The sequence below is a fragment of the Dermacentor variabilis genome, chromosome 6, assembly GCF_050947875.1.
Source record: "Dermacentor variabilis isolate Ectoservices chromosome 6, ASM5094787v1, whole genome shotgun sequence".
Classification (NCBI taxonomy): domain Eukaryota; kingdom Metazoa; phylum Arthropoda; class Arachnida; order Ixodida; family Ixodidae; genus Dermacentor; species Dermacentor variabilis.
In genome coordinates this window covers 165874155-166018333 of record NC_134573.1, presented here as the reverse complement: position 1 = coordinate 166018333, position 144179 = coordinate 165874155, and the positions used below count along the sequence as shown (strand labels likewise).

The 144179-nt window shown below is 47.0% G+C and overlaps 1 protein-coding gene across 4 annotated transcripts; it reads left to right on the top strand.

Moving 5' to 3' along the window:
* Positions 1-24427: 24427 nt before the first annotated feature.
* On the top strand, positions 24428-142368 carry LOC142585677 (potassium voltage-gated channel protein Shaw-like). Of its 4 annotated transcripts, XM_075696619.1 has the most exons (5): positions 59698-60053; positions 65444-65630; positions 82571-82917; positions 83233-84364; positions 134634-142368. In XM_075696619.1, exons 3-5 carry the CDS (start codon positions 82606-82608, stop codon positions 134693-134695), a joined length of 1506 nt encoding a protein of 501 aa, XP_075552734.1. In that variant the 5' UTR covers positions 59698-60053; positions 65444-65630; positions 82571-82605; the 3' UTR covers positions 134696-142368. The 4 variants fall into 4 exon arrangements, with proteins under 4 accessions (XP_075552735.1, XP_075552734.1, XP_075552733.1 ...); XM_075696620.1 differs by lacking the exons at positions 59698-60053; positions 65444-65630 and adding an exon at positions 24428-25130; XM_075696618.1 differs by lacking the exon at positions 65444-65630.
* The last annotated feature ends 1811 nt before the right edge of the window (positions 142369-144179 follow it).

Genomic DNA, 144179 nt, shown 5'->3' with positions numbered 1-144179 from the left:
TTGCTAGTCTTCTGTGGCAAAGTATGTCCACATCGCCTAGGAATTCATCTGCAAAAACACCACGTCCGCTACGCTCATTGGATCAGTTCAATACAGCAGAGGATATATATATATATATATATATATATATATATATATATATATATATATATATATATATATATATATATATATATATATATATATATATATATATTGCTACAGTCAACTGCAAGGACAGGCAGAAGCCGCCGAGTAGACATCTTGTTGCTAAAGCGAGTGATACACGCTTGCTAATAAGCTAGACGTGCCTCTTTTTTCTCGAACGTCTCCAGAGAATCACCAAAACGAGAAAAGCTTTCATGTAGCCTAAGTGTTTCGTGTCACTGCGCCTGGTCCCCCTTTGCGCCTCTGAGAAAAAGAAACAGCCGGAATCGACTCAAAGTTGGGAGCGTAGATGGGTAAGGACATGAACGCGCACAGACAAGCCGATCTTCCGAGCGGTTTGTAAGACAAGCGCAACGTGACCGGACTTCTACGTGCGATCTGCGGAAAACGCTGAAGGAGGCCGGAGTATTGAGTGACCCCGCTTGTACACCGGACTCACGTTGACGAACGAGTGGGTTCGCTCGATGTCGATGTCAAATTTGGAGACAGAAAGAAGTTAAAGAAAAAGAGAAGACGAACAAGGACAGTCCGATTAAACATCCTTCACGCAGTGTCAAGTTCGGGAAGGAAACGTGGAACAAACCAAGTCACGCACTGTTTAAAAACGAAAAAGATTGTGTGTATACGTTGGTAAACAACAGGTACGTGCCAACATTTCGAGGTCTGTGTGCCTATAGTATGCATCTTATGGAGCACACGTCGCCGTTCATTTGCGGATACCGGTAGAAATTTGTAAAAATTGCTTTCTATACCATTTCGCTGAACGGAAACACTCGTATTTCAGGGAGTCGAGGGCTCCGCGACCTAATTTTGACCACGCAGTTTTTAGAAGCATTGAAATCTCAGAGTGCGGGAGCCTTCTCAGATTCCGCCCTCCTCTTTAAACTCTCAAAGTGGTGACCCAAGCCCACCTAACACAACGAAGCGCACACCACATTGGGGTAACATGGATTTTGCACTAGCTTCGTTCCTAATAGCATGGCTCAGAATTGTTATTTTGTTGTATTGCTAGTTATGCATAACGCAATAAACAGAACCTAGTATTTTATATATAGACCACACTTTTAATCTAATGGCGTACTGTACATCGGCGAGCTAGTTCCGCGAGAATCACTTTTTGTTTCCTATGCGAATGACCCTTTAGTAAGTTTTAAACAAGGTATCCGTCGTAACTTTTGCGTCCTCCTTATCTCTTCGTTGATAACCTTGACCCGTAATATGTGACGCTAACGTTAAGGGCCTGTAAACATTTACCAGGACCCACGTACGATGATGCAACTATATTTAACGGTGTGTACATTTTCGTTTTGCTACTTTAATAGGGCAGTTTGCGAAGAAAAATACTATATTCGCTGCTTATCACTTGAACATCGATGGTAGCCTTTGGAAACGCATTGCGTACTTACGCTCCAAAGTGGCCCATCACAGCATGTCGGAAGAAATTGAAATGCCACGAAAATATTGTTGCAACGCCGCCCCACGTCGAACTTGTGGGCTCATCACTGACCCCTGTGTTCTCAGACAATATTTGGCTGGAGGCTCTTCCTCTACTCCACCAAGCTGAGCACAGCGCATCCTGCGTACTGAATAAAGACACCACGCTCCTCAAGCATTGCATTGGGGTGTCTATGTTGCGCAGTGACTTCTTTTGTCGAGGAATGATGTTGATACCAATATTTTTTAGTAGAGGTGGAGTATTGAAATGTTCTACAATATGGAGTGAGTTACCAATGCTGCTTCGCCCGCTATGCTTTACTTCCCAATAATTTAACACCGAAGTGACGAGGCGTTATCACAAGATGTCTGGCTATACTTCCGATGCGATATCGTCTTTTTCTATAGTCCAATGTCTCAACGCGTATATACATGCCATATTTTCCTGCTTTTATTTCTATACTGTTTCTCGCACATATATCGCTTTTTTATGTGGGCTTGCCAAATTAGAGCACATCAGCATGAACGCATAGGTATCGTCTTTTTTGACTGTGTGGTTATACTATTCGAGGCGTCTTCGTTGTGACACCAGCCCCCCCCCCCCCAATGGAATTTTAAAAAAAATATAAGAATGACAAAGGGGGTCACAGGAAAAAAATTGAGAGTTGAGTTGGCTAACAGTGGGCGTATGAGCTTCAATCTGGAAACAACATGGCACCGGGAGTGTCCTAACTTTCACTCGTGACAGCCCGTCTGTTTCGAAACCCGTGTACGAATACCCGAAGAGAATAGAAAGAAACAAGAGACCTGAAATAAGAAAAGCAGGTTCGATTGTCACGCACCTCTAGTTTACCCACTGAAACTCCCTCGCCTTTTATTCGTTCTCGTGTATGTAGGACCTCTCGAAACCATGCGCGCAGAGCTTTGTTGCCACGAGAAAAAAAAAAAAAGCCAGATGGCTAATGCCCTTCACAGGCGGCCTGCCCTGAGCTCTGCGCCCGTGCGGCACCGTCTTCGCAGCTAGGAAAAGTGACGTCGCTTTGGGGCGGACGCACTACATATTTAATGCCCCACTTTCGGTTCCGGCCAGGTAGGAACTAAGAAACGGCAAAAGGGTCACAGAAGGCAGGCGAGCGGTGGTATACTGAGAGGGTAGAGCTCGGCCTCCCGCTGGCCGAGACGGAAATATTTCAGGGCGAGTCGCGGTCCGCCAGCATTATGCCACCGACGGTTGACGCCGTCGCTCACGCCACCGTATGAGGCACCGCAACGCTGCCTTTTTCCATCCCCTGCACTTTCATTTCTTGCTATCTCTCTCTCTCTCTTTACAGAGGCCCGCCGACGCGCCATCGGCAAAAACCGGCCGGCGCGGAAGATTACGTGCTTTCCCCAATTCCCAATTCTCTCTCCCTCTCTGCCTCGAGTTTTTCCCTTTTGTCATCCTCGCCAGTGAGCCGGCCGGCCGGCCGGCCCAGAGGTTGCCAAGGCATGCCGCGGACGCTTCGCCCAAATTCGACTGGATGTCGCGCCCTGGTTACTGCAGACTGGCCGCCGCCGCCGCCCCAGGCAATTTGCGCGCGCGCTGCCCATTCCGCGCTCGCCATCAATCTTCACCGCGGGCACAATATGAGCAGAAAACGCGCGCACGCGCGCGCATCTGCCTCGCTGCGCGACTGTGAGTGCACGGTGAAGCCACCTCCCCACCGACCGCCGGAAGCCGAGGCAAACGCGAGGAATGCGAGAGAACGCGGTGGCGACGACGGACGCTGTTCTTGCGGGAGTGGTTCCCGGAGCACTCGGCATTATTTTCTTACCGTCACCTATTTCCGGCAGTGCAAGCACTCTTCTTTTTATTTTTTGAACGCTTTGCCATCGTTTCGCTCCTCTTGTTTTTTTCTTCGTCGCTGTAGCTGGGTCTTGCTTACCTGAAGCAAGGCGTGATTGACTCGGCAGACTGAAGTAAGCATTCGACTTGGCAGCCCGTTTGCGTAGAATCGACGTCTCCGCAGAGCTTTCTGTGCGGACGAAAAGAGTGGAGGGAAAGGGAAGGCGCACGAACTACGTAACATTTACCGCATGTTCTTTCCTTGTATATTTTTCTGCGATATTCTCTTACTTATCTTGTTCTTTTCTGTTCCAAGTACCCTGCTGTATTCTTTGTTCCTGTCTCGCTTTAGTCATGTGACGCATCGTATTTTTTTCTTCCATTTTCTTTATTTTTTTTCCTCACCTTTAGTAGTATGCAGATGCTCTGCCCTTTCTGGTTGTAGTTGCCCACTTGTTCCTTTCTCTCTTCTCATATGTCTTTCCTTTGTGTCTAAGATAACAGCAACAACGGCATACACTGCCCAAAGTAAATCTACAGGCCGTTGCTCCTTCGGCTTCTCTCCAGCAACCTCCCTGTCTAGCACCTACAACGCAGCACACGTCGTCGTTGGCAGGCATGTCAATCATGGGGGAAGTTTCAAAGATGCAAGGATGAATTCTGCGAAGAAGAGAAAGTGCGGGTCGATGGGCTAGTGGGATGGCCCCAGTGCATTGCTTGTGAAGGAGCGGCAGGCACTGCTTCGAGAAAGACGACGACAACGGGTGGTTGGAAGCCTTGTGCCTGTGTTGCCGAAGCTCTGTGTCCTCTCGCTAAGTGCTCTGCTATCTGAGCGTTTAATCAATTGAACTATAATGCCTCTTGACATTTGGTGGACGTGCAAGGCCCTTCCCAAACCTGGAACTCCACAGCCGGACGCTCCCTACCGTTTCTGCCATGCCTCAGGACGCTGCGCAGCCCGATCCTCCCATGGAATCACCTGTCGTCTGCTCCGGTGCTCTATGCCAACGATATCCTCCAGTCTTCAGCGGCAACGACGACCATGACGTGGATTATTGGCTCTCGTCATACGATCGCGTGACTGCGCATAACAAGTGGGATTACAAAGCTAAACTCACAGAAAAAGAATGCCTGGCTATCATTTGGGTCAAAACTAAGTTTCGTCCTTACCTCTACAGCCGCTCGTTCGACGTCATCATGGACCACCATGCACTCTGCTGGCTGTCGTCCTTGAAAGATCCTTCAGGTCGCCTCGCTCGATGGGCGCTTCGCCTCCAAGAGTATGATATTCGAGTGCCGTACCACTCAGACCGTAAACATTCGGACGCGGATGCCTTGTCTCGCTCCCCAGTGCCAGGCCAGCCCAATTATCAGAAAGCACGAATATGCGAGTCATCCCTCACCGCCACGGATATGCTTTCAGAGCAGCAGAAGGACCCATGGATTGTTGCTATGCTGGCTTTTCTGTCAGACCCATCAGGGCCTTCTACTGGCCGTGCATTGCGTCGCCAAGCCCACCACTTCGCTGTTCGTGACGGGCTCCTATACCGCCGTAACTACCTCTCGGACGGGCGCAAATGGTTACTCGTGGTTCCTCGGCATCTACGTTCGGACATATGTACAGCGTTTCACGATGACCCACAATGCACACATGCAGAAGAACTAAAAACGTACGCGCGCCTGCGAATTTGTTATTCCTGGTGCGGGATGTACCGATTCGTTCGCCAATATGTCCGCTCCTGGCTCGCTTGCCAGCGCCGCAAGAATACCCCTCATGTTTTAGCTGCTCCGCTGCAACCATTGCCTTGCCCACGACGGGCCTTTGACCGGGTTGGAGTTGATCTTTATGGGCCCCTTCCAAGTACTTCAGATGGCAACCGCTGGGTGATAGTGGCGATTGACCATCTAACGCGTTACGCGGAAGCTTTGCCTCTGCCCAACACATCTGCGCTAGATGTTGCCGGGTTCCTTCTGCGTAACATCATACTTCGCCATGGAGCCCCCAGAGAGTTGCTGAGCGACAGAGGCCGCGTCTTTCTGTCTGATATTATAGAAACCCTGTTCAAGGAATGCAACGTAATTCACCGCACTGCTACTGCATATCACCCGCAAACTAATGGCTTGACTGAGCGCTTTAACCGAACTCTTCGCGACATGTTAGCCATGCGCGTCGCATCTGACCAAACCAATCGGGACCGAATTCTACCCTTCGTGACGTACGCTTATAATACCGCCACACAGACCACTACAGGATTTACCCTGTTCTTTCTTGTTTACGGACGCGAGCCTTCCTGCACAATGGACGCCATCCTTCCGTATCGCCCTGACATAACGCAGGCTACTACCCTGTCTGAAGCTGCTGCACACGCGGACGAGTGCCGAAAGCTCCCCCGTACATTTACTTCGGAAGATCTGCAGCGACAGAAACACCTTCGGGATATTCCCTCCTCTCTGGCACCATATGCCCCTGACTCACTAGTCTGGCTTTCGGTTCCCGCTACCAGCCCTTGACTTTCACACAAGCTTGTTTCCAAGTACCAGGGTCCCTACCGCGTCGTCAGTCAAACGTCTCTTGTTAACTACTTGGTAGAACCCCTTGAGCAGCCTTCCGATAAGCGCCGCCGAGGGCGCGAAATCGTGCACGTTCAGCGGCTCAAGCCGTACTTTTATCCACCTGTGCTATCTTGCCCGTAGGTCGCCGAGACGGCTCCTCTTTTCCGGGGAGGCAATTGTACTGGAGAAGAACGAGCAGCAGGCACTGCTTCGAGAAAGACGACGATAACGGGTGGTTGGAAGCCTTGTGCCTGTGTTGCCGAAGCTCTGTGTCCTCTGCTATCTGAGCGTTTATTGAATTGAACTATAACGCCTCTTGACAATATATACACACATATATATATATATATATATATCCAGTTGAAAAACACAACAGGAAATTTCAGTCTGTCGTATTTTGGGACGTTGTTTCTGTAGTTCTGTTGTCTGTAGTCTGACGTCCGGTAGTAGAAGGTTCTGTAGTTCTTGATCAATATTTAATTAAAATTTGACAGAGACCTCCTTAAGGCTATGCAATTTTGTTAGTACACGAAAGAACAATATAAAAGTAAAAAGAATAATAAAACACTCTGCATAAAACTGCACCACTCCTTATTTTTTTTTCTGCGACTTCCTTTTATTTCTTTTTTTTTACATAGCAGGTACCATGCACGGAAGCATTCTTTCTTTACAGCTTTTCTAACACACACACACACACAGAGGGAGAGAGAGAGAGAGAGAGAGAGAGAGAATTGCACATCTATATAGGAATTCAGCTTTGCTGCAGGCGCTTCTGCCACACTTGCCATCGCTTGCTAAACTCATCTTCGCTGCTCAGCAGCAAACTTGCATACGCAAAAGCATCACAAAAGTGCACGCAGGTTTTGCGTTTTCTAGAGCTAGGACGTAATCAGTTCGTGATCTCCAAATTGCATACAAACCTAGCAATAACAGGGTTTCAACACTGTTGTTATTTTTGGCATCTTCCAGTGTCAGATATCTTACGTTATCCCAATTTGGGTATATCTGCACGTCAAACACAATTCGTATGTTGTGCCAAAATAGTACTGCGTTTGTACAAAACAAAAATACGTGCTGCAACGATTCTGGATAGGGACAGAGCGGGCAGTCCGTTGAACACGACACAAAGAAACCCTTGTTACGTAGCCATGTTTTTACAGGTAGAACTTCGACATGTAACCTAACAAAGAAATCCTTAATCGCTGTTTTTACAGGATATTTTGGTAGACGCTTGAAAACGTCAGACTCCACCTGGCTTCCAGCTCGAGACCGATACAGTGGTGGTGGGAATAGCATATCTATAGTGTTCCAGTACAGACTCTTCCGTTTTACATTATTTAGGTACTCTTGAGAAAAACGCTGCTCGAAGAAGCGAGCTGCCTGCTCCACCTCCCTGTAGAATTTTAGGGTGCGGGCTCGTGGGACTCCTTGGACACCTTCGATCCACTCGCCTAAGTACCCCCCCCTCCTAATTGTTTGAAAGAATGACGTATAATATGATGGGTTTGGTTTTTGGAAAAGAAGTACCTGTGAACTTTGAGTTTTACCTCTACGTTTACCAGCCCTAGGCCTCCTTTTGCCTTACTTAAGAATAAATTACTGCGCCTCATGCGCTCAAACCGTGACTCCGAAATATATGTTGCGCAAAATCTATGCACTGGATTCACCTGAGCCGGCAAACAGGGCATCCCCTGCGCTGAATACCATGTAGCTAGAAAGAACACAGTGTTATACACAAAGGCTCTGTTCATAAGCGGGACCGGCCGTGCCACTGTTTTGCGGCGAGGGTAGCACTTGGAATTGTATTTTGTCCATTCTGTAGCTTGGCAGTATCAAAACACGCGCCGAGGTTTCAGACGTCCATTTCACCCCTAGGAAGGTGGTTGGTTTTAAGTCCCAGGAACCTAGCCATGCACCCGCGCACTTTTCTCGATTCACTTTAGCACCAGAAACATTACAAAAGTCAATAACATGCTGCACTCCTTGGCGGATTTCCTCTGTAGAGGCATCCACAAGCGTAAGGTCGTCGGCGTAGGCGAGAACTTTCAGAGGAGTATCTGCGAAACTGAAGCCCGTTATGTCGCTGTCGTTCAGAATTGTTCGGCACAGGGGTTTTAAGTACAGAGCAAAAAGAACTGGTGACATGGGGCATCCGTGCCTAACGGATCTGTTGAATTGTATGGTGGGAGTTGTTTGCCCGTTGATTACCAGTCGCGACGTCACTTGTCTGTAGCAAACTCCTGTATATTTTAGAAGTCTGTCCCCAATTTTGCAGGCCTTAAGCAAGTTGAAGAGAAAGTCATGTGTTGCTCTATTGAAAGCCTTGCTCAGATCCTCTTGCAAAACCTCTGCCCTGGATCCATCAACGGAGGTAGCTTCGCACAGTATCCTCATAGCATGCTGGTTATCACTGATGCGACGTCCTTTGATGCCATAAGATTGATGGTTGCACCACTGCGCCACTCCTTACTTTTTTTTCTTTATTGGATGGAATTATCGGTACTGTCAAACCAATGCAGTTACATTACATATTAACATACAAGAGAAACAAATTCACATATAGTATACAGTCCAATGACAGTTCAAAATTCTGGCAAACAAACACAAGCGTCCAGACGCGAAATCCATTCAGGGACGGGATCATATGTAGCCACCACACTACGGTCATATCTTTCGAGTGTACATTTTGGCCATGTCAAAAGTACGATGCGCTGATGTTTACATTTGCACCTTAAGAGCCAAGATCCGCTATCACTCCATCGCGTCAACTGCCGCATCTCTAGAAGAGCAAAAGTGTTGTTACCATCGACAGGTACATTGTGGAGTGCTAGAACATCGATTTTGATGTACGATATCCATATTAAATAAGAAATTCAGAAAAGACAACGGTGACTGTTAGGGTTGTTACTGCTAATTTCGACAGTTGTCTCTCGTTCTTTGCACTTTTGAGCGCGCATATAATTCGTGTGTTCAACGCAAAATAGCTACATAAACATTCGTGGATGAGTGTTCTTTCTGACAGCATACTGGCTTCTCACGGCAACGCTGTACCAGAATAATGAGACCAGAGCGAGACAGCTTTTCACGCAACCTTGAGGAACAACCCAAGACTTCCTTTTCGCTTCGCAAAAGCTTATGCAATATTTCTGGGAAATTAACTAATGTGTCAGTGTAGCGGCACATGTAAGTCCACAGGCCTGTGTGCCACATCTTACCAAATAAAGTAAAACGGATACGCAGCCATTCCCGCAGATGGCATGATTTTGATGAGGCCGGTATGGCATTGCTAGTGCCTCGTCGTAAGGCACAATTATAACAATTGGCCACGTCGACTTTAATACCGGTGTCGGCGCTATCAGCATTGCCGGTTTCAGAGAAGCACAATTGAATACCGTGCAAGAGAAAAGTACAGTGTACACCACAAATGCGATACTGACGTACAATTTTAAAGCGTCGCGACGGAAAGCACTTCTGTCGAGGCGTCAGAACTTATATCGCTGCGACAGAAAGTAGTACATTTCTGTGTAGTCCCGACAGAGAGTTCCTGTTGCAACGTCAGAATCGCTGCTGCGATAAAAAGTTGTTGTTGCGACTTCATACACTTTTGTGGTCGCGACAGAACATTTCTGTTGCGACTACACAAATCTTGGCCGTCGCGACCGAGTGTTTCTGTTTCGACGTCAGAATTGCTGTCGTAACGTCAAAGTCGCTGTCACGATAGAAAGCTGTTGTTGTGACTACAGAATTATTGTCACGACAGAACGTTTCTGTTGCGACGACAGAATTTCTGTCGTAACGTCAGAATCTCTGTCACGATAGAAAGCTGTTGTGACTACAGAACTCTTGATGTCGTGACCGAAAGTTTCTGTTGCGACTTCAGAACTCTTCGTCGTCGCGACAAAATCTTTCTATTGCGACGACAGAATTTCTGTCTTAACGTCAGAATCGCTGTCACGATAGAAAGCTGTTGTAACGACTTCAGAACGCTTGTTGACGCGATAGAACGTTTCTGTTGCGACTTCAGAACTCTTGGTCTTCGCGACAGAATGTTTTTCTTGCGACATCCGAATTTCTGTCTTAACGTCAGAAATGTCTGTCGCTACTACAGAAACATCAGGAACTTCTGTCGTTCGTACAACAGAAATTTCTGTAGTCGCGACAAGAATTCCTGTTGACTTTTTCAACTGAGTATATATATATATATATATATATATATATATATATATATATATATATATATATATATATATATATATATATATATATATATATATATATCTTTTTGGGGGGTTTTACGCGCCACAACCACGGTCTGATTCTGATGCACGCCGTAGGGGAATGGGGATGGGGAGGCTCCGGAGTAAGGTAGAACACATAGTGTTCTTTAACGGTCATCTTTTCCTTTCGGCCCCATAGAAATGCGGCCGCTGCGACCTTGTGCTAAGCAGCCTAGTGCCATAGCCACAAAGCCACCGCGGCTGGTCTATTAGTAAATTATCCTTGTACAAGACGAAATAGAAGCTACTCTTACCATGAGGAGAGGCTTGGTATAAGGATGAAAAGGTGCAAAGAAATTTCGAAACTTCAAATATTCGTCCACCGCCATATATTTTAGATGCCTGACGCTATATATATATACGTTGTAGAGGCGCTGGTGTGTTGAAGCGAAAATAAATTAGAACTTTGACTGTAATTTTATCTTCTATAATATTCAACCCATTACTGCAACATTTTTCCGAAATTAGTGTTTTGTGTATGATTACTGTATCACTCTAAACTGATTTATCATTTCCCTTTAGTGCCCTTTAAGCCAGAGGTAACGCGCGGAAAAGTACATTTTATTATTGAATGTATACCAGAGTATTGACGCACATTTTATCTCAGATGGGCGGAGCAGCGTTGTCGTGCCAACGGGTGAGAAAGGATCGTGGAAAAAGAAAGTGCCGTAAGTTATGAAAGTCAGTGTTCCAAATTGTAAGCAGTTGTATGCTTGGGGCATCGCACGAAAATCGAGTGACGTGTTCCTACACAATAAGGGAAGTAAAGCAGGCGTGCGCTGATCATAGTTAAGCCAGGAAACTCCTATGCAAAAAGAAAAAAAAAGGAGAGAACGAAATGACAAGAAAAATTATTTGGTTCGCAAAGAGGATCCGCTGCGCTTCCTGCGTAAAGCGGATCCTTTATGTAATCACTAGGCGCCGCGTTATCGACACGTGCGGGTTCTCTTTCTCAACGCAGCGAACAGGAAATCTGTCTTGCTCGGTCCGGGTTTTTCTCTTCCTTTTTTTTTTTTGTGCAGCCGTGCTAGTCTGTGCTTCTCCATTGACGGGGAATCGAATTCTCTCTTCGCTTTTTCTAAATCTACTACAGTATTGCGCACAAAACAACCGAACTTTGTCCAATGTCTGAAACTGCGAAGCTTCGGGAACACAACCAAAACAGAGTTTAGATGCCAAGTGAGGCTTTTAGTTTCACTGCATTAAAAGAGCGACGCCGCATATAGAATGTGCGTGCAGTATGCGGCGGGCGTCCGGGCTGGCTGTGCAAAGAGAAATTCCACTTGAGTGTGCATTGCACGCACGAATTGTTGGAATCGTCTAAGCGACGTTAACAGTTCGCGCGAGTCTCAACTATTGTGCACAAGGAATAAGCGTCGGTTATTGACTTGCGCGTCTCGTTCGCTCTGCGCTTTCTCAGATAGGGCTCGGCTTTGTCGGGCGCTACGCTATAGGATCGTTGCATTTTATGTAACACAACTTGCAAAAAAAAAAGGCAATTGGGATCCACTGAAGTAATTGTGAGTTCGATGAACTTCGACATACATCACGATTATAAGCAGTGATGGCAATACTTGCGATACAAAAACGTATGCCGGATAAAGTACCGTCGAAAGCAAACAGTGTAGAATGAATATATGCACACACAAAAAAAAAGAATGAAATCTCGCCCAATCAGTTTACAGCAAGGCAGAAACATGCGTAGCCTGCTATGTCAGGGTAAAACTTGGAGATGTGCCACATCTTTATTGGGTGGGCTACAAATACGTTTCGCATATAGGCGTGTTAGGCGCCTCACAGAAACAATATAAAGTCTAACGTGCGTCTTCGGGGTTTTCGATTGGGCTCAGTGCAGTGCTTAACGGTTTACCTTTATCGGAGGACTAAAGGCGCATGAACAAAGAGATGCTAGCCGAAGTGCCGCATTCAAGGCATGACGCTGATTTGCTTTCGACGTGACGAAATGGCCCGTCACACGTTCACGTCATATAAAAAAAGAATGGGACAATATGTAATCCAATACCATAGTAAAAGGCGGTGTATGCATTCGGTGCGCTTGCCCCAAAACTTCAAGAAAACATGGAAGCATTATTGAGACCGCTGTTGCAATAACATTGCGAAGCACATCAATAGTCCACTCGTCGGTGGGAAAATACCGCGGTCAGAGTTCACTGAACAATTCTTTAGAAGACGTCCTTTCACAGTTTAAGACAACACGGGTGTGCAGGTGGTTTCAGCGCAATCCCGATCCGGATTAAGACTTAAGCTGGGCGATTCATGCGGCATGTTCACAGTACGATGCAACACCTAAGGAGAGTTGTGAGAGATACATAGAAGAGGTAATTCAAAGGGCACTCGAGGAGCACGTGTCAGCGCCAATGTGGCTATCTTCGAAATTAGATAAAAGACGAACGGAAAAAGGGCAAGAAAGTAACCTAACGAACAAGAAATAACTAAACCCGTATAGCCACAAAAAATCGTCTAATCTTCGTTTTATTAAGCGCTGCGGCGGGTCCTCGTTATACAATGCGTTGCTCATTGCAGCTGTTACGCACATTGTTTGCATTCGCGAAAGGCTCACCTTCACAGGCAATAATTTTCAGCCGAGCCGCAGTATTACCTGAAACCACCTACCTCCATCCCGTCCTCTATGAGTTCGAATGGTTCAAGAGAAACGAGCGTGCCGAAGAAGCGTAAATTAAGTCACAAGAAAGCGAAAAGGGGCAAGCAAGTGAAACGTAAATTTGTTTTCAATTCGGCGACGGTGGCTGCTCCTGGGGGCTATCTAAGTTTTCATTGTGCGTTCTTTTTCTTTTTTTTTTCTCTGGTTTGCATTTGTTCGACGGGAAACGAGGGTTTTCGATCGATGCAAATTAGCGCGACACTGCTGAAGGCACGTGGCTGAGCCTTGAGGAGCCGAGAAGGCGATCAATCTTGGCGGCAAGGGGACAAGGGGGTGGGAGCAGGCTAGGCTCCTTAACTGGTAGCGCGCCTACTATAGTCCCGTTCGCCCCGAATACGCGTCCCGCAATCTTAGGTGGTCGATGTCTCGGAAGAATGGAGGACATCCAGACGACCCGAGATAGAAGAAGGGGATCACGGTTCCGGCTGTATATAGACTTGTTGGATCGGAGCGGTGAGGTACGAGCCATTCTTGAAGGCAATCTTCTGAAGAACCAAACTGAAACCAATTATACCCGGACCTCCTCATAGCTCCATATTGATCACATTCTAAGAAAATTCTCCCAGCACCTCATTACGTCGCCGTGACGCTTTTATACTCTTTATTTTCTTTATTTCTTTTCGTGGTACGCTGCTTCGAAACACCTTCTTTGTCGGCATAAATCTCGGCTTATCTGAGCTGTAAACTTAGAGGGCCCTCGTCACAACGCCGAGGTGCTTCAGCTCTTCGAACACCGAGGCCGCAACGTTTCCTGCAAACATTACCTCACGGAACTCTGGCGCTGTCTTCTACGTGAGCGGCAAGTCTGGTGCTTCGTACAACATGGCAACGATAGTTAGTACACGGTATCCTTTGTAAATGAAACAATTCGCAATGATTACACATGTGCGCAGAGTGTTACTAGCTGCCTTGTTCCGTTAACAAAAAGTGTAATTCCTGGGAATTTTAGAAAGATAAAGGCATAACAAATCATGCCGTAAGAATATATAAAGCCACAAGGTCAAAGCTTAGACAAGTAAATGCCCTATATACCCATAATTTGCATGGTAGCTTCAATGACCGCCGCGTCAGTGCTCACTCTAGTAAGGTTTATCAGCAACTCTATATGGCAAATGCCCCCTGTGTCGTTATTCTATAGAAATGAAGCCACCAAGGCTAAGTAATGAAGCCCAAAAGTAAAATTCACTTGAGCAAATTGACAAGAAATTGACTTTATGAGGAACTTGCCCCGTGGCAGCAAGTTAACGTCGTCAACGCATTCCTAGCATAGAAATGAACATGCACTACTGAAGTTTGTTTGTTTTCACGATAGCTTTTGCATAGATGAATTCCACGAATATTAATACTGCTTTTCATGCACGTCAAACGTACGCCTTCGTATGGACGATGGCGCACAGTACCCACAATGTACGACTTGAACGTAATTCGTGCTATGCTTGGGCCTGCACTAACAGCGACCAGCGGCGCGGGAAAGGTGATGTAAACAAGGCGTCATCAACATGACGCGGCGGTTCCTGACTGAGCGTGCGGATAAAAGCGTACTTCCAAGAAAGGGACAGGAGGAGATAGTCCTGTGCGTCAAAAAACAAAAAAAACTCGAAGAGATAAAAAACAAAACAGCGAGTGCAAGCCGTCTGTTTTGCGTGAACCGCCGTGCTCTTTGGTTGCATAAAGGAAACAGGAGACGCACGGCGGCAGGGAAAGTAATGCACGTGGGAGTAGGCCGAGCCCCAGCTTAGAAATATGGCTAATCGTTTATTTACGCGGCGCCCGAGACCCCACTCTCACTTCACCCTCCTCTCCCATAGTAGCTGCGCTCGATAGAATATGGCTGAGTGCAGCTGCCGCGAAAACGCGGCTTTGTCGCATGAATCAAACATCAGATGATGGCGGCCGTGGCGCGGTGGGACGAGTAATGCTTCCTCGCCCTTTCTCTCTTCCTTGCCTTCTTGCCCTATGTTTCCCGCTCTCTACTGACTGCCCCCGACTTTCCTTGTCGGCTCTTCGTAACTGATAAGTTTAGGCTGGTTTAACCGTCTTGGTTGTCTCGATTTCTGGCCTGTTAGTCCTGTAATTATCTATCTATCTATCTATCTATCTATCTATCTATCTATCTATCTATCTATCTATCTATCTATCTATCTATCTATCTATCTATCTATCTATCTATCTATCTATCTATCTATCTATCTATCTATCTATCTATCTATCTATCTATCTAGCTGTCCGTCTGTCTGTCTGTCTGTCTGTCTGTCTGTCTGTCTGTCTGTCTGTCTGTCTGTCTGTCTGTCTGTCTGTCTGTCTGTCTAATGTACGTCTCCGACTTTTGCTTTACAATCATCGTCCTCATAGTTCTGTCTCTACTGCGGGACAAAGGCCTCTCCCAGCGATCTCCAATTACTCCACTCTTGCACCAGCTGATTACAATTTAGGCACGCAAATTTTCTCATTTCGTCACCCCACGTAATTTTCTACCGTCCTCGACTGCGCTTCCCTACCCTTGCCACCCATTCAGTAACTCTAATGGTCCGCCGGTTATCCATCCTACGCGCTGCATTGCCTGCCCAGCTCCTTTTCTTCCTCTCACTCTCAATTAGAATATCGGCTATCGCCATTTGCTCTCTGATACACACCGCTCTCTTCCTGTCTCTTAACGTTACGCCTAACGTTTTCCTTTTTTCGTTCCATCGCTCTTTATGCGGTCCTTAACTTGCTCTCGAGCATCTTTGTTGACCTCCGTGGCAGTTGCCATCCTGCTCCTCGCTTTCCCTTTCCTGTTAAATGTATATATGTTTTCAAAACAAATAATAATAAAAACCTCCAAGTTTCTGTTATGTTAATTAGCACCTGTAGAATGCAATGACTGCCCACTTTTTCTTTCAACGACAGTGGTAAGCTTCCAGTCAGCATGGGGTAATGCCTGCAGTATGCAATCCAACCCATTCTTATTCTTCTGTAAATTTCCTTGTCGTGATCAAGATCCCCTGTAAGCAATTGACATAAACACACTCCTGTCGAGATTCTGGAGGCTGACTGGCGATCATGAATTCCTGTAACATTTACCTTTGTCTTCTGCCTAATAATCTTCAACTTCCCTCTTGCACTTTTTTGGTTAAAGTCTTCAATCATTCGTTGCAATTCATCCCCTGTGTTGCTGAACAGGACAATGCCATATGCGAATCGAAGGTTGAGAGGTATTCGCCGTTGTTCCTCACTACTAAGTCTTCTCAGTCGAATAGCTTGAATACTTCATCTAAGCATGCATTGGAGAGATTGTGTTTCCTTGCCATACCCTTTTCTTGAGAGGTAATTCTGCACTTTTCTTGTGGAGGACCAAGGTAGCTGAGGAATCTTTGGATATTTCCCAAGATATTCACGTATACCTCTTCTACTGTTTGAATACGCAAAGATTTCATGACTGCTGGTATCTCTACTGAAGCAAATTCATTGCAGACTTCATTGCGATCCTTTAGGGTGCGCGTCAGCGCGCAGTAGGCCGCCCCCACGTCGGGACAGAGAGGCCGAGCCTCTCCGCCACGTCGCGGGCCCGTTGTACAGCCCATAACTGTTCTTCGAGGTTGTGGCTGCGTAGAACTGCATCCTAGCGTGAAGAAGTATTATTTTCATCGTCGCGTAAGGCGGGACACCGCCAAAGCATGTGATCTAAGTTCGCTAAGCCATGCATTAGTTGTTTGAATTTCGGGGTAAATCCCGTGAAGAAGTAAGAAGTTTGGGTATGCCCCGATCTGTAGAAGCCTTGGTGTTAAAGCCTGAGTTTTATTGAGTTTACAATGTCGGAGGGGGTAGATCCTCCGAGACAAGTAAATGTGCTTAGTAAGTTCGTTGTACGAGGAAGGAGAGTCCCGATTGTCGGTACCCGATTGTATGTACACAGTCGATGGTCCTTCGTGCAGCATTGTGTGCCGACTCATTGAGGTTGGTCGGGGCACCCTCAACCTGTATCATGTGGGCTGGTAAGCAAATGACTGTGTGTGGCTTGATCTCCTTGCTTCCTAGTATTGCTGGGCCAGCTCGGATATGCTTCCTTTGGCAAATGCCCGAACGGCTGATCTCGAGTCACTGTAGATTGTTGTCCTCTTGTCGTCCAATAAGGCCATCGGTATTGCAGCCTGCTCTGCGGTCTCAGACGACGTCGTCCGAATCGAGATTGAGTTCGGGACTTGACTTTCATGGTCTCCGCTAAGCGCAGCGAAGGGCTGTTCGTCAGCATAGCGCGCTACGTCTACGAAACTGTTCTCCGAAGCCCGTTCACGAGCCTTTTCCACGTGGGCCTTCGCGAGCGCCCGACATCGTCCCACATTCCGGATGGACTTTTCGTGGGATCGGGGCGACAGTGATGCGGCCCGCTGCCCTCGAGGGATGTTGCAGAACATTGTCTTGACTATTTGGGAGGGGGGGGGGGACGCCCAGCTCCCATAAGGATGTGTATTCCAGCTTGTGTGGTCGATAGCTGGCGAACTGGGCCCTCTCCTGCACTTCCACGATTTCCTCTAGCGCGTTATGCATGCCGAGTAGAAGTAAGCGTTCAGTGTGTGTGTATATGGGGAGGCCGAGAGCTCTCTTGATTGCCTGCCTGATTAATGCGTTGAGTTTATCCCGCTATGATCTTTGCCAGTTGTACATGGCCGTGACGTACCTGAAACGGCACAATACGAACGCATGTACCACTCTCACGAGGTTATCTTCTCCGAGGCCCTGCTGCCGGTTGACCATTCTTCTTATTAGTATGATGCCATTGTCCGGCTCCTTAACGAGTCGCAGCACTGTCTGGTTGTTAGCATCATGCCGAGAATCCGGATGGCATCCACCCTCGGTATATAGCCTCCGTCGTTAGTGCGCAGTTTGATGTCGCATTTGGCGAGTGGATTCCATCCCTTTGGCTTGGTGCCTCTGCGCTTGGGACGATATAGTAGCAGGTCCAACTTGTGAAGTGAGCACCGAAGGCCCGTGGGGCTCGAGGTACCTCTCGATAGCATCAATCGCCCCTTGCAGTGCAGTCTCTACTTGTCCGCCGCTACCTCCCGTACACCAGATGGTGACGTGGTCTGCGTATATGGTGTGACCGATACCGTCGATATCAAGTCGATATCAGAGGGTCTCCTGGATCGACTAATCATGGCGAGGTTGAAAACGGTAGGGGACATGACTGCTCCTTGTGGCGTCCCACTAGACCCCAGCTTGATCATGTGTGGTCAGGCCCTCGACATTAAGGGTGGCTTCTCTGTCTGACAGGAACGATAGCGTGCAGGAAGGAAACTGCTTCCTCAGGTTAAGACTCAGGATCGTGTCTAAAACCAACGACTGGAGGATATTGTCAAAGGCCTTTTCCAGGTCTACACCTAGTATGGCTCTCGTGTCCCGCGTACTACGGTCAATTATGTGATGCTTGATGAGCTTCATCGCCTCTTGCGTTGAGAGTTCGACCCTGAAGCTGATCATGTTGTGTGGGTAAACGTAGTGGTCCTCCAGGTGGCGAGAAAGTCTGTTTAGGATTGCGTGCTCAGCAACCTTCCCCACCCACGATGTGAGTGAAATTGGGCGGAGGTTGTCGAGGCTGGGCGGCTTACCTGGCTTGGGGATTAGGATGGCGTTGGCCGATTTCTACATTTATGCTACTTTACTAGTGCTCCATGCTTGGTTAATAATGTCCGTCAGGTATTCGATGGACTTATCTTCCAGATTTCCTAGAGCTTTGTTTGTGATCTTGTCCGGATCTGATCTGCCATTGAGGCCGTGGAGCACCTGCTTTATCTCAATCCCGGACTCTGCGTCGAGCTCAGAGTTCCCGGAGCCTTCGTAGTCAGGTGAAGGTGGTGTAGGGCCCGATGCGACCGATAGATACCTCCTCACGAGTCTGGATAAAATTTTCTCGCTGGAAGATTCGTGCGTGGCTGCGTGTAGGGTGCGCGCCAGTGTGTTGCGTTGGTTGAATTTAGTGTTCGTCTCGCCGAGGAAGTGAAAGCCACATAAAGAGGTCGATTGTACTGCGCAGACTTGTAACTAACCTGATTGATGACATGTGATCCATTGTAGAATATCCTGAAGCCATCCTATTCTCTTGGTTGATTTAAGTGAATTAAGTGTTGCCCTGATTCTATTTGAAATTAAATTAGTGAGTATTCTGTACAATACTGAAAGCAAGCTAATTGTAATTCCCCCCAAAATTAATAAATAATTTTTGCATGAAGTTATTACTGTGTGGCCAATAAGTCGGGAACCTAAATAAGAGGGCGAGGCACACGGCTCCCCACTAGACAGGCAAAAAAAAAATATGGAAGCTGGTTCTAGCCTGACCTGTCCCGGGGTTCAGCTCTTAATTACATGCGCAGCCAAGAGTGGTGCGCGATTAACCGGAGTATTCGCACCGGCCAAACGAACGAGGTCTTCTAACAATCCAAATAGAGAAGGTGCAAGAAAGTCTGGAACTGCACTTGAAAGTAGCTTCACAAATTGTGACCCTGATTAGCTTACGCAAGGTCTGACATCCTAAACGTTGCCCAGTGTCACTGAGATAGATTACACCCTCTTCTCTTAGTCAAGTAATTCGCGGGATGTACTTTCATTCGCGACAAACAGGCACGTTTTACGCAGGTGTGTCTCAACAGAGCATCCAGGCTGACCAAATCTAGCTGAGCTTGTCGTATGTGGTCGGAGCATTTAAGACTGTCCAATTAATTGAGGTGTGAGATAGGTAGCGTGAACGCGCGGATCACTTATTGTCTCTTGTGTTTAGTTTTCTCGTGCAAATAAATAAGTTTATGACGTTACCTTCCATTACTTTCGCCTTGTTTTGTGGCAACCATCCTGCTTCTCTCGCCACTCGTCCCTTCTCGGAGGAGAAGCAGCAGTACCGGCTATTTGCCTGGTTCCCGTACTGCATGAATAATTTTTCTTAGTCCGGGGACGAAGACGAAGTGTCTGCGAGCCAGAACGCTATTTCTCTAACTCAGCTGTTCTCTCCTTATTTCTTCGTACATCTTTGGAGAGCCGGCATGGATCATGGCGCGGATGCAAGTTGACGTCCTGTGCCTCTGCCGGGAATGGCGAATTCAGCGGTGGCTGCGTCTAGGAAGCGGACCGGCCTCCAGAGCAACACCGACGACGATGACACCAGCGTCTACTCGCTCAGCAGTGAGGACTTCTCCGATGACACTTTTGAGCTTGTGCGGAGCCGCAAGGCGAAACGAAGACACACCACCAGGGCATCCATGTCATCGAGCACGCCAACGGTAGGACCAACTCAGAATACCGCAGTCAGTACGATTCTATTTGTACCAGAACTCGCTACCGACGACCTGAGGCGACTCAACAGAAAGTCCGTATCGGTGCAACTTGAAGCGGTGGCGCCAAATTAGATATCAGACGTTAGAGTCAACACACGAAAAAATGTGTTGGCTATCGACGTCACACATGAGACTGCGTTGAGAAATTTGACTAAAGTTACAAAACTAGGTGGCGTTAAGCTCCGCTCGTACATCCCCCAGAACAGTGATTCAACTACTGGTGTCATCTACGACGTGGACGTCTCGATCTCCAGCGCCGACTTGCCGATTCTAGTGAAGCCTGCCATTGATGGCGTTGCCATAACACATGTGTATCGCCTCGGCACATCCCGCTGTGTGAAAATTATATTCAATTATTCAATGGCGAGACTCTCCCTTCGCATGTCAAGGTCGGCCACTTTAGACACCCTGTCCGACCATTCATCCCAAGGCCACTGCAATGCCACAATTGTATGAGGTTGGGACACGTGAGCGCCGTGTGCGAGAACACGACAGTTTGCTCACGCTGCAGCGAGCCCCACGCTGCAGACTCTTGTGCGGCCACGGTTCTGAAATGCACCAATTGCCTTCGGTCCCATGATGCTTCCTCGAAGGACTGTCCCAAAATGAAGAAGGAAAAGAAGATCTTGAAGCAGATGGCGAGAGACCATTCGTCTCGTCGGGAAGCTGTTGCGGCCGTTAGAAAGCGACGCTCCCGGCGCCGCCGGACTTCAAAGAACGCAGATGCCTTTGTGAAAAGTACGCCCATCCGACAACACCTCGTCCTCTGCCCCCTAGTCCTGGGGCAATTCAATCTAAATCTGACAAGGCCATGGCAGAGAACAATATAACTTGGTCCTCACTACTAAAGCAACAGCCAAAGCCAGAACAACAGCGGAAGTCACAACCGAAGCCACAGCTGATGCCGCAGCCGATGTCACTGCCGGAGGAGATGCCACAGCCGGAGGCGATACCGCAGCCGATGCCACAACCAGAGGCGATGCCGCAGCTGATGCCACAGCCAGAGCGTCTGTGCAGCTGTGCACGCCTGTAGAGCGAACAGCGCGTGTTCCTAACAAATTGCCCGAAGAAGACCGGCAAGTGGTTATGATGCTCCGGTCTCTGATGAATACCTTTCGAATGCTCTTAAATAACGTCCACACTCCGTCAGCGCGAAGTGCAATGCAAGTGCTGGATGCTCTCAATTCAGTACTTGCAACACTTGAGTAAGCATCATGGCTCACCCGCATCATTATATTCGCACTGAAGTCAGAACGGCTGGGGTTTAGCTTTAAAAAATATATACTGCCACGCACTGCAACGTACTGCTGACGCCCACCGGATCCTTGGTCTTCGGTGGTGACTTCAACGTGCATCACCAGCTATGAGCCACCAAGATTGACGGCAGCCTAACTTATCGACGGAGCATTTGCTTTGATTTGACTGATTTCCACGCACTTTGCTGCGTGCACAGACAGTGTTCCCTCTATCACGCTATCCTCTTTCTGTTCCCCCTTTCCCTTCCCCTGGTGTAGGGTAGCAAACAGGACGCTCGTCTGGTTGACCTCCCTGCCTTTCCTCCCTTTGCTATCTCTCTCTCTCTCTCTCTTAGTCCGAAGTCAGCAATTATTCACCGGTTAACCGTTTCGATAAATTTCGTCAGAAATAATTGCCGACTGCTTTAGCAGTCGGTTACGTGTGCGCCAAGGCTGTATTATCACTACTCCAGCATAGTTCTGCGGAATTCGAAATAATCTCAGAAACGCAGAACAAAAGTTCTAGCTTAAGAAATCTGCTGCCAATCATTATGACGACGTAGTAGGCTACACCAAGGTGTGTACAAAAAAAGAAAAGAAGAAAAAGAAGAAAAGAAAAGTCCAGGAAAAATAGGGGGCGGCTGAATATGGATGTGGCCTATGTACCTAAGCATGGTCTAACGGAAGTTGCTGATGAAAGCAAATAAGCACTCTGCAGCCTTTCTACTGGCACTCCATATAAACTCATCATAAGTTTTTACGAGTGCAGGCACGGCTTAGAAACAACAGCCCTGTTTGCCAGCTTCAAAGGCTCATTGCGAATCTTTGCACCTCTCGTGTGTCACCTGGGGCCTTCTTGCGCGATAACACACCCCCACTACTATTCCGTGCAGTGATAAACGTTATCATGTTATGGCTCATACATTTATAAAAAATAGCTCCAGAACTACAGCGCCGTCCTTTCGCCGCGGCCGACAACTCTTTGACCCTCGTTTTCAACCGCTGTTATTGCTTTATCACTGGCTCGTCCCCCACAGGTACAACATCTATGGCCTTCGTGCTACTGACGCACCAGCTCAATTCGCGCCAGAGGTTTGCGAGCGCGAGGCCGCCATTGTGAGCTGAGTGGATGCGCCACTTCGCACTCTTATAGCTCCAGCAGCGGTGCTCGCAATTGGCGAGACGAGATATGCCTCTAACCGCTGATGAGGCCCAACGGTGATGGCGAGCTAGGATTTACTTCACCCGAGCGTTTTCCGTGCCATAGCAGAGGGTTTATAGCGAAGCAGAAATGTGCACCCTGCTCGCCTCCAAACGGTCGCCTCTATCCGGTCTGATTGAGCGCAGGCACGTGTAATCCCCGACAGAATGAGTTCTCTGCTGGAAAGCTACCGCTTGATTCATTATTTTTGCAAGCGTATCCTGTTCTGTTCCGGACAAAAAAGTGCCAACGATCCGCTCAGGAAGTCGCAGGCTTATTGCTAATTGGAAGGAAGCTTAGCCTTGTTTTTCAGATAGTCATAAATGGCAGCCGATATACCACGCAGAAATAAATCTTTTCCTCTGCACACGCGGGAAAGGAAAACGCTGAATGCAACACACGGCAGATACAAGTAACATGGAAGTGAATGCAGTAAAGAAGATTACAGTCATTGAATGTGGCCAGATCAATTAATATTTTCCGTGTTTCACAAAGTGCTGTGATGCTATCAACTAGTACCGGTTGTGCACGCCACCAGCACAACAAAGCGTATTACTTGCTCTGAAAACCTGGCTTTGTTGCAAGCGACATAATGTTGCAAAAAAGCCTATTATACAGGCGCTGAAGATGGTGCGCGACGGTAACTGCAGGTTCACTTTGGAGGTAATTCTTTTATGCAGCAGTGTTTTCTGGCTAGGACAGGCACTAATTATCCGTATTCGTAAATATCTGTGAATAAATTTATGTCATTAAGAGCCTATTTTTATAACCAGGGAAGGTTTAAATAAAAGTGTTCGAAAAAAAAAAAACATGATTTCTCGGCTGCGTAACTAGGCACCGCACAGGTATCTAAAGGTCTGCCAATAGCAGGTCTGTCGTGTTACTATCGTATCTTGCAACACATACATTCCAGAGTTGTTAGTGTTTCTGCCTTGACAAAGTCAGTCGTTGCCATGACTCTTTAGCAAACTCCACTCTAGTGAATACATTGTGCAGCTCCGCCATCACAAATAATATGTCTCTGAAACACTTTATTCCTTTGACGTACCTTTTATTTTCTTCGTATATTAGTATTATGCTGGCGTTGCTAAAAGTCCCTGGTATAACTGACGTCACGAGGTATCGCGTGTGAAGTGTCCCAAGCTTAAGAATCTCTATCTCTCTCTGCGAGGCTACACATAGTTGTAGAATGTTCTACAAAAGGTCATTCTGTAACGAAATAGCCTCTCGCGGCTGGTAGGCACGAAGAAAGGAAGGCGGGCGAGATTTAAGGAGAACGCGTGCACGAACGAATGGATTTTTTTCAGAAACGCCTCTCAGACTCTGCTGAAGCCGGTGGTGAGGCAATTAAGCTTTCTCGATTTCCGTCGCCCTGACGCTTCCCACTTCCCACCTTCGTTCGTTGGTTCGAAGTCGGAAAGCACGGGAGAGGATGCGGGAAAGTCAGGGAAAGGGATTTGGCTTACTGAGGCCCACGCGACGAGGGTGTGTTAACCCCCCTTCCCCCACCCCTTGTTCTAGCGTGTTGTTCCTGGTGGCACGTCGCCTCCATCGCCAACGCTAGTGGGCCGAGGGGGTGGACGTACCCCCCGCCCCTTTTCCCTCCCTCCATTGGCCAGCCTCGCTGTGCGGTAGGCATGGAGGGAAGGAAATCAGATCAATTTAACTGCGCCGCTCCCTACCAGAGGGCGCCCCCTCGCCGGCCCGTCCCGCTAGGCACCGCAGTGAGGACAGCCGCAGGAAAGGCCGGCCGCGCCGGGCCGCTTCGCCTTTTCGCGCCTCCCGAAAAAAAAGGAGAAGTGGGGGAGGAGGAGGTGGCTGTCCCAGGCCCCGATTGCTCCCAACGTCGTGGACGCCACGCGACTTTTGCCAGGTCAGCCAGAGCGTGCGATACGAAATGTAGCCGCGACAAGCGCCGGGAAAAAAAAGAGGAAAGCCGCCCCGTTCAGTCGAAGCGGAAAGAAAGACAGAAGCTGGAGCGTTCCCTCGGCGAGCATTGTTCGACCTCGGGGCCCGTCGTGCCGCGGCGGCGGCGGCGTTGCCGCGGGCGTACGGCGCGAGAGAACAGCGGCGAAGCAACGGAACGACGACCACCACCGCCGGCGTAGTAGTGGCCCAGTTCTGGGAGTCGCGCGGCCCGTGCGCCCTCGGAGTGATACACGTATCGTTGTTTCTGTCCTTTCTTCTTCCATTTTCTTTTTTCGGCCAAGTTATACTCGGTGCGTCGCATCGTTTCTCGTTCTCTGTGGTGCGTGCCCCTACTGCTTTCGGGCCGGTGTTCGGGGGGCGGCGAGCTATGAAGGCCGTTATACCGAGGTTCGGCGACTCGTCGCCGCGGACAACTAGACTTCGGCCCCGGAGACGACGTGACGTCGCTAGCGCCGCCGACGCCGTTGCTGCTGCTGCTGCTGCTGGCTGCCACCACTGTGTGTCCCGAGTGGCAACGCTGCAGCGCCAGTGATGACCTGCAGGTGAGTCACCCGCCCCCGCGTCCCATTGATTTCGCGAGCAGCTTTGCCCGAGCTTCGCAGAATAACGACTTCGCTCGCGAAAAATCCCCTCGTGATATTACGCTCTGTCTGTTGAAAGCAACGAAAAGTGAACAGAAGGACAATACAACTTTTTAAACAAATGGTGTACGAGTTTCTGTGGCAGAACTTATATGACCTTCGATTCCTTACAGAATATACGCTCGGGCGTGCTGGTAATTCATACTGAATTAGATAGCACGAGTACAACAGTGTAGAACAACAGAACAGTGTGGGTATAAGCGCTTCGTAGTATCTCGTCTTCCTCGTTCTCTGTTTTCTATGTGCTATTCTGCTGTTTCTTACGTCACACGTTGCTTGAAAATGTCACTTTATTGGGTGAACGACACAGCTTCGAATTAATTAAATGAAGGATGTGCTTTAGTAAGGCCTTCAGGGCTAGTACAGGCGTTTACGTAGACAAACCCTTGTTAGAACGATGTCTCGGTTAACATTAAAGATTAGAATTTTGATCACAGGAACCTTGAGCTCACGTGAACTGTGTTTTCATTACATTTAAAAAAAAACTTTTCTTCAGTGACTAAATAAATTATGTCACAATTGGCCAACTTGATAAGTTACCTTACACTGACATTTTGTTGCTCCTTCGGTCAGTCGCGTGTTAGCTCTGATACGGTACGGATAAGCGTGGAATGTTAAGCGAAGTATGCTCGTACTTTGAGTGAGTGGACCGTTTGTCCTACCAGGGGCATACAAATTTGGCATGTGAACCTTTCTAAGAAATCCCGACGCGAAGTCAGCCATATTTTCCGGTGCCTCGGGAAGCGGTTACTGCAAAACTAGGTGTGGCTGTCGACATTATTAGGAGCAGCTATCTCTCTCTACAAAAAGCATGTTAAGGGAAGTAGCTCTTTCTCAACGACACCTAATTCTATTTGAAAGAATACATTTTAGAGGGCGTCTTTCAAGCGAGTATTAGGCGCTATTGGCACTGGTAATGTTCCCTTTACGGAGTGAAAATAACCTAAACAGTGATGGGAATCACAGAGGCCACGTGCTTTCAAAAAGCGTGCTTGAAGAGAATAAGGGAAGAAGAAACCGCGAACATTAATAATATATACAGTGTAACTAATCAATCATTATTGCACGAGTCACTCGAGGGGTAATATATATGTCGTTTCGGTAAACACCAGTAAACTCAGCGTATCACCAGCGTTCGGCGATTTTGAGTACGCGTAAGTGCATTATCGTGTACTAAGCACTGTAAATGAAACATCTTGAAACAGGACAATGAACCATTTTGAAACGGTAAAACCTCACGCTTGTAGTTCTTCCATCTGAAAACGCAATGCGATACAGTGTATTGGAAACGACGTCGTGCTTTCTGGATACAAATTCATGAAGACGTGCGATATTGCGCGCGTCGGAAGTGCTTTAGTTTGGTAAACTTGCTGACTGAGGTGAAATGACTGTACTATCACCTAGCTTCTTACCCTAACGTTACCATCTGGGTTACGTTAGGGCAGGGGCTACTTGGTTTAAGTTAAGCCTTGGTCTGTCATGAATGTTGACAATATTGTGCAGAAAGTAGAACACCGCCATATACACATTCAATTAAATCTAAAAGCGAGTTGTCAACGGACACTGAGAACAAGGTACATGGCTGCTAGTAACAGCGCAAAATGTAGACAAGGGACGAGACAAGAAGACACCACAAGCGCTGTGGTGTCTTCTTGCGCTGTGGTGTTTCAAACAAAAGGAAGTGCCGTTCTGAGCTTAGGAAGCTTTGCTTTCAGTTGCAGCAAACGACAACGCATCAGTGAAACCTTGATTGAGCTGCTGAAGAAAGCGTAGTATTTGGTGCCTCCATTTATTGGGCTGTTCACTTTTTCATTAACGAAGTTAGATATTTCGGCATAAGCCTGACAAAGCTAGCTTCGAGGAATACGTTTCCGTCGCGAATGAATGCACGTATAAGCATGAAGCGAAGACTGAGCAGAACAGGGTCGTAAGGCACACACAAGCTCAGTGGTCGTAAAAGGTTGCTTAAAGCATACCTGTGAGCTTCATAAGAGTGCACGCGATTTATGTTCTGACGGTGCCAGAAGTCCAGGGTTTGTAATGTTGTTAGCATTCGACAAGCCTCATAGGATGGTCGGGACTACCGAACACTTGTTCGATAAATGAGAGCATATCGGAGCAAAGTCATTATTGAAGTGTACATGCTGTGAACCCATATATATTTACATTGTCGAAAATAAAAGCTATGCCGCGATTGTTTTGCATAGCCGAAAAAGAGGTCATCAGGACGAAAAGCCCACTTCAGTCCGTGACGGGCTCGCTGAAGTCAGACAAATGCACGGTGGCATGGTGCGTAAATTGAGTATTTTAAAATTTTCATTATGTTGAGAATGTCTAAATGGACTGTATAATGGCTCGCACGTGCCAGTATAGGTTGCTTTTTCTTAAGTGGTGTAAAACAGAAATAGCAAGTTGCTGCAGAACTCGCTACTCCGAAGTCATCAATTATAGGGAAGAGATACTATAAGTTACCAGAAAGAACGATAAAGAAGAAGTTTCTCTGTCCTTTATTGGACAAAGAGAGAAAGAAAGGCACAGAAAAGAGAAGTAAGTGAATAAAACGGTAATTGATACGTAGCTGCCCACTTCAGCTTAAAAGCGGGCACCACAGGGTGCAGTCGGTCTGAACATACTAAACACCGGCACCACATAACAAGCTGCTTTCTGGCCATTTTATAGTCATCACAGACGACGTTTTAACCAATGATCTGCACATTTAGTTCTGAAACACACAGACAGACAGGATACATACATACATACATACATACATACATACATACATACATACATACATACATACATACATACATACATACATACATACATACATACATACATACATACATACATACATACATACATACATACATACATACATACATACATGCGCGCGCACTTTGACGACAGACGTGCTTGATGACGATGGCGATAAATATGGTGTTTTGTGGTGCAAGGGCTAAATATGGCCAAACAATTCCAGGCCTCCAGTGGTAATGAGTTGGCAACAGAGCAATGAATTTATGAAGTAGTTGTGATGTGGTTGTAAAGGGGCCTAAAATGTAGCCGCAATAAAGTGCTTAGAACGTATACATAATAAAATTATGTCAATGACTAATAGGATCTACTAGGAACATGAGAGATACATTGCGAAGAGATGATATAATTTACTGAAATGTTTCATGATAAATGTTTGCAAGAAGCACTACTACCTTAACAGAACCTCTGAGCGGAAGGGTTTGGAGGCACGTGCTAGACACAACGGTGCTACCACAGCAGCACCCTCTTGTGAGAGAACTATACAGACGAGCTCATAGAACACACACGCACACACACACCCACCCACACACACACACACACACACACACACACACACACACACACACACACACACACACACACACACACACACACACACACACACACACACACACACACACACACACACACACACACACACACACACACACACACACACACGGACACACACACGGACACACACACACACACGGACACACACACGCACGCACACACACACGGACACACACACACGGACACACACACACGGACACACACACACGGACACGGACACACACACACACGGACACGGACACACACGGACACACCAACACGGACACACCAACACGGACACACCAACACGGACACACCGACACGGACACACGGACACACCCGAGTATAAAAACACGAGAATTCTTCCGTACGAACTCCTACGCCGTCAGCTTCTCGTCAAGCAAGGAAGCACCAGCGCGAGCGCGTAACACCACGTGACACCGCGTGGCGTCACGGTCACGGAGGCGTCGGCGTCGCGCCGTTTTCTGGAGCTGGCGTGTTTACGGACGTTCGTTCTTCCGCGCACCCGCCGTCCCATGCTTTCCTCTGGGGCGAAGCGACGGGCTCCGTTTGGTAGCGGGCCGTTTCTATGGCGCCTGTGAGCCAGAACGAAAAGGAAGGAAAAAAGGGAAAAAAAATAGGGAGGGGTGGTGCGCTGGTGCGTGCGGCGCTCTCCGCTGCCGAGCTCATTTCCCCGACTTTGCCTTCGCCGCCGGGCGCGCCCGGCACTCTACAGATAGCGGCCCTGTCTTTCCATTCTTATTAAATTCGAGTAAAGAATAGCAGCTCTCTTTTTCGTAGCGGGCTCCATCTCTTTCGATCTTTTTTCTTTTATTTTTATCTATAGTCAAGACTAGAGTAAGACCTCTTCTCCTCTGTTGTTGCCGTATTTGTTGTCTTAGTTTTCTTTGCATCCTGCCGCAGACGCCCCGACTCGCGCATGCGTGCCCTGGAACGAAGTAAGCGGGATGCTTTTTGATAGCGCCAAGGATGTCTGCTTGCGCCTTCTATTAAGTTTCACAGCAAGAACGTAGATTGCATTAGGTCACTTGCTTTTACGAGAGATCCGACCTGCGTCGGGACGGCTGTGATTCAGAGGCCCGACTTTGGGTGTTCCATTATTTGTGGCGCCACACGCCTGAACTCGTACAAGAAGCGATACTGGCGCTAATCTGATGTCTGAATCATTGTAGCGTGATTACTTCACAATCTGTCTTTTCTGTCTTTTTTTTTCTTCCTTCATTGCTTTTTCTCTTTCTTTCTTTCTTTCTTTCTCTCTTTCTTTCTTTCTTTCTTTCTTTCTTTCATTTGATAACCGCGAACCCTCATTAAATGCAGAGGCTATCGCGAGAGAGAGATAAAACTTTGTTATGTCCTTGATGGGGTTCAGGGGTGTCGGGGGTCGGGAGACTAACCCCCAATCCCCCCTTCCTCAGACGGCGGCCAGTCCTTGCTTTCTGGCGGCGTCTTCGGCCATCCGGACGGCCCAGAGCTGCTCCTCTGGGTCCAAGCTGAGCAGCAATGATCTATTCGATTAGCGCAGAAAGGGAAATGGTTGCACAACGGCCTTATACAGACACCTGATTCATCTGACTTTTGAGTACGACAAGGTATCATAGGTATAGGGCAAGGCATCATGCGAAGGAAACGACCGATTCTATAGTTTTCACGAGGGTGGTTGGTGCCATGCAGACAGTTCAGGATCAGCCTAATGGGCAACATGCCCATGCGTGATACACTTTTTACAAGTGGATTTGGCTTGTTCACCTGACAGGATGGTTTAGGGCAGAGTATACGGTTAACTAAACGGAACTGGTTTTACCATGTAATGCGCACGGTGGATGACCGGTGGTCTGTTAGTTGCAGAACGGTGGCCAATAGTAGAGTAGAGAAGCGCAGTCGAAGACGGCAGATAGTTACGTGGTATCATGAACTTAGAAAATTTGCAGGCGTAGCATGGGTTAGGTGGGGCAAGACAGGAATAATTGGCGATCGCTGGGATACAGGGGTAACTGGAGATTGCCTTCGTCCGGCAATGAAACTAAATAGGCTAACGATGATGAAGGCGATGAAGGTGACGGTTAACTGTGAACGTGATGCTCAGCTCATAATTTGGCGCGCATTGTTGAATGCTATACATCCTGTGGCACACCATTCGAACGAACGGGTCAGTTGCGCTAGCTCGGGCTAGCCGGTATGAGCGCGTTGAAGGGGAAGTCGCACCATCTGCTCGGTCCATGGTTAGGTCTCTCGTGATCGCAGCAATAAAGTCGTTGTAGTCCTGTGCCTTGTATCCTACATAGCACGTATCCGCGTCTGTCCGTTCTCCACGAGGCTTACCCGGACGTGTATTGCGACGCCTGCCCCTCCTGCGGGCAGACCTCCACTCTAGCGCACATGCTCTGGGAGTGCGGGTCGACATACCCCAAGTTCAGCAAGGAGGAGTGGGACTCGCTTCTGCGTAGCCCCGCTCTAGAAAAGCAAATCCTGGCTGTCCAGCATGCCCGCGACCGGGCCTGTGGGCTAGACCTGCCGGTCCCGACGTGGGACTAGCCGGGTGCGCAACGAGTTCCTGTCCTCGCCGGACCTGCAATAAAGTTTCTTTACTCACTCACTCACTGTCACGTGGCCACATGTCCCGTAGCCTACAGAGTGATACATGATATAACTATGATCGAAAGCGAGGGAGGTGATCTGGAACTGCCTTCCTTTGGCATCGATACACTGAGCTATGAAAATGGCAGAAACATAGAGCTATTAAGGGTAGAGTTGATTGAGCACACATTTGCGCTAGAGAAGTGACACGCAGCCAAAGGCTCTTACGCAGCGAAGTTTATCGAAAACACGCAAGAGCGCTAGGCAAATAGATCACAGAAGCATTCTTTTTTTAGCTGAACTGGACTGGAAAAATTTATCATCATCCTGCAGGACGCGCTCAGCTGAACGTCCTTGGGCATTTATATGTACAGAACTTATTTTCAAGACTGTCTCCCAAACAGTGTACAGGATTCAAGAACATCTAAGACCACCATAACTGCGAACAGCGTAATGCATATAGGTTTCACTCATGATAAACAGCCTATGCGTCCTTTCAGACAAGAAGGAATTTCGCGGGAAAATGGAGGCTTAAAATTATCAACAGTGGTCGAATGCAAAATGTCGCTGTAACTAACGTTTAAACAAGGACATTTGTATTGATCAACAAACAAAACCAACAGATGCTGGGCCAAGACAAGGCCCTCTTGTCAGAGCATTAAGTACAGCGACCTCCCTTGTTCAAGAAGATACGAGGAAACTATAAAATACCTACTTTGCCACTGTCCTCGATACAGCGCGCACCGGCGGTCCCTAGCAGCCGTGTTGGCACGCCTTGACGACATGCCACTTTCAGAACAATACAGTCTTGGAATTTCGACATGAACTGCCGTCGCACAGAAAGTCGGTCAAGGCTTTGTTGACCTTTTTACGTGGCAGTGGCCTATTAGAAAGACTATAATTATTCCATCCCGCCCCCCCCCCTTTTTTCTTTCACGCCTTTCTTTTTGTCCTGGCTCTTCTTTCCGTCCTTACTTGCCCGTTCCTTCCCCTAGTGCAGGGTAGCAAACCGGAGGCTTTTGTTCTGGTTAACCTCCCTGCCATTCTCTCCTTTGCATCTCTCTCTCTCTCTCTCTTGTTCAAGAACCACTGATCACTACGTGTGCCGAGTAATTCTTAATCGTCTGTTTTCTATAAAGTGTCTGCAGACTACTCACAAGCGACTGAAAAAGGAAAGAATAGGGAGGCGGGGAGGTCTATACAGACATAAGTTGACTACAAGTCGTCCGTAGGCCGTATATTAATCAAGACTTGCTCGTCTTTTTTTTTTTTAAGCTCGACTTCGCTTTCGTCCCCGAAATTCCGAGACGCGGCGCAGTCATGTTGCGCCGCCGAGTGCGCGCAATCGTTTCGGGCTACTCGCACGCGCGATCGACAGGAGCACTTTCTCAACGAGCTCCATGTCCCGAGCGCCAACCTTTATGTCATATAAGCGCCGGCGATAAAGCGCTGCGTCGCCGGTCCCGAGAGGTGTCTGTCTTCCGTCCCGCACACGGCCGTGCCTGTATACTCCCCGAAGCGTGTCTTCGGGGCGAAAGAAAAAGAATACGAGCGTGCGCGACGGAGAAACAAGGGCAACGTACAGTGTATAGGCGACTGCCGTCGGCGGCGTCCTTGCATCGACGCGACGACGCTGTTTCTTTTTTTCTGTGGTTCTTTTCTTTTTTTTTCCTTTCAGTGTTAGTGATCGAGGGAAGGTGGAGAAGTGGGCGGGAGACTGAATGGGGATAGGGTAAGGGAGGGGGGGGGGGGGTCGGCTGTACGTGACATTTCGCATCGATCGCCGCACATGGGCACCGAATTTCTGCGCTCCTATAGTGTATCGAACGGCGCGCGAACGCGCTGCAGCGGTGGCCTCCAAGCGACCTATGGGAGCGCGTGCTGACGCATCGAGGCCTACTGCACGATTCCGATGCCCCGGTTTGGGCAATAATAAACTCTGACTGGGAGCGAATCGGGTAAGGCCCTAAATCGGGTATACCCTAAAAGAAAGGCGGTAGGCAAACCAGACTGGTAGGGGTCACTTTTATCACAACTATGTCACTTTTCACAATGAAATTAATTTTAGGAATATAGACTGGGCGCATTAATCTTTTCGGTTACTTTCTTTATGATAGGCACACTACATTCCTTTTGTCTCTAAGGAATGTATAAATAGTTTTGTAGATAAAACTCGGTAAAAAGTTTAAATGCGGGCTGTCTATGGAAAGGCTACAGACAAGTTACAAGAGATGTCACCGTACAAGACTATAAGGGGCAAAAAGGACGATAAGGTAACGTTACAAATATTGTAGCACAACCACTAAGGCTTCTGAAGTCGCAATCGTCGTTAAAGAGCTTTCAGTGAGTTCAATATTACGGGCCAAGACGTCGCAAGGGAAAGAAGTGTTTGCATCCGACACGCCTTTAAAAGCGCTGAAGTGCCGAGACGTGGCGCATAGTCAACACTAATCGTCATCGCCACCTCCTCTTCTAAACGCTAGTTGTAGTGACTTGGTCGTGTAATTTATAACTTAGCAACGGATCAAGGAGCCTGCTCCCGGCTCCACCGAAAAAGAAAACAATAAACCGAAAATTACCAGATTTAGATAGACTGCGTGTGCCTGTCACACTGCCGCTCGAAACAAGTTTTTCACGGACTCGCCCAGGCAAAGTGGGGACTCAAATGGTTCCGCAACTTCGCTGCGGCTACAGTGTCAGTATATATAAACGCGCAGAAGCACTACTTTCGCGCTCGTCAGTGTAAAGCTGCGGTGCAAATTGCGCCATTAGGGAGAAACATTCGCTTTGCGGCGCTGTACGGCTCCACGCTGGTAGCAGGGCTGCGTGTGTTCACTTGGCTACTCAAGCTAAACTGCGGCCTGCGTTTCTGGAAAAAAAAAAAGGAAACGTTTTATCTCTTTTTCGTTACCGTGCATTCGCTCTTACAACGTTGATGGCAAGCAGAAAATATATTTCGCTTGTGTCCCGTTCTAAACAATGCTTTTCTGAAAACAAAAAGAAGAAATAAGTTATGGCGTTTTACGTGCCAAAACCACGATCTAATTATGAAGCACGACGTAGTGGGGGACTCCGACAATTTGGACCTCGTGGAGTTCTTTAATGTGCACATAAATCTAAGTACACGGGTGTTTTCGCATTTCGCTCCCATCTAAATGCGGCCGCCGTGGCCGGGATTCGATCCCGTGACGTCGTGCTTAGATGCCTAACACCACAGCCACTAGGCAACCGCGGCGGGTAATGCTTGTTTGAGCGTGGTATTTAGCTGATAGTTAACATTATTCAGGCAAAATTTTCTCTGGGAGAAAGAGAGAGAGAGAAAAAAGAGAGACGAATAAAAAGAAAAGGCGAGGAGGCTAACCAAGATCGTGCTCGGTTGGCTACCCTTCAATGTGGAAAGAGAAAAAGGACAAATACCGATGATAAAAAGGAAAGGTGAGGAAAACAGATAGAAATTAAAACAGGAGGAAACAGGCTGTAGAAGTCTTAGTGTAAAGGGCAGTGATGAGAAGTTAGTGTGGTCTGTAACAGCTCTAAATTTGGACAGAGAAAGAACCAAATAAGTCAAGAGGAAACAGGCCAACCTAGATACAGTCGGGGTAGAAGCAGTTGAATTTAGGCTGGTGCTAGAAAACAAATATGTAGCTCTAAAACAGGAAGACGAGCATAACATAGAAGTAATGAAAGAAACCGTAACCAGATTGATTTCAGAAGCTGAAATTGAAGTTGGAGATAAGGCAGCAAGACATCAAGTAGGTAAGACAGACTGAAAACAAAGAGGGGAAAGGCAGAGAGGTCAACCAGACGAGCGTCTGGTTCGCTACCCTGCACCAGGGGTAAGAGAAAGAGGGGTAGAAAGAGGGAAAGAAGAAAAGAAAGAGGGAATGAGCACTGCAACCACGCAGCAGGACACGCAGCAGGACACAGAGCTGTATTACAATCGGTCATTCAGGCCGGTATATTTCGAAAACTGTAGCAACGCCCGAACATCTTTCTGCACCATCGAAGGATGTGGCCAGGGTCCACGAATTTTTGTTTAAAAATGTTCTTCTTTAGTCCAGTCGGCTTAGTGTGATCTGCAAGGATCTGCACAGGACGTCGTTTCGAGGGCAAGCGGACAACAGGTGTTCAATCGTTGCTTCAGAACCACAGGTACCGCGCATTGGTGTATCAGACATTCCAAGACGGAGAGAATGGGTATTTGTAAATGCCCCGCAAAGCCATATGCGGTAGAGCAGTGTTGCATCCACGCGGGAAAGGCTAGGTACCACCTAGAGCCGTAACAAAGTGTCCAGGGAAGGCAGGCGGCTGTTAGATACGCTCGGGAATCTACAGAAAGCTTGTATCATTGTGCGTGCAAGCAAACGAATTGAAATTGTATGAGTTCCTACGCGGGTGGATCCCAAGCAGGCTTGTCAGCGAGGTCGTTACCGACAATGCCACAATCACCCGATGACATTGTGCCCGTCTTCCCGAGCGTGATGGCTAGCCTCTCTTATTTCAGATTTCATCCGCACATATGTACCATGGCGTAGAGCAGCTCTGGTGCTCTAAAGTGCGACTTTTCAGTCACAATACACGACCCATTTCTCTGGTTCTTGGCCAATGACATAGTTCACAGCTGTAAGGAGGGCCGCAAGTTCCGTCAGCGTAGATGTCGTTATGTGTGACACCTTTGAATTTCTTTGTGATCCGTTTTGCTGGAAGGAAAAATGCTCAGCTTGTGGGCGAGGTCAAACCGTCTGCGTAAATATACACGTGATCTCCGTATGTTTAATGCATTGAGAACAGTGTCATCTGCTTCAAAGTCACTGACGAATGATAAGCTTTCTTAGTAATTCTCGGAATATACAGGCACACTCGAGGCTGTTAAAGACGTCATAGGGGAGGTGAAGGTCTCGCGGGCGGTGTATAAGCCGACAGTACGCTTTTGTGGTGAGTTGGTGTGTCGCGACAACATAGCTAGGGGTCGTTCTGCCGGCAGGGAACCGAAGTAACGCTAAGGGAGCCTTGAAATATGGTGAATGTGCGCTCTGAGCGAGTCCACTGCTACGTGAGTTGGAGGCAGATGACCTCTGGCGGTGGATCTTGAGACACATAGAGGTAAATTAAGACACGTACGTGAAGCTTGACCCAGTGTGCTCTCCAGAGCGTGAATGTTGCTCTTGTATGTGTTTGATAAAACTGGCAGACTGTATATGCAAGTGTTACAAAAACAGGGATCTATATAAGTGTAACATGGAATGCACAGGTGCACCTCAAGTTTTCCAGCAGAGGAATTTTAACACTTGAGCCATATCAGAAAGCGTTTTCTTCAAATGGACATAAAAAGGGGAGTTCCCTCGAAAGGTTTCTATTTGCCATATAGCTTAGGTACGTAAGTGTGTTTCAGACGCACGAATCAGGTACAATTACGCACACACGAATGTGGCGCTCAGAACTACGCATGTGGGGTCAATATTTCTCACGCAAGCCAGGTTCTCCAAAAAAGCGTTGAAGTGCTTTGATTACTTTTCATAGTCATTTTATATTCCTATACGAGAATGTCAAGCTATGCCAGCGTTCAAAATTATTTGAGATATATCTGTAATGCAGCATATAGGCCGATGCGTTCAGAGCCCATCGCACACTAGGGCCCCATATCAGAATGGAACATCCTCCGTCAGATTTCGGAAGACAGAGAAAAATAAATCGAGATATGGTGGATAAAGACAAACACATTAATAACGAAGTTTTGACACGAATAAACTACAGGGGCAGGAATGTCAATAATTTTACTGACAGAGTAGTTCTGCGGAAACCCGCAGTGTGAAGAGGCCTAAGGAAAAATCAGACATCCACCCATTTCGTAGCAATTGCTACAAAGGAAGCCCATACGGGTTCCTTTGTAGCCTCACAGTTAATAATAAATATAATAATAAAAGCCTCACAGTTGAAGAAAAATTCGCCCTCGTCAGGGACTCGAACCCGGGACCACCGCCTTTCCGGGGCAGCCGCTCTAGCATCTGAGCTTACCAGGCGGCTAGCAGATGGTAGGGCGAAGTCGAATTTGTCAACAACTCGAAGCAAAGGCAAGAGTTTGACAGAGTAGTTCTGCGGAAACCCGCAAGGTGGAGAAAAGTAATTCGTAAAGGGAAAATCAGACATCCACACGTTCGTTGCAATTGCTACAAAGGAAACCCATACGGGTTCCTCGAATGAAAAGCCTCACATTTGAAGAGTTGGGAGGTTTTTCTTTCGAGGAACCCGTGTGGGTTTGCTTTGTAGCAATTGCTACGAACGGGTGGCTGTCTGATTTTCCCTTTATCAATAATTGTATCCTCAACCAGTCTATCCTGGACCATGAATGACACGTAGACATACAACCGAAACAAACAAGTGTTTTGCTGCCTTGGCACAATATCTCGCATAAATTACTAGCTGTCCTCTCGTGGCCGTTTTTTTTTTCCTTTTTCTTTAGGCGCTTGGGCACACAAAGTTAAGCTTGTTCGGCAAAATAGAGTCCTAGTTTTTTTTCCAGTCGTTTAAATTCAGGTTTTTGTGCCATCCCTAGACGGAATAGAGCACTATACAAGGAAATAAAACGACTAAAATAGAGTCAGCGAAGTAACTGAATTCACAAGTAAAGCATTCCAGGTGCCTTGCAAAGGTAAAACAAAAAAAATTATAGTTATCGTAGAAGCCATGATCTGGCAGAGAAAATCGCATAAGTTAATGAAACCAAAGAAAGAAAGAGATAAAGAAAGAAAAACCAAAAACTCCGGTGAGCTCAACTCAACTCTCTCTCCGGCAAAAGAGCACGGCTTGCAAATGAGGCCCGTGTACGTTCGCGAGGAATACTCAATTCGCGTCTCAAAAGTACAATCCGGATGAGCCAAGACGTTCGATTCTCAGGGACTACGAAAGGAAAAAAAAAGAAAAGGAGAAACAAAGAAACAGACTTACAAAGAACCTGAAGGCAAGATACAAGCCGTCCAAAGCGATGCAGAAAGGCGTTCGCGTCGGGAAATGAATGAGAATTCCCGCTCTTATTGAAGGGACGATTTAAAAAAGGCGGGGTATTTATTCACCCTTCCGGCCTTATTTCCCTCCGAATGACGCCGGCGGCAATAGAATCGCGAGCGCTCGACGATGCGTACGCCGTGCGGATGAACCTCGAGCGAGCCTTGAGCGATGTGTGCGCCGCGCTAGAAGCGCGCAACGAGGCGACGTGCTCTTCCTGCACGTGCCTCAGCGTGAGGGAGAAAGATTAGAGGCGAAAAATAAAAATAGCGAAAGAAGGGTATATCTCTCTGCCGCGTGCCTGAGTGCAGCTTAGGCGAGATAACCTCACCACTAGGTGTGTAACGCATACCTGGCGAAAAGGTATCTCGTCGTCGCGACTACTGAGGCGGAGTAACTCTATGATTAGCAGACAGGACGAGTCTATATAAGCCTATACGAATGTATACAACAAGGCTATAACAATCCCGCTCGGGTAAAGTACTTTTTTTCAAATTTTATGCACAGCGGAAAGAGGGATGCGAACAGGTTCGTTGCATCTAGTAACACGGTCTTTTTCTCCGTAAACAACCGTGCACTTACATTTAGGTGCACGTTAAAAAAAGCTCCAGGTGGTCCAAATTTCCGCAGTGCCTCGTAAGATTGTGAGGCACGCCTCACTGCGGCGTGCTTCATAACTATAGAGCGTGGTTATTCGTGGTAGCGTGGTAAACAGAGAGGGATTATTCCAAGACATCCCTTGCACGAGAAACAAAACTGCCAAAATTTCAATAAGGAACGTTGTAATGAATTAGCTTATGGCACATATAGCTACTTACGAATTGTAGCTGGTGAGTTCGCAGGTCGTATCCACTTGGAGCGAATTCTTTGCATGACAGCAGTTTCGAGATATTCATTCACAAAGCGCGCAACGAAATACATTAGCGGTCCAATTGATTTTTGTGCTTCATGGCTTGAAACTGTGTCTGTTGACTTTGTTCATACCTTTTTTCGTACTTTTGTTCATGCCTTTGTGATTATCAATCTCCTCTTCAACGCTGAGTATCTGGCTGTAATTTGATATTGCAGCCCAATCTCTGACATTTTTTTTTCTTCTAACGAATGTCTTTATGACCTGACGATATACCAGCTACTACCTACGTTTCCGAACAAGCTAGTGCTTTATTCCTGTCCCACTTGGTGTTCAGTGTGTAGGAAGGGCTCTTGGTTTCATGTTTGGGCACTAGGGTACCAGAAATGTCCTAACGATATGCCCAAGTGACATTTATTCACGCTTTCCAAAGCTTACATGCATAACTTGGAAGACTGCTTGGACAGCAGAGTGGGGCGGGGGGGGGGGGGGGTGGAGGGAGGAGTATTACAGTCTAATATTGCATTTTTGTGCTCTCCTTGTTCGTAATAGGGCCGCCATCGTCAAAGGTGGTGGGAGCGAATCGGCATCCCTCTTACTGGTGTTCCAATTGACATCCCTCTGTAGGTGTTCTCTCTTGCGGCCTGAAGCTGTTCACGCCGTCTCTGGACCCGACGTATCGAACGCGAGTACGCCATAGCCGAGCAACCATCGAATTTCTGCAAAAAACTGCGCACTTGTAAGCCTCATAACTGTTTATGAGCGCAGGTTTTAGTTCGATGGATTGTACCTACTGTGGCAAAGTGAGCTCTCTCAAACGCGAACATTCCCGTTTGGATCGACAAACGTACTGCCCACGCAGCTAGGCCTTTCTGAACGCATAGCGAGAGGTTAAATTTAGCTACGATTACGTCACGTCTGGCGCGACAAAGGCGCCATTTGGGCGCGTGACCTATGCCAACACCACCTAGATAGCACAAGGTCTATTCACTCCGATCCATGACGTCATGCTGCCAGCCCGAAATTTTCATTGCCAAGGCTGACGCGAAGAAAGCGGTGACGTCAAAGCACCGGGGCTTACTCGGGAGCATACTCATTAGATTCTATGGCAGTCGGGCCAGGAGCCTGACGTCATAAGTGGAAGTGAACAGGCCTCGTGCTATCTAGGTGGCGCTGCCTATAAACGATCGAGTAGTGGCTTCTTTCCGCTACACAACAATACCAAAGTAAGGCGCGTAGGTAGTACTGTTGCAAAGACATAAGTGATGATAGCATTACACATCTTCGTTACATGCAGTTTTATTAAGCCACCCCCTATGCTCACTGAATTGAAATACGTATCACATCATCATCAAAAACGGCGAATTTTACGTTGGTGCCTACATTTCGGGGCAGGAAACAGAGGCTATAAAGACAACAAACGCTATCACATTCAAAACAAGCACCAGCGTCGGGCATCACGACAACTCCCTATTCGCGCACTTCGACGCATTGGTCGAATGGTGCCCAGCCGAACGGTCGTATACCCTGCCGCGCACCAACGACTGCGACGGGCCTCTGCAGCGACACACTTTATTCTTTCTTTGTTTCGTTGTACCGGGGCTGCTGCCACCTCAACCCGCCCCTCACCCCCTTCCTCGCCCTCACCCAGCCAGAGTACCCAAATGTAGAACGCGTATCGATTGCTTTTTGGCGGCTCTCCCGATATAATCGCCCCTTCTCTCTCCTCACGGCCCCCTCCTCCTAGTCCAGCGTAAGCCCTCTCTCGCGAAGCGTGCCTTCTTCGCTTCATTCTACCCTTTCCCTTCTCTCTTGTTTGACTGCCTCTTATATATATATATATATATATATATATATATATATATATATATATATATATATATATATATATATATATATATATATATATATATATATATATATATATTCCTGCTTGCACGCAGAATGTAGGTGTTTATTAATTTCGTTTCTCCTGTCTTCGCGACCCCTTTTTGCGGCCAGGTCGATCAATTCCAAGAAGAAACAAAAAGAAGCTGTTTCCCCTCCCCTTCCGTCCCCTTTCCTGACTCGGCTTGGTCACATGAATGCGACCACTGCGACACAGCCGACCGCGGCTTGCGTGGCAAGAACGCTGGGAAAGGGTGAAAGAGAGAAGGCAAATGGTCAGGTGCGGCGGGAGAAGAATAAGTAGAAAGATATGAGATGAAAAAAAGGAGCGACGAGAAGATGGTTTGGGGGAGGACCGTATGTGTACACGAAAAGCGCTGCAAATGGGGACGATGCGAAGCTTGTACAGACAGAAGCGGTGCTGCGGCGCTGCCGTTTCTTTCCTAAAGAGCAAATAATAAACATGAAGAAAGACAGTGGACGGGCTGGCCTGGAGAAATGGCAGTCTCGATAAAAAGAAAACACAGAGGAAGGAAACCACTTAAAAACCTACACACACACAAACACAAAACGACAGGCTAGTGCTAGCTTTCGATTCCGTTTCGCTCACACCCTCTGCTTTGAAGAGGGAATCAACCGAAACTCTTTTTTTCCCCGGAATTCGAGTAGGTGGGTTCGAGAAAAAAACTAGAAAAAATGTGACGGAAGTGGTACAGAGATAATGATAAGATATGGTAAGACCACATAGGAGCACAAGTGTGTGTTTATGTTGCGCACGCCGATCTCCAGATCAGTGGTTGCGCATTCTTTTTTAGTTTGCGCGTAACCAATGAAAAACAAAAGAACTGACGCCAATTTCACTTGCGTAATTCGCCATCCTTTTGTGCACATTCTTTTCTGTGCTTGCACAGTATGGCATCCTCCTTTTACAGGAGAGCACCCACAGAATATTTGATCATTGGCTACAGCAGATATAGGCTGTGAACCCTTGTAATCGAGAGTTCGAGGAAACCCGTCAGGTCGGGATGAAAAAGAACAAAGGGGTAAACCGACCAAATAAAACGTTTTAAAAACAAGACGTTTCGGCTTCCATACGGAAGCCTTGTTCACAATGGGCTTGTAAATGTAAATGTAAATGTAAATGTAAATGTAAGCACTTCTAAACTGAACTTTTCTTTTTTTTTTTTTAAGCGAAGCTTTCTTTGCCTCTTCCTTCAACTTTTCCACTGCCGCTGCTGCTGTCTTGCACGCCGCGTCGGGGGGTGGTCGAGAACGTGGGTAATGTATATGCCAGGAGCGCAGGCGACCTTTGCAGCGAACTTCGGGGGCGTCGCAACAATGCCCTCTGGAACTCCCTGGCCGTCGACACAATGCCCTCGGGAAGGCTGCGATCACGCGTGAGCCCCCTGCAAAGCATTGCAGAAGCTGCAGCGCTTACCTTTGTACTCAAGTACACGCGCAACAGCCTGCAGAGGAGATAGAATGGTAGACAGAAAAGAAAAAGAATGCGTAAAACCAACAGCGTGACGAAATGGGTGAATAACTTTCGATCGTGGCAGCTTACACACATGAGATGATTGCAGGAGAAGGGAAAGGCGCCGTCAGAAAGTGGGCTTCGTTTGGAGTCTCTTCAATAAAGGAAACGCTACTACTAGACATAATAATAATAATAATAATAATAGTAATAATAATAATAATAATAATAATAATAATAATAATAATAATAATAATAATAATAATAATAATAATAATAATAATTTCAAGATATGGTACGGCGCGCTTCCGCTATTTCAGAAAAATAAACACCGCCCAAGTTTGTCTATGACCACAACTGACGCAGGGAGTGCCAACGCAAATCCGCGTTAAAGCACGGTGGCTAGCAGGCCCTGGTCCGTCGGGCACGGCACGTGGCGAGAGAGAGAGAGAGAGAGAGAGAGAGAGAGAGAGAGAGAGAGAGAGAGAGAGAGAGAGAGAGAGAGAGAGAGAGGGGGACAGGAAAGGTACTGATGTTAACTTGACGCGCGTCCGGTTTGCTACCCTGCACTGAGGGAAGGGGTTATGGGGATGAAGAGAGAGAACACAGTTTCGCGCACAGTTGAAGGTTCGCACCGAGTCTACACGGGACGTGGCAGCAGCTATTTCTCCTAAGACTTGAATAAAAGGGTTTCTCTATAACCCACCCACCAGGCGGTGCACCGTGTGAGAGAATGACAGTGCTAACGTTCTCGCAGGCTACGGAAAATGGTTCTTAGCAACGCCTGGAACAAACATGCCTCGCTGTGCGCTTTTTATACTATCACAAACGCAAGTGGTGCGGGCAAGGTAACATTTAACCCTACCTCATCACCGTCGTATGCCTCCGAAATCGCCGCCAAATGCCATCGATGAACACAAACAGCACAGAAAGCTTCGCTTACAGTTACTCCTACACTGCGTGAGATTTGCATATCTTTTATTTCACAGATGCCTTAGCTGCTTTGTTCCATAAAATTAAAGATGCACCCGCAGTCTTAGTGGCTTCATTACAACTGAATTGCCGCATCCTAAAGCGAGGCGTAGTGTACAGCCGTATTAGCCCGCCGTGATTGCTTAGTGGCTATGGTGTTGGGCTGCTAAGCATGAGGTGGCGGGATCGAATCCCGGCCAAGGCGGCCCCATTTCGATGGGGGGAAATGCGAAAGCACCCGTTTACTTAGATTTATGTGCACGGTAAAAAACCCCAGATACCTTGCACAAAACAGTGGTGCTTCTTACTTCTTTTACATGACTGTGTACGATGTATGTATACAATGAAAGTGCCATATTTTTGTACGTTTATGTGTCTCTCAATAATGTCTGTTAAATGCTACAGCTTTACCTTTGCGCTTCCTCCTAAGAAAATCATATGCAGTACGATCGCGCGCAAATCTAGACAGAGGTCACGTTATCCCTACCACGCCTAGTGTTGTATTTCTGGAAAGATGGCGACTCGACCAATTTCGTTTTCTGTTTTGGCTTCCTAAGACGGCAAACAATTCGAGGCGTTACGACCTGTATTACTTTCCATTATTGATCAAACACTGCCATATTTTTGCGAAGCTAACCAGACATAACCATTTCAAAATTTGGAGCGAAGTAACACACTTTGTAATCTCGTTTTCTCGACTTCGCCGCGACCGAAAGCGCCGCTGGAAGACGAAGTGCGAGTAATTGACTTCTTTGGCGTTTCTGAAAAAGGGCAGAGGGCGTACTGTTCAACTCCGTATTCTACTGCTCTCTTTTTTTTTCTCCACTGCCGCTATGACACAGCGCAGAATTGACCACACCCCTCTGTTTTATAAGCCGTCGCATTTGCCGAACACGCGTGCTGGACGCCATTCGAGGTACGCAGGAAATTACGTTCTCATAACTCCGGGTCTGGATTAAGTGAAGTGCCGGCCGCGCTGACTTGATTGGTTCGATCGCTCACCGCCGAGCTGTGGCGACCTAAAGAGGAAGCTAGAAATAATAATAAAAAAAGAATCTATAAACCAGAAATAACAAACAAGTTAAGGTAGACAGAGGCGCGCGTGTAAAACCGATCGTTGAATATTTAAACTCTCCATCTCTTTTAGCGACGTGCAGACTGTCTGTGCGGGCGATAGACGTACGTATATCAATTCGCTCTGTCGTCACAGCCCACCACGCGCTTTTCTACCAAGTTTCTTTTGGCGCTCGTTCAGAGAAAGAAGCGGGGCGTAGCGGCAGAGTGTTCCTAGAAAGCGGTTCGTGCCAAAATGTAATATATATGGCTGGGCCGTCGGTTTAATTAAAGAAGCTGCCCATCTATAAAGCAGGACGTTGAGCCCGACACTCGGGTTTCCTTCGTGTGCCTCTGCCATGCTATATCATGCGGCACCTCTTTTGAGGCACACTCTGACGCATCAACCCTGAACACACGTGCTGGTGCGCAAGTAACAAATATCGGTGCGTGCGTTTTGCGAATTTCACCTCTTTCCTTCTTTTTTTTTTTTTTTTTTGCCGCGCATCGGTGTTTACCGCGCGGAAAGCAACAAAAATGCGAAGCGGAGATGAGTGAGATTTTCGCGGCATTAGAGTGGACGGCAAGTTATTATCGGCCATTGGAGCTCTCGACCTCGGGCGTGAGGACTGAGGCGAGACGAGCTGAGATACACATTCAAGCGGCGGCCGAAGCAGACGCTGACGATGCTGCCCAAGGCCAAGTTGCTTGCCTAGATCCACAGAAATTATGTTTTTTTTTGTTTCTTTTGCTTTTGGGGGCTTCAGTGCTTAATCAGCTCGGTTTCAGAGATGCTACGCGAGGCTACATGACTGCAAGCAAGGAGGTAAACAAATAGCAAGCTGGTACTGGTAAACGTAGGCAGGAGAAGTCAGGCATAGAAATAAAGTGCCTCCGTCTCGAACTACTACATAAGTGGATAAAATCCGAACAGGGCAAAGAGCTCTAGGAAATACGTAGATTTGAAACGGTCGACAATAAGGAAGCGAGGGAAGCTAACGTTTGGATAAGAGGACTTGAACGTGGGCGTTAGGCTGAGGCTCTTCGCCCCCGGTCGGTCACCATAATTCAGTGACCTTGCTGAATGATTCATTGTTATTTCTCCACATCGCTACTATTTGCGGCACGTAAAAGCTCAAACTTTCATTACTTTAATCGCTGCTAATTATCGCCCTTTGATATGCGCCTCTGTGTATCTTCACACAATAAGAAGACAGACAGAGAGAGAGAGATAGGAAAGATGGGAAGGTCAACCAGACGCGGGTCCGGTTTGCTACCCTACGAAGGGGTAAAGGGGATAACGGATGAAAAGAAATAAATGAGGAGGAGGGAAGCATTGGCATTGCGAACACGTGAGGCCGCCTATTACACCTACAGTCGGTAACTCAAGACAGTCGATTTAATAGTAAAGGAGCGCCCGCGTTGATTTGCAAGCCTGCGATTCTTGCGACAATGGTCCAAGAATTTGTCGCGGAAAATGGTTAGCGATCGAGTCCGTTTAGCCCTCTCTGAAGAGCGTCGTTCAACAATGTTATAACGACGAGTTATGACAATGACAAAAACATGCACGCGTGACTCGTGCAACATTGAAGGGACAATCGGACACCTAATGAGAGAGAGAGATGAGAAGTTCATTTAATGCATGGCGGAGAGGTCGGCCTGATCTTGACTCCTGTAGTCTGCTGGTCTGCTCCAAGGGTAAAGGTCAGCGGATAGAAAGAGAGTTATGTCTGGTAGTGATGCGGACAGAAGGCGTGAATGTTACGGAGTCGGTCGATAAAATCGAATTTCACAGGCAACAGTCAAGCCCCGTGCTGCGAATGCAAGTAATGCATGAATCCCCCCGCAACTGTGTTTACGGTCTGGGCAAGGTTCCACAAGTACGCCTTCAGGAAGCTCTCCATCGCTGATTTTGAACAGAAAATCAGCCAGTGCTTTCAGCTCACGGGTGTTCCGTGTGCAAACACAAAGGACGAGGCGCACCGTTTCGCGTACGTCACAGCAACCACAGCTAGAAGAGTGGTTATGGCATTGCTGTTATATGCATCTACGTTGAAGTAGATGCATGTAACAGTTGGTGTATGGCATACCTAATCGCAGTGTGTGAAAAATATCACGCATAACTTTGTCGGCGGTGTTTCGGTCATTAAAAAATTAAAGAAAAACAATTCAATTATAGCAGTGCTGCTCTACAACGCTACGTCACAGAAATAAAAGGTCACTCAATTGAATAACTCCTTATCTTAGCTGAGCTACGGCGTTGCATTTTTCAATACACCAGTAAACAGTTAACACAGAACAAATAAACAGAAGGAATAAGAGGATGAGGCTTTAGCCAAGAAGCGCAAATCATCGATCATCATCTATGGCGCAGTTTGTTTCGCTGAACGCTCATGTTCTCAACGCATGTTTACTTTCCAGACGTCCTTAGCCGGCGTACATACGCAGGATAAGACTACTTTTTTGAACTGAAAGTTCAGGAGCCGTACCCACAAATAAGTTATTGCGCTACTAGAGCTGTTCGCAAGAGAAGCAGCCAGAATATAGTGACGCTGGACATATATTATAGAAGGCCGCCGTCCAATAGCAAATAGCAATTACGAACAAAAAAAGCCTTGCGACTTCAGCCCCATATCGTTTTACGCGCCAAGCATGTCAAAAGGAGCCCGCCCTTTTCGCAGTGGGAACTTTCTAAGCCAAGAGGCAATATCCGCACGTGTTTCGTGAACAAGTATTTTTGATTTGTTCAACTATCTATGACCTTCACCTGAAGTAGGAATGCGAACTATAAGAGAACAAAATGACAGAATTAAAATATTACACGTGGCCTTCTAAAACACATTTGCCAGTGCAAACATTGAGCTTAAAAATGCTGTATTACGCAGCACTGGGGCGCTATAACTTAAAACTATTCCAAACTTTTCAATTCCAATTATGCTGTCAGCCCTCCACGATTGGTCAAAAACTTTTTTCGACCACCCCCACTTCACCTGTCTGTCACGCGACGTCACGAAAACCGCGATACCTCCCTATCTGATATGATGTGTACACACTGATTATGCATGATTTGACAGAAAAAAAGAAAAAAAAACAGTTATTTCTGATTCGACCCCTTTCCGCCCTTAGCCCTCGGCTATTGGTAAAAAGTTTTCGGGCTGCACCCACTTCCCCTGCCTGTCACGCGACATCACAAAACCGCACAAACTCACCGCGTCAAAGTGACGTGTACGCGATAAAGATGCATTAATATGCCGAACAAAAGTGAATTTTCTTTGGAATAGCCGCAGGCTGCCCCGTTCCAAAAGGAATAGAAGATGGCTGCCGCCGATCGTTCAGAGGCTGGCTACTCGCACCTGCCGGAGAGCATGGGTGTATTTGCGTATAATAAAGCTTCTTGCGTGGCCGTGTAACGTTTTCGAGCACTTTCGGCACGTTTATCCCCTCATTCTGCCAACTCTTATTTGCTGAGGGTCCGTTTTAGCGTCATTCTTGAGCTTCCCTTGCATGCCGCCGTGATTTTCGACCAGCCACCGCAAGCTAAGTAAGGGAAAGCCGACCAATCGTAGACGCCGGCACCACCCTCTTCATCCGGTTATCGACTTTCAGTGCAGTGGCTGGGCCCCATCGCATCCCTCTTCACTTGAGCGTTCTCCTCGCCTCTTGTCAGCCAATTAGATACGACACGCCGATCAGTGTAGACAATGTTATTCGTTTTTCAAGCAAACAAAAGTGACTTCCTATGAACGAGGAGGGCGTTTGATTGGTCTGTTCAGACAACCCTGCGGGTGAACGCCCGGTGCTTGCGTTGGTGGTTACGCAAATTTGACGTCAGGAGATTGGCATAGAAACATATTGGAATAGTTTTACGTTATAGCGACCCTGATGATCGAATATTACAGGCGAGAATAAACATGTTTCTGTATGCAAGACGGAGTCGATTACGGAATCAGAGCATGCTTTCCGGAGCACGCCAATGCAGTTGCAGTGCGCTTCATCGTCGTTGTGACTGAAATTCAAATTTTCCATCGCAGTAGAGGAAATGTCCGTTTTGTAATCGTACCACTTTTCTGTTGACAACGATATGTTGCCTAGGACAAATTACTACACGCTTCATCCGGACTACCTTGTTCCTACTCTTTGCGTCTTTCAACGCGATAGCGTTAAGAACCCCGTGTCGCAAAAAAAAAAAAAACATCCGGTGTTCACGTGTTGCGTCGGACGTCGCTTGGCAAAAATTCATTCCGAGTCAGAACCATGCGGGCCCTCCGCATGGCACAGAGGCATTGCTGAGCTAATTGTGTTCCTCAGAGTAAGACGCGTCCGCGAAATCGTAATGTACAACCTAAACACAACCTACAGACATGATAGCGTCGGACTGCGAATTGAATATACTAGAAAACATAATTCTATTACGTGGAAATTCCAACATAAACTCCTACGCCAGCGTTTCTACCATTCACAGAATAGCGCACTGCGCTCGGTTCCTTACAACAACACAATCCAGATGGCGCTTGCCTCGGCGCATCCACGGCCCACGCAAGAGACCATATTTCTACCAGAAAGCTCGCCCGCTCACATTCGTGCATAGAGTTCGCCGCCAGCGTTTCCCGGTAAACATTACGGTTACATAAGCTGCAGTTGGCCGGGAAGCGTGAGAAGCAGTTAGCGATCTCTGAATGCTCTCGCGTTCCCCTCTTAAAGGCGAAGCTTAAGCGTCCTCGAAACTTTCTTATCCCTAAGCACGACAGCCTAACCTTGCTGCTGCGTGCTTTATTTGTGCTGACATGGCCTCTCCTCAGCTTACGGACTCAATCCACTTACCCGCTTTTAAGTCTACGTTTTTTAGCTGCCGTAGCATTTCTATACCCTTCATCGTATTTCTACGTTCCAAAGCACGCTCACTTTCCTTGTTGCTTTAATGGCTGCGCTAAACATCTTGCCGTACTTCTCATGGGCTTACGCGTTGTCGCACACAGGCGTTCGGAAAACTTCCTACAAATTAACAACACGAAATCAAAAAGACAAACTACTGACGCGCACTACAGGTCTGAGACGACTAAAGCAAAATCACTTTGATGCCTCCGTCTTTCCGGGTCCTCGCATTAAAATCATCGAGTTGTCTCGGATGCTTTACTTTGATGCGTCCCGCTCCCGATGCTCGCCTGTTGCGATATATCAGCGCTCTCTTTCAAGAGATCTCCGTGCCTTGGCCAACAAGATTACGCCCCTGTGACATCAACTGCGAGCCGTTAGCAGGACTCGGCCATTTGTTATTATTATTTTTTCTAGGACTACACGGAAGGAGAATCTGATGAAAAGTGAGGGCACACAGTTATATCGTCTGTTCCTGTCTTCACGTTGAGAGGAGCCTCCTCAGAACAAGTACTTTAGCGCCGTTATGATGTATCTATGAACCGATATTGTACTCGAGATTCACCTTCCTCACTTTATATCAACAAGCCCAGAATACGTCAGCAACCATGGAACGGCGGAGCACTTACCTAATAATCAGCCAAACATTGGAGGACTTAACGGCTGTTTTATGTAACGTGTCCTGTACTTCAGGGTAATCCATTCACTTCGATTTTGTCTCAACACGCGCAGGGTCTCAATAATTCTTTAATAATAATAATAATAATAATAATAATAATAATAATAATAATAATAATAATAATAATAATAATAATAATAATAATAATAATAATAATAATAATAATAATAATAATAATAATAATTCTTCTTCTTCTTCTTCTTCTTCTTCTTATTATTATTATTATTATTATTATTATTATTATTATTATTATTATTATTATTATTATTATTATTATTATTATTATTATTATTATTATTGTGACATGACCACCCTTCGTGTAAAAACTGCACTTGTTTAGTCTTTGAGGTGCCGCAAATAAATATAAACCAGTAAATAAGCGAGCAGACACGGCACAAAGAACGTGTGGCACAATGACAATAAGCAACATTCCCCGCAGGCAAAGTTTCAAATTCGTGCAACTGCGCGAAACAGAAGGACTGCATTTCTTTTAACATTTGCATTCAGCATATACGGCATGGAAGCTCTTCACGCGAGAGCGGAAAGGCGGGCGTGCTTGGCGCGCTTACTGCACGCACCGCTCTCGATGTCCTCATTGTCTCCATCCATTCGTCGTAAACAATACACTTGAAGACCAAAGCGAGCATTGGCATATTATTTTCTTGGAGTCCAGAGCGCGTTCTGCATTAAACATCGCTTATATAAAGGTTCGTTCGAGGACCGCGCTCCAAAGCTAATAAAAACAAATTTCGAAGCACCTGCTCGATTTAGAACACCGCGCTGAAAACAGTCTTACGCGTCCAGGGGGATACCGTTGCCCGACAAGCATAGCTTATGGTCCTTCAAACGAAGGAATCGACACCAAAATATGAATTCCCTCGGCTCTGGGTGCGGTGCTCGAGCGTTCCAGTAAAAAGTATGGACGTTTGTGTGCTATTCGATGGAGCACGTTATTTCTGATTGGGCTGCAAGTGGAGTGGACGATAGAGTACCTTCACTCTGAATGAGAAGAAAGGGGGTTAGCCGAGGGGCCCAATTTTTATTAATCATATCATGAGAAGCCAACCAACAAAGAGCATCGCACGCGTAATGCGAAACCGGGGGATCGTTCCCCACCTGCCGTAAGTTGTTTTCCCATCCACTTTCATCGCCATTAATTTATCATTTATTTAATTCGATTAGTAAGTACAAGTAATTTCCCCTACGTTTTCCTTGGTGTCTGTTTGTTGGCTTTCATGATATTCACTCTGAATGGGTATACAAGCCGACTCAGCATTCTCTAGCGGAGAGTATACAAGCGTTCTCGAAAATGGATTTAAATACGAAACAAAGGGCTCTATAACGTAAAACTATTCCAATATGTTTTTATTCCAATCTCCTGACGTCGAATTTGCGTAACCACCGACGCAAGCACCGGGCGGTCACCCGCAGGGTTGTCTGAACAGACCAATCAAACGCTCTCCTCGTTCATAGGAGGTCACTTTTGCTTGCTTGAAAAACGAATAACATTGCCTACACTGAGCGGCTTGTCGTATCTAATTGGCTGACAAGAGGCGAGGAGAATGCTCAAGTGGAGAGGGATTCGATGGGGCAGAGCCAGTGCACTGAATAGCGATAACCAGACGAAGAGGGTGGTGCCGCCGTCTGCGATTGGTCCGCTTTCCTTGCTTAGCTTGCGGTGGCTGGTCGAAAATCGCGGCGGCATGCAACGGAAGCTTAAGAATGACCCTAAAACTGATCCTCAGCAGAGAAGAGTTGGCCGAATGAGATCGTAAACGTGCCGAAAGTGCTCGAAAACGTTACGCGGCCACGCAAGAAGACTTATCGTACGCAAATAAACCCATGCTCTCCGGCAGGTGCGAGTAGCCAGCGCCTGAGCTATCGGCGGCAGCCATCTTTTATTCATTTCGGAACTGGGCAGCCTGCGGCTATTCAGAAGAAAATTCAGTTTTGTTCGGCATATTAATGCGTATTTGATGCGTACATGTCACTTTGACGCGTTGAGTTTTCGCGGTTTTGTGACGTCGTGTGACAGGCAGGGGAAGTGGGTGCAGCCCCAAAACTTTTGACCAATAGCAGGGGGCTAATGGCGAAAAGGCGTCCAATCAGAAATAACTGTTTTTCTTTTTTCGGTCAAATCATGCATAATCAGTGTGTACACATCATATCAGATAGGGAGGTATCGCGGTTTTCGTGACGTCGCGTGACAGACAGGTGAAGTGGGGGTGGTCGAAAAAAGTTTTTGACCAATCGTGGAGGGCTGACAGCAGAATTGGAATTGAAAAGTTTGCAATAGTTTTACGTTATAGCGCCCAAACTGTTACACCAGTATATAAAAAAAAATGGTCAATGTATACATATCGTGCCATTCCTACTGCACACGAATCCCGCGAACCAGATTTATCAACACTGTGTTGGAGGATATGGAGACGAAGAAGAAGGTAAGGCTGAACATAGAGAAGTGGGAAAGGCAGGGAGGTCGACGAGATGCGCGTCCGTGCTTGCTACCCCACGCAGGGAAGAGGCGTTAAGGAATGAAAAGAAAAAGGGAAAGGGAGAGAGGGAGGAAGGGAAATGGAAGGAAGCATTACTTGTGCAAACAAGTGTGGCTACCCATCACGCCTACAACAAGGGGTAGGGATGTTAAGCAAGACCGTGTCCCCTTGTAGAGAGGAATAGAGAGAGAAAGAAACGAAGCAGGAAATGTAGGGAGGATAATCAAGGTCACGCCCGTCTGGCTAAACCACATTTGGCGAGGAGGGAAGGGGGAAGGATAGACAGGAAGAAAAAAGACAGAGAAAGGATGTACAGAAAGGCAGGCACGTCGTTCTGGTTGACTACTCCGCGCGGGGTGATGCGATAACAGTAGGTAAAAACGAGGTAAATTTTGGGGTACGCAATCCAGCCGTATACCAGGCAGCGTTCTCCAAGTCTTTCATCTAATCCCGTAGACATTATAAACTTGAGCCGCGCAGATATAACTTTCTGCGCGAAGTTGCCTTGCTTACGGAAAGTAGAATCACTTTTGTCTATCAAACCAAAGAAACAACTGGCACACATTGAGATACCGTTCACTTTCATGCGCACGTCAAATGAGTCTACACCCTCGAGAGAAGTGCGCGACAGTTTGATCACACACTGCAGGCTGTCGAACTCCTACTGGGCCGGAGAAGCCCAGCTCTCCTTCAGTTGTCATCTTCCTTTCAGGCGCGTCTTCGGACACAGTCCCGATCCTCAGTGTCGAGAAATGCAGGTGCACTCCTTGGCACCGGCTCCTTTCTCGGTAGGGAGACAAATGGTGAACACGCCTAATTAGCGCGCATCAACCCGACCGGGCGACGACGTGGCTGCGGCGCTGGGAGATTTCCCAGACAGGCAGCGAGGCAGACAGGCACCCAGACAAACGCACCGGCACAGAATGAGTGACGGCCGCTCCACGCAGAATGTAATCCCAGGGATAGTGTGTCTGCAGTCTCGGCGAGCCGAAGAGTGCGCGCAAGGAAACGGCGAAGAGCTCCAGGATCCCCGACGCCACGCTGCACGCCCACGCCGCGCCAGGGTGATGCTTCGCTTGCCTCCTCTCCCACGTCCTTCAAGTGGGCGTCGGCCATTTTTCACGCGCCCGCCTTTCTCATTGTCGGCGACGCTAACAGGGGACATCCATCCTCCGAGACATTCACTGGAGCCGCCGTCGACGTTGCTTCTTCTTGCGGTTGTTGCCCCTCTTTTTGCTCTGCTTCATACTCCCTCGCCCCGACCCCCCCCGCTCTCTCTCTCTCTCTCTCTCTCTCTCTCTCTCTCACACACACACACACACACACACACACACACACACACACACACACACACACACACACACACACACACACACACACACACACACACACACACACACACACACACACACACACACACACACACACACACACACACACACACACACACACACACACACACAGACACACACACACACACTTCTCAATTTTTTTCCTGTTTCTCGCTCGTTGTCTCCGGTAGCACCTTAATGATCCCACGCGCCAACGCCGCTTCACTAGTTAACGTTCACTGTACCCTGCTTTGGCGAACCTTGCCTACGAAGACAATGCTTCTTGCGGCGTGCGACTGCTGGAATGCGCCGTTTCCGGGACTTTCGCCTCAACAGTTATCTTAGCTGCTGGCACTGTTACCCGTTGAGCTCTGTAGTACCGTGCAACGTGTGCTGACGCTGCTCTTACTTGGCTTGGAGTTTCTCTGCGGGCACTAACTTCACCATGGACACTGTGCGCTGAGGTGCTTGCGCCAGTCACATGCATGTATGTAGGAACTATACGGTTGCTGTACAATAATAGGTCACATACGCGGCGTTTGCAGCTGTGTTGTGCACAAGGCTATTTCTACTTTGAGTAAATTTCTAGAGGACTCAGCTGCGTAGCCGTCGCTCCGCTCACAAAAGAAAACAAGAAATGTTTCTTTTCACAGACTCCATGTCTAGCTGACTGCATTCGTTATTCTTTTTCTATTTTTGTTACAGACAAGAACTAACCTAGATGAAAGCAACAACGTTGCGAAATTTCTTTTGCATGCGTTGTGGACATACAAATAACCCAATAAATAATAAATAAGAAGAAATTGTGTACGCCATCAGTAAATCATTTGCAAGAATGCGCGAAACGAATAACTATCATATGGGCGTTTATATTGCGAGAAGCTGAACATTTCTTCTTGTTCAGCCGCACCTCACTTGACAAGGGAATTGAACTAAAATATTTAGCAACGTTTGTTGTTTTATTGGGGAATATATTAGTTTCTGTCAATTCTGACCATGTCAGTCGAATGCTTTTTTGCTGTTTCTATTACCATGCATGCCTTTTATTTGTCCTTTTATTTGTCTTTTATTTATTCAACTGCCTACAACCGCTCTCAGATTAAAGTTCTCACTCCTCTTAATTCTTCCATTCCCTACATGGAAAATTGTGCGTACGTTAAGAAGATCCTAATGTTTTCCACAGGAAGTGCATGCCTAATGTAAGTAATATAGTGAATTTCTTGTTTCCCTGTCAACGAAGAACCGAATGAATTCGAAGTGAATTTCCTTGTCGGATACCTAAAAGTATGCATTTGATGCGCCACCATCGCAGGGTGTGATATGTTCTTCCAGTATTATCCTTAAAATTTAGTGAGGCATTTGTTTCTAAGTATATTAAATTGCCTTCCGGAGTACGTTAACGCCTATCTGGAGACTGTCAGCTGCATGGAATTTGCCATGCTTCTCGAGGGAAACCAACTGCATCCACCAAACATTCTCTGGGCGCTGTTACCCCAATAAAAAAAAAAGGAAACACTGTTATATTGTGACAATATTAATCATGCTGCATGAAGCAAACTGAGAGTTGTGTTAAATACGGTGTAGGTGGTACCGCATTCTATACTGAAAGGAACCAGGGTCTGGTGCTCCCATTTCTTAGAAAGGCACGAGAATGAGAAACCAGAGCGTCAGAAGCCTTAGCACTGGATCTGATGATCCGAATTGTGCAGGTTCTGGCTCCCGTTGTGGGTATTTACCTTGCAGTGGGCAAGAGGGAAACCGAAAGAAAAACTCGATAACGATAAGCGGAGAAGGGAGGTTCGCTTTCGCATGTTGAATACGCCGATATTCGTTGCCCGGTAAGGCTCTCCTTACACCCTGAAGGATACAGCCGTGAGCAAAATGTATACGGAGTAGAGATTCCGCGATAAAGATGATTTTTATCTCCGTCTATGAAGGCAGTGGGACAATAAGGAACGCAGAATAAACTTGGCAGTGGCGAACTTTCGAAAGCGCTCGTCAATTTTAGTTACTGCGTCTGAATAATGAAGACATTAGGTTTTTCAGCCAGCCCGTGGCCCGTATACATTTGCTCGCGGGTGTAGCTATCAGCTACCTTTAAAAGAGAGAGAAAGAAAGACAGAGGAAAGACAGGGAGGTTAGCCAGAGGATATATCCCGTTGACTAAGTGACGTTAGCTCCAATACACTAAGCAGAACCAGCCATAAGATTATCTGAGGTTTCCCCCATAAAGATCATACGCAATTCTTTTCCTCCTACGTCTGCTCAGCCTCCATCTTGGACATTCCGTCAACAAACACGCCCGACTTGACAGTACTCGCGCACAGTTTTCTTTGGCAATGAAGGAAAAGCGACAGGGGCTTTACAATGAATCCTTACAATTCATACAAGTTGTGGCTGAAACCACATTCCATGACGCAACCAATAAAAAACAGCCCAGTTTTGAAACTAAAGTTATGGGGCTTTACGTGCCGAAACCACTTTCTGATTATGAGGCACGCCGTAGTGGAGGACTCCGGAAATTTCGACCACCTGGGGATCTTTAACGTGCACCTAAATCTAAGTACATGCATGTTTTCGCATTTCGCCCCCATCGAAATGCGGCCGCCGTGGCCGGGATTCGATCCCGCAACCTCGTACTCAGCAGCCCAACACCATAGCCACTGAGCAACCACGGCAGGTACCAGTTTTCTCTGCATTACCAATAAAGAATGAAGGAAGGTGAAAAGAGAACGGCACTGACGTGTGCGCGTGCATAACCTTTGTTCAACCGCATGCAGCTGGCTTCATGCCTCGTGCGAAAGAACATTTCTTTTTCTTTCTGGTTTCACGCTCGCTCTTTCGTTGGCCATCGTATGCGGAACGTGCGGAATGACCTGTGGGGCGGCGAAGAGCGACTCTCCACACGAGCGTTCAGCATCTGACGTCAGAGCGTATATGACGGTGGCGCTGAGAATGCGTCTTCTCTTGATGTTTTGCTTCTTTTTTTTTGGGGGGGGGGGGGGGGGGGTAGAAGACGAGAGACTTGCAAAGAGAGCGTATACGGGCGAGAGGGGGGGCGAGTGAGGTGCAGGGGTTATGCATTCCGCCCGCAATGAGCTCAAATGGCATTCTCGTTCTCGCAGCACGCGTTGACCTTTTGCAAAACGTCTTAGTTTTATGCGAACTTTAGCGCGAAAAAAGCGTAGCTAATGTCAGCGGAGGAGCCTCATCAGTGCCAATGCAGCTGTTCCGCCTCATGACTTCGTGATCAGGCACACAAACCTCTCCTATTATTCATTTCAATAAAAAAAGGTAAAGTAAAATTCAACCAAATATGTGTGACGGAATGACCCTTTCCAAAGCAGCTGATCAACAACAACAAAAGAAACAGAAAGAAGCGCACTCCACGTATCGTCGTTCTTCATCGGTTCACTAAATCGGTGCAGTGTAGTTAAACCTGCGGATCGCGTCAGCCAATAAAGAACAAGTACCAAGGGAAGGCCTCATCGCACGTTCCGATTACAGATGCACCACCATAGCACGGCGCCTCATCTATATCTGAGAATCTCCCATCCAACTTGCGTCAAACATGGGACGATTAGCGGCAGACAGTGGACGAGCACGTCATTCTTCATCCGCTGCCACAATGAGTAGACCTGTCTGCACTGCACAGATTTCTTTCGTGGCATGTAGTAAAAGACGCGCGCGCATACTTTGGAAACGCATCGGATAAGTCAGGGAACCCCTTTTCGCGTATGCGCCATCAAACTGCAGAGTTCCCGAACGTGCTCGAGAGAAGTGACTAGGAAAGGAAGAAAGGAGGGAGGAGGGGCAAGGGCTGAGGAGGACACATTTCGTGCGGCGTTTCCGGAGTGCAGGCGATGAGCAATACTTCATCGCATCGCGGGGGCCACCGGCAGATCAATAGGCGGCCCACACCGCTGCGGCGAGGAACGCGTTCTCCTTCGCGCCCAGAGCATCACGCCGCAACGAAAGAAGAAACCCGACAAACAGCACCAATGCGGCAGCAGTAGGCGCAGCAGCTGGCTATGGAAATGAGGTGCTGATGCGGAGATTTCCTCACTCCTGCGTAACAACCTTCCTCCTCGCCTCGCCTAGCTTCTGCCCTAACTATCAACGTCACCCTCGTGCGCGCCCCCCCCCCCCCCCCCGATCCATTCGGGTTCCAAATAGCGATGAGGGCTGTCGGAGATGCCGACGCCGATCGGCGCGCTGACTCCGCAGTCGTGTTAACCCCCGCTGAACCTGATGTTCATGGGGCTTTATGCCTCACGGTTCGCGGCGTTATTTCTTGCTAGCGGCGGTGGGGGCCCGCCGGGCGGCTATCAATTCCACTTTGTTTCGCCTCGCTGCCGGCAACGCGTTGCTCGGGGAAGACGGCCGTCGTCGGCTAATTGCGTTGGAGCGCGCCGCGTCTCCCTCCGTGGCTCGAACACGCACGCAGCACGAGCAATGCGCCGCATAATACGCGGGAAACAAAATTTGCGCCTGCAGGCCGGATGCAAGCGCGAGTAACAAGAAGCGTCTTTTCTTTCTTTCTTTCTTTCTTTCTTTCTTTCTTTCTTTCTTTCTTTCTTTCTTTCTTTCTTTCTTTCTTTCTTTCTTTCTTTCTTTCTTATGTTCCTTCTCCTCCGGCAAGTCGTTAAAGAAGGAATTAACGCCGGCATTATGAATCGGCTAGATCACCGCAAGCAACGTATACGTTTTGCGGAAATCTATATTGAAATTACTCATTCCGATCATTATCACAAATTTAGCAGCTGCAGAATTTGTTGTTTCAAAACGAATTACCTGTCAGTCATTTGTGACTGTAGAAGTGAATGTCGACGTGTCCGCCGTAACTGCAAGCATAACAGCAAGAACGGACAGTTCGCTCCGCTTCGTAACATTTGTTTCCCTCTTTTTTGGCACTGACGCATTTGTGGAAGACGTAAACGAAAATTTACCCTTCGAATGCAGCGCCGCGTGCTTTGCGCACGAATGTATTAGCGCGTTCTTGAAGACTGTTTCCCCTTCCTCTGACATCCCTGTATTAGGTAAGACATATGAAGCTCGAATATCAATTCACTCTATGGCCAAATGTAGTGCTGTACTTCAGAAGTGAATATATTTTATGTTTAATGCAGAAAGAATAAAAAAAGAATTTTAAGCAGTTATTTGAGGTAACACACTCATCCACTACAGGCATGCAATAGTTTTTTTTTTTTCCTCTCTTCCTTTCCGACCTGACGCTACTTATCAAGTGTAATAAAGGATAAGTAATTAAAAAAGAGAAAGAGAAAGAGAAAGAGTTTAGTAGATGCAGAAAACGAATAAAAGAATTAAGAGAGCGAAATTGTGTCCCCGGTCTCGGTGGTGAATCCATTTGTCTATGCCAGGTGGCGAGGTTTATGTGGACCACCTGGAGGGCAGTGCGTAGCTATTGCGACGGACGGCTGGATGGATGATATGTGCGTCCCCATTGCAGCGGGGCAGCGGGTTGCGCATGCAAGCTCTTTCCGGTGGAACAATCCAGGTCTTCCCGTTGTAGAGAAAGGAGGATGGGATGTTCGATCGAGCTGCGATGCGCAGAGAAAGGAGGGTTACGGTGTTTATTCCCACTAAGCGTGAAATGCGTCGGAGCATTTGCCGCATTCTCGAGACACCACTCGTTTGACAGACATGCATATCCCAGTTTGACGTGCCTTTTGTGTTCTTTCGTTGAACTTATCGTGCGCCACGTTCAAACTTCGCGCTCCAAAACAAACATCCACGTTCCGAACTTCCTCCCATTCGCAGCCACTGTTTAAGAGGCGCTTACAGGGCAACGCGATCCCACCCGTCTCGTTTTTTGCCTCACAGATGGCGTCCTCGTGAGCAGGCATCTGCATGTCTCTGAAAGATGAAGTGTCCTTTGTTGAGCACGCCGCTCGGCAGGGCTCCGGCAGGCACGTAACCTTTCGAATGCCACGCAAACCGCGGCATTCGAAGGCGTGCCGATGCCGTTGTTTAGTCGAGAGGTATGCGTGCGCGTCAGACCGCGTCGCGTCCGTGCGCTGTCGACGCGAAAGCTTTCTTGCGGTTGCGTCAGGCGCCGCTTAATTTCACGAAAGAGCCGAGCGGGCTGCGTGTGTACGTTACGTCATCGAAAATGCGACATTGCACGTAAAGCATTCCGACTTCACGAATGTGTAGTGGGAGAGCGTGTGTTCCTAGAAGGCCAAGCTGCGCTTCGGATTCTTTCGCGGCGACTGAAAAGCGTGACCACGGCGAACACGATACGGGTAAGCCATGAATGTTGATGGACTTTGTGTTCCCTATGTGAGATTGACCTTCGAAACCGCGATGAGCAAAGTTGAATCTCGACGTATACTAGCTCTATACAAGCAAAGTCGTCCACTACGCGGACGTTTGAGATATTTTTTTCATGCTGATCAATTGCGTTAAGTGAATACCTTTGTTCCTAAATGTATACATACAATAAAAAAGTATGCACCATCGCGTTGCTTGGAACGTCATGAACAGCACATGCAATCGATCATAGCTGTATAAGCTGCAATAGAGAACTACGTGACTACGTCCACGTGACTCATGTATTTCCGAATTTCTATACTCCTCTCAAGAACAGCGCGACTGTTACTTTTAAACGCGCGAAAGCGCGCGTTTAGAAGGCTTAGCGCGATAGCCTCCCTACTTTCTCGCTCGCAGCTTGCGCAAACGTTGGCGCTCGCAAACCGCGGTGCTGTGAACCGCGCTGCGTTTCCTTCCTAATAGGAGTTCGCATCTCGCCGGCGTGCGTGCAACCCGCGGCGCATCCCCGCCCAGTTCGCTTCCAGGACCGCCGGCGAACGGGGGACGCATTAGATTTCCCTGGAAGCCCGCGAAAGCTTGCTCCCTTTACGACTCGACAGCGTCGTGCGTGCGGCCTGCTCCTCTCCCTTCCAGTGGAGTGTACTCACGGCCACTCCCCCGCCGCGTCCTTTCGCGAACGACGACGTCGTATACTGAGCGCGCGTTCTAACGCCGGCCTCGCACGCATGCACGCACGACATCCTTTTGCCCCGGCCGCCGACTATCAGGCAAATGAGACGAGATATATGGGCCTTCTGACCCTGAGCACTGCGGTGGTGCCTCGATGCGGAGAGATCAACGAGGTATAATAATAACGCTCCGTGCAACTCGCCAACCTCTATCTATCTCTCCCTTCCCCTTCTACGCGTTTCCGCGCACACCCTATCGAGCTTTCCTGGTCTTAGATTGGGTAGGCCGGGGAGGGGTTGATAAGAGCACGCGTGCCTTAGCAGAGGGGGTCGCGGTTTGTTACACCCACGCGGTTGACTAAAGCTTGCGCCGGGGGACGACGTTCCAACGGAATCTAAGTTCACGGCAGGAATGTATGTTGTATATCGCGGATTTCGCCGGCTGAAGCAACATGTAAGCAAACACTGTCGCGGGAGGGAGACATTGTTTGCTTTTCACCGCGCGCTCACCAAAAGGTTGCTTCGCTTTCTATTTTTGCTGATGTCTCTCTTTATCTATATCTTGTTACTTGAAAATACGCTCGTCAGTCTTCGCTCACTTTTTCTTTCTTTTCCTTTCTTTCATTTCCTTTTTCTTTCTTTCTTTTTATTGTTGTTCTTGCGCGAGGCCTCTTTTGTTGGCCGCTTACACACGTCGTCATCGCCACTATGCTCATAGATTTGACGAGTAACGCTGACAGCTTTTGCGCTGAGCCTTGCGTGCCATCTATCCACAGCAATAGTCACTTTATTCATTGAATTTAAACGTAGAAGATTCAAATTATGACATTTCTTTAATTAGATCGTCGCATGTATTACCTTGGGGGTGTTACGCAGACGCATCGTGTTGTTCACTTTCGTGGCATTGGCCTATTTAAATCTTTTCTTACGTAGGCGGCAGAGTTTGTAGAGTTCACGAAAAAAACACTAAACAGAGGTTTGGACATACCGCACGCCACATAACTTTGTTTTAGCGCAAAAATATTACGTACAGTGCAAACGAGGCCAAAAATAAATTCTTCGTACGGGGCCGATAACGGGGCCGATAAAGTTCACCGTGCTACCTAACCTGATTTAGACACGTTATCTAGTGTCTCTACACCACATTGGAAATCATAGTCGCTTTTATCCTTAATTGTTTTTGGTTATTGTGGACTCTCTAGCTCTTACGCCATTTTCGCATTCTAAAGCGGCATCAAGATGTCATGCTCTTGGAAACTTTATATAGGACCACCTTATTTACAGAACTTTTACTTCAATCAATCAATCAATCAATCAATCAATCAATCAATCAATCAATCAATCAATCAATCAATCAATCAATCAATCAATCAATCAATCAATCAATCAATCAATCATATTGCGTTCACGCATGCATGTACTAATAGCAGTTATATGCGTTTCACTAAATTATACGTAATGGCACGCCATGGTCAGCTTAAACGTGTAGATTACGGCGCACATAAGCCCACCTCTTTGCCTTTCTGTAAACTAAATCTTTTCTCGTGCATTGCCGGATTACAAAACGCAAGTGTATACGCCGAAATGTCGACTCCTGATATATGCACATCCTCATTTCGTTGTAGGGGTGAGCGGAATAAATACACATCAAGGGTTGTATTTCTCTCCCTCGGCTACACTCCACGAAAGCGGTATAAACGTATCTTTATAGTACGTACAGACCAACTGACAAAGCAGGGCTGCTGCTTTCGAGTATTTCAAGTTTGGACGCGTTGTGAGGCCCTAATCTAAAGATTTGTTTTATTTTTTCCCCTTTGTCTGCAAATGTGCAACATCTCGCCCATAACCCTATAGAGAGCTGTCGATATGGGTCTTCGAAAACAACAGCAACATCCGAGGCTACTTACTAGAGGCAACAGCATTTCGTCTCCCTCTAACAGCTAATACAACTCGCCGCCCACCCCCCTCCGACACACACACACGCACACACACAAACTCCCTTGCGTTTTGATTTTAGTTTCAGCACCTTGCTGGTCACAGCTGGTGTCAAGCGCCGCAGCGTTTCCTCGTTGCCGACACAATGCGCGTTCGATTTGTGCCGCGTGTGTAAGACGGCTGTTTACGGAGCAACAGCTGGTCAAAAATAAACCGCCACAGTGACAGAGACGTGTGCGTCGGAGGCCGTGTTTCTTTCTTTTTCCCCAATGAAAGAAGAACAGCGACGCGCGATATAATCAGAAAGAACGATAAACAGAAAATGAATGGGAGAAGTAGAGACGAAGACAGACAGGGTGTATATACCATCGAGTCGGCACAGGGCGCAAGAGGTGGGCGTCCCTATTGGCACATCGATTGGCTCTGATCGATTGCAAACGCCGCTGTGTCTCACCGCTCGAATCGTGTAACCGGGAAAGAAGGGGGGGGGGGGGGCTGCAGCCGTCACGGCGCCATTTCGAATCGACGACTGTGTGCGCCCTGAGCGGCCCCACGTCAGCGACGGTATCCATCGCGCGAGACACTTGGCGAAGCTGCAGCTATGGGCGCCAGCGCGTCGGACCGTCGCGCGGGGCCCCCACCGCACTGCAATAGGCCGACGGGGACGATCCTCATCGGTCAAGTCAGGTCTAGCCGAGTTCGTTTGTGAGGACGTCGAGAGTGCGCCCTGTGCATTCGGCCGCGTAACGCAGCACTGCGTGAGCCAGTAAAGGTGGAACGCTGCCTCTCTTTCGCGATTTCAGCGGCAGACGGGCAAAGAAAAAAAAAGGAAAGAATCGATATGACGAAAAACGACGCGCACAGATGTTAGAGAGTTGCGCAATGTCCGAAATGGAGGAAATTTAGGAAAGCGTACGAGTCTACGCTTTGGGGTATTTTATGCCTACCGCACGTAGGCATAAAATACCCCAAAGGCATAGAGGCAGATGATGATGACGATATTCCATTGGAACTGATTAGCATTATACCTATCTCTGCCTAACCTCGTAAAGTTATACCTTAGTCTGAGACAACGCCGTCCCCATCTCTTCCGTGCCACTGCACAGCCACAGCAGTGCTGGGGGCGGCAGCTGGTGGCTCTGTGTTCAGTAATACATACATACATACATACATACATACATACATACATACATACATACATACATACATACATACATACATACATACATACATACATACATACATACATACATACATACATACATACACCTTTATATTTCAGTCTGTACAACACTACAACAACCGCGCGTGGCCTGCCAAAAGTCCACTTATGAACTTGTAGGAAAAGGCAGCCCGAAAAAGACACGGATCATATAAGACGGTACAAACAACAACCAATACTGTTTTCTTAGGAGTATGTTTAACACAGTAGGCCATAAAGAAGTTGTACTAGAACATATTTCCACTTATCTACTTGGCAGGAATGTGTTAGCGCCGACCTAACTGTGACGAAGATATTTTTGCAGCCTGCCTTTTTGCAGGACAAATGCAGTATAATATGCAATGCCTATGTCGAACTACGCCAGACGAGAACTTCACAGAAACTCCCAAGATGCGCTGATGTCCCGCCTCCATCCCGCCCCCACTTCCCCTGCTCATAGCACGTCTTCCGATAGAATGGTATACGACTTCGTCAGTATGCAAGTGACTGAGGAACACGACGCGCCGCTCGATACTGTAACGTTGATTACGCTGTACAGTACCTGGGAGAAGCCTGCGGTTAGGGCCGCGTTTGCGAAAGAAAATCTTCGCAGAAATTAACGACGTTGGCTGCGAATGATAGTTTATCTTTATCGATGCCTTGATATTAGGAGATGGAAAGTGTTATTACAGGAAGCCATATTTATTCACGTACTGTTGCCTTTACACAGCAGCATGCGCGATTGAAACCTGCGCTGGGCTTCACTCGCGCTGGCATCGACGGGACTTCAGGCTGCTCTTGCTGCGGAAACGAAATTAGAGCTATGCTCTGAAATGCACATTGTCCCAAAACATAAGGTAATAAAAAAATAAAAAAAATAAGTAAATAAATAAATAAATAAATATATATACCACTCATAAGCAAACGGAACAAGCGAGAAACCGGCACGTGAATCACGAGTAAACGAATCTCCTGTACTTTAAGCGTATTCCTTTTGTTCTGGTATACACTTCGCTCAGTCTTTCTATTGCGTCCTATCAATAGAACATCGCCAGGATATTATTTTACTTTCAGATGTACCATTAGGCATTCTTCAAGCATACACATTTTCTTCTGCCATACTCTTTATCTTCTCTTTTTGCTGAGGTAACTCAATACGGCACTTCTTCTACAGGGAAGTCCCATTACGACCTTTCTATTTCCAGCCGTTCTTTTCGCCTTTCCCGCTCCGAGTGTTCGTCGATCCCGCTTCAAGTAGTTCGTGGCAATCGCGAAGCACACTATTCAATTACTCGCTGCCCTTCGCCAGAACCAAGCTGTCGGAATGAGCTTGAAAAGAAGGCTTAAGGAATTCGGAAGCGCGCGAGATTGAATCTGCGCCCTGTTTTCCGCCACGATCTGAAGTCTTTCAATGACAAGTGCTTTTCAAGTCTCTTTTCTATGAAGGAGAAGCAAGTGCTGCTTATGCTCGTTGGCGCTTTCGCTGGCTCGCGTCGACACTGACGCCTTGTATGGGGGCGTTACTTTTCTTTTCTCCTTTTGTTTTTTTTTCCTTCAGATGGCACCTTCAGCCGACCGCCATGCAGCCTCACATATTTATATCATGCTGCCGTTTCGCAATGTGTATTTGGTTTTGAAGGCCCCCGCGAAAGCCTAGAATTAGGCAGTACATTTGCCAGTGTCCATGGCTCGACGAGGACTACCAACAAAGAGGATTTGCGCGAGAACTGCTCAACAGAGAAAGTGTAAGTTTATCTTGGTCAATTACTCACGATCATGAGAAGGAAATTTACAGAAGAATAAATATGGGTTGGAATGCATACGGCATACATTACCAGATCATGTGTGGAAGCTTACCACTATCACTGAAAAGAAAGGTGTACAATCAAAGCATTCTACCGGTGCTAAGGTAGGGGGAAGAAACTTGGAGGTTGACAAAGAAGCTCGAGAATAAGTTAAGGACCGCGCAAGGGCATTGAAACAAACAATGTTAGGGATAACGTTAAAAGACAGGAAGTGAGAGAGGTGTGGATCAGATAGCAAACGGGGATACCCAATATTCTAACTGACATTAAGAGAAAAAAATGGGGCTGCGCAGGCCATGTAATGCATAGGATAGATAACCGGTGGACCATTAGGTTTACAGAATAAGTGCCAAGAGAAGGGAAGCGCAGTCGAGGATGGCAGAAAACTAGGCGGGGTGATGAAATTAGGGAGTTCGCTGGTGCAAGTTGGAATTGGTTGGCGCAAGACAAGGGTAATTGGAGATCGCAGGGAGAGGCCTTCGTCCTGCAGTAGGGATAAAATAGGCTGATGATGATGCTCCGTAGAACTGTGCTTACGATCCGTTGCTAATCAAATTATGCCGCTGAGCTGTGGTCGATAGAAGATCGGACGCACAGGAAAGTGGTTTAGCCTTTCGCTGACAGGGTACACTTACCAACGGGACGATATACTAATTTTCGTGCGGCAACAGCCTGCCGCGGCGGGACCACCCCCTCTATAGTCTAATCAAAATGTATTGATCAAGAAGCATTCCATTAAAATAAGCATGCATTAAGATTTATGGGAGAGGAAAAAAGAAGGAAAAAAAACATATAAATGCAATCGTACGCAACGCCTTATATTTATGCGCTAGCTTTCTTTTTCTTTTTGACGTGGATAAATAAGCCTGCGTTGGCACCACCAGATAATGCTGGATGCTATTTTTCAGATGGGTGACATGGAAATGCATCATGCCATATCACAAACATAAATAATTGTATCGTGAAATAACAGATTATAAGATGACATAAGAGGAACATGCCCTACAGACACAATACAGATGCACAAACTGTCAAAAGACATGCGATACATTATAATATGACACCTAAGTGTCACAAAAGCTACAAATACAGTGAAGACTCACAATATACTGTCACGAGAGAGAAAAGTGCATCGTAAAGGACACAATGTAGATATTGCAAGCACTGCCAGTGTAATACAAGTCCACAAATTCTCAGACGAGAGAACAGTGCATACAGTGCATACGTATGTACTACATTGCACGTGCAAGTCGTCGCGACGGTCTGGTCCTCCAAAGCTTGATCGACCGCGATTTTAACAGCACAATGAGAGAGGGTGCAGGGCAAAAGAGTGGAAAGGGATATCTGGGGAGTAGCGAACGGCGGGGATTTTTCATGAGCGAGTGAGCCACCGCGTACAACGTGCCACTAACTTCCCAGATGAGTCGCGCGCTGGTCCCCGCTTCGTACTTTGAGTGGTTTATATAATTACAAAGTTACCGCTAACACTGAATGGAATTCCAGCAAGTATGAAAGATGCTATAACGTTGTCTTTGACAATCTGATTACCGATGGATCCTGCAGGATTAATTTTTAATCCTCCAGGTGGCGTTGAGTTTACTCGCGTCTATTGTGGACCGAATAAAGTTGTTTCACTCACTCACTCACTCACTCACTCACTCACTCACTCACTCACTCACTCACTCACTCACTCACTCACTCACTCACTCACTCACTCACTCACTCACTCACTCACTCACTCACTCACTCACTCACTCACTCACTCACTCACTCACTCATCCTCCACAACGCACGTGTTCACGGTTAACAATCGCAAAGGAGTCATTGCGCGACGCCCTTCCCGCGTCGTCACGCAGAAATAAGAGGGAACCGTTTGCACTGACAGTCAGGAACGTCTCGAAAGAGAAAGAGAGAGCGAGATGTGCCACGCCAAGCAAGCCCCCACTATGCCACCACCGCCGTTTGATGACGAGCCCGGTCTTTGGCTTGTGCGCATCTTTTTGTTCTATACTATCGATCGTTGCTGTTTTTTTTCGTTGCGCGGGAGGTCCATTAGGCTTGAGGAGCGGGAGCACCTCTCTGAACTAGGCTGGTCCATTCCTATTTTCGACGATCGAAACGCACGGCTGCCGTCGCGTTCAAAGCCAAAGGCCAAAGAAAGAAGAGAAAGAAAGAAAAAAATAACACGCACACGACAAACGACGCCGCATATGCAGACGAGTTCGCTCACTCTCCGGTGGTAAGATAGGGCCGTGATGGACGGAGTGGGGCGAAGATAGCGCGGGGGTAATCGGTCAGTGCGACTAAAAGAGAGATCGAAAATGGGAGAGAAAATGAATATTGTGGACACTGCTTGTTCTGAAGTGCGGTGGAATGCGGAGGGGTACAGCGCACCTAAAAGAAATGATCGGGAAACGGCGGCCGCAAACAAAATCAAACAGAAAAAAAAGTAGGTAAATCTTTCACGCTCGGTGTGCACACGCAGGCTGAAGAGAGCAAGAACAGTGTTTATTGCCTAACAACAGTAGGGATGAACGTACAGAGAGTAAGGCTTCAGCAAAGTTCACAGCGCCAGCAGTGGCTGCCAGCAACGACAAGTTTTATTTTGTTTCCTTTTCATATTTATATCTTTTTCTCTTTATGCCATGCTCTTTATTCTTAAATGAGTGATATAGAGCGATGAAAGTGGAAATGGGCCGCGGGAAAACTGTAATCAGCCTCTCTGCGACGGCAAACGTGAGGCAATAGCGTGCTGATGAGCTGGTTAGATAGTTCTTGTCTCTAAAATAATACCTGAACCAAGGGGATTGGTATAGCACGGAAAACGTTTCAAAAGCTATACATCACTGTTAACAGCAGATAGAGGCCGTTCTGAGAGCGATGGAGAAATGTGACAAATCGAAACATGACACAAGTTCACAAGATGAGGGAGTCTTGAAGTGTTCAACAGTCGTTGCGCAAGGAATGTCCCTGGAGCCAATATTTCGACAAGATCTCGGGCAGGTCAAGGACAAGTGTCTTTATAGAAACGTTGACTACAGCGACATACGTTGCGCAACTAAAGTGTAGCAAAGTGTCGCTTTTGTAAGTTGCTTCGTTATTAATTTAGGACAAAATCTACTCTCCAACACTTGGACGGCAGTTGTAAAAGCTGAGCGCTTCAAGGTTACTGAGAGCGCTGAAGCAGAAAAACAAATAAAGAAAGAAAAAAAGAGAGAAAGAAACAAAGGAAAAAGACGGATTGAAAGCAGCCGTAGAAAAGACACGTGCGTAGTGAAGGAGAGATGACTAAATGAATTCACACCGGCGGATGCACAAATATATATATATATATATATATATATATATATATATATATATATATATATATATATATATATAACGTGGACAAGACGCACAAGGAATGCGAAGCAGCTGTCGGTGAAAAACATCATGACGACGACAACAACGCAATAACGACGGTAGAAGAAAGGAAGGAGCACGCGAGTTATATAGAGCAAAATAAAATGGTCGGGCGCCGAAAAAAAAAAGAAGGCAACACGCGTAGAAAGTTGATTGGGGCAGAGCGGCACACGAAAAGACCGCCATGCGGCCGTCCTTTTTGATCAGACGACGCATTTGTCCCCTGCACGTCCCCGATAAATATTCATCGGCCGACAGAGACGCAGGAGGCCTGTGACGTCATTAGGTCGTTGCGCTGATGGCAATGGGGAAATAAAGGAGATGGGGAAAGAAAGGGGGAGCACAGAGAATAAAGAAGACAAGGGCGAATGTGCAGAGGGGAGAAGCGACAAAGGCGATGAAAGGAATCAATGGAAGGATTCTGCCGGCATGCAGGCTTATCGGGGAAAATCATCTCGAATGCTCGATTCCTTCATCGAAGATTGCTTGTGGGGTTGCTCTGAGCACCGTTGACGTACTACCCTTAGCGTCCCAATGTACTTCTGTCGTGCTCATTTTCTTTTAAATTTTATGGAGAGAGAGAGAGAGAGAGAGAGACTTTGTACTGCTTTCTGTGCGAGCGCACGCAGTCTATGCTCTCGTTCCCTCCTTACGGCGGTTTCAATTTTACGCTGAATAGAAATGAATGCGTTTTGTTGTTCATATTGCTGGGGAACTTCCGCGCATTAAGAAAGAGACAGATTGCCCGAGAACCTGAAATTAGGGCGTGTGTAGAGACCTTCGCTCAGTTCAGCCTCTCGCATTGCTGGAACGCTTTCCGTTCTCAATCGAAAAACCCGTTGTATTTTACAAGCAGCTGAACAATTAAAGCGCTGTCTTTTGATTTTACCCTCTTAATCAAGCCATTCAGTAGTTATAATTTTTACTTCCACACTGATTAGTTTATCGCTTCGTGAGCAGGAATTTTATTTTGTTATGCTTCACGTGCATTTTTTTTTCTTGCTTTATGCATATCAGTCGTCGTGCCAAGCCGTCGACCCGAGGGAATTTGGCGGCGCTCGAAAAAACGAAGAAAGAAAGGACTACGAAGGCATAAAAGAATGGAAACCAAACCTAAATATTGCAAAACACCCAACTAGACCTTTTTTTTTCTTTTTTGCTGGACAATTCTTGTGAGATCTGAGTGTTACTGTGGTAAGGTAGATCAATTTTACTATGTTTCCTCTCTTAGGATCAACGCAAAACAGTTCTGCAACCTGACATGCCCGATAGTCATTGTTTCAACACCCTCATCCCTCACTATTTCTCCAGGTTACCGTTTTATCGATAACATAAATGCAAGGGTATTTCGGATGCCATCGATATGCAATCAGAATTGTTTTACCGCTAAAATTACCTTCTCTGTTTCGACCGTTGCACGCATACACTGCGTTGATTCTATCCATTTCACGCTTGACGAAACGACGTGCATAACTAAAATGGCCACGAGATAAAAGTTATACGAGGCTGTAGCAGACGTCGTAGCTTCGCCAGCACGCGCTATTTAAATGCCCTGCTGCAGCAATCCTCACGTGAATTTCGCTCACTCAGTTTTCGCTCTACCCCCCACTGTGTCTACTACCCATCCAACTTTTTTTTATCTCTCTCCACATTAATAGCGCATAGTTCTTTCAGTCATGTTAAAATACCTGTTCATTAGCGCATGCTTCCTAGCTTATACTTTGCATAATTTATAACATGGCACGATGTAATATGAGGTTTCTTCATCCGCGCTTCATACTTTTTATATGGTCAAGACGACCCTAACCAGTAGACGTACTGAAACCATCCACAGTTAGAAAGTAACGTTATCTGATGGCCGACAGGAGACGCTGCCAGCATATGACAAGCAAATATGCGCAAAAAGACGCAGGTCTTAGGAAAAAAAAAATTGACATGAGCTCCAAGAACGTGCTGGTGAACGATATTTTTCCTTTCTTTCTTTCTTTCTTTCTTTCTTTCTTTCTTTCTTTCTTTCTTTCGCCTTCTTCGCTGCTTCTTTTACTTCGTTTTGTACGTACATCGCGACTGACCTTCCCGCGAACGCTCGGGAGCATCGGGGAAGGTTAATTATTGCACATCGTTCGGATCGTTAGCCACCGGGCGCCTTGACGGAACGGTGTTAATAAGGCGCTAATTAATAGCGGCAGTCGTTCGCTCGCCAGCTGCTCTGTTCTGTCGCGCAGCACATATTTCTGTGCTTTTGCACTCCTGCACGCACCCCGGTGTGCTCGTGCGCCTTTTTATTTGGCTCTCAGCATCTCGCTTCCAAAATACGCCTGTACGGTATTTTACGGTGCCAGAGCTCTAAGTGTATACATGATTCCGAAATTGCCAGTCATAAAATGCTCCATGTATCCCATAATGAAGATGATATTTAAAGGGCTCAAGTAAAGCGACGACAAGCCGTATGTAGCGGAATGTTGCGGTTCAGTGAAAGAGAGATAGGTAAAAGCTTTCCTTTTATCGTGTGTAATCTGCATTTCGTTAAAAGGATGCACATTCATTCTGCAATATAGCCACCTCGCATCTCCCGCTGTGCTCAGCACAGTCGTGACATGATCGCGCTCACTTAAAACAGGCTCACTAGACAAGTTCAAAGATCAAGGAGCAGTTCCGAGTAGCCCGCAGAATATGAAAACTCCGCTCACCGCTTAATGCAGATTATGGCCCTCTCGTCTTAAGATTCTATCTTGGAAGCAGCCATGTGCGAGAGGCACAGCGTAGCCAGCCCCAACCTTTTATCCCTCCCCTTCAATCCCCACAGCGCAGCTTCGAGTCTGCGACGTCCACATTTACGCTCTCGCGGTACTCAGTGCCGCAGGGAGGCACAAATTGCGTAATCTGTGATTCGCTTTAGCGTAACCTCATCTCGGCAGCGTTTTCGCAGACCCTCACGGACGCTCATTAGCATGACGAAGCGTGACACTACTGGGGGCCTTCGCTACGTTCCTAAGTGGCGAATTCGCGGGCTCTTTCAGGGGCGAGAGAGCGTTAGTGAGGTACTTAAGTTTTCCTAAATGAATGCACGTCCTTCGCACTTAAAGTTGCAATTAGTTAGATGGCGCTGACTTTCTTGCGAGTCTTCTGAATGCGATTGCAGTGCTCCTGCCACACTTTCCTTCGGTTCGTTAATTCACAAAGAAAAGAAACGTAACTGGAGAGGTCTGCTGTACAAGGAGTCGGCTACTCCAAGACCTTCAGCACGGCATCAGCAAAGAGATAAACAAGAAAAGCGAGAGAAAAAGTGAAAGCATCAGATGCTACAGGAAAATAAGTCTTCGAAAGAGAAATAAGATTCCATGCATTATGCATTATGTTCTGTGTACACAGCTTACATTATGTTGAGCGTAGAATAGTGAACTATCGGTGCGCCGGGAACTTCATTTAGATACCACTACTCTCATGAATTCATATTTGTTGCCCTACAGTTGAACGTATCTCTGATGGATAGTGAACCGAAACTTGGAAGCTTCGCTCGGCATTGCGGAGAACAGCGTTGCTTAGCGCTCGTAACAACAGCTGAGCCTGACAACATTTAGACGAAAGGAAAAAAAAAAGAAGAGCGACAGTACAGCAAACGTAACAGCAAAATTATGTCTGTCAGAGGCCCCCGTGCTCATACGTAACCAAAATTTATCCGCGCAATTATTCAACAGGAGTCAAGTAACATACTGCCAGTCCGGCTTTAATCGTTGCGACATGCGAGAACCTCGAGACGGTCTGTACATTGTAATAGGGTGTCACGCTCCTACAGATGTCATAGTAAGAGCGCGCAGGCCTGCACTTTGTCGTTGATCTGTCCAAGCCCACGTAGCAACATCTATTATGTACCATGTATATGTAATACATGTAGCCCATGTATTAGCAACAGACAGACATCAATCATTTCCTTGGCTAGTTCGCCGTGTGGCTAATTATGCGCTCCGCGCCGAGACGCGAAGTACAGCTGCACGTAATCACGGTTTCAACGGTAGTTGGTTCGCAAGTGTTAGTAACAACGCCAAAACAATTGCTTTCCCACGCCAAGAATGCTTATCAGTGCGTGTCCCGGCTTCCGTTGTTACATTTCAGTGCACGCATGTGCCAGTGTTGCTAATTTAGTGAGAAAGTTTCCAAATTTAGCGAGTTCTTAGCCATCTTAATGACAACTTGGGCTGTTTGGTGTCTCGTCCACTTTTCTTGTCACTTTTTCGGTGAAGCGAATAGCTAGCAAATTGCCCTAGTAAGGATTCCCTAAGGGACTTTGGTTAAGCAGAATGCTCCGCCCCTCATATTAATCCAGGGGAAATACGTGTGCCCAAATGTTTGTCACTACTGCTAAAAACACGCCGAAGACCTCAGTAGTGAGTCCTCTGGGAACATTTAAAAAATAATAATTTCGAGCTTTTACGCGACAAAACCAGGATTTTATTGCGAGGCACACCGTAATGAGGGACTCCGTAGTAATTTTGACTACCCGGGGTTCTGCAACGAGCACGTGCACCTATATCCAAGCACACGAGCATTCTTACATTCTGCCCCCTCGAAATGCGACCGCCACGGTTGGGATCGACCCCGCGACCCCAAGCTCAACAGCGCAATGCATTAGACACTTGGTTATGGCGTGCTCGTCAGTTATTTTTCTAAACGAAGTGCTGTCTTAATATTTGATGCCGTTTTAGAAAGGCTGACTTTTTGCCCGTTTTCACTTAAAAGGAGGACTTTTTGAAACGATTCAGATATAAAAAAATGAGCTAATAAAAAAAATTATCACTATCATCGTCATCATCATTCAGCAACTTTTCGCTGCTAAAAACTTCTGCAATATAGCCGCCTAGCATCTCCCGCTGTGCTCAGCACAGTCGTGACATCATCGCGCTCACTTAAAACAGGCTCACTAGACAAGTTCAAAGATCAAGGAGCAGCTCCGAGTAGCCCTAAGTAAGTTTCGGTAACGTCGCCATGACGTGGCGACGTTACCGAAAAAAAAAATGTTTTCTTCATATTGAAATGAAAATAAAAGAACGAGATGTAGTCGCCCTACAATGGTGACGGGTACTTCTTTTCGCATGGCTGAAACAACAATATAATATATATGCAGTAAGAAAAGGAAAAGAAACAACATCATAGGAACAGAAATCTACAGCGCGCAGTCCTACACAACCATGAACACACAAAAGGCACCGGCAAGTCGCACCACAATGAGCTTGTAAACAAAGTCACAAACACGCACACACGCAAGTGGCCGCGATGTAGACTGCGATGAACAGGTAAACAGATTAGAAATAGACAAAGATAAAATCATGCACGCACACAAACTATGACGGACAAAAGTGAGATTCAGAACCGAACATAAAAGAGTGGAACACGTAATATACAAGCGTTAACAATTATAAATAATGGAACCAAGTTGTAATTACATCGTGTGACTATTCAACGCCATATTTATTAAGGATGCCTCTGTCTTAGAAAAAAGTGTCCCGTCCGGTCTAGGCTTCTCGTTGTGCTATTTTCGATGGCCATGGGCCCAGCGTGGGAGCGGCCCGCTGCGCCATAATCGGGTATCTCAGGGCTCAGAATAGTTTTTCCATCCATCGATGGGGCCCGAAATGTTGTGAGTGCGAAAGGTCGGCGAGGATCAATGGAGCGTTGTAGCTCTTGTTCTAGCTGCCGCGTTTCCGTTGCGCGTATGGAGCACTCGAGGGGTAGATGGCGAACATCCTCATGGTCGTTGCCACGGGAGCAAGCCGCGTATCAAGTCCGTTTTATATGCGACACAGAAAATGTTTACTGCACGCTATCCCAAGGCGAAATCGATGCATTAGCGTCTCGGTACTTTTAGAAAGTTGTCCACGCCGTAAAGAATCGATTCCTTTATATTTTCATTGAACCAGGCTGACATACCCAATTCCTTCTTTAGTACGCTTAACATGCGTTGCGTGTCCATTCGTGATAAAGTGATGGGTTGGATTTCTTCATCTTTCTGGGCCGATTTTGCCAACGAGTCCGCTAATTCGTTGCCTGCCGTACCAGCATGTCCCGGGACCCACTGTAATATCGCTTCACGTTTTCTTTCGGTTACCAACGCTGGGCTGCACCTATACGTATACAGCGGCATTCCTTGAGGAGTGCGGGGCGCTCTCTGCAGACTTTAAAAATATAATCAAGCGGGAACTTTCGGTGAAATTGCCCGGAACCGCGGTGTCTGTGCGCGCAGGCGTCGTGGCCGCGTCGGATAAGGGTCCCTGCCCTGCGCCTGCGGGGGCCAGGTCGTGCGCGATGGCTCTTCGGGGGGTCGTCACGACCTCGCTGCTTCGACTCGCTGCTCGCTGAATATTGCACAGGGCGAACGAGAACGGATGCACAGAAAAGAGACAGTAACATTCTAAGGTTCGCGTAACGGGGGTGTAGTGAAAACAGAAATCAAGAGAGGAAGATAGAAAGAGAGAGAGTAAAAAGATATTAGAAAAGACAAATGAAGAAGAAGACGAAAAACAAAGAAGGTGCCAGGAAAGTAGACAGGGAAAATCATCAGTTAGAAAAGAAACTATAGAAAGCTAAAAAATCAACCGAAAAAGAAAGAAAGAAAAGAAAGAAAGAAAAAACTCGCACTGCAGCACGCGAGAATGCCAAGAGCATGGGTGGGCGGCTGGATGTGCGTTCTATTACTACGCTAGCTCTGTTGCGTGAGCTACCGAGAGGTTGCTGCTTGATATTCGGTTCCTTCGCCGTTGCGTGCTCCAGCTTTCTACGCCGGCACTTCCTATCAGCCGCAGTAATAATGAGGCAATTTGCCGGTGCCTGATTGCGCAGCTTGAATATTTTAAACATTCCGACGTCGGCAGCGCCGATGGAAAGTGCACGAAGGCCAGAGAAGGAGGGCAGGAAAGTTGTGATATTTTGTTTTCACATTAAGTGGTAACAGCACATGCATCTGCCACTTAAAACGAATCCTAATGTCTTCGAAGACGCTCGAAAAAAAATGAGTTGACAGCGCATCGCAGCTGCCTATATATATATATATATATATAAGCCAGGCTCATTGGAGAACCTAAGCGGCTGCTCTATTTCTGAACGTTTTCCTGATACTTTCGATAAATTAGCTTATGCAGTCAGTTTAATTACCACCGAGTGACGGCGATGACATCTTGCAAAATCTAGCCAACGTACATGGATAAAAAACCTCGAAAGCTTCTCCGGAACAGCAATGAAGAGAGGAATCAAATCAGACGCGGTTGCAGTCATGCGTGAAACGACTCCGGCCGTAGCCACGGAAAGCGGCGCGGGCAGAAGTGCCTTGCCTGGGTGGGCACTCGGAGCTTTCGTCGTCTCCTTCATGGTTAAGTTTTGAACCCACTGGAGCCTTATCAGAAAACACTTCCTCCACGTGACTTCACGAATACATTATGAGCTCGGTTCGGTTCAGATCGTCCTTATTATTATTATTATTATTATTATTATTATTATTATTATTATTATTATTATTATTATTATTATTATTATTATTATTCATAGAAGTAATAGTAGTAGTAGAAGTAGTACATAAACTTCTGCTACAAGGGTTTATCGTCATCGTTATTGGCATTGAAATATCGTTATTTTACTAGGCAGTAAGTAAATGTGGACTGATCCTGAAGAGTGTACTGCAAGCGAAACCGATTGCACCAATTTTGCATTAGGAATGGTGCGTGTTTTCGATGACACTAAAGCTGCGAATAATGTTGGGACGTAACTGCACCCAATTGGGAAGCTGAAAACGAGAGCTTCCGAATATATATATATATATTGGTTGGCGTCCCCGAGTCTGTTATATATAGTTTATTTACGGCCGCCAGAAAGACGAGAAGGTCCGGTAACGGAAGTGAGAATGGGAAACGTGAGGATCGAAAAATACGTATCGTTCCCGTGCGATGCGTGTACGGCCCGAGAAAAAGCGCCCCGGGGCGCAGTAAAGCGAGAAGGCCACTCTCGGTGCGGCATAAGCGAAAGCCTGTCGAGTAATCGTCGCAAAGGGATTTGGCGATCGTCGACGAACGAATGGCAAGGCAGCGTGTATCTGTTATTTTTCTTCTGACAGCAGGGTGCGAAATAGAACAAGATTCACTTTCTTTTGCCTAACAAATTGGTCACTGCTGGCGATAACGTGGTCGGAATGTGGTGATGGTATCGAATCCATGGGCGATGAATGAGCGCTCTGACACGATTAAGCCGTGGAAAATGCTCGCCTACCGCGTTAAAATAAATAAGAAAAAAGAACTGCTTAATTGTAGGAAATTTTTGGATAAGAAATGTTCCTGCGTTCTTTAGTGATTTGTCATCTCGGGAAACTATATACATTGATCTGCACTCTGACGTGCGTACCTGCAACTTGCTGCTGGTTTTTCACAGGCCGACTGGACGGACTGGGCCAGCAAGATATGCCTCTTGCGCTGCCCAGGTGGCGCTTCGAAAAGCTCGAGCCAATCAACAGCGCCCTGCATGCTGCGGCTATCGGTTTCGGGTAGCTACAGAGTCCGAGCTTCTGCTAGAGAATTCATAGCTCCGCGCTACATCTGTTTCTCTGAGCCGTGCTGTAGCGGGAACTACGGAGAATTACATGTATACTAAAAGCTTTGTTGCATGCACTGCACATCGCAAAGAAATGAAAATACAGTCCCGAATACGTGTGTGGCGCACGAGAAGCAGAGGCTAGGTTCTTTTTTCTTTTTTTTTTTCGCGCTGCTGCTTTCGGCTACAACACCAGTCAGAGTGCGTAAAGCTGCGACAAACTCTTGCGACGCCTGTCCATCCGCTTTACGCGTAGGTAAGAGCCATGAAGCCTGTGCTATGACGCAATCCAATAATTAAGCTAATAGGAAAAGGACTAATTAAACTGCCCCATCGGGACCGACAGTATGATCGGGCCTGCTACGTGTTCACGCAGGAAGGATGCCGTTAGACGGTAAGCCATAGCCTGCTTCTGCAGCAAATGCGGAACTGCCGACATCTAAAATCAATAAATCGCCTGACTTAGTTTCTGTAGTCTGTGCATTCAGGCACACCCGATTGTCAGTGGAGCGCGAACGGCGGGAACGCATTTGTTCAATCGCTTTAATTTGTCAATCCCCTGGCTTGCGCAGCTTAAAACGTCAGTCGTAAGTCTCTCTGCTTACACCGTCCTCTCTGTGTATTTCATCAGCCTAGTTCGTTTCAGGTGCAATCTCGGAAGCACGGTTTTCGTTCTAAAGCCTGTGCCACTTCACCAGGCACACTCACTTCAAGACCTGTAAGGTCTAGTGCGTCGAAGCTTCGAAACTAAAAAAAGAAAGAAAGAACAGCTGCAGCGGCAGTTTCAAAGATCCGAAGGCATTGTCTGCTCCCGCTTTTCACTCGGCTGGCAAACAACGAGGCACACGCCTTGGACAAACTAGGACTCCTGCGAATACAGATACCCCGCTTTCCGGCAGCCGGCACCCAATTAAGGGCATAAAATGAAGCCCGAACGTGCAAACAAAGCAACTGAGACGAGTTCCACTTCTCGGCGACAGGGCAAATCAATGCGTGAAGATGAGACTTCTACTGCCCAGCTAATTTGGCTGTTAGCAAAGAGGGCGTGTCATAGTGTGTTCAACACTCCAGGCCTATGGTAACAAGCATCCTCGCTGATGCTGTCAGCAACTTCATTAACACCAGCCGCGTGCCTGCTTACACGCAACATCGATATGTGCAAGGGTAGCAGCAGGTAGAGGTACGCGGGCAAACGTGCGTGAGCGTTCATTCGTAGGCGCGAAACGCACGCTGTCATCAACTGTTTCAACCTGCGTCCTAATTCCCCATATGGTTCAGAATTATGGAGGGTGCTACCAATGTAAGGAACATGCTCGCTTTAACCGCTTGTCGACAACAACATCTCGCGAGGGCTGGAGTGCGTCTTTAGAACGCCTCAAGGAACAAAAAAAAACCGCGTTTTACAAGATATATGGTGTACATTGTTGTATTCGTACATACCTCGCTAATATAGTTAATATACCATACAGCACCGTAAAATAAAAGCAAACGGAGTTCACGGCAAGCGGCATAAAAACTATAGTTTAGGTTCGATATTTTTGTGCCTATATTCACCCAGTACGACGAGATGACCCTTCCGCATCACTCGCTAGGTGTGTCAACAGGCTGGCGTTAGAAAGAAGCGAGAGACGTTACAAGCACTCTGGCATTTCCGTATTTGCACCACTAATTGCCTCCGCGCAGGCTGCGCCTAGAGCCTCTTACCATTGGCCTAAAGGGTGATAAAGAGTTCGGCAAATCGCAACCGAAGCAAGCGGGAAGAGAGAGAAAGCGAAGTGACACGAAAAAAGGGAGTGAAGAGTCCCTCGTTATCAGTGCTCGGCGCCGAAGTCAAACCGCAAGCGAAGCAGCGAGGCTTTAGGCCTCGATGTTGCAGCATCGAGCCAGACAGCAGAGCCGCCGAGCACTCGTTCCGCCGCTGTGCCCGCAAATTCATGCGTAAAGCAAGGTGTATCCTAGCTTCCCTACCATTCCTCGGCCCGAAGCCGTGCGCTTCTTCTACCGAAGAGAGTGACAGGGAAGAAGGGGAGAGGGAGGGCGCGGGCTTTGGCCATGCGGCGACCTACCGCCTCATCCCTGATTGATCGGCGCGGCGGGCCGACTCGCTCTTCCGCACTGAGTGCGGCCTGATTTAGCGAAAACCCAGTTTGGCGCGGCCGTGCGAAGGTGCAGCCTTCGGTAGAAAGAGGAATGACCAGAGAAGGGAGGCGGCGAAAGGGTTATTCCTCTTATTCGCCAACTCCTCCTCCTCGCCCGACCTCTCCCTCTTCCCGACAACCCCATTTCCCAAACCTCTTGCGCGGCCGGCCGGCACTGGGACGAAATTGTCGGCCGCGGCCAAACAAGCGGTAATGGCTTTTCTCCTTCTCTGCTCGCTCCAGATCGGGGTCTCTCTCGTGGCGTTGTCGAAGGCACGGCAGCGGGTGTGCGAATTCGGAGGAGACCCCGGGCTTGCCGGCGGCCACCCCGCCTTTCCCTTACCGCGTAGCACACGCCCCCTACCGACAACCCTCATTCCTGCCTCTTTGGGAGAGCTCTCTGTTTCGACACCTGCGCTGAAGTGCAAGTGCTCGCCGGCGCCTGGGTCTACGGCACGGAAAAGGGAGCTGGGAGGGAGGGGGGGGGGGGGCATCGATTATGGCGGGGCAGGCGCCTTGCCTCGCTTCGTGCCGCTTTTGTCTCCGTTCTCGGTCCCGCTGTTTCTCGCGCCCGTCCTATAACTGCGCTCCCACGGGATACCAAACACAGGCGCACGACCGCACGCACGTACAGACACAAAGACAGATACACGCAGACATACAGACACACGCGCCCGCATGCACACGTACGCGTACACAAACACGCAAGCACGTAATCTGAATATGCGGTGCGTTCGCGAAATCCTAACCCGGTTGTGGGGCTCGTGTTTGTCTGTCTTTCGGGTGCGTAGACGAAACGACGTTGCAGTTGGCGCGAGCGAGACCGGCATTGTGGATTCGCGGAAAGCTCGGTATTTTTTTGCCCCCGAGGCGCGACAGCGGCGGTGAACAACGCGATTGCCGCGCCCGCGTGGAAATTGGTCTGATGTGCGCCAGCGTCGCTCTGGCGTGTCGTTGGCGTCAGCGCGGGGAACGCTGCAAGCGGGGAGGCGGTGAAAGGCCGACGACAGACTGTAGATAAACACACGCCTGGTACCGCCGGCCTGCGCTCGCGTGTTCGGTGCGTTGCGACTAGTCGTCGAATGGATGTGCGACTAACACAAATGGTGATACTATGTGGAGGTGCTTGTTCGGTAGCCGTGCTAGCTAGGAGCGCGTGCTTTGGAATGGTGACGGTCTCGGAGCACGGCACGGCTACGTGAACGTCGCAGTGGATGAATACGAAGAACGGGATCTCGTCGTTGCGACGACCGCGCGCTAAAGAGCAACATGAGGAGAGCCGTTTCGCATACGCGGACACCAAATGCTTAAATAACCAAAGTATAGTTACAAGGGCATTTGCTGGCTTCCCACTTTACAAAGCGGTGTATGACATGAAACGGGCCCACGAGAATGCTAGAAGTGACTCAAAGGCTCGGTGAGCTTCACATCGAATGTAAACCAGTCTCAGGTTCTACAAAGCGCAATAAGCTTTTGCCTCGGTGCACATTTTGCCCCTACATTTATCCGTTCAGTGGTCAACCCAAGGCAATAATTCTGGAGCGCAGAGTTGCTGTCTGAGCGATCACGTTGCAAAGCGCGAACATGCATAGGGAATCGTAATCGCTGGGGTTCACTTAGGCATTTGAGAATTCACTTAAATGGTTACTAAACAGTGAAACTGAATCAGTTTAGAGTGACTAAGTGTTCTTTCAAAACTATTTTCGTTCATTTGGTGAACAAAGGAAAAGAAAACACTGATGATTACCGGAGAAAATGAAGGCCAGACTACAGCTTTCTTGAGTCTCGCGCAGGAACACCAGCGCCCGTACATCAGTGCGGCGTCACAAATTTCAACTAATTTTCTGTTATGTGGGCCGTCTTCAACTTGGAAAGATATGAAAACGGGACAGGCTGAATCCTTGGTTCTTTGAGAATGCAATGTCATGCTTATTTGTTGAGGCACTATGAACTACGTCCCAGTAAACGCTGTCAAAGTTAATGACGCCACGGTGTGCTATTGGGGAAAGTGCAGCGCGGCGTCGACGCCAGTTTTCGGATTCTCCGGCTTTTCTTACTTACCGAGCCTTCTTTCCGAGTTAGAGTGGCCTCTTTTCCATTGCTAGAACGTAGTTTGCTAATACAGCTTAATAATATTCCTGCTTAGTTTTTCTTTAAGATTAGCGCGTCAGCTGGTATTGTTTACTTACTTATATTTTTAGTATTTTGCATTCTACTCCCATTGTAATGCGCCTTCCCGTGTCCAGAAGCATCAGCAGCAGAACTCTTATCGTCCCTGGCAAATCACGACGCGTATCTGAAGCTCGCTACAATATATCAGGTTGTCGCACATAAAACGGACAAAGAAAAGAAGTTTAATGGCAGCTGCAAAAAGGAGGCGAACAACACCTGCCTGATACAAAAGGAATATGGTGCATAGAAAAATAACTATTAGTGAAAAATACGAGCGGAAGTTAAACAGTACGAGTATAGCAGAAGGGGACATAGGGTTAATAAAGTAAAAGGAAAGTAGTAATTGCAGACTGCAGCTACCGTCAAACCTTGATATAATGAACACGGGTATGATGAATTCTCAGATATAACGAAGTGAATACAAGAGCTTTCTCGACAATATTAGTGTGTGGCGAATATATGCTTATATATAATATCCGCTATAACGCAGGTATTTCCGTGTAAGGTTCGACTTCGTTATAACGAGGTTCAACATTATCACGTCGTTATAACGAGGTCTGACTACTTATTTTTCCCTCTCGACGCCGTTCTCGAATGCAGGTGCCGAGGACATGCCGACTTGAAGGCGCCAGAGCATGTACCACCACGCGAGCAACAGCCGCGGCACCTTGGATGTGGAAAACCGCGTCGTCCTCAACGTGGGCGGCATACGCTTCGAGACGTACAAGACGACCCTCAAGAAGATTCCCGCGACGCGCCTTTCCCGGCTCACCGAGGCGCTCGCCAACTACGACCCCGTGCTGAACGAGTACTTCTTCGACCGCCACCCGGGCGTCTTCGCGCAGATACTCAACTACTACCGCACAGGCAAGCTGCACTACCCGACCAACGTGTGTGGCCCGTTGTTCGAAGAGGAGCTCGAGTTCTGGGGCCTCGACGCCAATCAGGTATACTGCGACGGCACTGTTTTCTATTATCTCTGCATAAGCGCCATTCTCTATATAAGCATTAGCAAATCAATGATCGTGACAGTTCGCCGTAATGTTTCCAAGTGACAACTTAAGTAGCGCATTTCGCAACATGAGCCTAATCTTAATTTCACTATTAACAGAACCACAGTAACTTGACTTCGGGACGTCTTCCCGCATACAAATTGGCGTAAATCATTTATCGCAATGAATGGAGATTAGTTTTCAGCTACCAGCCACATGAAAGAATTGTATTTCTTTAAGCCATCAAACATGCCTATCGGTCGTGCGTAGGTCGAACCTTGCTGCTGGATGACATACACGGTATACAGAGACACCCAGGCTACATTGGCCATCCTGGACACGCTCGACATCGAGAACGAGAAGCCCAGCGATGAGGAGCTGGCGCGAAAGTTCGGCGTCGAGGAGGACTACTACGCGGGCAAGCTGTCCTGCTGGCAGCGGCTCAAGCCACGCATCTGGCTGCTCTTCGACGAGCCGTACTCCTCGCTGGCCGCCAAGGTCATGGCCGTCATATCGGTCTTCTTCATCTGCGTCTCCATCCTCTCGTTCTGCCTCAAGACGCACCCAAACATGCGCGTGCCCGTCATCGTGAACCGGACCGTCACGCAGCGCAACACCACCGCCTGGGTCCTGGACAAGGTCAAGACGGACGCGCACGACGCCTTCTTCTACGTGGAGAGTGTGTGCAATGCCTGGTTCACCTTCGAGATCACCATCCGGTTCGTGGTGAGCCCGCGAAAGCTCGACTTTGTGCGCGCGCCCATAAACATCATCGACTTCATCGCGACCATGTCCTTCTACTCGGACATGCTGCTCCAGCACCTCGCGGCGGACCTGGAAAACGCCGACATCCTGGACTTCTTCTCGATCATCCGAATCCTGAGGCTGTTCAAGCTGACGCGCCACTCGCGCGGGCTCAAGATCCTCATACACACCTTCAAGGCCTCGGCCAAGGAGCTCTTCCTGCTGGTCTTCTTCCTGGTGCTGGGCATCGTGATATTCGCCAGCCTCGTGTACTACGCCGAGAGGCTACAGGCGAATCCGCGCAACGACTTCACCAGCATCCCCGAGGGCCTGTGGTGGGCCATCGTGACGATGACCACAGTGGGCTACGGGGACATGGTGCCCAGGACCTACGTGGGCATGCTCGTCGGAGCCCTGTGCGCGCTCGCGGGCGTGCTGACGATCGGGCTGCCCGTGCCGGTGATCGTGTCCAACTTCACCATGTTCTACTCGCACACGCAAGCGCGCGAGAAGCTGCCCAAGCAGCGGCGACGCTTCGTGGGCGAGCCGCCCGGCACGGGGACGGCGGCCGCGGCGCCCAGCGTGCCGCAGGCGCGCCGGATGAACGCCATCAAGCACCACCAGCACAGCAGGGAGTTTGCCGCAACCAACAAGCCAGGTACTTGACAGGGCTTTCGTGAGTTCCCCTTCCTTCACTCGTCGTTATTTCTGCATTTTGTTTTGTTCGTTCTCCACACCACCTGGCACTATTTCCCAGTGAGGTTCAAGCCCGACTATCCGCTAAACCTTACCAAAAGCTTTTCCACAAAACGGTAACAAAATGCACCAATTCTTGAGGGAAGGAATATTCTACGAGCAGAACCGCCACCTTGAGACGCTGAGGTTTGATCGGTGAGAAAGGGACACAGCGGTATATTTCTTACTCCGAAACCGGTCGTCACATTATTCGCGTTTGATTAATCGATTAATTGATGATTGATTGATAATTGATTGATATTATTGTTTTTGTCGGTAATGGATGCTTGTGGACTCATTTGGTACAGCGATTTTTACGCAGAGATGAACGTTATATGGCGTAAAGCAAAAAAATTGTCGTAAGAACTGATTGAAACGAATGCTAGTATTAACAAAAGAAGGCGCTGGAGCCAAGTCGAAATGGCATTATTTACACTCGGCAATGTAGTAAGAAAATGCCTCTTTGTTTCTGACCAGATGCACTTGCCAATAACGAAAACAAACGTATGCCTTAAATGGGATCCGTATTGAGACTGTTATTTCAACAACAAGATTGAAAGAAGATACTATCTATGGCTGCGGTTAAAGGTCGCCTTCAGTTTTGAGCAAGCAGCGTGCACTGAAGATGGAACCAAAAACAAATATATGTTGAAAGTTTGGTTTGTGGAAACGCGTTGATCTCTTATAGAGTCAATCACAACAAGCACCCAAGCGTCTTTCAAATGTTAAGTACTGCTCTAGAATGCCAGCATAATACAGGGGTAGTATAAAATGATGTTCCGCATTTAATCGTGCGATGTAAGATGAGCACAAAATGCTTAGACGTGGCTATTTACGTAGCGCGACCGCGCTTGCAGCTTTCATGAACTAAGCAAACTGAATTCTTGGCTTTCAAGTTGAATTCAGTTGGAAATAATCAGCTACACTTGACATTAGAAATTCAGATATATTTGCCTTACTTTTTTCCTTGTATCTTAAACACTGATCACCACATCGTACCTAGGCATAGTGATCACATGAAACCCGATTGCATGTAAGCACGTCTGGTGACATTTTGCTTTACGACTGACCCTTACGAGCATGACAATAGCACTTTCCTTGCTCGAAACAATTGTCTAAACTGCATAGTGTGACAGGTGACGGCAACTAACTAAACGATTGGAACGGAACACTCTCGACTCGGGCATTCCGCCCACCTGAGGCTTGCTGAAGCCTCGCAAGAAATAAATCTGTTTCAGGAAGTGAGTTGCGCCGGAGACACTCCCTTTCGCGCTGTCGGAAGTCTTATATAATACGAAAATCGTGCCGTGGACGCTTCAATGCCCGCCGAGCGTCCGCCTTCGAAAAGCACGCTGGATTGCGCACAAAGGTTTCTGCCCCACAGGCGCGGTGTTTGCTTAAGGTGCTTCCAGGATCCTCAGAGCGATCACCCTGTTAGGCTCAATAGATTCCTTGTCTCCGCTAAAGGGAGCCCCTATTTGTTTTGGCTCGAACCTCCAATCACAGTTCGTGTGCTGGGAAAGGAAAACACGCTCTGGCATCGGGGAAATCTGCGATCGTACTTCCCTCACTCCAACCATTCTCTCTCTCTCTCTCTCTCTCTTTGTACTCTTTCTTCGGCACACCGGACGCGAAAACAGGCTATCCACGCATGTTCCGCCAAGTAGTCTTTGTTCTTTCTTTGTTCCCGTTCATTAGCTGTGTTGCGCGCGGCCAGCGAATCACTACGGCGCTTTCTTTGAGAACGGCTGAGCTTTGTCTCGGAAGAGAAAGACTCGAAGGCCTTTGTTCGGAGATGTTGGTCGAACCACCGTCACTTCGTGCGTCCGCAGCTCTGTCTGAAAAAGAAAATGTAATGAAATAAGATCAATAACGCATGACTGAATGAAGAAAAATGAATGCAACTGCAGCTAAGAAAAGAAAAACGCCAGTCGTGGCAAGAACAGCGCTCTGCGGAAGCAACGAAAATAAACAGGCTAACGGCAGGTGCATTCTCCCCAAAGAACACGGCTTCCCACCAGAAGAGAAATAACGGAGCGGGGAGAGTGAAACGCAGAGAAGAGAATGATCGGGAGAGAGCAATGCCGAGGCATATATAAGCAAGTACACCCGGCGCCGGTCCGAAAATATCAGGAAGAATGCCAAGGAGCTGGCAGCCCGCATGCATAATAACACATTAGCGTTCCAAAAAGACGGCGTTCTACGCATATGGCCGGCGATCTTGGTTTTCTTAGCAGATGAAGGAAAGATCAAAACTGTTTCTTTACGACACGGCCAGCGCTTGTAGCACTCGCTCTTTGCTTCGTTGCGTCTCTCTCTAAGCTTACATTTAATGCTTCCAAGTTTGCGTGCACCACATTTGGTCGAGTGCGTTCTGCAGAACTGACAATGTGCTGCGTGCTTTCAGCTAGGAAACAAACACTCAAAGCGACGTGAATCGCATAGAGGGTTCAGCGACCTTTGCGATTCCCAAAGGCCGTGTACTCATTGCCATGAACCTTCGCTGTTATGTACTGCACTACTGCTGTACTGGCTGCTGCCTGTTCTTAATGGTTTCGGAAGCATGTAGGTTACGGCGAATCCGGTGATTGGTGTGACGGACAACATATTCTGCGGAGTTCTGCAGGGTAACATGTGAGGCAATGAGCTAATGAGCGCTGATGCACGCACTGCTCTTCTCTCCGCCCCCCTCCCTCTCTCTCCGCACACACACGCAAGCACACGCTCGTTTTATCACGAGAAAATGCGCTAGAAAGAGTCCTTTCGCAATCAGAACCGGCACAAGTCCACACCGTTCTGCGTAGGGATGATGCGGCAAACAACTCACTGTGGTGCTTCGTCTGCGACGCTTCCTAAATCCTACTCGGCTCTATTTTCTGCCATAAACCTGCTTCGAAGATGTCTTTTAAATGCACTTCTATGATATTTTCTCTAAAGAAAGATCTTCGGAAAGTCAATGCCTCTGTTATCTTTCTTAAAAGTTCAAGGAGGAAATTATGATTTCGCGGGGCCAATATTACACTGGCCTATATATACGGAGAATTTAACATCTGGATAGCCCTGGCCAACGCTAAAGAGGTCCCCGGCGTTCTAAAGAATCGTGTAGCTCGCAAGCATCTGCAGATGCGCTTTTTTTTCTTTTGCGCAGCGCCATGCATTGGAGAGCAGCGCATGCAAGACACGCCCGGTTGGCGGGCTTTCCGCGAGATGGAGTGAACCTTCTTCGCTTTTTCAAGCGGCGCGCCCTTTCTGTCTTTTTCGCCATTTCTTGCTTCTGCTCTTGTAGCCGCAGAAGCCTACTTTCTCGAGATCTCCCGCAAACTTCCGTTTTACGGAAACTACGTCGTCGCCCGACTTGGCCCGCACACTGTAGGGCAAACACACGTGTACCGAGTCAGCGGGTGCGCGCAGCCAGCCATCTGCATACTACCGTTACAGGTGCGCTGGTTGCTCGGTCTGTTATATACTGAGTTTCGCAACGAAACAACAAGCGCTACCTAAGTATCATCACTACAATAAATATTCGTCATCAGGCTCGCACTTAATTCTTTAACCATTATTTTGAATGTATTTGGCTTTTTCTGCTGCTTTAAGTCGAATAGCTGTATCTGGTTGCTTCGCCTGTTTTTCTTTTCTCTTTTTTTTATTACTCGAATGCGATGTCAAGCGAGAACTGTGTGACTTCTGAAGGTTTAGATGCTGCTGTCTGTGGCGGCGCTGTGTCGTGTCTCTCCGCCGCTATACATTTCCTTGCCGTCTGATGCCTGTTCTCGCATATATATATATATATATATATATATATATATATATATATATATATATATATATATATATATATATACACACAGAGAGAGAGAGAGAGAAAGGCAAAAGTAAGAGAGGGAGGTTAACCAGATATTATCTCCAGTTGGCCAACTTCCACCGGGGGAGGGAAAAAAGGATGCTACAGATGAGAGAAAAAGAATGCGAAAAGAAAAGAAACACACACACAATACAGAACTGTTTATGCTGTGGTGTTGGGCTGCTGAGCACGAGGTGGCAGGATCGAATCCGAGCCATGGCGACCGCATTTCGATGGGGGCGAAACGCGAAAACACCCGTGTACTTAGATTTAGGTGTACCTCAAAGAACACCAGGTGGGTCCCCCACTACTGCGTTCCTCATAATCAGGTCGTGGATTTGGCACGTAAAACCTCCTAATTTAATTTTAACTGTTTCTGTGAGCGCTGTCACGGGTAATAAACATTCCAATGCGATGTACTCGCAACCTACTTGTGACTGCTTTCTCATCACTCAATGGAAGCAAAATTTGTTCACCAGTGCAAAGCGGCCGTGGCGTAAAATTCTCTTCCTGTAAACGTCACGAGCGTTGCTTCGAAACCTGCATGCTCAGATATCGTCCTTGCCGTACCATGCCATACAATTCCACACTAACCCCACACGATTCTCAAGAGCAGACGCAGCAATTAAAATTCGTGTGCTTTCGAAGGAAGCCTTAACATCTTTACGGAACACGCCAAGCTTGAAGCACGCACGTCTGTACCGACTGGACCCGTCCTTTCGACTTCGACCCCCATCTGCACTCTCTCGACTCGAGATGACAGTACGTTGCCGACGTTGGCTTGGTGTCGCTTTCACAAGATATTTTGCATACCGAGTCGGTATGGACGAGAGCGCGGCTTGCAGTCACTGCGGCGGCGAGGAGACTACAGAACACGTCCTTTGCCGCTGTCCTCGATACAGCGCGCACCGGCTGTCGCTAGCGTCCGTGTTGGCACGTCTTGACGACAGGCCACTTTCAGAACAGACATTCTTGGAATGCCGACATGAACTGTCGTCGCACCAAAGGTCGGTCAAGGCTTCGTTGACCTTTTTACGTGGGAGTGGCCTTATCGAAAGACTATAATGATCCCGTCTTCTTTTTTTTCACGCCTTTGTTTTTGTCCTCGCTCTTCTTTCCGTCTTTACTTCTTCTTTCCCTCGCCCTAGGGAAGGGTAGCAAATCGGAGGCTTTAACTCTGGTTAACCTCCCTGCCTTTCTCTCATTTGCATCTCTATTTTCCTTGCCTAAACGTAAACATTATATGACAGTAAATTTGTGACCTGTGTGTCCATTACACATGAACATTAATCGTATGAGGTTAGATAAAATATAATGAGATAAAAATGAGATAAAGAATAATACCGCAGTTTTACTAGAACTTTTGTTATAGCACCTAATTAAACGCTTCACTAAAACAGCGCTTCACATACATTCCAGTCTGTGCGCCAGATCCGCATAATCTTTTACGTGACGTTCCGCCGTGTCTGAATTAAACTGTCACAATAGAACCAGTACGATCGGCTCATTTCTGCTGAGCTTAAGGATCTTGGTCCGGATTCACAAAAAGCTCTTATACGATGGATTTATTCGTAAGAGAATATTACAGCCAATCCCGATGCTGGACATATCATTAGCGAAGGTGGCCAGCCAGTGGCGAAGAGCGCTTATACGATTGAAAACATTTACGAATTGTGCCCATTATTTTTCCCCCTTTTTCTTTTCTTTCTTTATCTGCAGATATCATGCGCGCACGATGGCTTTCATTTTGTGTTGAGAAACTATCATAACCTAACTTTACGTACCTGTTTGAATACCTAATTTCGTAGTCGTAATTTAGTGGTAGCGAATATTATGGTGAGTCGCGTGGTGGTGGCGCGTGCAAAGCTCAATAATATATCCCGAATTCTACGATCGACCGAGTAGCTGCTGCACTGAGTCTTCAACGCAAACCTAAAAGACGAAGCAGTCTTTTCCAAGACGAAAACATTTCGTGCTGGAAGACCAACTTAAATCTAAGCATTTACGAAACAACTTCGACAAAGTAGCAGTTGAAGCTGCTTCTTGAGAAGGTTGCAGTTGTGCGTGTAGTTGATCCCTAGGTGTATTTGACGATCTATTATCACGCTCGACTTTTCGTGCCATGTGTGGACGAAAGCCTCTTTTCTTTCTTTAAGTTTTTTTTATTTTTTGGTAACTCAGATATAACCGCTTAATGAATACGTCTACAATGAAATTACAGCTGCAGCGCCTGAATACAACTTGTGCGCGTGATCTGCTTTTCACTCCCTCCCTCTCTCTCGTCTTCCAAATCTTCAGAGCAGGGCCCGCGGCAGTTGCATAATATGTTCGCTTACACGAGAATGCGACCGCAGCTCATTACTTGCAACATCTTCCATGACCGCTGCGTACAGCAGGGATCAAATGAGGAAGTAATCAAGGCGACGCAATATTTATCCATTGTCGATGAAGATAAGTGGCACCTCTGGCTGTTTCGGTCTAGAAATGTTACAGCTTTATGGAGCACATGAATCAAGCGGTCTTCCCTCAAGTAAATTTCTACACGTAACACGTAACAGGTAATTTCTACACGCAACAATATCGACCGCGCCACTTTCCAGGCAGCACAGGGCACGCATGCCCGAACACGTGCGAAATAGCAACCGAAATGCGAGAGCTCTCCTGTCGATGCGCATTCCTGAAGACGTGCGAAAAGCAAACGATACGCGAGAGCTCTCTAGCCAAACTTAATCGAGTGCCGCTCGCAGACTCGTTCCCCTAGCGATTGAATGAAGTAAAATAGAGACAAGGAAAGGCGAGACGCGTGCCACAACGACCAAAGATATAACCAGCTTGAGATGCACGTCGACGCTCCAACGATCTGCGCAAACAAAAAGGAGGTTGGCAAAGAGTGACGCGGAAGGGAGACTGACACCTTATCGAGCCACCTGGCCAGCGTAAGTGAATTACGCACGCCGGCGTTGGCTCTGTTTGCTGAGCTCGACGCGGTCCTCGCAGACAGCCTGGTGCGCGCACGGGCCGTGGAAGCTACGTTTGTGCTGAGGCCAGCTTTGTTCGAGTGTCACAGAAATGCGCCCATGCCTTAGTGAAAACTAGGAAAGCTTCCAACCTTTTTCTATGCAGTGGAAGTGACGTAATCTGTAACGCAGCTCTCAGTCCTAGACTTCGCTGTGCATACGTTGTTGACAAATCGCCTGTATTATTATATTTTTCCCAGAGAAAGAAATATAAATGCCAAGTTCTGACAGTTACTGTTAAGATTTGGTTTCAAACGCGTAAACAATTGGCAGAGAGAGAGAGAGAGAGAGAGAGAGAAAGTATATGGAACAAGGCTCGTGACTGCCACTTGAACATGCACAACGCCCGCCATCACTCTTCAAGAAGAACGGTTACAAGCATAGAAATGAGAGAAGGAAGGAGGAAAGAGAGAAGATGACAAATCCCATATTTAAGGAGTGATAATTTTTAAGTCTTCCGGAATTTTTAAAAATCGCCGGTGGCAGATAGCTCTTGTACTTGAGCTGGATTATTCCAAGAGGTGGACATTACCAGCACGAGAAATCAAAACACATATGCAACTAATGAACTTCCTAATAAATTATATTACGACACTTTTTGCAATTTACAAGTGGTAGCCTGTGAGTTAGAAAGACGGATCCACTTGAATTGAATGTCCAGGATGACACCAGTTTCGACATATTTCTCAAAGTATGGGTCGAGGTACGTAGGCGTTGCAGTTGCTTTTCTGCTTCAATGCATAAAAGAGAATTTTGTCTAAAAACTAAGTGGAACAACAGTGCATGTTTACGTCGAGTTTCATGGTGCATATCAAAAAGTGGTGTCATTCTGGAAATTCATTTCAAGTGGAAACGCCTTGCAAGCTCACAGGCTCTACTTCGCAAATCGCAATATGTGTTGTAAAGTACTTAATCAGGAAGCTAATGAGTGAGTTGATTCATATTAGTTGAATATGTGTTTCGATTTATTCTGCACGTAATATCTGCCTCCCTGAAAAATCCAGTTAAAGGACTAGAATTATGTTATCTGCAACAGGCGATTTCTGAAAATTCCGGAAAACTTGCATTTTGTCACCCCCGTATTCGCTCAAGCAAAAAGAAAAAAAAAAGGAACGGGAAAAAAACCCTGCAGAGGTTCTTCCTGTGACTCGTGAGATTGGGCTGGTAAAATGGTGTTTTCCTTTGATATGAGTATTTTGTCCATACTTTCGTATTTCGAATAATTTATACTTTGGAAAACACATTCATCTCTGTATAACCCTTGTGCAAACCGTTGCCCATAAATTTACGTGGAGCGTTGTCCCCTTTGAGCGTTTAAGTTATTCGGATTTTTCGGATTCTCTCTCTCTCTCTCCATCGCTCGTCTCCTTTCCAGTTCGTTGGAAAAAACTTTTTCTTACAGGTTCGTGCGCATTGCACGTCCGTTTAACGCTTTCCTTGGCGACCTCCTCGACGCTGAACTTGGGTGTTGTGGGAGTGGATGGGCCAATTGTGCGCAGACAGGACTTTCGGAGGCATTCGTGGGCACAATAGGGACTCGATGCAACATACGTTGGCCGCATACATCGCACGACTAGGTCATTAATGAGGAGCGACGTTTACATGAAGCGTATCGCATCACATTTCTGGCACATCGTATTCGTATAAACGGCGGTGATACGCTAGGACGTCGAATCGCATTGATGCGACAGGCGAGCGCAGCTCGAGAAGGAGAATTAAGTCGTCTTGCGAGGTGCATGTAAACGCCGGCGTGTCGCACTGAGGGAGAGAGACGGCTGTCGCCGAGTGCTATCCTCCGCTCACTGGCAGAAAACAGGTTCCAGCTTGTCTCGAACGAAGGGGAATGCGCCACTTCTAAACGCTCTTACATAGTAATTACCGTGTTGCGCTAAAGAATGCGACACGCATGTGTCGCATTAATGTAAACTCGGCTAATGTTCCTTCTGCTGATTCTGGCCCGGAAAAGAAAGATCGAAGAGGCTAAATAAACTAATTATTTGAATTAAATCGCTGCAGAGAGACGAATAAAGAAATATTGGCAGTGTTCCGACTGTCACGGTTGAAGTACTAGCAGACATGAACAGAAGTGATTCCTGTGTAACTGAGTTCCTCTTTCGTTTCAGGAAAGGAAATTGCGTGACATACTAGCCGAATATGTCTTGCGAGAAGACATGACTAAGTCAGGGGAAAATTGCGACTGGAGGGACCGCGGGCAGTTGCCATAATCCAGATCAGCTGTCGTGAAATGGGTAGCTCACGAACCTATTCCAAGCTAGGCCGGCTTGGAGTCTTGAAGCCATGTTCCGCCGAGCGTTACTACCTTTCTGACAGTGGCGGGAACAAAGGCGCCTCATTCCCATGCCTAGAGAGCGGCGTGTAGCATCAGTGAGTGATGTTGTAGCAAATTCCAGATAAACTAACCAACCTGCTTTCTTTCATGCGCTTTTGGTGTTCCTTTCCTTTCTTTTAAAGAAAAGGTCTTCGATAACTTCAAGCTGGTTTGACGTATCTAGGATCTGGCTGCTAAGTTATAACCTGTTAACAAAAGGGGCAATTTCATTTCTTTGGTGTGCCGTACGAGCCCGAAACATGTATCGAAATGTAGGTGTCAACTAGACAAAAAGCAAGGATTAGTCATACAGTAGGTAAGAGTAACGCTACGGGCGTAATTAGTGCCAATATAATAAAGATTTACCACATTGCATTCGAGACTCCTCCCCCTCCGTGATCGGTCCACCTGACTTCCTTAAAAAGCTGTGTCAACGAAAGTCAACTCGAAAGAAGACAACGTCAATGCACGTGCGCGTAAAAGAAGGCGAATGAAAAAGCTAGACATCAACAGAAGAAACAGTGGATCTCGAAAAAATGTATTACTACTAGCGTCATCTGCGAAGTATGCACTACCATGCGCGCGGGCTATCCGGAATGTTCCCGCACGTCACACGCTAACGCCGTGCGCGTAGAGTTTGTGTGCTGTTGAAGACGAGGTCTTCTTTGCTGACTTCACACGGGTTTGGCGTATCTGCATAATGGCTCTCTTGTAACCACTTCCAGAAAAAAAAAGAAGGCTCAACCGAATGTCGAGGATAAGGAAGACAAGGTCGACGTAATTGCACCTGCGATACGAACAATATGGGAAATGAGTGAATAATGAACGTGGGAAAGAGATAGAAAGAGACTTATTAGAGAGATATAATCAGCATTTAATGACGACTCATTTGAACCACCCTGTACGTCCCCTTTTACTTTAGCGTCGATACTTGGTTGAGCCGTTCTTTTGATCCCTCTGTCTCCTGTTATACCTCTTTTGAAGTTCAGGGTAGCAGACTAGATGTTTGGCTTTCGGTTAACCTCGCTCACCTTTCAGATCTCGTCTCTCTCTTCATGTTGGAATATAACTTAAATAACACCATTTGTTAAGAGTGTTTAAGCACAATTCGTCGCTCAGAAAGGGAACTTGTTACGTTGTGTGAGCTGACAGCGTGCCTGTACTGTGATTGCGCTAATCCTGTCCTAGTTTTGCTGCATTTTTTCGCTTACTAAAGCTGTCTTCTTGCTAAATGTGTTGCTTTGGACATCTTGGAGTGCTAAACTGTCACTTCAGCTGCGCTTATTATTGATACCCAGTTTGCGGCTTTCAAATCGCAAGTCTCCCTTTATTTGTAAAAGAGTATCCCTACTTCCTATGCATTACGTATTAGTTAAACAGCGGCGCTAATTGGATACTTATATACACCGGCCGCGATACTGGACTCCGGGTCTTCCAAGCGCACCTATAGCTTCGTGCGTCGCGCAGTGACCGCGTGCGTACGAGATATCGAAGCAGAGGCGCGCCGGGCTGCTTTGTATGCGCCTGTTCAAAGGCCGTGTCGGCGTACGGGCCAGCGAGCTCAAAAGAGGCGTTCTTTTGTGAGCGGCGCGCCACGCGCTTTTGTTCGGCATTTACGGTCGCGTTTTCTTGTTCCGCTGACGTCCGCTTCTCATCTTCCCGTGTGGTCGTGGTGGTGTGACTCCACGGAGGAGGCTTTTATGGGTCGGGCGGCTCGGTACAGAACGGTGCGTCCGAAAGGCGGGCACCGACAGCAGTGCGCGGTTTACTGCCCACCCTTGAACGGCCAAGCCACGCTAACGAGTGAAGCATTTGTCGTGTACGGTCCTCGTGCCTGTGCGAGTCACAAACCTCTAGACGCATTAACGGAGTTGTGCTTACACTTGCGCACGCGTGTGCAGGCTATTGCGCTGGCATACGCGGTCGGTCTCGCTGCTTTATTGCAGACTGTCTGGTTTTAAGTATCCCTGGTGGTTTAGATGCTCGCGCAGCCAGTCTTTGGTATGCTGAGAACTTAGTTTTCGCCCATCTAGAAAGAAAGAGATCGCGAAAATTAGTACGCGTCCTTGATCAGTCTTTAGCGGCCACAAAAAGCGAGAGGAGATACGCTAAGCATCAGGCACCCTGAGCACACTTACTCCGCAAGTGTTATGTCTGCGCAATTGCAAACTGTGTCTGAAGGCGATTCGGTAAAAAGTTAAGAAATGCATTTATGTTATACAACCGATTGCTCATTGTGGTTTGTCATGGGAGAATAATAGTGATGCAGCTAAAGAAGTGTAATGGAGCTACATGTTAAATTTAAGTGTGTTTCGAAAATAAAAATAAATTCCACGAACTCTTCATTCTATCAGTGTTGGAGACTGGGCTAGTTGATAGCTAAGGATGTAACTTCGTAGCAAAGAAATAACGGACGAGGCAGAAGGAAGGAAGGAAAAAGTGGAGAAGGAAAGCCAGGGAAGTAAACCAGTTTAGCTTAACCGGTTTGCTACCCAACACATGGGAGTGGGATGGGGGGGATGAAAGATGGGGAAAGGAGAGAGAGAGCACATAGCACAGTACACACATCGTCCGTTAGAGTCCATCGCTCTTGCGTGGTACGTGACATCACTGTCACAGCCACTTGTCCAATCCCATCTCTTTCAAAAACCGAAGTAGTCCCTTCGTCGCCTTCAGCTGCGATGTCTTCTGTCGGTGGCATGTGAAAATAATTTCGAGGGACAATGGTCTAGTGTGAAGGTGTGCTAGAACGGATGCGAGGGACTGTCGCTGAACATTATATTCAGGACAGTCACGCCGGAACACACAAGCGCTGACTTCCAACTAAAGGTTTATTTCTGATACAATATAATTGTACACGAAAAGTCATGCGCATGAGCCGCATTATAATAGCACAAGGGCACCACCGGACGTTGCGAAGAAGAAAAAAATAGGCGGAAACACTTAAGACTACTTTCGTGAGGGAATGCGAGGGCAGTATAGTCGCTTTGGTTAATCGCCTCTTTCTTTTTCTACGTGTTCCGTGCCCGTAGCAAGCTCTCGCCTGCGTTTCAACTGCGCCTCGGTAAGGCCAAATTAAAGTGCGCCAAGCATCTCAACGCGCCCGCTTGCCTGCGAGGAGTTCGTAACTCGAAGGACCGCTGAGCACATTACGGGCTCTGTGTCGCATAAAATCCAGAGTCAGTGTCCTGTATCCAGCGTCGACCGCCTTCTAGCGAAAAAAAAAAAAACATTCAGAACCAGGTATATACAATCACGCCGGCCATCCATGTAGCGCAAAGAAGTTACTGAACTAATTGAATTTCTCAAATTAAAATGCATAAAAAAATTGCAAAGTACGACTTACACAGAACCGACAGACATGACAGCCTCGCAATGTAATTTGAATATACGAGAAAACATAATTGTGACAGGCATAAACTCAAACACGAAGCCCTTTTCCAGTGTTTCTACCATTCATAGAGCGGCGCGCCCGGTTCCTTGCAACACCGCCAGATGGCGCTCGCCTCCACACGTCGTGGCCCACGCAAGGGGCCGCGTTTGTACCAGAGAGCTCGCCTTCGTGCACAGCATTCGCCACCAGCGTTTGCCGGTCAACATTACGGTAGCATAAGCTGCAATTGCCGGGAAGCCTGAGAAGCACTCAGGGATCTTTGCGTGCTATCGCGTTCCACACTTAAAGGCGAAGCTTAAGCCTCCTTCAAATTTTATTTTATGCACTCATTTGATACACTCATGACGTGGCGCCACGTCCTACCCATTGGCGGCACCATCACGTGCCCAACGACGCACGCACTACGCCACACGTTTAGTCAGCCGGATGGATGGAACGTGACGTCCGCAATGAGGCACGTATTAGGCACACATTCAGTTAACTAGAACCGTGCAGCCGCAATGGCGTCGGGGGACAAAAAAGCCGCCGTGGCCTCGAGGCAGTGTACCCGTCTCGCACCGCGAGGCCCGAGTTCGATTCCCGCACAAACCGAAATTCACGTAGCTTTCTTTTCAAAAGCATTAATTTCATTAGTTTACAGGAACCTCCCTGAGAAAAATGACGCCAATTTGAGTGTTCTTTTATGTGGTTTTAGTCTTTGCCGTCGGCCATTTTTGGTACCATCATTCGGTCACCCCGCCGTCTACAACGCCTGATTTTTGTGCAATGGGGCATATAATGATTTCGCATTAAAGATGTTAGAATTCAAGAAACGGTGCCAGAACTTGTTTGGCAGCTATCGCCTACACTTATACACCTATATAGACAGCGTAATTTCTTGCTTGTACATCACTGTACATCTCTCTCAGGTTATTGCTTGAGATAGATGTGAAGCGTAGCATTTGTGGGACTCGATCAATCATTCATCTCCCACGGGACACTAGCGTTGAATGGACGTCGTGATTTCCTTGAAACAAACTCTGAGACATTTTCTGTGAGAAGCTCAGGAAGCTTTCTTTCAATTTTTTTTTTTACGTGAGCATTACGCTGCAAGTAGCCTATGAGGGTATATTTTGTGCAAGTAATGGTTGTGAGAAGCACAATGTATCCCAAGTGCGGCAGGCGTGGCCGATGTCGTTTTTCAATAATTGAATTTGTATGTCGAGGGCGTCTCGCGCTTAAGTCACTTTCTCTCAGCTTCACCCTTGGCCCTACAAAGAGCTTCACGTTCTAATTGTGGCGTCGGCCGTCGCCTTTTTCTAAGGACGCGTGTTCCTTGTACGGGCAACTTCGATGCGAGCGGCTTGCTGCTTGAATGTTTCTGCAGCCCAGTGTTTTCGCACTGTTTCGGACCGGCGATGTCGATCCTCTCTCCGACGTAGCAGCGGCCGTCTCTTCTTCAGATGTGACGGTCTCGCGAAGTCGATGCGTTTGATGATTTGAATTTGCCTATAAGCTTCGCGTCCGTGGCTTCAAAAACTCTCTTATGACTTTAATTATTACGCTTTTCAGTTCCAAATTTCCAAGCACTCGTATTTCTTTAAATACAGCAAGGCAATTAGTCTCTGCAAGCATGCGTAATTATTGCGAAAAGTTGCATTTATGACCATTTTTCTTTTGTTGTTGTTGAGAGTGGTCAAGTCGCAAAGTCGCAAAGGCTTTTAAGCACGAAGTTTAGGCAAATGCCTGAAGTGCCTATCATTCCCATTCTGCCTGAACCTCGATATTTGCAGTTCTCGTAGATACTAGCGGCAGAGTTTCATTAAAAGAAAATTAAGAAACTGTATGGCTGTCACTTGGCGCTGATGTAAATGCGTGCACCCGCCTCGTCTTCACCCCTTGGCTTAGTTTCTTCATTTTCGACGCCACGCCCCTCCCTCTCGCTCGAAGCTCCTTTCGGCTATAACGTACAACGCCAAACACCCTTAAATTACCCGTAAATGCTACGGCATCAAACATAATTGGTATTACACTTTAACAGAGGAGATTGGTCACACTTGTTTTCTCTTGTAATATCGTGTAAAATCGTGTATTGCGTAAAACTGTCTAATAATGACCTTTATTAATAAATATTGGTGTGGCAAGGGCCCTATGGCCAAGCAGTTAAACTGCGCTTCCTGCGAAAGTTCCAAGACAACGTTTGTAAAAAATAAAATGGACGGTTGGATCTTCAATGGAAGCGAAACGGGTAACAATGGGGTTAGCGGTGCAGCCTTCTTTGTCACTTGTGACCCATATTTGCGGCATGTGCACTTCCTTAGTGATTAGATGTACAGCTCCAAGTGTTCCCGACATGTCACCCACACCGTCGCCTGCTCTTCCTCGCTTGCAGGCTCCCCCGCGTTCCCTTTCAGAAACTTGCCAAGGTTGAACACTGGGCGTGTTGGTATAGCATATTAGAGGTTGGATTGCGCTACATTTTGACGAGACACGCAGAAGAGAAACACACACCACAGAGCGCTTTGTGGTGTGTGTTTCTCTTCTACGTGTCTCGTCAAAATGTTGCGGAATCCAACCTCTAATGCCCTTTCAAAAGCAGCATCCTCTTCAGCTGTCAACGACTGTCACGAGTATCATGTTCGGTGCATCGCCGAGACGACTACTATACTTTAGAGCTAAATGTCAGTTGAAAGAGAGAGAGAGAGAGAGAGAAAGGCAAAGGAACAACAGGGAGGTTAACCAGAGATTATCTCCGGTTGGCTACCCTGTACTGGGGGAGGGGCAAGGGGATGCAAAGTAGCGCAATGTCCTTGGCTGCCCTTTCTGTACGTGTTTCGCTAAACGGCCACGGTTCCAAGACACCATGCGGTTAATCCGCCTGCTTTTTCCTCTTCCTTTCTTTCCCCACAAGCTTCTTCCGAGCTGTAGTCTCGCCTCATCCTACCAGATTCGACTAGGGACAAACATTCGGGAACAAATCACCTGTCGCGCCTCCTCGTGCGTCGATACGCAGGACACCGAGATTCAATGAACGCGTAACTCGATCTGAGAGAAAAGATAAGCGCCACGCCACATCGGGCCCGCACTCACACCAAGCGACGAGCAGCGTGCGGCCCGCCGGCGACAACGCCAGACGGGCGCTGTGGGACGTCGCGTCGCGATTTCCAGTCGTCGTCGTCGTTGGCGTGGCCAGCGCTGCAGGCCCTGTCACGTGACTCACGCGTGCATCGATTGGGAAGCCTCCCCCTCCCCCAACCTAGACTCACCTGGAAGCCTCGGGCTGCGGCAGACATCGATCGTGCAACGGTCGCCCGCCGCCGGCACTGCGTGCCACGGCGCGGACCCCGCTCTTTTTGGCGATGCGCCGCAATGCTTTTTTCCCCCGCCCGCGTGGACACTGCAGCAGGTGCCGCCTCGATGCCGGCCTGCGTACTTCGCTCGGTTCGAGCGATTCACGGCGATAAGCGCTGGACACGAAGAAAATATCGCAGTGAAAAAAATGGCGGTGCGATCGTTTATAGATGCGGGAGCCGACGCTTACGAATCACGTGTCAGTCAAGTATCGCCTTGGGAAGTTGCTGTTGCAACGTCGCGATCAGCCCGCGTCTATTTCTCAGTTCGAGCTATTCGCCGCCGCGCATATAAAATTTGAAGAGGACCCAATGAAGAGGACAGTGCGAACGTCTGTGTGCGACAGCAGACTCTTTACACGACTTGTAAATCATGTATGTGTCGCTATCAGAAACCGCTGCTGCAGCTGCCGTCTCGACGTCAGTTGACAAATAACTTTCCCTTTGCACATTTGGGACAGTTTGCCTTGAGACGAAGAACGCGAAGGGAGGCAGGTAGAAATATTTAGTATAGCTCTCAATAAACGAAGGAAATAAACAAAGGAAATAAACACGGGGACAGCCTCAGTGCCGACATTCAACCGCTTCCTTACTGATGCGAGCCTTGCACGACTATGGAGTAGCCAGTACATGTTCACGCTTATCGTGCACTACATACAACGAACCGTGCAGTGTCAGCTGACCCAAAATGAAATTTTCATGCTGGTGAGAGCAGGAAAACTTACCGGAAAAGCGTCCGGTTAGCTACCATACCCAGGGAGAGTGCCGAAGGCTATACAATGTGGCAAAGCGTCCCATTTAGCTGGATTCACACGACGCACTGAATTCGGTGGCCGAGCATGACACAGTTGTGCCGCAATGAATTGCGACACCAGCAGCTTATCTGCTTTGCCCTTGTGTGCGGCGTGATTGGGTCGCACTGAGCCGCGCAGTGCTCCTCCACAATAATTTATTTTGTCGTTTCAATCCAGTTTCAGGAACTGCCTCAGGCACGTCGCGTCCGTTACTTATTAAGTCTCGTCCGTTACTTATTACAGTATATATTTTACGGGCTTTGTCAGAAGGGCGCGGGGCTGGTTTCCTGGGCTAAAAAAAAAAATAAAGTGGCCGCATATCTACACGCTTCACAGCAAATGATGTGGAAACGCCTAAGAGGGGTCATACTTGTCGGTATATGGCATGCAATAAAAATGTTTTGCACGTTTCGTTCTCTTTTGACATTGGTGTCGTAAAGTGGCACACTGTTTTGAGACGGTTACAAGGCTCTGTGCCAATATCAAAATATTGATTGGACAACATCTGATTTGAACCAAAAGATGGTTAGAGACACTGAATGTAGAACCGAAATAATAATTTTCTTTTAAGAAATGCTTTTGGAAGTAGCTATCGGACACAGGAACATCGGCATAGTGCGCGGAAGGCCGGTAAACAAGCTATATACGAGCTCGACTGTAATCCAATCTGTGAATCGCTAAATAACCACTTGATGGATTTTTGTCGATGCCGCCGTATGCTTAAACACTGGCTTACTTGGTGTTCGACAAAGGACAAAGGGCCCGTGTGTTCCTTTACCAACCAGCGAAAGACCGCGCCGACGAAAATTTGAACAGAGGCAGAGACGGCACGTCAGCGCTGACACTAAGTTGTGTGCGCGCTGTTTTTCATTCATCAACAAGTCCAAGTCTATCCACCATAACCAACTAGCTAAGTATACGATACTCCTTATGATAAGGTATTCTTTACTAACATGAAATGGAACAAAAGCGGGGAATGCTGGCATGGATGTCGTTATTTTTCCGTGTTTGAGGGCTTCGGCGCCACCACGGAGAGGTCGAGGGCTTCAAGTGGCTGTCGTGCTCGACCAACCCCTCAAGGCCTTGATTTCTTTAGTAGTTTGTGAAGGAGGGAACGTTACGCAGAGGCTTAAAGGATTGATTGTTGTTTAGCGAGGAAAATTAAGGTCAGTAATCATGAGGATGCTTGCTGCTGTATATTCTTCTTTATTGCAGCCACCGTTGTAGACTTCGCCCAAACGACCTAACGGTATAGCCTTGCAGTTTTCCGCCTTTGAGAGCGAGAGAGATGAAGAGGAAAGGCAGGGAGTTATGATGCGCGCAGAATCGCGGTAGTTCGTCTATCTACAAAAGTAGTAACATGAGTTGTTTTAAGGGCTGGTGACGATAGATCAGCCTTTGTCGTGATGCCAGGTATTGTCAGGTTGATTTTTGGCTGAACGAGGCACCCTGGAGGAATCGAAGGTCTTGTAGCCGGAGTGAAACAAGCTGGCGATTATTCACCATGTGCGGTTATCCGAATTGACTTGACGGAGATAGGCACATATATTGATTATCGTCATTAGGTGGCACAGGCTGATGAATGTAGGTGAGGTCACGGCGAATGAACACCAAAACCTTACTGTTTTCACCAACAGTTGACGACATAAACGATTCATATCCAGAAAGCTTGATCGTGTTCCATAAGGTTGCCTCGCAAATGACGATAATGGTAAACATATTCGCATACATGAACCGACGGAAATCCGAAATGCGCACTCCGAGTCCACGAGCATTCCACTGAAAGATAGCTGTTAGTCGGAATTCATCCCTGAAGTATACAGTGGCTGGGGAGCGATGATTTACTCAAGGGTTGCCAGCACCGCGCTCAGAGCGTCCAGTACTTGAAGCGCACTTCTGGCAGACGGTGTGTGCGTGTTGTATAGCAACACGCGAATGGCATTCATTAAAGGCCTAGAAAGAGCTATCATTTGCTCATTTCTTCCGCGGCTCCTCGGATAGAGCACCTTGCAGTACTGGGGGCGGCTTCTGCTGTGGCTCTTCTGCCAGTCGTGTACGCGTAAGTGGTGCTCATTCCTTCGTAAAGATTTATCTGGGAGTTTTCTCCCTTCCAACATCGGTGTTTGAAGTGCTGGGAACCTCCGCTGACGGTGCTGCTTGACAAGCCGACCTACATTACAGAAAGACTGTAATGATCCCGTCCTTTCTTTTTTTTTCTTTCACACCTTACTTTTGTCCTCGCTCTTCTTTCCGTCTTTACTTCCCCTTTCCCTTCCCCTAGTGCAGGGTAGCAAACCGGAGGTTTTAAGTCTGGTTAACCTCCCTGCCTTTCTCTCATTTGCATCTTTCTCTCTCTCTCTCTTACCGCTACGCCACGCCAGCCGACGTTGATATTTTCCGTCGTGAGGACCTTCGATGGTGACGTCGTCTTCGCCGGACTTTCTCAGCGGCCTCTTTGTGGGTAGAGCTGTCTCTCACCATTTGTTTAAGAAAGGTGATCTCTTTCTTGATCTGGGGACCGTCTTTGGAAGAGGTGCAGTGATCACGCTGACAGTTAGGACATTTCAACGTGGTTGCGCTGCGGTTGTCTTCTGAGTGGGGTTCGGCGCATCGAGGGCAAACTGCGGAATTTCTGCAAACACCTTTCACATGGCCAATCTTCTGACAGTTGAAGCATTGTATTGCTCTTGGAATAAATGGTCGAAGCTGGCGGCGAATGTGGCCAACCTTCACGTAGGATGGAAGACAGTCGCATTTGAACGTTATCTTCACACGACGTGTGTTACCGAGGCGACCAACGTGCACGATGATGTTGTGTTCACTTGCTGGTTTTATGAGAACTGGGAGGACTGCGTTAAGTATTTCATTGTCAATGTCATTGTCAACTCCTGTTATTGTGGCACCATTCGTTGGCACGATGGATCGGACCTTGATGTTCCCCAGCTGCGTTACTTGTTGTAGTGCGTTCAGCGCGCTCGGGTTCAACACATGGATTGCCAGGATGTTTCTCCGAGTGTTTATCCTGATATCCTTCATCTCGTTCGGCACTGTGTTTTCTAGATACGCGGAGAGTGCTTGCCTATTGAGGACGCGTACGTTGTCAGTAGCGTTCTCTGGCACAAACAGGATGGAGTGAGGCCATCGTTGCGGTGCAGTTTTCACGGTGGTCGAACTCTACGCCGAAGATGCGTTGATAATTCTTCGCTTGGCCTTGCGGTACTGGACAAGTCGAAAGCTGTCTTCCGAGGACTCGTCACCTGATGTGGATTACAGCTCGGTGTCCTCGCTATCGCTCGATGTATTTCTTCGCTTCCCTGGGAACCGAGAGGGTCCTTGCGGTGTATATCCATCACTGCGCTTTAGGGGGCGGCAGATTTGACAAGTGCAGTGAGGAATCCAGAAAAACACAGAGATGGGCGAGATGTGTTCCACAAGAGAAGCACTTCATGAAATGCAGAGTATGCACCAAATATGAAGTATACCTGGTGAAATACCAAATGATCTAATGGAAAGGAGATAGCCGCAGAAAGTTTCATGAAACAGTCTTCGAACGTTTCCGCTTCAAGAAGGTTTCATGGCTGGTCCCACCGTAGTGCCAGGGTAACACATGCGAATTCCACCTACCCTGTACGAGTCTGTATAGATACATTTCAGAACCTTCATTCGTGTACAGACTTCTCGAGACTAGTATGCTGTTACCACTCCCATTGACACTACCAGTGACAGTGATTCCTTCAAATACTATTCTTATCGATTCAAACACTCACCACCTTTATCACCTAATGTCCCACTTTACTTGCGATGTAATGAATCAACGAATGAATGAATGAATGAATGAATGAATGAATGAATGAATGAATGAATGAATGAATTATCATCTATCAAGGGAAGTTTTGCTGGATCATCGCCGTTTTTTATTCTGGTTAGCCCTTTTAACGATAAGATTAGTTGGGCGGAGTTGTGACGGACAATCCCAGAATCGCTAGATACACCCAAAACGTTCATTTTAAAGTTATAATATTTGAATATGCTTTGGTAATAGGCTAACGAATAATTGGGAGTAATGTCCTGTAGCTGTCTTACGGTTGTCAATTGAAGTGCCGGTCGCACGTCCATCAAAGGTGTTAGTTGAAACACGTCGTCTCCGCTTTTCAACGCTGCGGCTTCGACTGGGGAAAAAAAAAAAACGCTTTTCCTTCGCCGTACAACACCGAGGCTATTCTACTTCCCCAGGAGGAGTCGAATAAACGTGATTGGTCGACGTGACCCGGCCTTTATGGCAGCAATCTAATCTCAAGGCTGGTCGACGGAAGACCGCTAGCGCGATCCCTGCGGGTCCGACCAGCAAGACAGCTTCGAAATCAAGCGGTTTTCTGTCTGTCCACGACAAACTGCTCTTCCGATTACATCGCAGAGAGAGAGAGAGCGAGAAGCAGCGATGTGCAAGCGCAAGCGAAACCCACCTTGAGGGCCTCAGACCTGCTGTGTGCTTAGATTACTTACTCGTGTGTTTTTTTTTGGGGGGGGGGCTAGGGGGAGGGGGCGTCTTGTTAATTATGAGGCTGCATTCAGAGCACACGATGTGTGGTGAACGAAACTTCCGTGTGTCACCAGCGTGCATGCGAAGAATTGCTGCCTGTGGTTGTGGCCAACGGATGCCGCGTAAGCGACGCCGAGATTTCTCTGAAGTCAACGTTTGAACAAAGGGACCTTGTCTTTAGCGTTGATTCATCTTTCGTTTTCGACGACTTCTGACCACTTGAAGTCTACATCTACCTGGGAGCCTCTTTCTTGTACGGGTGTAATGAGCGATAGTGTTTCTAGTTCCGGTTGAGCATGCGTGCTTCATGTGTGTTTTCACATGTAACGCGGAGATAGCGAAAAAAAAAGGACAGAGAGATAGAGAGAGAGAAAGTGTATAGAGAAATGTGCACTGCATGTAGAACACGACCGAACACACAATCACGCCGTTGTGTGAAAATGACACCGGTGTTTGAACATTCCTGATGCAAAGAAATGGACGTGTGTAGGTTGCCCCACTTGATTAAAGTCCAGATTTTAAGATATGCACAAGGTCTCTACGAGGACACAACCAAACGCATGCCCTTGGCAATAGTGTGGAGCAAGTGGAACCATTATGTTGTATTCTGCTTTATTACGTAATTAGTGACGAGTAATTAACCAGCTTTGCAAGTATCAACCTTAGGGAAAAAAAACTTGCAATAAGAAAGTTGTTGATTTCTAGGAAACATCTAATTCAGCAGATTTGAGTTCCTTACTTGTTTCGTAATTATCTTTATGCGTCTTAAAAAAAACCCCGTGAGAGAAAAAGGAAAAAGAAACCCGTGAGACCATATCGATAAGAAGAATAGGCAACAAACCAGACAAGTAAATACAATGTTCCGTCATACACGGCACCTTTTAAAGCACTAAAATCGCGGCACTCAAGCGGACTGCTCATGTGCCCATTTTTCGTATTTCTCAGCCTCCCTTTAGGACACAGCAGAAAATGATTACGCAAGTAGCAGCACGTTAAAAACCACTGAAATATATGTTTCCTAAAAACACTGTATAATTTTCTCATTGGAAGCTTTGCTCTAAAGTTGATGCTTGCGAAGTTGGTCAGTCAACCTTCACCAATTATGCCGTTTAGCAGAATGCAGAAAATAGCATGACTTGCTCCGTGCGCTAGCCAACAACATGCGTTTTGCTCATTTCCATCTAGAGGGCTTCGGCATACTTTAAAACCTTGCCTAAAGTTAACTGGGCACACCTTGTAAAATGTGGGGCACCACGGTTGCGTAGCCGAGCACCCAGTAGATCCACCAAATTTTTTTTGATAAAACGCTTTTATTTACAGATGCTCTAATGAGAATAACCATCCAGAAAAGCAGTCAGTGGGTTCGGCACTCAACTCCAAAAGATACGCCGCCTACTTCCTCTTTGTCTCGCCGCAACGGTGGTGTTGCACAATGATGGTAGGCGAAGGCCCGTCATCGCACTGACAGGTGGAACAAGACTGCCATTTAAGGATGGCACAACTACCTTTTTTTAGAGGATGAAACAAAGCTAAAGGCAGAAGAACGGAAACAGACTGTTAGTGCTCCATTGTAGTAGGAGTTGAAGCAATTCACCAAATGCCCATGAATGCCGCAGACCGCCAAAAGTATAGGGTTCGAATAGCTTGTGCGAGCTCTTCGTCAGTGGTTTTGTTCCGGGAACTACAAACGCCTGGAATTCGTGCCCTCTTTTTGGATCGCTGAACGGAAACCACCCAGCTGCCCTTCTGCGATGCCTCATGGGACGCCCGGATTACAGGTAGAAATCTGCCACGCCACGATTACATGTACGCCACATGTGACTACAGTCGATCCACTTCCCCGTTACGATATGAGAAGCGGCTTCCCTATCCATCGCTTGAGTGAGCTTGGTGGCTCCGGCAGGGGGCTTGGTGCCCCCTGCCGGAGCCACTAATTGTTTATTTTCTCACAGGTCAGTGATGTAAACGCTTAGTACCATCCGGTAGAGATAATGACGTAACGCTAATGGGGCTATAAGTCCAATATTTTTGTTACTGTTGTACGTGGCTGTTATAATATGGTATGACTTTTGATGTTGACATCCGGCGATGTTGCGCTAAATCAAGGTCCGTCCTCAGAATATGAAACAGATAGGGATTCTACCAAGGACTTGCTAAAATACTAAAGGAACCAGGTAACACGAACAACACCTTAATTGAAAGAATTTGCTTACACTCTAAGACAAGTCGAACAGACCGTGTCTGTTATGCAAGTAAGATTGACTGCAATTCAAGAAGACTTAGTCCGTCTGCGACAGTGCGAGGAAAATGTGCTCGAGTGCTAAAATTCTATGTAACCATGATTAAAAATATCTGTGAACTCGCTAATGAGGTTTATGATTTAGAGAATAGGAGCCGCTGAGAGAGAGAGAGAGAGAGAGAGAGAGAGAAGAGAGAGAGCAAATGAGAAAGGAAAGGTAGGGAGGTTAACCAGGACTCAGCCCGGTTGGCCACCCTACACTGGGGAAAGGGAAAAGGGGACGGAAAGATTAACAGAAGAAGAGAAAATCTACTGGGTACATAATTTATTATTATATGGTGTAACTGAAGAACCTGACGCAGACGCCAAGTCTCTGGGAGACAAAGTCACACTAAATATCTTTAAACATTCGCTAGGCGTCGAAATCAACTCCTTTGGAGCAAGTCCACAGGGTCGGCTACTCGTCGCGGACAGCGCCCGCGCCCTATCACTCTGGGGTTGTACGATTTCATGGGGGAAGAAAACAAGATTTTTTTCGCGTTGTAACAAACTCAAGGTCACACAATTATCTATAGCTGATGGTCTTTCAAAAAAAAAAGAAACGAAACAAAAGAAACATTCTATCCAAGCTATGGCATTCAGCCGCAGATGAGAAGGCTAAGGGCGCAAGAGTTTCGCTTTCCTTTGACAAGTTGAAAGTCAATGGAACGACGTATGTTTGGTACCCTGTGAAATAACCGAGAAGGAAATTAACCGCGGTACCGCTGTTGCACGTGAACCAAAATCCAGAGCCGCTGTATCAGGGAAATCAAATGTGCAGAAGATGTGACAAAATAAAACCAAACCTTTACGAGTCTTGCTGTTTAACGCACGCAGTATAGAGTGGACAAAGTCGGGTTATTTGAAACTTTATTCCTTCATATAATCCACACATCCTAGTTGTAACAGAAACTTGGCTTCACGCGCGTATACAGGACAGTGAAGTCGTTCCAGCTTCCTGCAAATTAATCCTCCGAGACAGAACAGCTCGAGGAGGCGGAGTAGCCATTGCTAGAAAAAACAACTGACAATACAAAGTCTTCCAAGGTATCCCTGATCATGAAAGCTTATGGTGCAGAGCCACGCAGATAAAAGGACACTGCTTGGGTGCGCCCCCCCGTACCGCTTTCCCAATACTCCATCCAGATACTTAGAAGTAACGCACCAGAACATCTCACGGCATACAAATTCAAAGTTATTTTTTTTCTTCTGATGGATGACTTTAACTTACCAGGAATTAATTGGACTAACTCGAGCCACGACGGCAGGGAAGTCAGGATGGATGGATGGATGGATGCAAAAGTTTAATGAAGCTCCTGAGGTACGCGACTCAGCGCACTGCGGGCCTTTCCCACGTTGGGACAGTCAGGCCATGCCCGACCGCCGCGTCGTGGGCCTTCTGGATAGCCCATAGTTGCGCCCCGGCACCGGGACTTTTGATAGCGGAGAGCCACTTGTCCTCATTGATTTGTTCTGTGCCTCGTAACGAGGGGAAACGCCAGAGCATATGGTCTAGGCTAGCGAAGTCATTGCAGTGCCTGGAAGAACTAGTGGCATAAGTGTCGGTATAAAGCTTGTGGAGTAAAGTCGTGATTGGATACGAGCCTGTTTGCAATAATCTGAAGGTCAATGCCTGCGCTCTATTTAACTTCTTGTGTGGAAGGGAAAAGTCTCACCTACCGAGATAAAAGCGCTACGTAATTTCATTGTATGTGGTAGGTTGATCTCTGTTCTCCACCACTGCGGGCCGGCGTTGGAGTTCTCCATGGTCGCGGAAAGCGAGACCACGCGCCTTGGAGTGGGCCAGCTCGTCGAGATTTGTGGGGCCTCCCATGGTGGATCCCATGTGAGCGGGAACCACGCGAGAGTGTGGGTGGCGATGCTTTTGCCGTCGAGAATGCCACAGGCTTCCTTATACACGGCGCCAACGTTGAAGGCGCAGATGGTTGCCCTGGGCCGCTGTTTTGTAGCGATGCCATATGCCTTATTCTATGCTATTCTTATCAACCACCACACACGGCCGCCTGATCCCGTTGATAATGTGGGCAGACCGTCGCTCTGACCACTGGCCAAGCGCGAAAAGCCTGAAAAAGCATGGAATCGGAAAAGGCATCGCTACAAAATACCGGCCCTGGAGTCGCTGAAGTCAGGAACGCCGCACTTTTACTTTGCACCGCATTCGGATTTTCTTCGCACCAATTGGTCTGCGCCGACACTGGGATTGCTGTTACTTCCTCTTCTATTCTTGACCTGATGTTCGTGAGCAATGCACGGCAAGGATGCACTATCGCACAAGAAAAATCAATTTCGGATCACGAGTTGCTTTCAATAGCTTGTCTTATCGCAACAGCAGGTGCACCTTTCAAACAGTTCTTTGCCTGCGTCAAGGACAACGCACGCGCAGACGATGACGCGGTACTAGGCGCTTTGGATTCCAACCTGTCCAAACTTTACACTACAAACGACGTGCACTAATCGTGGCAACCATTTAAGAACTTTTTTTTTGTTTCTGTGAAAGAAATTATATTTCTACCCGTAAAAAAAATTGACTCGCCGTCCCGACCCCGCGAAAGTGGGTGACCAGTAAAGCTGCTAAAAACCACCACTACAACTGCCGAGGGGGGTATGCAATGCTTTATTGCTTTAGAGTAATGGTAGTAATAGTAATTTAGAGTAATGGTAGCACTGAGAGTGATGGCAATTTCGGCAGCACGCCGCCTCTGGTCGTATTGCCATTTCTTTTCCCTCTGCCGCTCCTCGTATTCACACTGCTCCTCGGGAGTCCTAACTGCCAATAGCGTTTCCTGCCCATAGTGGTGCTGCCACAAAAAAAAAGAGAAAAAGAAATCAGTTGCTATGCTCGTTCTTTTCTATATGAAAGACTAGTGACGCCACCGGCAGCTTGCGCAACAGTAATTTCTACCGAATGCGGGCCTTATCATCAATAGTGTGGTTTGGAGGCTTGTTTTGTGCTTGTTTTTTTATTGAAACGAATGCTGGGCAGTTTTTCGTGTGCTTGATACCAAATAATGTGTTTACTTTCGGCTTCCATCGCTGCAAGTTTTTTTCTACATCGGTGAAGGTATTTTCCTTTCTTTCCGCGAGGACATGCCGCCAAAAATCCTGACCACGTAGAGGCTTACAGCTTCGCTGTATAACGCACTAGCAGGCATTATTCATGGTTCACGCGTGATATAATTCAATTGAAACGAAATATTAAGCGCAGGCGCAAAGCAGGCGTGACGCAAGATCGCGACTGCCTTATCAACAGCACGCAAGAAAAAGTTCGAGAAGCCTAATCCCAATTTTATGACAGTGCCCTGTCGTCGCTTATACCCAACAATCCACGTAAGTTCTGTTGATACCCATCTAACGAAAAACATTGCAAAACACAAAATTACTTCTTCGAACCAAAGATCCACAGATCCTGAATCCGTCGCCACAGCATTTAACACTTTCTTGCAGTCTGTCCCTGCAAGAGAAGTTACGAACGCTCCGATGCCTCGTTACTCGTTTGAACAAGCAATGCCCCGCTTAAATATAAGTCAGGAGGGAGTTTTATGTCTCTTACGAAACGTGGACACGAAGAAATCCTCCATTCCTGATGATATTTCAAACACATTTTTGAACCAATATGCTCATGCAGTGTCATCGTATTGGCGCAAAATTTATGAAACATCCTTAGAAACATAACTTGCGGAAGACTCGCGGTATGCAAAAATTATTACCATACTCAAGTCTGGCTCTAAGCTCGAACTTGACAACTATCGACCCGTCTCACTGGCAAGTACGTGTTGTAGATTACTCGAACATGTAAATTTGAAAGCTATTATGACTCACCTGGAAAATAACAATCTCCTTTTCGGTCAATAACGTGGCTTCCGAACAGATCTCTCAACCACAACACAACTTGCGGAGATAACCCATGATTTCTGTGATGCAGTTAGCAAAGGGGGTCAGATTGACGCTGTCTTGCTTGACTTCTCGAAAGCTTTTGACTTAGTTCGGCGTCATGACTTAATTACACAGCTTGCGGCCTTCTGAATTGACAGAAAATTGTATCATATATCCTCTGCTTCTTGCAACACCGAAAACAGTGCGTTGTCAAAAACAACAGCGTTTCAAAATATTTAGACGTCTACTCAGTACACCGAGGCTTGGTTTTAGTCCCGGTTTTGTTCCTTCTTTATATCAACGATGTATATTTTTGGATTCCATCACTCATACACATACGCCTTTTCGCACACGATTGTTTAATGTACACTACTGGCAAAGAATCCAGATGATCAAATTAGACTTCAAATTTCTCTATTAAACAGACAAGCGTGGTGCTTGAAATGGGATATGAAGCTGAACCGAAATACGTGCAAGACCATTTTAAGTAGTCGACCTGAATTTACTGTACTGTAAAGCCATCCTGCAACTATTTAGTAAAGTCTCATTAATATTCGTTATTCTCACTGGCTATATTTTATTGGAGCAAGTTACCGGAATCCGTAGGGAATTACACCACACTCGCTTAATTTGTAAAAAGAACATAGGGACAATGGTATTTTCGGAGGTATAATTGTTCACATTCCCGACTAGGTGAATGTTTTATTTTCTCTCCTCCGTTGTATAAATATTACATCTACAGTGTTTGCATTTCTACAGTGCTTGCGTTTGTCTTTAGTAATTTTTAGGCTTCGTACTCTTTTCATTGTCACTGATGTGCCCACTCCTACTTGGGCCCGGAAAGGGTCTGCAGTATCGGTAAATAAATAAAATCAGACATTCCTAGAGCTTTCATTCCATGCACCAATGCAGGCATCGCAGTGACTTCTATGACATTTAATTAGCGCATCACTAAAGCTTCGCTTCACATAGATTTAAGCATGTGCGTCGTATCTTCATAATATATATATATATATATATATATATATATATATATATATATATATATAGCGAGAGAGAGAGAGAGAGAGAGCAGAGGCGGCTGCCATATGCTCTCAACACTTCCGGTTTATTTAGTAGATGTCTTCAGAAAAGAATACAGGATGAGAAAAGCACTCACCCTCAACAAAAAAGCAACTTTTCTTATGGCTAACCTCTTCCTCCTCAAATTTCCGAAGGAAACTGACTGGCTTGGCGATGGTAAATGCGACATAATGTGATGTCATTCGTCGTAGCTGTCTTCGTTCTCATCTCATCAGCTGTCACCGTAACCACATTCGTTCTGTTATATATTTCCCTATAACCTGTTTTGCCCGTCTACATATGGTGCCACGGGCACAGGCAATCTTTTGGAGTGACAGCCATTATGGGATAAATGTGGCTTGGATATCCACGGGGTCGAGGTGACGTCTTCGCAAACGGAGGATGCTCCAAGTAAAAGTGGAGTCTCTTCGTCAGATCACCGATGTCCTCGGTATTGAATCACGGGTGAAAGTAACACCACCTTTCACGTCGGCCTCAATGCGCCATCTTAACTATGTTATGCAAATTATCGCGGAATCCTCCGCCTCACGCGAAGCAGCGGCCTAAGGTGCAGGTCTCAAACAGCAGCGGGTAAGCAGGCCTCCATGCCATAACAATCCCTCAGCGTCACGCAGGTTAATCTTCGTGGTGCAGGAAGGATGTTCTAAATAACGAAACACGCGAATCTTTTTTTCTTTATTCGTGCCACGTGAACAGGCATTCGGTTTTTGTTCAGGACTTTCTGTCAGCTTTCGCATAGTATGCATCAAGCACGCGGAGCCTCGGAGTCTTCGTTGCCTGGACATTCCGTTCCAAGGCCTCGCTATTCAGATTACCGATGCACTGCCGGAACCTGCGAAGCCGAAGCCAAAAGCTTCGCGCTCCACGGCACGATCCAATGCCTCGCTCCCTCCCTCACCCCCTCTCTCTCTCTCTTGTCTCTTCCTAGGAGTCTTCTTAACTTAACCTGATTCGGAGTTCCGTGCCCACCTTTACGAGAGCGTTCTCTTTAATACGCCCCGAGACGACGAGCACGGTAAAAGCAAGGCCAACTTTCTTCCGCTCGGATAGCGTTGCACAAGCGAACCGCGCGCGAGGGTCCAAGGGGTAAAAAAGAAGTGCACAAAAAAAGAGAAAAGATGTGCCCAGGTTCTCTTCTCGACCAGCGCGGATGCGGCTGGCCGCGCTGCGGATTTCCTGCGAGACGCACCGTCGTCGCCGTCGTCTTCGGCGCGCGCAGGACCCCGCGGCCTTTCTTGGCGCTCTTAAATATGCAAAGGGCCAGGCCCAGTCTATTTGCCGAGCACTCCTCGCTTAGCCGGTCGCGGCGACCGCCATGCACTGCCCCGCTTTTTGTCTGCGGTCCTCGGTCCCTTTGCGGTGCGTCCAACGCGCCCTCTTCACCGCCTCCCTCCCTCGCCGCCTTAAACCCTCCTCGCACACACACACACACGCCCCTTTGCAGTATGCCTAATCCCCTAGCCTCAGCCATTACTCTGCTGCTGCTACTGCAGCGCGCATGTGCAATGCCGTTAGTCCGGGCCGCTCTTTGTTTTCGAAACGCGCATCCCGCCGGCATCTCATTTTTCAATGGCCTGCACGCTTTTCGCAGTAAGCAAAGCTTCCTGAAATCGATGCCGTAGCGGTAGCGCGTTGAAGCAGTAAATAGTGTATAGCTTACAGCTTTAATTTCCCAGTATTATTGAATATAACTGCAGCATTAGCGTATTTTGGCATTGTAGTTTCGCCACTTGCTTCGCTTAATTCCTCGCGTCAGGAAAGGACGCTAGACGCGAAACTAGCGCTGCAAGAAATAGGGTAGGCACTTTGTCCCACAACGGCTCGCAGTCACTGTGAATAATTTATTAGGCAAAAAAAGAAAGAAAGAAACGAAAAGCTTCATTGGACTTCTTGCCGTTTGCCGTCCCCCGGGTAATCTTTATTTCTATTCTGCTCGCAAAGACGACCGAATTTGTTGGATGTTGTCTGACTTCTCCGCATTCATATCACTCCAGATTATTTGTTCTGCATGTGATAAGACGACAAGAACGTGGCGGTTCATGTTGGTTTGATAGGTGAGAATTATCGTGTGGGCATTGTGCGGCAGTGTTTTCCTCTCTGTCATCTTTCTAACCCCTATCCCCCATCCCCAGTGTAGGGTAGCAAACCGGAGACTCATATCTGGTTAACCTCCCTGCCTTTCCTCTTCGTTCTCTCTCTCTCTCTGTCTATTTCGCAACATAGATACGCACATACACGCACACATTTATGTAGCGTAAAACACCAGCGAAGCTTTTTTTCCCCATACTTTTAGCTTGTTTAGTAAATAAATACACTAGGAATTTTTTGTATGATACAGTATGAAGACTGCCATGAAAATGGCTCGCGAATTCACCATGCCGTACATCAAGGTACTTATTATGGCGCGGTGAATACAATGCGAAGCGCACATTTTAGGACAGTGATTAAAAAAATGCTTGCTAAGAGAGAAACACAGTGCATCGTTAGTTCAATTGGAAGCTTTCCCTAAGTATGGACAGCTCGGCTAGCTGGTTGTGATTGCCATTATGAAACATCGTTCCAGAGCACAAATGAACACGGACGAGAGGAGAAGGGCAACAGAAAAGCCGGACTTCAACTGAATTTTGTTCACGGCAAACAGGACTTTATGTAGCTTTCCAGCGTTTTAAAACCGTTGCGATGCACTATCTATACTGAAGCACAACTTTTTTTATTAGTTTTGTAAGCAAGCTTGCTGCAGACTTTCAAATTCCAGCGACTGGACCTGGACAAGCGACTGCCGGTTGAATTAGGACGAGGGCGAATCTCGTGTTAATTTACATGCATTGTCTTCCAAGTTGCAAGGGGATGGCTGAAGTTATGCTAATCTTGGTGCTTCACGACTAACCTCTTATGAATAAATCCACATTCATACGTGTCCCTCATTGCGCCGATTGTTCTGAATTAGCGCATGCAGCGGTCGGTACTCTCTGTTCGGGGCGTTGAAGTTGTGCGAGCGAAGGATTGCGAATGCCCTATGCTTTTCCTGTACACCATAAAGAACTGACGACATTCCACTAAGGGTCCCTTGAAAGCGTACGCTTCAACGGAGGGTTTAGGCTAGTCGCTGAGTTCTTTACATTGTTCCTCAAAAAAAAAAAATTCGTTCTTCGTAGAGAATTTAGAGATGATTTCTTTTAGCCCCCTCTCCGATGGAGGAAATTGCTTCGCGATCGCTACAACGGGTAATCTAAAAGGACCGGCGGGGGCGATAATTGCTTCAGAACCTTGAATGGCTATTGTGAACAGCTCTTGTTTCACAAGTGACGCTATTCGTCGAGTCTATTAAGAAGTGCGTCTGAGATGGCGTTGCGCTGACGTCTTTGCACAATGCGAGCGGAAAATGTTCTATAGGCTCGGTTCGCAACGTTTCGCGATGTTTTCATACGGATCTCGAGTTTCGAACTCCGTGTTAAAAAAAAAAAAAAGAACGCTCCGCTCGCAAGGACCAGCCCAGCAACCGTCGCCGCGCAAGTAATGAGTGTCCGTTCTCCATCTCTCAGGTATGAGCGCCCACTCGTTAGGTTCGCGATCAGAGAGCAAATTAGTACGGACGGTGGCCATCGTACAGCTCGCGCGGGGTTGTGAAGTCATGCGCGCGTGCGCGCGAGGCTTTCGTTGCGCAGTGTAGCAACAACAGTTCCAAGTTTAGCGCCCCGAAAAGTGTGCGTCGGGTTATAAAAAAAAAGGTAACCTTTGTTTTACATCGACGAAAGACGGCGCTACGCAGTCGAAGCTTCGCGGGACTCGTAATGTGGCCACTCGATAAGAAGCGAGAAGACAGAACGTTTTCTTTCGCAAACACCTGAGGTGAATGAAGAAGCAACTGACTTTGCAGGGAAGTTCGCGAGACAGACAGATTCGTAATTGGAGAATAAATGTGTTCCCGCACGTCTTGAATGGATGTCCAGATCTCTACAACAATGCCTAGTATAGAAGGAGACACTTGATCTACATAATATTTTATTCATTCGATCCTGTTTATTTGTTTCTTTCCTGCCTCTAGTTCTTCTTTGTTTCCGTTTTATTTTCTCGACAAATCACAGACGTTAGGATGTGGTATTTGGTTTATGCGAGAGCCGACCATTCGGTCGTCCAATTTCCCAGGCTGCACCATCGTTTAATAAAGGGAAACAACAACTCCACAGAACTACGCTGCAGTGCAATAGTCACTGTTATCCGCGACAGTGTTCAGCAAACCAGAATTATGTTTAAGCATGTGGGACGTCGTGCCACACACCTAATCACGATTCTGCAACTATAGATGCGTGGATGAATGTTCCCGATAATAGGTACATGTATGTGGTAGCTATGTTCCCTAGAACATAGCTTCATGCACGTGACTGTCGTTTTGTAAGTTTATAGAGTAAAAATAATATGAATCGCTGTTCTACATATTTTGTGTTTTTATGTGGAGCGTATTTACATTTAAGTTACTGGAAAATGCCTTCAAAGATCTTCCACTTATAGTTAAAACCTAAGCGAAACGAGATTAAACGTGTAGCGGAGAGAAATAGCGTAAGAACAACTTGAATACGGACCCAGAACCGGAGAAATCGCTGAAGTGGCGAATTTTTTTTTCTCTTGCTCTAGAGGGAGAGTTTCCTGCACGTCTAATCTTTTCTGTCTCCAAACCATGAATAGTTCACTCGAGTAGTCGATTACTACGGGATAATCCAGCACCTGTTTTGCACAACTTCACGCGTTCGTTAGGGAAAGCACGCTCTCCCCAGCGCGCTAAGCCGGTCGGGAATTAGTCCGCTGCTTAAGGCGAGACCCTAAGGTACTTTCATTTGTCGGCGCAGAAAACAATAAATAGATAAATGAAGCCCAAGGAAAACACCGCTCTGGAATCCCGCGACTTCGAAACACGGCCAGGAGACATACGCTGCGCCTTTCTTTTCTTTCTCATGTTTGGGCTCGTTAACCTTTCCTTGCTGTCCTATTTGTTCTTGTGTCGCGTAATCCTCTCCCCGTTTAGTGCAAGGACAGCCAACGGGGATTCATTGTCGGTGATCCTGCTAAGCTCGCTTGATTGTATTATCTGCTCGACACCGTCTCATCAACTTGTTTGTAGCGGGACCGATTGTTACCGACTGTCGGAAGCCTCCCTTCATTTTTTTTTCTTGCATCGGCGTTCCACGCGAGAGCGTTCCTGCATTCAGAGCAGTGGCTGTTAATATCATTTCCCTGCACTTTGGTTTCTAACCAATAACACACGTTATTTACAGCGTTACGTTTAATATAGCTTTTTTATAGTTCTTTTTGTTGTTGCTTCTTGGAAGACACATGAAGTTAACGGAAGAGAAGCGGTGATAATACTGATTAATGGCGGCAACATTGATGATAACAATGAATAACGCTTTATTTAAACCCATGTTTTTCATACGAATTACCGGCATGACGTCCCAAATGAGCACAATGGTACTGAGAGACAGGTAACGGGTGTTTCAATTCGAATTATTTTGAACCATCTGTGTTTCTGTGACGAGCGCACGCAAAGCACAGTGCACGATTTCTCGCCCTAGCGTGGAACTCGCTCGTGAATATTTCTTGTCTATACTATTTCTAATTGTGCAGCGTATTCCCGTTCCCCCTACAATATGCGTGCCAATGCTGGTAATCGAGCCTGCTACCTTACACTTAGCAACAGCACAAACAGTGAGAGACCGCGGTGGTTCTTCTCGCACCGCAAGTTTTACATGCAAGCCAAGCAATGTAAAAGCGCAGAAGTGAAACCGAGGGCCGGAGGGCCCCCTCCCTTTACATTATAGATATTTAGGATAGCAGAGGCTTATAAGCACACAGTCAGGTCTTAAAGGAACACTAAATAGATAAATACTTCAAGGCGAATTCGTACATCAGCCTTCTACAAAACAAAAGAACAGTGGTTTTGTGAGTCAGATGAAGATTCAGAAACCAAGGACGCATGGTGACGCGGCGTTCCCACCGCACGAGCTTGTCATGACGTCACAGATTTTGGCGATGTGTGCTCGGGTACTCAGTTAATTTCTTATCTGTAATATTCGACAACATTGTATACTAATAGAACCAAAGTCTGAGCTTACCCAGCTTTAAGAACGTTTGCTTAGGCATGGTGGCCCAAATGCGAAGAAATACTTTTAAATCCGTAACGGTCATGCTGATGTCACCGGCGCTGAGGTTTCGGCGGGAGATTCAAGAAATATGCCTTTGACCTGTGTTTAGTTTTATCTTCTAATCATCAACCCATTAGATCGAAATTAACGAAGATAATGTTTCTTAGGAAAATACTCTATCTGTTATAACTTAATTTATTGCTTCTGTTTAGTGTCGCTTTAACGCGGTACTACATACTCGAGAGCAGCAGCGTTCGTATCGACACCTTATGAGATGGCGATGACACATACAACGCGGTGCATACGTCTTTATTTCTTTGTTTGCACAACTATTATAAAAAAAGGAGGACTAACAAGAGTTTTTAAACCAGCAGATAAGCCGAATATAGGTGGTGCCTACACCATGCCTTCGACGTAATAAAAACAGGTTTCGGAGGTCATGCCATGCTTTGCCGTGCAGCAAGCGCCAAAAGCAATCGGTGACGCCTTGACGATAGGTTTGACTGCAACCGCACGGTCAGTCACTAAAGGCAATCTTCTGAGCGCTTCTGGCAAACACAGTGCCACAGCTTGTCGCTACCTCAGATGCTACTCGCGGCTTTCTGTATGCAGGTGTGTGTCCATGGCTACGCCTATGCTTAGTTACTGTTACAAAAACAATTGTTTGATGTGGACGATCAAGTAGTTGAGAGGTTTACCATAGACCTCAGCGCCATTTTTTTTCGTTTAGTTGAATCGTCTCACAGCCGGTCGACCTTGCTCGAAGGGCAGACAAGGAAGCAACCGCATCAGTTTGGCTCGACTTTGATATGTGCATCGAAACGCAAACCGGGAGGGGCGGGGGGGGGGGGGGGCGTCTCGAATCGTTACAGTGCCCGGCAGCACATGGAAGACGAGTGTAAAGCATCTGCACTGATTCTGGACGCACTGCCTTGACTTAGTAAAACTTTTCGCGAAAGGATATGAGTCTAGAAGAGTTTATTGCTGGGCTAGTTGGCTTTTCACAATTGAAGTAACTTAGCGCGATAAAAACACAGAGACAAGAAAGGTGGACAAAAACAAGCGCTAAACTCACAACTCTTTAATGGAGGGATATAATCGTACATATATATCCTCTTGTCACGCATGAGCATACCAAGCAGAAAGAACAGGCACAAGCACATCAAAGGCGGCTGCGCAATAAGACAAATTCGGCATCAAGTAATGCGATAAAAGAGTCACTTATACACCTATCTCTATTCTAGAGGCCGTCTGCACTTGAGCTCTTTATTACCAACGTCGTATACGAGATCTCCTATCACGCGGAAAGGTGTACATCGACCAGACGGGTCGCTGCATCAATGACCGACTCAGGGAGCACGCAAGAAGTCCGGCTAATAAGGAGAATGCACATCTTGCTGACCATTGCAGCAGCTGTCCCACTTGTGAACCACGTTCCCGTAGAGTGAAAGACAAGAGCAAGCTAAAAACCGCTAGTGAAACCTTAGAGGGATTTTTTATCAGAATGAATTGGTTGCTCTGTACAGGCGTCCATTGCTCTGTACAACGCAGAAATGAAGTTGCTTTCGCGCGCGGTTATTTCCTGTTCGACGAATCCCATTTTTCCTTGAGACGGTGCGTCTGCGTAGCTTGTGGATATTTATACCTGTGGGTTTGGCTTCAATAAAATCAGTTGTTAGATGCGCCTGCCTTCGTCTTCCTTTCTGTTGCACCATCCTGTTTCAATATTGTCAAGATGGTTCTCTCGATAGCGCACAGGCACCGGAAGCGTAGGAGCACAGATTCTCGTCGATCCTCGGGCATCTGCTCTAGTTTTCAGTTGCACTCTCGACCATAGCAGTAACAAGGATTTTCTGCATCCAAGATTCGCGTCCTTGGTGCGGCGTTTCACACAGGCGCCCGCTGTACGGACTCTGTGAAAGTTTTTTGCATAACGCGTGCGCAGCTGTGCCCGTATGCAGAACTGACTAAAGGACGACTTCACACCGCGCGCGCTCTGCCTCGTGTTGGCTCAGCTTGTCCGTGTGTATACGCACACCGTGCGGCAGCTTCTTCCGAGAACTTCCGCCTTGCCCGCGCTTCGTCGAAGGTTTTCACCCACGCATTCCGAATGGTCGCAGCTTCAAGGCGCACTCGAAAACTGCTAAACGTTTCGGTGAGCGCGTATTGGACCGTGTGCGCACAGGTGCCCGATTGGCGCGCCAGAGTCAACACTTCGAAGACGAACGCTTTTGCGGAAGCATACGACTTCGTCGTAAGTTAGCTATATGCGGGGCAGAATAGTTCTGTCAGACATCGCGATTATCAGCAAGCCAAGGACACAGTATGGCGAAGGAAACAGGGAATGTCTACCAGTGGGCTCATACATCACGAACAATGCTTTGCGCTCTATACACTTCTGACTTTCGCTGCGTGAGATATGCGTATGTTCAGTTCGCACGTCGGCGTTTATTCTGGGAGCGCGTTTTCTTTGTCTTTGGTCATCTGGCGTTTCCTTTTGTCTTTTACAGTTTTTATTTCTTATCAATTCTTTCTCCGTGGTACTGGGGCTTGGGATGTTTTTTTTTCTTCTTTTAGTTCAATTTCATTCCTTTTCATTAGCGCTCCCAGGCCTATGGTTAGATCCCTCTTTCCAGCTCTCATGCAAGTCGTTCACTTTCTCTCATTCTGCAGTAATTACTGTGCGGAACTGGAGCGTCTTGGAGAGAGCAGTCGCTGTGGCGTGTGCAGTCTTTCAAATGCCTGAAAGCTCACGCTTGCATTGGAAAAAAATGAGTCATGATTGGTTTATATAAAACTAGAGAGGGGGAAGCAGAGGTAGGAATTAAGGTCACTACCACGGTTGGCTCCCCTACACTTAAAGTACTTGAGATTGGCTACACTTGAGGTATGCGGCCATACACTTGTCGTTCAGCGCCCGTATTTAGCCTATATACATGGAAAGGACGCTGCGCCGGCTTTCCCTCTACTTCTTTGTAGGAAATCGCGCGTCTAGAATTCATTGATTGAAATAATCCAACGAAAGCAATGACTTCACGGGTTAAGAGCACAAGACTAATGCACTCTGAATGCGGTACCTATCTTAAGTGTGTGCTACGTCTACAGTTTTATAAATAATCAACACATTTTGCTATAAATTATGGTAATTTTTCAAACAGCGCTAATAAGAGGCGTGAGGTAACGTGAAGCACAGATTTGAATAAACTAAACTGAAGGCGGCAACATGCAACTGCGGCGCAAGGTGTCATGGTACATGTTACGCAGTTTGTGACGTTTGCCACATTGCGCCTGGCGCTGAAGAAAAGTCTGTATTGCCCTTGCATACTTTAATGACATCAAAGCTATGCCTTTCATAACTAACAATATATAATCAAAACAGCTAAGTCTATATTGATCTTGGCGTAACTCACAGTAAAGAGCACCGCTTAATTACTTTTTACAAATGTGAATATGAGCACGTTTACAAAGCTTGCTGTTAAGGGTGATTATGTCCCTTCTGAAAACTGCTGAGCTACAAGAGGATGAAAGGTCACTAGTTGACCTTGTTAGACAGTCGAGCTCAACGCACGGACATTTGTCCCAGAACAATGGCAACTCGTCCTCGTGACACTCATTTCCCAATCTCGCAATTCTCCACGCTGCTTATTGCGAACTAATCAAATAACAGTTTATTTACATTCTGGTGAGATCCCGCTTATCCGCGTCTTCCAATCGCATAGTTTCTAAACCTTGCCTCTTTTATACATAACACATTTTCTGTGCTGTCCGTGTGTGCTAGGGGGGGGGGGGTGCGTTCGTGTGCGTGTGTGCGTGTTTTAACATTGTCCTCCGGACAAAACGTAGCTAGGCAGTCCCGGCGCAGTTTTACTGCATCTGAATCTGTTCCTAAATTTTCTAATGAGTATGTCGTTATGCAACGCTGAACGTAAAACAGCGGAAACCCATAAACCACCCACACATACGAAAAGCGGGTCAGCAAGTAGCATATAATGTGTTTAGTCTCAAGCTTTATTAAACGTTTATACGTTCAACCCTGGTACGGACCCATAAAAGAAAAACAAAAGAAAAAAAGAAAGAAAAACAAGACGGCAATGACACTAAACGGCAGCCGGCGCCGCTGCACGGCCCAAACTTTCGCACGAGGGTAAAGGCAGAGCAATGAGTGCCAATAAAGGAGTACCGAGACCTTAGCAGCGTCAGCTCCTGTCGCTGTATGTTTGGTCATTGCCGTTCTTCGCTCTGGGCTCCGCGGGTGTATGTGTGTGCCATACATGTACGCGCGCATCGTGTATGGCGGCTGCTCCGAAGCGGAGCGCCCGCGCTCTGCACGGCCAATATTTATCAACGCGCAGCGCAACCGTTCCTCCAGCATGTTCCAGCTCGGGGCGCGCAGCTCCAGGCTCATTTAACCTCGCGTCGCTCTATAAATAGCGCGAGCGCCAGTGTTCATAATGGGCCACCTCGCATGCTGCAACGCTCTCCGTATAAACCGCGTCAGGTACCAGCGTTCCTCATCATCGGCTGCGTGTGTACAGGCCGGGACCAAATGTTTCCGAAATGCGGGTTCTGGGACAAAATCGTGTATCAGCGGTTTTCTTTTTGTTTTTTAAACTCGCAGTCGCGAAAACATCCCGAGACTGCGTCGCTCTCCTACGCTAGTTCACGTATAGCGCACTTGATATGCTCGCTGCCGTGGTCAGGCTGAGGAAATTTTCCGTTATTTCTTAAGTTTTGCATCACGTAAACCTTTGGGGTCCGCCGTTACGTGCGGCGCTTGGCTTATGCTTCGTGAGATAGTTAGAAGGATCGGCATTTGCGCGAATTGGTACTGGTCGAAAACCTTGAAGGGGCAGCGCAATATGACGAAGACAGAAGGCAGGAAAACACGCGCTGTGCTGTGTGTTGCTGCCTTCTGTCTTCGTCATATTGCGCTGCCCCTTCAAGGTGAGATAGATAGCTTTTAAGGCACTACAAAAACGCGAAGTGCGCGCAGGGAATTATTTGCACGAGAAATCAACATGGATAACTGACTAACTTAACAAGTTAAACTAAGTAGCATTCTATGTAATTGCATTACTACAAACTGGAATTTACGAACTGGATCCGATGAGTTCACGCGACGTACACGCACTTACAAAGAATTCCGAAGCTGGCGCCAGTCTCGAGATATTCGTTCCCCAAATGTGCGAAAAACTGCATCTGTGTCCCGCTCAAATTTGTTGTGCACTGAATAAAAAGAAAAGGCGGATTTCGTGAGGGAAAACCAGTGCATTTAACTGCTTTGAGTGTGCTTATGCCAAAACTGGGGCCAATGTCTATACCCATTCAAGGCAGACGCGCCTTTAGAACTAGAACTCACCTGTTTCAAGTGATCAACCAAAGCGCCATACCCCGAAGTGGCTAGTTAAAAAGTTCGCACATTCTGCTCGTACTAGTTGTGATTTATGCTGCAATTATTGCGCGCCTACCCAAGCACTCTACCTCAGTAGAATTGTGCTATACATAGTATACACGTACGTCATTCAATGATAGTCCACGACTTCCGGTTTACGGCAGCGCCATCTTGGGAAACCTGTAGGCCTATGCGCGCGCCTGTTGATAAGGTACCCCAAGATGGCGGAAGCAGACGACAGCAGCGGGTGTGACGTCACGTGCATACTATGTATAAGCCACAGGCCTTGGCTTGACAGCCGTGATCCGAAATTAATTTTGGGTTAAAGGTGACCCTTCTACGCGATCAGCTTTACTTCTCTTTCTAAATCATGCTTTGTAGAGAGCCCAAGGATTGAAAATGTCAAAGTACGCATGATCGGCATGACTTCGCCTTGTTTTGAGTCCAGATCACGAGCGCGATCAATGCTAATTAAGAGATTGGCAACGCTCAACGTGCGTATAGCACTCGTACGAGTGACGGTACGTGCTTTTGTCACCACATCTTCTTCTCATTTTTGGCACCCGGTGTCGGCGACGCTTGGGATGGAAATTAATGCGGTCCCTAGATACTTATTTCTTATCTAGAAACCGTATAAATTCAAGTAATTGTAGCGCCCTATGGCCTACGCGAGGCACTCGTCATCGTTTAAATTCTGGTGTTCTACATGCCAAAACCAAGATGTGATAACGAGGCACGCCCTAGTAGGGGACTCGGGAATAATATTTGCCACCTGGTGTTCTTTAACGTGCATCCAATGCCCGGTACATGCCGCCCATATCAGAATGCGCGACCGCCGCGGCCGGGACCGGACCCGCGATCTCGTGCGCAGCAACCCAACGCCGTGGCCACCGAGTTACTGCGGCGGGTCCACAGCCACTTTCATAAAAGCAAATCGCGCCTCCTAGTTAACAATCAATCACTCCTTTTTTTCTTTCTTCTTTTTTTTACGCAACAGTTCGAGACACAAGTGGCCGCGCACTACGTCCCCGCCACTTTCCGATCAAGTACTCCGTAGAAATACTGCGGCGGCGCGCGACGTGACAGCTCATTGTGCCGCGAGGAAAACGACGCCCTGGGCCAATAGACGGTGAGGAAAAGAAGGAAGCACTCAGCATATTGCAGCGCGCGACGTCTCGTTCCTAGCGAAAGAAAAAAAAAGGAAACATAGAGAGAGAGAGAGAGAGAGAGAGAGAGAGAGAGAGAGAGAGAGAGCGCAAACAGAGCGACACGGGCGCACCGAGGCTTGGCAAGCAAGCAGCAGAAACGGCGGCGGTTGCGAGCGAAGCCCAATGAAGCAGCCGCGCACACAAGAGTGCGGGTACGAAGCGGCTAGCCACCTGGAAGTAAAAGCAAGTGCCTTCCCTGCACAAGCCGACCTCTTCCTCGCCCCCTCTCCCACCCCCCCTACTCCATACCCCTCAGCTTTCACCCTCTTCGTCGCGACCATAAATTTCAATGAGCCAGACCCGGCGCCCATTCGTCTTCGGGACTCGCGCCACTTGTCCCGTCAGGAGAACCGGCGAGCGAGTGAAATGGAAGGCGCGAAGGAAGAGAAGCGGCAAGAAAGCGAGAAAGCGCGAGTGGCGCGCGACTCTCTAAAACAAAAGAACGGTGAAGAAACATCCTAATAAGTAAAAATAGTAGTAAAAGAAAAAAGAAGTACATAGTACAAAGGTGTGCAGTGGGGGCTAGAGGAGGTGGGAATGTTTGTTGGATTACGAACATATATAAAGGCATAAAAACGAAAAAAAAAAAGCGAAGAAGAAGATCAGGCAAAGAAAAAACAAATCAATGAGAGAGGATAGCTCGTTGCCGCTTTGCCCCCCCCCCCCCCCTCCTCCTCTTGCCTCTGTGTTTCATGGGAAGGGGGCTGTCTCAAGGTGTACTGTCGTCGTATATCGAAGAACACCGCGAAACACGGGAATGTACTCGCCTCGTTTGGGTCGTCGTCTCAGTGCAAACACGCAGGTATATGTGATGTCGCAGCCGGAGCCGCCGGCCTGCTGCCCTCGTAAGCGCCCCGGATATAACGTCTTCCATCGACTGCGACGACACGAGCAAGCGGGCCACGCGCCAAGGTTGAGCCAAGGGGGGGGGGGGGGGGGAACCCACCCCTCGGAGTCGCCACCACTTTTCCCCGACCCACTGCCCAAATCCGTCGCACTGTCATTGTCCACTTAGCAAAATGGAGCGTCGCGCCCAGTTTAGTTTTGCGCTCTCTTCACAACGATTTCTCTGTGCGGACGCGGATGGAACGTGATTTGTACCTGGCTCAGAGAAGCGCGTGGTCCTCCGTTGTCCAATATAACGACAAGCTCGCTGTTTGTATGGGGAATACAGCAGTTGATTCCTCAAGGGCGACAGTGTGAAGAATTACGGAGGTCGTCACGTGAATAGGGGGAGGGGGTGCATTAGCGGGAATCTTAAAGCCCAATCAGTACGTCGACACCTTAGTGAGACGTAGTGGCGGCGCGATTTTGTCACATCGCAATTTGACCCTCAAGTACACCTAGTGGATAGGATCGCCAGTCTTCCCCGAGTCAGCACACTTCAGTTTCTACTCCACATTTTGCTTTACTGTGTTGTAAAAGCGTGATTGGTAAAAAATTCAACGAGAACCTCGGCGCTTAAACACAAAGGAAGAATGGCATTTGTACCAAAGAACAATAACAACTTCGGGGTAGATATCTGGAAATGTTTAAACGATATATTTTCACCGTATAGCGCGGAAATGGAAGAGCAAGCCGGCGGAGGGGATGACGCAGAGCACTAACGAAAGCGCGCGAAATGTATTCCGTGTAGACACATGGCCCGCTTTTGCGAATAAAACTTGGACGTTAGCGCTGTTTGTCATCCCTTTTTCTTGCTCGTCCCGTATTTCCTGCTTTTTGCAGTGAAACTGCGACTCACAACTGTTCAGCCCTTGACACCTTACTGTTATATATTATTGAGAAAAAAAACAAAAACACGCCCACATGAAACAGGTGCTGGGGCGCGTGGCCTGAAGCCAACAAGACAGACGCCATACGAGTATCGCACTACAAAAACAAGCATCAAAGGCATTAGTGCACCACGAATCACTAAACACTCAGCAGTACACGCTGTCACCTAAACGTCACACACCCTAATACGTGCTCAAAATCACTGTGCTTGCTAATTAGTCACGTCTCGACGTGGCTAAATTTGACCGCGCGAAATACCTGCATGTTCTTCGAGACAACAACATATTACCTTCGTCAGCGGCGAGGGTGATTAGAGAGCTCATTATATTTTGTAGGAGTTGATTAGTAAGGTGAGAAAATTACTAACACCGAAGCAATCATACCTGACAAAAGGCGAGCTGTCGGGAGCGACCATATTATTTAATTCGGCCAGTTTTCCATTACAGGGACCCACCTAATGATTAATTGTTGAGGCTTTCTAGAGGTGTCAAGTTCGTTGTCAAGTTGCGGCGCTGAGCTCTCGTTAATTAGGCAATCCCTAGAGACAATCGATCGTGATTGGATGTTCTGGCTTCGATATTCATGGCGCGTGCTTTTGCCCGCATAGCAGAAATGTTTTGATATAAAAACTCGAGCGTGATTTTTTAGCCGTGAACAAGAATAGAGCAGTTTCTTTTAATTAATGTTTTTATCAGCAGTTATTTTCGCCTACGTTATTCTTGACTTCATCGTCTGCTGACTTCACATGACATACTTCACAGATGTACCACCCACCAGATGGGAATACGGACGCATGAATTTTTTGTACTTGACAGACTGCTAAGTTTCGTCTACCTAAATGACCTATACTTCGTGATCGGTGGTGACTGCCACGTTAACCTTTTGAACCCGCCGTGGTTGCTTAGTGGCTAGGGTGCTCGGCTGCTAAGCACGCAGCCGCGAGATCGAATCCTGGCCACGGCGGCCGCATTTCGATGGGGGCTAAATGCGAAAACACCGCTTGTGGCCCGCGCTGCACCCGTCGCCCGGCTGCCTATGGTGCGAGCACGAACGGGCCGATATGGCCCATGTGCTTTGGGAATGCCAACGCCATGAGGAAGAAGGACCAGGAGGAAGGGGGAAGACAACAGCAGGACCCTCTGAAGCGGAGCGCCTCGCTGAGAGATGACAAGCCGCCCTCCTCAGCGAGGCACCCGAAAACCAGGAGTGGGCCGTCCAGCGGGCCAGGGCCATTGCCGAAGATCTCGGATGATTTTCCTTGGGCGATGGACCCCCGACAGCCTAGCCCCGGGCACCAACAGCAATAACCGTTGGACAAATAAAGTTTATTCCTAACCTATCCTATCCTATCCTACCCCGTGTACTTAAATTTCGGTGCATGTTAAAGAATCCCGGGCGGTACAAATTTCTCGAGTCCCCCAATACTCCGTGCCTCATAATCAGATCGTGGTTGTGGCACGTAAAACCCCATGATTTAATTTTAACCTTCTGCAAAATGCTTAAGACGCACGTGATCGGCCACTTCTTCTTCAGTCATATTATTGTAGAAATGTGATGACCACACCTGCGCGCCTTACCAACACTTCCGATAGCCTTCTTGACCTTTTTGTGACAAACTGTACTAAGTTACCTAGACCCAAGATCGGGTACTATCGTGGCTGATATGGGTGATCATTTATTCATTTATATGTTGTGTCGATCCCTGCGTGGGAGACGCCCACTGCGCGCTGACGTGCGTCCTGCAGGACTTTTATTAAAGTTTTTCCAATCCAATCCAATGTTGTGTCGGTTCGGTGCAGATTCTAAGGGTGCCCGTCACTCGGAGGCATTTCTTGTTCGGGAAATAAACTGCAGAACAGTCAGCATGCTCCGCAATCAAATCGCAAACGTAGATTGGGCACCTGTGTCTTAGTGCACAGACCCTGACAGAGCATACGACACGTTCCTGCGCATTTTGAAAGATGTGCATGTGCAAGTTTAAAACCACCGAAAATTTTTCCAAGATTCGTAAACCATGGCTTACTAATGAATACGTCGTCATGATAAGCAAAAAGAATTCATTATACAATAAGTTTGTAAGAACGAGAGATCCAGGTCATTTTAAAGTGTTCAAAAAATATCGCAACCATGTAACAAAGTTTTTGGGAAATGCTAAAAAACTTCTTTTAGAAAACCTTTTCAGTCAAATATGAAATCGGACCGACAGGCTACGGCGCGAAATTAACAAGTTATTAAATCGTAATATCTGCCAGACTGATGAGCTTGAGCTAATTCAATATAACAGAACCCTAAAAGGCGCGAAACTTTCAAATAAATTTAACAACTACTTTACTAATTTGGAAAGAAAGCAACCACAATATGGCTCCAACTGCATTTCCGAGTCCGCGAGAAGCACATACAGTTGCTTTTTTTTTTTTTGCGCCAACAACTGCACGTGAAGTCTTACCAACTTTTATGTCCTTGAAAAATAACAAAGCACGTGGCATAAACGGGTTAGTGATAAGACAAATAAATGTTGTACTTGACATTCTATCGCCTGCACTTACCCACGTTTTTAATCTTTCAATATCTGCTGGAATCTTTCCTCAAGAAATGCAGTCTGCGAAAGTTAGTGTCATATTCAAAGCTGGTGACAAAAACGTGTTCTCCAATTATCGTTCAGTGTCCGTTCGCGCCAAATACCTGTTCTTCGAGACAACAACATATGACCTTTGTCCGCAGCGAGAGTGATTAGACAACCGATTATATTTTGGACGAGTTGATTAGGTAGGTGGGAAAATTACTAACACCAAAGCAATCATACCTGACAAAAGGCGAGATGTCGGGAGTGACCGTATTATTTAATTCCGCCAGTTTTCCATTACACAGACCCACCTAATCATTAATCGTTGAGGCTTCCTAGCAGGTGGGCGATTCGTCGTCAAGTTGTGGCCCTGGGTTCTCGTTAATTAAGCAATGCCTAGAGACAACCGATCGTGATTCGATGTTCTGGCTTTGATATTCATGGCTCATGTTTGAAATGTTTCGACATACAAACTCGAGTGTGATTTTTTAGCCGTGCGCAAGAATAGAGCAGTTTCTTTTAATTAATGTTGTTTGTCAATAGTGATTTTCGCCTACGTTTTTCGTGGCCTCATCGTCTGCTGACTTCACACGATGTGCCACTGAGAGTATTAAGGTGAAGCTTCGCGGAAAGTTCCTTCCCATCAGCGGTAAAGTGCGTCAGATGAAAAATATGCGGCTTATCTCCCGACAAAGGTCCATCCAAACTATATAGGGTGGTTTTATTTCGCTCGCTTCGTTACGTTGACGTATACGTGAGAAGCTGGAATGGATATTTGTCAAAAACCTACTCAATATTAAACAGTGAACGAAACGTTACAACGACGTCGACTAAACAACAACAACAACAACAACAACAACAACAACAACAACAACAACAACAACAACAACAACCTGCAACGACGTTACAACGACGTCGACTAAACAACAACAACAAAATGTGTCATTACAGCTCATTGCGCAAGGATTGCTACGCAGTGAGGCTGCCGCTGAATTCTTGGAAAAGCGAACTAGGCAGTTCGAGATCTTTCTTTTTCTTTGTTAAAAAGCTGAGCAATGAAACTTGGGTCAAACAACCAGTGCAGTCGCAATACCCCTCAAACACACTAAAGAAAGTTAACGGATACCAGAACGAAGCGGAAATAATAATTGTAACACGGCAATTTTGCCCAACCTATGAACCAAATTAGACGCGCACTTTCACGCTAAGTTGCACAATTCGGGAGAAGGAGGTATTTTCCTGTCTGCAAAGCTCGCCTGCATTAAGAACTTCTTATTTGGTTAGTTTTAATGGGACCTCTGATCGGCAAAATCAGCATGTGACCATTTGAGGCCATGCTGTAGTATGCTGTCCAGACTATTAAGTCGAAAGTTATATAATAATTTAATGGTGTTGCGAGAGAATAATGAAGCATAGAAAAGGGAATTCAGCAGAGAAACTTAAGACTGCATGCTTACGTGTGGGAATGAGAAAGCATTATTATACCGTTTGTAGACTTCGGAGCGCTATCAACGCGCTCATGAACTCACGCACTAGGTACGCTTTTGGTCAGCCAGAACCGTGGAGTAGCCGTTTCGGCGGAGAAGCCTGCTCTTCTTGAAACCGAGAGGCCTGGGCTCGATTTCCACCCAGACCGAACTGCGCCAAGTTTTCTTTTCAAAGATGTTAGTTTGCTCAGTCTACAGGAACCTCCCTGAGAAATTCAATGCCAATCCGAGCATTTTTTTTACGCTTTCGTTTTTTTTTTTACTCTATGCGTCGTAGGCCATTTTCGGTACTCTTGGTAATATTTCGCCCACAGATTTGTGCGTAATGGAGGCATATAATGCCTTACGCGTTAAAAGTTGTTTCACGACGCTTTCTTCTCCCCGTTTTCTCGGTATGTTGACCCTAATATTTTCCGAAGAAGCAACTAAAGACCACGTAAGGCAGTGCCACCAAAATGACAGCTCCAGGATTGTTGCGCCACTTGTTGACTTCCCGGCCTTCAGAAAGGACCTAACATTGGGGCTGCCGCTTCGGCGAAAAAAAGAAAAGAAGAAAGAAGCCTCATACAGCTATCAACATATCTCAAGTAGGCCGCGCGAGGCACAAAAAATATAAAAATTAATAAAATACGGAAGGAGGCTTTAACTTCTTCCAGGATTCGGCAAATGATTTCCTCACATCATTTCGCCCCTACGCGGGAGCAACGAAATAAGAAACGAGTTACTCCTTTCGGCTGGGTGTACAAGCAGGGTAGCCACCTCTAATGATCGTAGCCGGACACGACTGGTATTGATGACATCGTGGCTTCGTGCCTGTGGGCAATGTAATCAACACGCTGATTGGATGCGAGGATGGGAACAGTTAGGTTTGGAATTGAGGGTATGGAAAGGAAATGTTGCAAGGAGGAGGTAGGAGCCTCACAAATTAGGAAAAGGAAAATATAAAGAGAGAGAGAGAAGGACGCCAAATTTGTCATTTTCGTCCCAACTAGTCTTCGGCGATGGAACTCCGAGAGAGCGGTCATCGTCTCCTCACGGACCTCTGGTATACGCGACATCGCCGTTCTGCTTCTCGTCGTGTCGGTGCTTGCGTTCACCACCTACACTTTCTTCTTCTTTTTTTTTTCTTGTCTTTAAAACTCTTGTCAACGTCGACTCGAGAAATGACGACCCTCTTAGGGCTTTATGGACTGGCGTGCGTTCCCTCGGGTGGAACTCATATCCAGATTCCTTATTTTTTTCGTGTGTGTGTATCTTTTCGTTTGCGATTCTTCTATCTCTATTCACAGCGTCTGTCTTTCTCAACGAAACGCGCACCAGCTTGCTCCTGTATATGGGTTCTAGACGTCGGGCAATAGATATAATTGAAAGTGAAAACGCGTTTCCTGAAAAATCTATATTTCTCGCTTGCTCGTCGTAGTAACGCTGAGTCGCGCTTTCGTCTGATTTCGGGTCGCTTCCGTTTCATTATATTTGCTTTTTTTTTTCGTTTTTCGACAAGCTTAATCAGAAGGAAAGGCTCCTCAGAGACCATGCATATACATGGAATGGGCCACACGATGAAATCGCTCGCGTCACTCGTCTTCGTTAACCGTCGTGAGTCAGGCTTAACCTCGCGTAATGAAAAGAGTAAATAATAAAGGCGCCACACAACTTATTCTAATGTGTATGAGATTTCGCCTTGCGAAGCAGGGAATGGGCGTCCAGAATGCGTATGCCACGTTAAAACCTAGGCACTGAGAGAGGTGCATTTGCTCAGTCGGTCTGATCAATCAATCAATCAATCAATCAATCAATCAATCAATCAATCAATCAATCAATCAATCAATCAATCAATCAATCAATCAATCAATCAATCAATCTCATGTTTCAACGAGTATTAAAGCTAGGACTTTCAATATGTTATATGTGGAAATGCAATTTCAATGTGGGATCAAACTTGCATGTGGCGTAAGGTGTGGTGCTGCCGTGGTAGCCACAGAACCTGCACCTAATAGTTGTAGTGCTCAGCCATTTATTCACCAGAGAAACTTCAGCGTCATATTAAGTCCATTGTGCATGTATTTAAACTAGTAAAGTGACCGCTCGTGTTTCTTTTTTCTGTTTTTGACATGCGGGATTTATTGTAGCCACGTTGAGATGAACGCCACAGGGCCTTATAAAACATCCACTTGAAGTCCGCTGATCACTGCGACGTTTCGAATGATAAGGTCAAGCGTAAAAAATGCTATAACACCATATCTCCCAGAAATACTCGGTGGAGTTTGGTATCAACATAAGCTGCAACTGCAGACAATAAAATAAAAAAAGGCTGCGAGATAAGCATCTCGCCTATGTGGATTTGTTTTTTGAATCTTTCTGCGCGCTGAGCGGTGGAGCGTAGGAAGTTATACGATTTCTGTACGGATTCTGAATATTTCTGCATGAATGCCACTACATTGCTCGGTAATTGATCTCAGTAGCATTCAGTAAACCGTCCCGCTCCTCCCATGCCATCTTGCCCAATCAGCCATCCTCCCCTCTCACACGCGCACAGAAACCATACACGTGTGCACTTGTTTCTCACTCCAAATATGGCACCCTGCACTAAGTACGAAATAGTATTACGGTACACCCGACTGGGTTCGTATCGCGTTCCCACTCGGTTTGCAGCCATGCAGAGCCTTTCCTAGATTGGCGCCAGGGTAAAGCTGCCCGAGCCGAAGGCTCAAGTGCTCTCATACGAAGACGAAGAGCCACGTGATCTGGATATTATACACATCTCGGTCGAGCTTTCGGCTCGAAGGTGAAGGCACCCCCGAGTGTGCTCTGAGGGAGTCAGACGAATGTGTTCCGAGCGTTCGCACTTTGAGAGCGCTCGAAAGCAACCAGTCGGATTTGCTGTAGGGAGGAAGTGGTACGCAGTTTCTGCAAAACACAATGTCCATGTGTAAACGGAACTGCTTCTTCACTTCAGTGGAAGCTGACGTTTGCCGCGCCCTACGTGCAGCTTTGCGCGCGTAATATGCAGGAATTTATGCTTTGCCTGTGCTTGTCTTATATTGCGCTTTTCGTATTTTTTGTAGCATTTACTAGCGTGCCATGTCGTGACTTTCACTATCGCTTCTTCTTTTTTTTCCCTTCTGTGCAGGTATCTACAACGGCGTCAGCACACCGGACCAGGCACCACCTATGCAGGCCATATTTACATAAGTCCTGTCATCTCTAGGAAGACATCCTTTCGCGCAATCAGACCTTGATTGCATTAACTTTGTGGTGACCGCCCCGTGTCTCCGGAAAGATGCGTCGCTAGCTGCCTACACCTTAAAGTTAATGCTGAATCTATACTCAGAACCACTGATGAGGCCACCACAGCGCCAAGTCAGGTTCAACGCGGATAAAATAATTTGCGAAACGTTACAAAAGTGACAAAGAAGAAGAAAAAGAAGAGATGGCCTCGTTTACATGCTCCCACAAGATCTGCCACATGCGAACAAGTTTGAAGCTGGTGACAAACGTGTCTTGCGCGCGTAATCTATAGAGGGCAAGAATTTCGTTTCAATTTCTTCCAGAGTAGTTGAGAAACGTTCTCTGTGCGTGTTTCTTCCTTTTTTCTTTTATGCGGTGTACTTACGGTGCACCTTTAACGCCGTCATGGAGTGTACAGAAGTCGCGATTTCACTGTTACCTTTGCTAAGCAAACTGTAGACGATATATGTTAACTCAACCACTGAGAAGCACGTAATTACACATTCCGTATGACACCTCGGTGTAACTGATATCAGAAGCGAAGAAGCTCGTCTTCGCGAACCGTTAGCTTCGCCAGCACTGTACTGGCTCGAGTGATCATGAAAAGAAAACACGCGTAGCAATTTATCTTATAGAAAAATGATCGTAGACACACGAACCAAGCAAGTCTATGATGGTACTACGTATACAGCAGGCACATTGCCCGTGAATATAGCTTTAACACAAGATTAAGCATTTTTAGGAAAACGAGAACATCGCATGCGCAATCTAAAGGTTTCTCATTTTTTGTACAAACAATTTCACAGTAAACTCTTACGCGGTTTTGATCTATGACCTTGTGGGGAAGAAATTTCACTCCTTAGGCGGCTCTTGCTTACATGTTTCCCTTCGACATAATTTTATAACCACACGCGTCACCACTTTTAAAGAACCAGTTTTCTGCGGATGTCGCTCTATATAGGTCTACACATATCTGCCTCTCAGAGAAGTCGCTCTGTTCCCTGGCCTTGTGAGATTAAGATATATAGATATATATATGTAACGACATTGCTATAGAATATATATATACATATAGATGTATCTATATACAATGTATCTATATACAAAACACACTTTCGCCTTCTTCTCCTCGCTGAACCAAAGTTTTAGGGATTGAGTGCGGAAACAGCTCGAGCACACGCTGTAACTCAGGTACGCGCTATGTAGGCCTGCATCTCCTCCCCGACCAAACATTATTCGCGTGTAATGCGTGCTAGGACTAAGGAAACGGCTTTCATGTAGTTTAGAGAAAAACACACCATCTTGCGCCGATATGTTAGAGCTTTGAGCTTGCATGAAACGTTGGTTCTTTAGCTGCGATACTCGCTTTTAGTGTTGCGCGAGCATGGTTAGTGGCGAGCGCACAAACTCAGACCATTCTCTTAAGCACATCAAGATGGAACAGAGCAACCACGTTCTACGCTTTTCCCAGTGTGAGTTACTCAAAGCTGCCTTTCTAGCTTACCGTAAGCTCCATCCGAAGATGTTCCGGTGGAGAAAGCGAGCCTGACAACACAAGTCTGTGAGTAACGTGGATCTTTGTGGAAGGTATCATAAAGGAAAAACAAACATATCTCGCTCTTTGTAGCGATGCAGTCGACAGTTATGCTCTGTTTTGCAGGAAAATGCGGGAACACGTGCTTGCGAAAGAAATGGTCGACGTGACGCCCCGTAGGTTTTCCGCAGAGATCGCCAATGCTTTATACAGCTGCTAAACTATCGATCTATTCGAGATCCTACAGGTTGTGGCAGAGGTCGACGAGAGAACGGTTCCTTGACCAAACCTACAGAGCCGAACTCTTTGATTGAAATAGGCGGAAATAAAGCTGTATTTGCCTTGATACCGAAGGGCGACGAAAAGAAGATTTGGCATCTAAGTACGTCACAAAATGATAGCATTCAACTTAACTGATGCATACACATGCATCATCGGACCAGAAGTAGAAGCGTCGACCTCGATAGGACTGCCTTAAGTTTAACTTATTTTGTCAAATCTAAATCAGCGCTTGATATTTTGTTTTTCCTATGTCTGCGCGCCTCCAAATGTGAACACGAAAGCACGGAAGCCTATAAATGAACCAGGAAAGCACAGAGCCGACACGGTAAATTTTGGGCTTAGTATGCAAGCTGAACGTCGAGAAAAATATTCTGAAAAAAGAAAACGAGCGCGTAATTCTCCTGATTCGTATACGGCATACCCGTGTCTGCTAGGGTGCGTGCGCTTTTTTGAACTTTTTACGCTTGCCACAAACTCGATTGCAGGAACATGTAACTAAATGGCCCGCATTAGGTTCTTGTGGATATAGCCTGCACAGTAAGCGAGATAAAGTGGACGAAAGGATATGGGTTGAATTTGCGTCTTACACCAGGGCGAAAATAAAATATCGCGCATACCAATGTATTACTGAAGAGTCAGAGATAGGATTATTGTTGGAGTAGGTATTTCTTTTCCTTTTTTTTTTCCGAGCGCTCACGCGTATGCCTTGCCTTTGCCCACCACGTGCTCTAAGCAGTGCACCACGAATTAGCTGCACCTACTGTTTTCCTCAGACTGCTGTTCTCTCAGATTTTTTATTCAAGAAAGTAAGACACTGCGCTCTTTTACAAGCCTAACAACTGTTCCATGTATACTCTCTGTATAAAAACACGAAAAATGAAGTGCAGAAACCCAGCGTTGCCTTTTTATCCGGTGGACGTGCAATGTGGGACCAACATGCTAAACCGAACCGAGACAGACCTAACGCGCGCCCGCAATGAAAGTGCCCTGAATCCCCACTGCGGTTGCTGCCTGTAAGTGAGCTTGCAAGGAAAGCCTTCGAGGCATCACGTGTGCTGCGCTTAGCGACACCTGCGGCAGTCGAGTCAGCGCTCGCCGGAGAGCAGACCGCCGAGGTGATCAGAACCACTGACCGCCGAGTTCGGTACAGGGGACACCGCCGCTCCCATCATGCTCTGTCATCAGCATTCTCGGGGCAACGCAATGGCGTTCATTTCCCCAGCTGCTATTGTCGGGCCGATCTATTGTGTTTCGTGACTCTTACGCTCAACAGCTGCGCCTGAAGCCGCCACTGCGCGGAGGCAATCTTCGTGTGCGGCTGTCGGCGTGGATGGAGCACCGCGAATACTTCATCTGCCTGTTCACTGCGATCGTCAGCGGCGACTCCAGTGTGCGACATCGGCTCCTCGTGCGCGTGACGTCATCGCGTGTTCTGTGTCACGTGGTGACAACTCTGTCGTGCGACTTCTACGGTGCTGTGCTGTGCCGGTGCATATCGTCTGACGCGGTGCGGTAAAAAAGAAAATAATACGAGACGTTTCGGCGACGTTTTCGGTTGTGCTGCTTGCTTTGCGTAGGTCGCCAGAGAAGGCACCTCAACAAGCTTCACCTTCGGTGCCGTCCTATTGTGGTGTGCAAATATTGGAACACTCAAAAGAAAAGATTAACGAGAACGACGATGCACTATGACGAAAACAAACTTCCCTGCTCTGTGGATGAAGTCGTCTCTTCACTTATTTGGACTGTGCGCACTTATTCTCAGCTGATGCCTACGCTTGTATATCGGTTAATTGAAGGAGGAGCTCTTGTTCACCGTGATACTGATACTCAATATGCCTCCTGAATAGATCTTGCAGAGATGCACGGCATTCGGGAAACAATGACATTAACTAGGATTATGAATGTGCTAGTGTTAATTGTTTTTTTAATTGCAGCATTTGCAGCAATCTTCGGTCTTCTTTAGTCTTTAATCGTTAGACTGAATGAAATAGTTCATATAAAGCAGAATATGTTCCTTGCCGCCTGCCGAAGATACGGTGATCGCCGGATTGTCAATTTTTTTTTTAAATGCCTCAGCAACCGGGTGAAGGATGGCCCCATAATGTCATTTGCTATTAGAAAGAAAACCTTTCTCTATATTGCGGTTCTAAGGCACGTGACTAAGTTGAGTAACCCTTTAAAATAGCAGACCTCATGGCATTTTGAAAGTGAGCCCGTGAAAAACCTTTAATTAAGTTCTAACAGTGCCTAACTACAATATTCATTGATACAGCAAATGTTTCACGAGGAATTTATTAAAATATGTACGTCTGTCATAACACAGCGCTACGTTCGTCAAAACTTACGTTTCAGCAGTGTAGATGCAAAAAGCTTGCCTGTGTTGTTGCAAGTGTGACATCTGACACAATTGCACGCAGCCGCTAGATTCAACGAAATTCTATATTGGATCGGTCCTGACAGGAAGCCCAAGTTTCCTCTTGCTCTTTGACATAGTATAATTATTCTTCTAAGATGTACACTGACTGCGTTTCGAGCTGAGTGATGGACCTGCCATCTGATCTCTCTTTTCATGACTAGAATTATCTTATGAGACACAAAGTCAGCAAATGCCTTGCAGATTACGTTCTTTTGTCGATGTGGGTGTGATTCAATGTCTCCTTCATCCATGTTGAGTTCAGTGTGCCATATCATTTCAGTCATTCATTTCTTTCCAACTTGCTGCTGATATTCTTGTGATAAAGAAAGGTTGTAGTTTCTTCGGGATTTTCACGGTGAATGCATGCCCATCATTACATAGCACTCGCGCAGAACGCACAAGCTATATATGCGTTAAGCTATAACACAACTTGTACTGAGTGTAGGAAGATGAAGCGTCACAGGAGCCCTCCTTTAAGTGAATATCTCGCTGTAGGCGGGTGTTTCACAGGCTTGTTTCTGTGTCCCAGGCATGCCTAAGAGTTGTCCAGATCATCCCTGACTTTGGCGCGTAGCTTCTCGCACAAATGCAAGCACGTGCCCGTCATTCCATGCCAATACAAGTCTAATTTGAAAGAAACAGCACAAATAAATCTGTAGCTACAAGAGTTAGATTGCGTTCTTGGAGTACCGAATAGGTTGGTCTTACCGTGAACTATTTATGCCAAATATGCCCATATGATACGCCGGAAAGGGGATCATCGCCTTATAGTTCTCACATCAGCTTTCCTTGACCTTGTGGACCTTGGCAACGTGCACTCAGCGGTTGCCAGGCGCTTATAAATGATAAAATAAAGAATTACATGGGACTCGAAAGTGAGAAAAGAGTCAACGTGAGGACTTCGGGAAAATGTGCAGCAAAACGCGCGAAATACGCGAACCACAGTGACATCTGGGACGTCACATTAATGTCGCCATCTCAGCGGTTAGGTTGTAAAATTTTAATGAAATATATTTGTGCTTCATTTCTTATTTCAATAATATTTTTTTCTCCTAATTAATGCAAATCAAGCTGTTTAAGAAGTTTCTTACTAGTTCAACTTCATTCAATATTTCTTTTAAGTGTAGTTTTAAAATAACGCAGTGCGATGGAGTTCAGTACGGAAGTTTGGCGTTATCGACGTAATGCCGAGAGTACGTGGAGCGACGTGAGCTTTTTTTTTCCTTTTTTTCTGTTAACTAGGCGTTAGCGCTAACCCTGATGACAAAATTTGATGGCTTGGCTTTTGCGTGTATATTTAAGTTTCAAATTGAATTCCTCATTCGGTACCTAGACGTACAGTGGTTGTACTCTCCCACATGCTCAAAAGCAAAAGCGCTGCGTACCATATGTTTACCAATTGCTACGCCTATCCTCCCTTTCGCCTGTCTTTTTTCTTAAAGTAGCACGATAGGGCCATCGGTTAAAGGAAATAAGTACGGTAGTCTTTGACGACGCTACAACTACAATGTCACGTGTGCAATCCGCTCTTCCAAGAGCAATAACGCGGCAGTTTTCTTCCCTTGATATTAACATTATCTCTGTGCTGTAGACTGACCCGGATATAATTTCGACAAAGTCTCGATAACGTGGATGTGCCGGTAAACCATTGTATCTTAAGGGTATCACTTAGAAGATAAATGTTTGGGTGACAGATCATACACGAGCAGATCATATTCTAGCTGAGATGAAGAAAATAAGCGCAATTGAATGGGCGGTGTAAGCCGGAGGCCATGGAACCGGTAGTCTATAACCAGAGTGAATGTCACGGGAATGACAACACATTGAATAGCGGTCGAGTATTAGATGGAGGATTGGATGCCTTCAGGGGATATGTTGCTGTATAGGTCGGGTTTGGTCGAAGTTGGACAGAGGTAACGGGACTCCTTCGGAGATACCTATGCCTTGCAGTGAACTTAACTAGGACGATGATCTCCATAGCTCAGTGTCGTGCGAGTTCAAAAATGATTCAGTTGAAAAAATGTGTGGTATACATGGGCTCGAAACTGCAGCAGAAACAAGCTTTCGATCTCTCACAGGCTTATTATTATCGAGAACCGGGAGGTATCCAAGAATACCGTCCTTGGGAGCAGATAATAAAGAAGGATGAGTTTTATTGTATCGAAAGCAGGTAACCATATCAATAACTTGATAAATCGGATGTGCAGCAACCATTTGCTATCTAGTCAAGATATACTCGTTTCATATGAGCAATATTGTGTAGACAATTTCCAAGCAGTACAAGCTGAAAAGTTTAATGCGTTAATTTCTTTCACAGTTATTGCAACAAAATATGACAGACACTTCATTTACCAGAGCGTCTTAGTTAGATTCGGTAGGCAATTCTTTCAGCCTGTCTCGATGTAGTGTGTATGAGATGGCGCTAAGCAAGTGATATTACGTGTTGCACAAACATTACAGTTTCGAAATCTTCAACTGACTTACAGGCGCAACCTTCGTGTTATTGCAGGAGCGCGGTCGCCCGATTCCCATTAAGCTAATTCTTCCTCTGGAAAAATAGTGCCAGCAGGCAGAGTAGAACAGCTGCTTGGCATCAGGGGCGGCAAAAACAGCTATGAGACCATTAGATTGTCTTCGGATCTTACGGCAACTTATGATGCATTCCCTGTACAGCGCAACAGTTAGCGCCGATTTGACGATTACTTATTGCTTTGGCAGTGCTTGGACTTAAGCGACCTCGAAAGGTTCTTACGTGAAGTCCACCACGGTTTGTGATATTGCTCTGTTATAAAGCGCGTCACTTCGCAGTCTTGTAACAAAAACGAGATCGCTAGACAGTTTTCCCGATATGCCGGTAAGATCCAACGTTCGCCTTCGTGAGAAATTTGCTAGATAGCACTGGTCAACGATCAACAGAAAGCACATATGAAAATACTTGCTTCAATAAACGTTTGACTTTTGTGTCGATAAGCAAGCTGGTGTTATGCATTGTGGTGCTTGGGCACGACGCTGTTTTAAAACGTACGCGCCTAACTCGAGTTGTATTATTCGCGCTCCACGCAATGACTCCCACATCGCACAGCTGCACTGTTACAAGTGCTATGTATAGAAGTGCTGTTTCTCTCCTTTCTTGTTTTCTTGAGGGCGTATGCTTGTGTACATATGAATTCAATATGGTCACGTGGATCCTCAAGATCGTCATATTTTGATAGCTTCATCTTCGGAAACGAAAAAAACAAAAAAGCATACTCTGTTCTGTTTTCCTTTTGAGGATGTCATCGTCGCCGAAAAAAAGAACTGCTGCTTGCGGATGTAGCCTTTCTATAACTAATAAATTTTTTGGCTTATTGTTTGTAGCCGTGTAGCATGGTAGTGAGCATACTACAATAAAATGCTGCGAACGTATTTGTTGAGTTCAGTTTCATTCATCTAGAACAGACGACAACAATCTTAACGCCTTTGCAAGGAAGAACGGGTGGGTAGTGAATTCTGCTGCGCGCGTTCACAGAAAAGCTTGCTGTTGGCAAAGCGAGCATATGGACAATGCCAAAACAACTGTGAAACAAAAGCCAAACAAAATATTTCCAACTGAAATGTGTAGAAGAATGAGTTAAACTTTTAAATCGTATCCAGTTCGCATTCTTGTAGATAAATGATTACCCCGGTTTTGAACCTGCCTGATGCGGTCAGTACTGAAGAGGTACGAATCAGTGGGACTGGTGGACAACTATAGAGATAAAATTGCTGTATATGCTACCAAAGGCAGCATATGGCTCTTTTTTGGAGCCACATACAACTAGAGGCTAAATGTCTACAGCGCCATCTTCTGTTCAAGAGAATAACAACGCACCGCGCCCTTTAGAGACACAGAGAAGGACTAGTAAATGAATTGCAGGGAGGTTAAGTTGGACTGAGGGTCACCCTGCACTAGGGTAAAGAAAAATGGGAGGGAAAGATTAATAGAAAGACAGGTACTGAAAAACTGGTACGGATTCCATTGGCCGACATAATGGAATTCTCAGTGTGTTGTCGCAGAACGGTCGCTCAGTACGCTTGCCTTCGGGAACTGCAGCAGCGCTTTTGTGACCTTCTGCAGAGCGTGATCCCAAGATCGTGTTGGAAAAGTTTTCTATCGAGCTGGTTTAGGGTGGGTGCGGAGGTGTCTAAATTCAACAACTTGCTGACCGCTGTCTGAATAAGTATTTTTCCAACTTTAAAGTTTGTTTAGCAACTAAGTCATTCAGACGACAGGCATGGAAGTTATACAGTGCGGTTGTACGGGAAGGGGTGGCAATAAGGCGCCATGTAAACTCCACGATAAGATGCAAGGTAAACGGAGGAAGAAGCTACATTTACTTAATTTTGTTCAAGAGCGCCCCGTTTGGAACGAGTAAGAAAAAAACTGCGACAGCACTTTTCATCAACAGCGGATTCGGTGGAACTATGGAGTTAGCCGTGGCGATTATGATGCTACCATAGCTTCTTAGTGGGCTTGGCACACATTGGCCGGAACAATGTACATAAAGGTCATATACAGGGTGTCCAAGCTAACTTTAGCCGGAGTTTACAAACATGCGAATGCCACGTAGCTGGACAGAACTAATGTTGTTTGCCGTCATTACGCAGATTATTCTTTTTTTCATTCTACATAATTACACAGTTAATCTTAAGTAATTACTCAACCTCTCAGATGTTACAGTTTGATGACAAGTGTCAATGAGAAAATTGTAGAGCAACATTAAAAATTCCCGATGCAGTTTTCTGTTGCTTAATGCGCACTAAATAAAAGTGCTTTTCCTAGCGTGAAAGAATACCGCAAATACCTGCGGCGGGCCTCTCGAGGCACTTTGCGTTGCGTGTATTCGCGGGCTTCTTTTACGCTCGGAAAGCACTTTTATGTAGCACGTATTGAGCAGCAGAAAGCTGCATCTGAAGATTTTCATGTTGCTGTACAATTTTCACATTGACACTTTTCGTCAAATTATAATATTTGAGAGGTTCAATAATTAATTAGCATTAATTATGCAATTAGGTAGAATGAAAAAAAAAATCTGAGTATCTCCAAGCTACGGCAAACAACATTACCTTGGTTCTGTACAGCTACGTGACATTCACATAATTTTTAAACTCTGGCTAAGGTTAGCTGGGACACCTTGCATAAAGGCGATGTACGAAAAGCGATGGCGACGAGAGCGAAGGTTACTTCGCCACGCCTC

What these genes read in the sequence shown, in the direction of transcription:
- LOC142585677 (XM_075696620.1), top strand. Translation starts at nt 82,606, where the DNA reads ATGTACCACCACGCGAGCAACAGCCGCGGCACCTTGGATGTGGAAAAC. An exon ending in GGGGCCTCGACGCCAATCAG is followed by an intron (nt 82,918 to 83,232) that starts GTATACTGCGAC and finishes GGTCGTGCGTAG; the next exon opens with GTCGAACCTTGCTGCTGGAT. An exon ending in TGCCGCAACCAACAAGCCAG is followed by an intron (nt 84,365 to 134,633) that starts GTACTTGACAGG and finishes CCTTCTGTGCAG; the next exon opens with GTATCTACAACGGCGTCAGC.